This window comes from Globicephala melas, chromosome 3, assembly GCF_963455315.2.
Source record: "Globicephala melas chromosome 3, mGloMel1.2, whole genome shotgun sequence".
Classification (NCBI taxonomy): Eukaryota; Metazoa; Chordata; class Mammalia; order Artiodactyla; family Delphinidae; genus Globicephala; species Globicephala melas.
The window spans coordinates 137,258,074-137,379,969 of NC_083316.1; the positions used below are offsets into that span (position 1 = coordinate 137,258,074).

Genomic DNA, 121,896 nt, shown 5'->3' on the forward strand with positions numbered 1-121,896 from the left:
TGACAAAGGAGGCAAGGATATACAATGGAGAAAAGACAGTCTCTTCAATAAGTGGTGCTGGGAAAACTGGACAGCTACATGTAAAAGAATGAAATTAGAACACTCCCTAACACCATACACAAAAATAAACTCAAAATGGATTAAAGACCTAAATGTAAGACCGGACACTATAAAATTCTTAGAGGAAAACATAGGAAGAACACTCTTTGACAAAAATCACAGCAAGATCGTTTTTGATCCACCTCCTAGAGTAATGGAAATAAAAACAATAATAAACAAATGGGACCTAATGAAACTTAAAAGCTTTTGCACAGCAAAGGAAATGATAAACAAGATGAAAAGACAACCCTCAGAATGGGAGAAATTATTTGCAAATGAATCAACGGACAAAGGATTAATCTCCAAAATATATAAACAGCTCATGCAGCTCAATAACTAAAAAACAAACAACCCAATCCAAAAATGGGCAGAAGACCTAAATAGACATTTCTCCAAAGAAGACATACAGATGGCCAAGAAGCACATGAAAAGCTGTTCAACATCACTAATTATTAGAGAAATGTAAATCAAAACTACAATGAAGTATCACCTCACACCAGGTAGAATGGAAATCATCAGAAAATTTACAAATAACAAATCCTGGAGAGGGTGTGGAGAAAAGGGAACCCTCTTGCACTGTTGGTGGGAATGTAAATTGATACAGCCACTATGGAGAACAGTATGGAGGTTCCTTAAAAAACTAAAAACAGAATTACCATATGACCCAGCAATCCCACTACTGGGCATATACCCAGAGAAATCCATGATTCAGAAAGTCACATGCACCCCAATGTTCATTGCAGTACTATTTACCATAGCCAGGTCATGGAAGCAACCTAAACGCCCATCGACAGACGAATGGATAAAGAAGATGTGGTACATATATATAATGGAATATTACTCAGCCATAAAAAGGAACGAAATTGTGTCATTTGTTGAGACATGGATGGATCTGGAGACTGTCATACAGAGTGAAGTAGTCAGAAAGAGACAAACAAATATAGTATATTAACGCATATGTGTGGAACCTAGAGAGATGGTACAGATGAACCCGTTTGCAGGGCAGAAATTGAGAAACAGATGTAGAGAACAAACATATGGACATCAAGGGGGGAAAGCCGTGGAGGGGTGTTGGTGGTGGTGTGATGAATTGGGCGATTGGGATTGACATGTATACACTGATGTGTACAAAATTGATGACTAATAAGAACCTGCTGTATAAAAAAATAAATAAAATTAAATTCAAAAAATTTTTTTAAAAAGTCATAAAAATCCAATTGAGACCAAAATTTCTTCCCAGTAATTCATTTTAGATAAAATATGATGGAATTGGCTTTGAAACATTTGAAGAACATCTAACTTTCCCAATTAACTGAGTGATGTTTAATTTAGGCTTCATTAACTGTCACACCTAGAACTGACCTCCCTGCACTGGACTCTAAGTACCACAATATCAGAGACAATGTTTTTCTTATTCATTATTGTATCCCCAGAGCCTAGTACAGTGCTGGAGAAAAAGTAGGCACTGGATAACTGTTGACTGAATAAATAAACTAAATAGTAGTAAAGAATGGCCTGAACCTTGCCCTCTACTGGGGGTGATGGTATAGAAACAGTTGTCTTGCAGGATCAAATATCCTAAGTGCTCTAAGGAATGATTAAAGTCCTATGTGACAAGTGAAAGTAATAACAGGTGAAATCAATAGAAATGAGGAATCATTAAATCTTTTAATGACCAATACTCCTATATATCCTGCCTATATGAACAGGAAAACTTCATTTTATTTAGGATTATTTCAATTGCAAGGAGCAGTGATAAAAGTGATCTCAAGGAAGGAGGAAGAAGGAATTTATTTAATATGACATATTTCATTGGGTACTGAAGTACAGAAATGACTCTACAATATAGCTGGGAAGCATAGAACTAGACCTTGCTCTTTCTGTCCCTCTTGGGAGCTGAATGATGGGTGGTCCAGCCTTGCTAATCTTACCCAGTCAAATTCTCTCTCAATGTCAAATCACTGCCTCTGCTTCCTTGTGCTTTTTTGTATACCATAACTGTAGTTTTCTTCTACCTCCTTGGGTTCTGTTAACTGTTTATTATAACATTTGTAATTTTGTTCCAAATGATAACTGATTAACACCTTGATAGCCTATTTTTTAAATGTCAAGTGAAATGTCTCCTTTGACAAGCTTCTATCTTCTGTTCAGACACTAAGTAACTAGCCACCCAATATATAGACTAAATTTAGGGCAATTTGTGGCTCAGGGTCATGTAGCATGCTGATCTTTCTTCAGGGGTGTAAATAATTACAGATTTCTGAGAAGAAACCATGGAAAAGTGGACAGGCATAAAAGAGATCTAGTGCAAACATTTACTTATTGGCTACTTTTTCAGATTATAAAATCAATATATAATTAAAGATAACTCATGGTTATCTTTAAAACACTGAATCATTACATGTATTCTAATATATTTTCCTCAGTCTATTTTCATGCATATATTTCCAATATTGTGTACTGTATACATTTTTTTTAAAAGATGTGGGATCTCACTCTGTATTTTGGTAGATCTCCCATTTCTAGCTGCTTATTTATACTACTTACTCCTCTTAGGAAAAATAATTGATTTTGATGACTATATAATATTCTCTCTTAGAAATTCATCTTTTACTCTCCCTGCCCCCAATTCCTGCCAAGAGACTTGTAGACAGAATAACCTGTGGCAAATATCCTTTTATCTAAATGTCTCTATATACTCTGATTAGGTCCCTAAGATAGATTCCCAGAAATAAAATTACTGAATAACTTGGCATGAACTTTTTAAAGGCTATTGAAATATATTGCCAAATTGCTTTCAGAAAAGTTTGTTTACTTTTACTCTCAGTAATTGTGTAAGAAGCTATCATTTAATCCTCATTAATTATCCCAAGCATGGGGCCAATAACTGTTCCTATAAAGTTCAAAGACAGGATTTCTAAATAATGGAAGAGTGGGTTGTTAATGCTTGAAGTATTGAAATCTAGAATCAAATGAGAATATATTTCCTCTTTTGGAGTTGCTTTCAGATTTGTAATAGTCTAGGCAAACTACATAATCAAAATTCTCTTAAAATTTTAATAACATAGGATATTAGAACACAGACCATCAATATAATTACCCACATTTTGTTTTGTTTTGTTTTGTTTTTTTGGCGGTACGCGGGCCTCACTGCTGTGGCCTCCCCGTTGGGAGCACAGGCTCCGGACGCGCAGGCTCAGCGGCCATGGCTGACGGGCCCAGCCGCTCCGCGGCATGTGGGATCTTCCCGGACCGGGGCACGAACCCGTGTCCCCTGCATCGGCAGGCGGACTCTCAACCACTGCGCCACCAGGGAAGCCCAATTCCCCACATTTTAAAATTAATTCATTTATTTGTTCATTTATTTTTTTTTATTCTCAGTAAACGTCAGACGTCAACTGTAAGCTTAGGTTGTGCTAGGTACTAGGGAAACAAATATGAATAAAATGTTTTTCCATATCCCCAAATCCCAAGGTGGTAGAAAGACATGGAAACAACCTATTACAATGCAATGTTTTAAGTGATATGATATAAGAATATACACAGAGCTACGGGACCCACGAGGAAGAGGTGGCTAACTCTGCCACAAGAGACAAGCAAGGGAGGCTTCACAGGGAAAATGATAATACTTTGATATTAATACTGAAATACTAGGCAAACGCAAACTGGTTAAGATTGTAGTTGGAGAAGAGAAAATAAAAGAGATTTGGCCAGATAGTGAAGTTTCTATCAAACAGTTCGGAATTTATCTTGAAAGCAAGAACAAGCCACTGAAGGCTAGAGCAAATTGGAGGTTGTTGGAGTGATCCAGGGAAAGATTAAGTGTTGCTGATACTGCTGAGTCCCTGGGAAGCAGTGAAGAGACTTGGCAATATTTGAGAGAGAGAGTCAACGATGTTTATCAACCAATCAGATGTGGATTTCAGAAAACTGGAAGCAGAGTTGTCTTAGTGTGTTGATTAGTACTTGGTGGATCTGTGGATACAATGCAGAGTCAGAGTCAGTTTGGGCTTTACTAAGTTTGAAGTGAATGAAAAATATGAATTTGTGTATATAAATCTGGAATTCTATAGAGAAGTGGAAAACAATGATTAAAATTTGAGAGTAAATAGCACATAGATCATAAATCGTATTTGAAATTATCAGCAGGGGAGAGTATAAAGGGTAAGAAGAATATAGGGTATAAAATGGAATCCTAGGAACAATGAGTGTTTTTACAATTGTACAGAAGAAAGGAGCAGCTAAAGGAGACCGAGAGTCAGTGAGACTCAGTGCTATTCTAGAAGAGAATAAGTGTTTCAGAAGCACAGAAAAGAGGGAATGGCCAACTTTGTCAAGCACAGCAGACAGATTGGGTAAAATGAGAGCTAAAATTACCCAACATACTTTGTAATGGGAGGTCACTGCTGACCTGAGCCATTTACAGTGGCTTTTGTGGAGGTATAAATCACATTGTAGTATAAAAAGTCGAGAATGGTAGGTGAGAATTAGATAAAATATAAACTACTGTCTCAAAAATTTGATGGTGATGTAAAGACTATATACAATCATAGTTATAAGAGATTTCATAGTGGAATGAAATTATGGATTAGCAAAGTCTCTGAGGATGGAGAATTTGAAGATAAAGGAAGAAAAGAGGATATTTAGTGATGAAAATAGGCTAGCAAGTCTGAAGACCCAATGCTTTAACTTAAAATGACAAAAGTTAGAGTATATTTTGATTCAATATTACAGCTATATGTTTTAAATAATTTAAAATATTTTTAAAGATTACTTTTCATTTACACTTATTACAAAATATTGGCTATATTCCCCGTGTTGTATAATACATCCTTGAGCCTATCTTACATCCAATGGTTTGTATCTCCCACACCCACACCCCTATACTGCCCCTCCTCCTCTCTCCCCACTGATAACCACTAGTTTGTTCTCTGTATCTGTGAATTCTCTATATCTTCTTTACTGTTATATTCACTAGTGTGTTGCATTTTTTAGGATTCTACGTATAAGTGATATCATACAGTATTTGTCTTTCTCTGACTGATTTCACTTGGCATAATGTCCTCCAAGTCCATCCGTGTTGCTGCAAATGGCAAAATTTTGTTCCTTTTCACAGCTGAGGAGTATTCCATTGTGTGTGTGTGTGTGTGTGTGTGTGTCTACATATACATATGCATCTTCGTTCACGGACACTTAGGTTCCTCCCATATCTTGGCAGCTATATGTGTTTAAAATTTTATATAGTTGAATTTAAGTACTCATATTGTACATTTAGTTTATAAACTGAGTATTCCCAATTCAAAGATATAAACCTCTGGATTTCAACTTGTCACCAGAGTCAGTGTGTCCAAAGCATTTGACAGATTCCATTAATGTGAACTTTGTTAATTTCAAATGCTATGGCCATGGCCTAGAATAAAATGCAGAAAGACATTTCACCAATAAACAAACAAACAAGTAAATAAATAAATAAACCATACAAAGGCATACTATTCAGTTGGGTAAAATTATCTAAGTAGGTGCAGCCAGGAAACCCAATAGACTACTGAATCTATGAGTGGAGAACTATCTTCTTCATTTAAGTTATCTTCAGGACGTAACACAGTTCCTGGTACATACTAGACATAATACAGTGCATTTTACAGTGTAGGTGAGTTTTGGGAGCATCAGACTGGGGAGATTATTGAAGCCACTGAAAACTGATTTATTTCGTCATCCATTTGTGTAACTTAGCAGAGAACTGGACACACATTTACAGGTCTTGACCGCATAGCTGATTTCTAAAAGCAAACTGATACGGGAGAAAAGATAAATATCCTTTCATATTTGTCTTAACTCACCTGCTTCCTCTGCTTTCCTATATGTGTTTCCTACATTTTCTATAATCATAAATCTAACACCCCCCTCATTTTCTCTGCCTAATTTTCTTCCTTCCTTCCTTAATAGTAAACTTTTAGCATTTGTTTTGGCTATTTTTAACTGAAGGAAAATAACAGCCACCTAGATGGTATCTTTCTATTTTTTTTTAACATCTTTATTGGAGTATAATTGTTTTATGATGGTGTGTTAATTTCTGCTTTATAACTAAGTGAATCAGCCATACATATAAATATATCCCCATATCTCCTCCCTCTTGTGTCTCCCTCCCACCCTCCCTATCACACACCCGCTAGGTGGTCACAAAGTACCAAGCTGATCTCCCTGTGCTATGTGGCTGCTTCCCACTAGCTATCAATTTTACATTTGGTAGTGTATATATGTCCATGCCACTCTCTCACTTTGTCCCAGCTTACCCTTCCCCCTCCCCGTGTCCTCAAGTCCATTTCTATGTTTGTGTCTTTAATCCTATCCTGCCCCTAGGTTCTTCAGACCTTTTTTTTTTTCACATTCCATATATATATGTGTTAGCAAACGGTATTTGTTTTTCTCTTTCTGACTTAACTTCACTCTGTATGACAGTCTCTATGTCCATCCACCTCATTACAAATAACTTAATTTCGTTGCTTTTTATGGCTGAGTAATATTCCATTGTATATATGTGTCACATCTTCTTTATCCAGTCATTTGTCGATGGACACTTAGGTTGCTTCCATGTCCTGGCTATTGTAAATAGAGCTGCAATGAACATTGTGGTACATGACTCTTTTCGAATTACGGTTTTCTCGGGGTATATGCCCACCAGTGGGATTGCTGGCTCGTATGGTAGTTCTATTTTTACCTTTTTAAGGAACCTCCATACTGTTCTCCATAGTGACTGTATCAATTTACATTCCCACCAACAGTGCAAGAGGGTGCCCTTTTCTCCACACCCTTTCCAGCATTTATTGTTTGTAGACTTTTTGATGATGGCCATTCTGACTGGTGTGAGGTGATACCTCATTGCAGTTTTCATGTGCATTTCTCTAATGATTACAGATGTTGAGCATCCTTTCATGTGTTTGTTGCTGATCTGTATATCTTTTTTTATAACATTTTTATTGGAGTATAATTGCTTTACAATGGTGTGTTTGCTTCTGCTTTATAACAAAGTGAATCAGTTATTCATATACATATATCCCCATATCTCTTCGCTCTTGCATCTCTCTCCATCCCACACTCCCTATCCCACCGTCCTAGCTGGTCACAAAGCACTGAGCTGACCACCCTATGCTATGCAAAAGCTTCCCACTAGCTATTTATTTTACATTTGGTAGTGTATATATGTCCATATATATATACTACCACTCTCTCACTTTGTCCCAGCTTACCCTTCCCACTCCCCATGTCCTCAACTCCATTCTCTGGTACGTCTGCGTCTTTATTCCTGTCTTGCCCTAGTTCTCGATGATCTTTTTTTTTTTTAGATTCCATATATATGTGTTAAAATACGGTATTTGTTTTTCTCTTTCTGACTTACTTCACTCTGTATGAGAGACGCTATGGTCCATCCACCTCATTACAAATAACTCAATTTCGTTTCTTTCTATAGCTGAGTAATATTCCATTGTATATATGTGCCACATCTTTATCCATTCATCTGTCAATGGACACTTAAGTTGCTTCCATGTCCTGGCTATTGTAAATAGAGATGCAATGAACATTGTGGTACACGACTTTTTTTGAATTATGGTTTTCTCAGGGTATATGCCCAGTAGTGGGATTGCTGGGTCGTATGGTAGTTCTATTTGTAGTTTTTAAAGGAACCTCCATACTGTTCTACTTAGTGGCTGTATCAATTTAATTCCCACCAACAGTGTATGAGGGTTCCCTTGTCTCCACACCCTCTCCAGCATTTACTGTTTGTACATTTTTTAATGATGGCCATTCTGACCGGTGTGAGATGATATTGCATTGTAGTTTGATTTGCATTTCTCTAATGATTAATGATGTTGAGCATCCTTTCATGTGTTTGTTGGCAATCTGTATATCTTCTTTGGAGAAATGTCTATTTAGGTCTTCTGTCCATTTTTGGATTGGGTTGGGTTTTTTTTGATATTGAGCTGCATGAGTTGCTTGTAAATTTTGGAGATTAATCCTTTGTCAGTTGCTTCATTTGCAAATATTTTCTCCCATGCTGAGGGTCCTCTACTCATGTTTTTTATGGTTTCCTTTGCTGTGCAAAAGTTTTAAGTTTCATTAGGTCCCATTTGTCTATTTTTGTTTTTATTTCCAATTCTCTAGGAGATGGGTCAGAAAGGATCTTGCTGTGATTTATGCAATAGAGTGTTCTGCCTATGTTTTCCTCCAAGAGTTTTATAGTGTCTGGCCTTACGTTTAGGTCTTTAATCTATTTGGAGTTTATTTTTGTGTATGATGTTAGGGAGTGTTCTAATTTCATTCTTTTACATGTAGCTGTCCAATTTTCCCAGCACTATTTACTGAAGAGGCTGTCTTTTCTCCATTGCATATTCTTGCTTCCTTTATCAAAAATAAGGTGACAATAAGTGTGTGGGTTTATCCCTGGGCTTTCTATTCTATTCCATTGATCTATATTTCTGCTTTTGTGGTAGTACCATACTGTCTTGAAAACTGTAGCTTTGAAGTATAGTCTGAAGTCAGGGAGCCTGATTCCTCCAGCTCCGTTTTTCTTTCTCAAGATTGCTTTGGCTATTTGGGGTCTTTTGTGTTTCCATACAAATTGTGAAATTTTTTGTTCTAGTTCTGTGAAAAATGCCAGTGGTAGTTTGATAGGGATTGCATTAAATCCGCAGATTGCTTTCGGTAGTTTTCTCATTTTCACAATGTTGATTATTCCAATCCAAGAACATGGTATATCTCTCCATCTGTTTGTACCATCTTTAATTTCTTACATCAGTGTCTTATAGTTTTCTGCATACAAGTCTTTTGTCTATTAAGTTAGGTTTATTCCTAGGTATTTTATTCTTTTGGTTGCAATGGTAAATGGGAGTGTTTCCTTAAATTCTCTTTCAGATTTTTCATCATTAGTGTATAGGAATGCAAGAGATTTCTGTGCATTAATTTTGTATCCTGCTACTTTACCAGATTCACTGGTTAGTCCTAGTAGTTTTCCAGTTTCTTCTTTAGTATTCTCTATGTATAGTATCATCTCATCTGCAAACAGTGACAGCTTTACTTCTTCTTTTCATTTGGATTCCTTTTATTTCTTTATCTTCTCTGACTGCTGTGGCTATAACTTCCAAAACTATGTTGAATAATAGTGGTGAGAGTGGACAACCTTTTCTTGTTCCTGATTGTAGAGGAAATAGTTTCAGTTTTTCACCATTGAGAATGATGTTGGTTGTGGATTTGTCATATATGGCCTTTATTATGTTGAGGCAAGTTCCCTATATGCCTACTTTCTGGAGAGTTTTTATCATAAATGGGTGATCAATTTTGTTGAAAACTTTTTCTGCATCTATTGAGATGGTCATATGGTTTTTCTCCTACAATTTGTTAATATGGTGTATCACATTGATTAATTTTTGTATATTGAAGAATCCTTGCATCCTGGGATAAATCCCACTTGATCATGGTGTATGATCCTTTTAATGTGCTATTGGATTCTGTTTGCTCGTGTGTGGCTGAGGATTTTTACATCTATGTTCATCAGTGATATTGGCCTGTAGTTTTCTTTCTTTGTGACATCTTTGTCTGGTTTTGCTATCAGGGTGATGGTGGCCTTCTGCAATGGGTTTGGGAGTATTCCTCCTGTGCTATATTTTGGAAGAGTTTGAGAAGGATAGGCATTAGCTCTTCTCTAAATGTGTGATAAATTCACCTGTGAAGCCATCTGTTCCTGGGCTTTTGTTTGTTGGAAGATTTTTAATCACAGTCTCAGTTTCAGTGCTTGTGACTGGTCTGTTTCTATTTTCTATTTCTTCTTGGTTCAGTCTCAGAAGGTTGTGCTTTTCTAAGAATTTGTCCATTTCTTCCAGGTTGTCCATTTTATTGGCATAGAGTTGCTTTTAGTAATCTCTCATGATCCTTTGTATTTCTGCAGTGTCAGTTGTTACTTCTCCTTTTTTGTTTCTAATTCTATTGATTTGAGTCTTCTCCCTTTTTTTCTTGATCAGTCTGGCTGATGGTTTATCAATATTGTTTATCTTCTCAAAGAACCAACTTATAGTTTTATTGATCTTTGCTATTGTTTCCTTCATTTCTTTTTCATTTATTTATGATCTGATCTTTATGATTTCCTTCCTTCTGCTAACTTCGGGGTTTTTTTTTTTTTCTTCTTTCTTTAATTGCTTTAGGTGTAATTTCGGTTGTTTGTGATGTTTCTCGTTTCTTGAGGTAGGATTGTGTTGCTATAAACTTGCCTCTTAGAACTGCTTTTGCTGCATCCCATAGGTTTTGGGTCATCGTGTTTTCATTGTCATTTGTTTCTAGGTATTTTTCTACTTCCTCTTTGATTTCTTCAGTGATCTCTTTGTTATTTAGTAGTGTATTGTTTAGCCTCCACGTGTTTGTATTTTTTACAGATTTTTTTTTCCTGTAATTGATATCTAGTCTTATAGTGTAGTGGTCAGAAAAACACTTGATAAGATTTCAATTTTCGTTAATTTATGAAGGCTTGATTTATGACCCAAGATATGATCTATCCCAGAGAGTGTTCCATGAGCACTTGAGAAGAAAGTGTATTCTGTTTTTTTTTGGATGGAATGTCCTATAAATATCAATTAAATCCATCTCGTTTAATGTGTCATTTAAAGCTTGTGTTTCCTTATTTATTTTCATTTTGAATGATCTGTCCATTGGTGAAAGTGGGGTGTTAAAGTCCCCTACTATGATTGTGTTACTGTTGATTTCCCCTTTTATGGCTGTTAGCATTTGCCTTATGTATTGAGGTGCTCCTATGTTGGATGCATAAATATTTACAATTGCTATATCTTCTTCTTGGGTTGATCCCTTGATCATGTAGTTTCCTTCTTTGTCTGTTATGATAGTCTTTATTTTAAAGTCTATTTTGTCTGATATGAGAATCCAGCTTCCTTTCGATTTCCATTTGCATAGAATTTCTTTTTCCATACCCTCACTTTCAGTGGGCATGTGTCCCTAGGTCTGAAGTGGGACTCTTGTAGACAGCAAATTTGCAGTTCTTGTTTTTGGATCCATTCAGCCAGTCTATGTCTTTTGGTTGGAGCATTTAATCCATTTACATTTAAGGTAATTATCAATATGTATGTTCCTATTACCATTTTCTTAATTGATTTTGGGTTCTTATTGTGTTTCCTGCCTAGAGAAGTTCCTTTAGCATTTGTTGTAAAGCTGGTTTTGTGGTGCTTAATTCTCTTAGCTTTTTCTTTTCTATAAAGGTTTTAATTTCTCCATGGAACCTGAATGAGATCCTTGGTGGGTAGAGTAATCTTAGTTGTAGCTTTCTCCCTTTCATCACTTTCAGTACGTCGTTCCACTCCCTTTTGGCTTGCAGAGTTTCTGCTGAAAGTTCAGCTGTTAACCTTATGGGGATTCCCTTGTATGTTATTTGTTGCTTTTCCCTTGCTGCTTTTAATATTTTTTCTTTGTATTTAATTTTTGATAGTTTGATTTATATGTGTCTTGCTGTGTTTCTCCTTGGATTTATCCTGCATGGGACTCTCTGCGCTTCCTGGACTTGATTATTTCCTTTCCCATAAAAGGGAAGTTTTCAACTATAATCTCTTCAAATATTTTTTCAGTCCCTTTTATTTCTCTTCTTCTGGGACCCCTATAATTCAAATGTTGGTGTGTTTAATGTTGTTCCAGAGGTCTCTGAGACTGTCCTCAATTCTTTTCATTCTTTTTTCTTTATTGTGCTCTGCAGTAGTTATTTCCACTGTTTTATCCTCCAGGTCATTTATCCATTCTTCTGCCCTAGTTATTCTGTTATTGATTCCTTCTAGAGAATTTTCAATTTCATTTATTGTGTTGTTCATCACTGTCTGTTTGCTCTTTCGCTCTTCTAGGTCCTTGTTAAACGTTTCTTGTATTTTCTCCATTCTGTTTCCAAGATTTTGGATCATCTTTACTATCATTACTCTGAATTCTTTTTCAGGTAGACTGCCTATTTCCTCTTCATTTGATTGGTCTGGTGGGGTTTGCCTTGCTCCTTCATCTGCTGTGTGTTTTTCTGTCTTCTCATTTTGCTTAACTTAATGTGTTTGGGGTCTCCTTTTTGCAGGCTGCACATTTGTAGTTCCTGTTGTTTTTGGTGTCTGCTCCCAATGGCTAAGGTTGGTTCACTGTGTTGTGTAGTTTCCTGGTGGAGGGGACTGATGCCAGTGTTCAGGTGGATGAGACTGATCTTTTCTTTTTGGTGGGCAGGACCATGTCTGGTACTGTGTTTTGGGGTGTCTGAGACCTTATTATGATTTTAGGCAGCCTCTCTGCTAATCAGTGGGGTTGTGTTCCTGTCTTGCTAGTTGTTTGGCATAGGGTGTCTAGCACTGTAGCTTGCTAGTCACTGAGTGGAGCTGGGTCTTAGCATTGAGATGGAGATCTCTGGGAAAGCTTTCACTGTTCGATATTACATGAAGCCAGGAGGTTTCTTGTGGACCACTGTCCTGAACTCGGCCCTCCCACCTCAGAGGCACAGGCTTGACACCTGACCAGAGTACCAAAACCCTGTCAGCCACATGGCTTAGAAGAAAAGGGAAAAAAAAAAAGAAAGAAAGAAAATAATTAAAATCAAAAATTATTAGAAATAAAAAAAAATTTTAAGTAATTAAAGAAAGAAGAGAGCAACCAAACCAAAAAACAAATCCACCAATGATAACATGCACTAAAAACTATACTAAAACAATACAAAACAAAAAAATCAGACAGACAGAACCCTAGGACAAATGGTAAAAGCAAAGCTATACAGACAAATTCACACAAAGAAGCATACACATACACAATCAAAAAAAGAGAAAAAGAAGGAAAAAATATATATATATATATTGAAAAAAAATGAAGAGAGCAACCAAATCAGTAGCAAATCTACCTATCATAATAAACTCTAAATACTAAAGTAAGATAAACATTAAACCAGAAACAAATTAGATGCAGAAAGCAAACCCCAAGTCTATATTTGCTCCTAAAATCCACTGCCTCAATTTTGGGGTGATTCATAGTCTATTCAGGTATTCTAGATGCAAGGTACATAAAGTTGATTGTGGAGATTTAAGCCGTTGCTCCTGAGGCTGCTGGGAGAGATTTCCCTTTCTCTTCTTTGTTCGCACAGCTCCCTGGGTTCAGGTTTGGATTTGGCCCCGCCTCTGTGTGTAGGTCACCTGAGGGCGTCTCTTCCCCACCCAGAGAGGATGGGGTTAAAGGAGCAGCTGATTCAGGGGCTCCGGCTCACTCAGGCCAGAGGGACGGAGTGGTACGGAATGCAGGGCGAGCCTGTAGCGGCAGAGGCCCACATGACATTGCAACAGCCTGAGGCATACCCTGTGTTCTTCCAGGGAAGTTGTCCCTGGATCATGGGACCCTGGCAGTGCTGGGCTGCACAGGCTCCCAGGAAGGGAGGTGTGGATAGTGACCTGTGCTTGCACACAGGCTTCTTGGTGGTTGCAGCAGCAGCCTTAGCATTTCATGTCCATCTCTGGTGTCCATGCTGACAGCCATGGCTCGTGCCTATCTCTGCAGCTCATTTAGACGGTACTCTGAATCCCCTCTCCTCATGCACCCCAAAACCATGGTCTCTTGCCTCTTAGGCAGTTCCAGACTTTTTCCCGGACTCCCTCCTGGCTAGCTGTGGCGCACTACCCCCTTCAGGCTGTGTTCACGCAGCCAACCCCAGTTGGAGCCTCAGCTCCCAGCCACAACCCACCCTGGAGGGTGAGCAGACAAGTCCCTCAGACTGGTGAGTGCTGGTCGGCACTGATCCTCTGTGCAGGAATCTCTCCACTGTGCCCTCCGCACCCTTGTTGCTGTGCTCTCCTCTGTGGCTCCGAAGCTTTCCCCACCACCACCCCACCACCCATCTCCGCCAGTGAAGGGACTTCCTAGTGTGTGGAAACTTTTCCCCTTTCACAGCTCCTTCCCTGAGGTGTAGGTCCTCTCCCTATTCTTTTGTCTCTATTTTTTCTTTTTTCTTCTGCCCTACCCAGGTACGTGGGGAGTTTCTTGCCTTTTGGGAAGTCTGAGGTCTTCTGCCAGAGTTCAGTAGGTGTTCTGTAGGAGTTGTTCCACATGTAGATGTATTTCTGATATATTTGTGGGGAGGAAGATGATCTCCACATCTTACTCCTCCACCATCTTGAAGGTCTCCCCTCTTTCTATTATATTATCTAAAGAACCACCAGTGTCATCTTTCCAAATTGTAATTGATGTCCTGCTCTAAAAATATAATGGGTCCACATTGCTCTCAGGAGCAAGTCCAAAGTCCTATAATTTTTTTAAGTCCATGCTTAATCTGCCTTTACCTAACTCCCCATTATTATCTCATGTCCCTTTCTCTCTCCCTAACCATGTTGTTCTACTGTTGTTACCTCTTCTCAACTAGAGTCTATGTACTAGCAGTGACAGAAATGCTTTTTCTAATCCATTTCCCCTCTTGCAACTAGCTGGTGCTGGCTACACAAATCACAGTTATCTTCCTAGTTCTACATGTTCATGACAGGCCGTGTTCTTTGTAACGAATATCATATAGTTGTTAATAAACTTTTTTTTCCTTGTGGTATATTCTTCTTCCTCTACAGGATATACATTCCACAAGGTCATGGATTTATCCATTTGCTTATCTCTATGTTCCCATTGTCCCTGAACATAATAAACACAATAAATATTTATTGGAAAAATAAATGAAATGATGGTTTTTGAGGAAAAAATATGCTATAAGCCACTCATAATTAGTACAATTTTAAGTGATTTTCAAGGATGAGTATCTGGGGTCATAGTGCAGAGAAAAAAAATCCAATTCTTTTTCAGTCTCCCACACATGCAAGTCTGATGGTCAATATTGTGGTAAGAAAGTTAGGAAAATGAAATTTTGATTAAATGAAGTTCTCAATGTTCTCAAGTTAATGATCTTTTAAGGTTCAATGTTAAGTAAAGAACCAATTTTAACTTAACAGTATTGGCATCCATCTCCACTAAATGTAACACAATCACAGGTTTTGTCCATTATATTATATAGGATTATATAACCTCATATAAATTTCCAGAATTAAATATTTGCAACTTCAGAATTTTAATACTGAACAATAATAATTTTTTTCTTGGTTGACCTTTTATTTTTTTATTTTTATTTTTAATTAAAGTATACTTTATTTACAATGTTGTGTTAGTTTCAGGTATACAGCAAAGTAATTCAGATATACATATATTCTTCTTCAGATTCTTTTCCCTTATAGGTAATTACAAAATATTGAGTATAGTTCTCTGTGCTATATAGTAGGTCCTGGGTGGTTATCTAAAATTATTCCATTTTTGATGACTAAAAGTTTTAATCAGACTCTGGACCCTCAATCTGGATGTCAGAAATTGCAAACCATGTTATACTAAACAATCACGAAAATAAAATAATTGAATGTTACTTTCACCAATGAGATTGGGACCACCCCAAAGGATTTTTTTTTAGTAAATTTCAATGAACCAGAAATTGACTATTTCTGAAGATCCCATTCCCCCAATACTTTTTGTTGTGGTTATGGCAAAATATATAAAATAAAATTTACCATTTTATCCCCAAATTTTAAGGTTAAATAAAGATGTAACGTACATGGTAGAGACTACTTCGCTGTTCTCCAAATCTGTTTCTTCTATTTCTTGTACTTAGTGCTATCATTTATTTCCCAGCTGTGCTATTAGTTCAGTGTGGCCATATGGCTGGATGGTAGCCCATGGAATACAGGGTGTGAGTGGAAGCTAACATGCTTCTCTTCCACACTTTCTCTATAAAATACTTCCATCCAGAGTTCCTCCATGCTTTTTCCTCATCTAGTGGTTCAATGTAAGGACTAAAAGGCCACAGAGCATTGTAAACTCACAAGAGGAAAGGATGCTGGTTTCCTGAATGATCTTGGAAAGTGAACTGACACAATGGAGCATTTAACGCCATCATTTAATGTGGAGTGGAATTTGGAAGTTTGATGGTCACAGATATAGAACCTGGTATTACCCTAACAAATACTATGTGCTCTCCATAGCAGATGCAAATATTGACTGATAGGTTTTCCAAGTACTAAACTAGCAAAATATACGATGGGTGCTTTTTCTTTTGTTTCTTTGTTTTCCTCTTAATTGACCAGCTTCCGGAAGTTGATGGTAGCAGTTGAAGAGACAAATAAAATGACCCTATATAACTAATAGCAGGAAGAAAGGCTACGATGAGCAGTACATCTTTTTGGGGGTGGCACAATTCTCTATGGAATGCTTGAGGCAGACCTGAGTTCACATCAGAATGTAATGTTGCCACGGCAACAGGGTGGTAGCATTTATTTCTGTTGAAAATATCTGAAGCACATGCAGCACCTTTTCCAAATTGAATGCTCTACTTTGAAGTTATCTGCCCAGATTCCGTACCCTAAACTGCTACAATTCCCTGCTGAGCTCCACTCCTTACTATAAAGGGCAAAAAGCCTCAGCACACATTTGCCATGTCACTGTTCACTCCCTTTTCAGCTCATTAGGAAGACTAGATGGGAATACAGAAGGATATCTGTGACTGGGGAGAACGTGAACCATAAAGGTGATAAGGTATAAACTGCTCCCTGTGAGGGGAAGGGAGGAAGTTACTGACTTCCTTCTGAATCACTATATTTGGATGTACCTGATAGTGAGCTCTGCTAGGGTAACTTCATAGAAAATATAGCTCACTTTCTCTTCTTAAAGAGTTAAAACAATACTCTTAGGAAGATCTGGGGGATGGGGAGATCTCCAGGTTAATGAAGCTCACCTAGAATGATTCTTTTGTAAAGCAGCCAATATTACCAGAGAAATCACTCCCTTGCTTAAAATACTTCAGTGGCTCCCCATTAACATAAATGTTTAAATTCTAAAGAGGCTACAAATGCCTTACTCACTGCTACATACTCATCTCAGGATAACCTCCCCATCTCTGCCTTTACTTCAGCTTTATTTCTTTCATTTTTCCAAAAGGTCATGCTTACTTGCACCTCATAACATTTCCATTTGCTGTTTGTACTGCATGGAATGTTCTCTGTGGACCACAGTTTGCAGTTAATTACATCTCATCCGTTAGAACAGCACTGAGACAGTGCTACCCTCAGGCTTTCCTTGCCTCCTCAACTAGGCTGAGGATCTCTTTCACATGTCTATTGTGGGTTGCATTATTTGTTTAAAATATTCTCGGTGGGACCCTTCTCTGGTGTTGCTTTTTATAGCAGGAGTGTATTTCCTTTCCCACTGATGCATGATTTTACGATGAGGCTTGCTTTATACAATGAAATGAGAGTGAAAGTGCTGATGGCATGTTCATGAAGCGGCTTCAAGGCTGATATAGCTAAGATAAGAGATGATCTTTTCTCTTGGATTCCAGAAAAATAGGACATGGAGCAGAGTTGCAGCTGACCCACAAGGGACATTAATATGAGTAATAAATAAGTAATTAAACCTTTATGGTTGTAGGTCACAGAGACTTGAGATATGTTATTTGAATATAATGTAATGAAAGCTGAGTAGTTCACTGTCATAGTTTACTTTTTTTTTTAATAAATAAGAGGAAGTAGAGCATGGTAGTATTAGACAGGCTCTAAATTCAAACTCCTATATTCGATGTCCATTCTGCCACTTGGTATTTTGTGTTCTAAGATATCACATTATTTAATGTCTTTGGCTTCTGTTACTTTACTTGTGAAATGGAGATAATACTAGTATATATCTCATAAGGTGGTGGTCAGGATTAAATGAGTTAATATTAACATTAAATGTAATTAAGTATTACACCAATGTCTGGCACAGAACAAGCCCTCAGTGTTAATTATTAGTATTCATAGGACTTAGCAAATTTTTCAGTCACAAGTTTTCTATGATTATTTGATTAAGGTCTATTTGATTAAGGTTTCCCTTATTAGACTGTTAGAATCCTGAGAGCAGAATCCTCACCAACTTGATTCACCTTTATATCACCAGTGACTAGCATAATCCTGACACATAATGAGCAACTGACAAATATTTGTTCCTACAACGAATTTTTAAAAATGAATGAATAAAATAATAGCCCAAAGCTAACATCAGTCATTGTATTGAAATGAATAAAGAATAAATACTATTAATATTTAAAATTACTTGTAAGAGGAGTAATATTTCAAGCAATGCTAGTTTTGTCCACTGAAATTATATAAAATCTAGACTGATGGAAAATCCAGACTTTCTGGTTAAAATCTGCAGGGTAAAATTTCCTGTGGTAGATGGCACTGCTGGTCTGGTGACAGCAGCATTGCTATTCCAAAGGGCACAATTGTGTGAAATATGGGATGGTGATCATTTGTTAAGATGTTTCTCAAAAAAATACTTCAATAATGACATATCTAATTATTGAATTTTATGATGAATAAAACCAGTCCTAATATTTATATAATGCTTGTTCTCAAATTCTCCCATTGCCATGTTCTGCCTATCTTAAAGGACATTTCCTGGTACCCCACGTTGGCCATCATTTTTCATATCGTCTGATGTGACAGCAACTTCATGCCCATCCCTCTCTGATAGCACCACCATCTCCCCATTTCCCCTAACCCTCAGCCCCTGGCAACTATTCTACTCTCTGTTTCTGTGAGTTTGGCTTTTTTAGATTCCACATGTGAGATCATACAGTATTTGTCTTTCAATGACTTATTTCACTTAGTATAATGCCCTCAAGCTCTATCCATGTTGTCACAAATGGCAGGATTTCCTCCTCTTTAATGGCTGAATATAATGGAGTATATATATCACATCTTCTTTATCCATTCATATGTAGACAGTCACCTAGGTTGTTTCCATATCTGGTCTATTGTTAATAATTCTGCAATGAACATGAGAATGAAATGAAATCCTGATTTCATTCCCTTTGAATATATATACAGAAGCAGGATTGCTGGCTCACATGGCAGTTCTATTTTTAATTTTTTGAGGAAACTTCATACTGTTTTCCACAGTGGCTGCACCAATTTACATTCCTACCAACTGGGCCCTTTTTCTCCATATCCTTACCAACACTTATTTTTTAACTTTCTGATAACAAACAGGTGTGAGGTGATATCTCATTGTGGTTTTGATTTCTATTTCCCTGACGGATTAGTGATATTGAGCATCTTTTCATATACCTATTGGCCATTTGTATGTCTTCTTTGGAAAAATGTCTTCAGGTCCTCTGCCCATTTTTAGTTCGATTGTTTGATTTGTTGCTATTGAGTTGTATGTGTTCCTTACATATTTGGGGTATTAACCTGTTATTAGATAGGCAGTTTGCCAATATTTTCTCCCATTCTGTATGTTGCCTTTATATTGTATTGATTGTTCCTTTTACTTTTTAGTTTGCAGAACTAAAAACTGCAGAAGCTTCTTAGTTTGATGTAGTCCCACTTATCGAGTTTTGCTTTTATTGCTTGTACTTTTTGTGTCATATCCAGAAATTGCTGCCAAGACCAATGTCAAGGAATATTTTTCCCCTGTTTTCTTCAAGGAGTTTTACAGTTTCAAATCCTATGTTTGTCTTTAATTCATTTTGAGATAATTTTTGTGAGTGGTGCAAGATAGGAGTCCAATTTATTTTTTGCAGGTGGTAGTCCAGTTTTTCCAACAACATTTATTGAACAGACTATCATTTCTCCATTAAGTATTCTTGACTTCTTTGTCAAGTATCAGTTGAAGTGTTCATTTCTAGGCTCTCTATTCTGTTCAATTGCTTCATTGTGTATTTTTTTTTGCCAGTACCATACTGTTTTAATTACTATAGCTTTGTAATAAGTTTGAAATCAGGAAATATGATGCCTCCAGCTTTGTTCTTCTTTCTTAGGATTGCTTTGGCTAGTAGAGGCCTTCTGTGCTTCCACACAAATTTTAGAATATTTTTCTATTTCTGTGAAAAATGCCCAGACTTGTGGTTGCCAAGGAGGGGAAGGAGAGGGATGGTTCACAAATTTGGGGTTGGTAGATGCAAACTATTACATTTAGAAGGGATAAACAACAAAGTTCTACTGTATAGCACAGGGAATTATATTCAATCTCCTGGGATAAATCGTAATGGAAAAGAATATTAAAAAAAGAATGTCTATATGTCTATGACTGAGTCATTTTGCTATACAGCAGAGATTGGCACAACATTGTAAATCAACTATATTTCAATTAAAAAAAATATCCAAGAGAAATCTAAATGACTGAATAAAATTTATTCAAATTATTAAAGACTATATTCATTAGATAATAGATGAGATTCATGTGATGGTAAATGTTTTTCCTTGAGTAAAGAGCAGAGACAGTTTATAACAATGAATAGAAATACTTGATTTAAACAAAGTTTAGAGGTGTAATAAGCTTCGGAGTGTAAATTTCTTGCCCTGTTATCTCTATAAATATAGATCTGATTTCCTTAGAAAAACTGAGTGCTTGTTTTCCTGTATCCTATTTTCCTGTATCCTATTTTTATCTCCCCAAAGAAAACTTTGATATCTCTGACATATAATGCAAGCTTCCAGTGCTCCTCTTTCTGTGAGATGCTGTCTCTTACGGACTTCATTCCATTAGTCCTGTGTGGATTGTGGGCACATTTAATCTGGGCAGGATACCAAAGGGACAAAAGCACATTCCTGAGCTTTTACATAAAACCCTTCATTTGTCTAGCCCTGGCACCAAAGGGTGAAATATCAATTATTATAAACGTATTTGGGGCACTTAGAGGCATTACTCATTCTTCGATGTGGAATGGGAATTTGTGTTTCCAGGAGAAGAGAGGGAGTTGGCAGGTGCAATGAGAAGCACTGCAGTAAAAATTTCCCTACAAAGAGAGATGCTGTGTGTAGAGAGTGTGTGTGCAAGATCTCCTGCATTGCTTAATCCATTTCTCTTGGGTAGAGAAGCCAGTTTACATTTTCCAGTGAACCATATCCACTGATGATTGCTTTGATTTCACTGAACAGGAGGCTTAACAAACAGCCAACGGATTTACATTTTAGAGGAAAGCATGGCATAACCTTCAGCAGAAAACCTCCTTCAGAAAGAATCAATGTGCTTAGACTGCCAAATGCATTTTAAGTGTTGCAACAGATTAAGAAAACAGGACATATGTGTGCCATGTTCACCAGGCTGAGTGTCCTCTGAATAACCCCCTTGGGAACAAGTCCACACAATAGCACTCACATGTTTCCTGATCTTAGCAACATCTGCATCTCTCTAGTTGGTGCTATAGACGTTGGAAAGAAACTATTTGATGGTAAGATTGTTTAACTCCATTTTAGGGATTTGTACCTTTAAGAGCTGTTCCTTTTTTTTTAAATATATTTATTTATTTATTTATTTATTTATGGCTGCATTGAGTCTGTTGCTGTGCGTGGGCTTTCTCTAGTTGCAGCAAGCAGGGGCTACTCTTCATTGCGGTGCTCGGGCTTCTCATTGCAGTGCCTTCTCTTGTTGCAGAGCACGGGCTCTAGGCATGCAGGCTTCAGTAGCTGTGGCTCACAGGTTCTAGAGCACAGGCTCAGTAGTTGTGGTGCAAGGGCTTAGTTGCTCCATGGCATGTGGGATCTTCCCCAACCAGGGATTGAACCCATGTCCCCTGCACTGGCAGGTGGATTCTTAACCACTGCGCCACAAGTGAAGTCCCAAGAGCTGCTCCTTTTTAATTCATACATTTTGCTCTTTGTTGAGGGCAAAAGCAAGATATGCTGTTTTAAATGATATGTGTGGATAGTATGACATTTATTTAAAATACCATTTTCCCTTGTAAAATTTGAATTGCAAACAATTACAGTTTTAACTGCTTTACTGAGGTATGAGTAACAAATAAAAAGCTGTAAATATTTAATTTATACAACTTGATGTTTGGAGAGTGGTATACACTCTTGAAACCAATGTATCCATCACTTACAAAAGTTTCCTCTTGCCCCCCTTGTATTTTTTGCTTGTTTGTTTATATGTTTTCCCTTTTTGTGATCACAGCACTTACTATAAGATCTAGCCTCGGGGGCTTCCCTGGTGGCACAGTGGTTGAGAGTCTGCCTGCTAATGTAGGGGACACGGGTTCGAGCCCTGATCTGGGAGGATCCCACATGCCATGGAGTGACTAGGCCCGTGAGCCACAACTACTGAGCATGTGCGTCTGGAGCCTGTGCTCCGCAAAAAGAGAGGCCGAGATAATGAGAGGCCCGCGCACCGCGATGAAGAGTGGCCTCCGCTTGCCACAACTAGAGAAAGCCCTCGCACAGAAACAAAGACCCAGCACAACAAAAGTAAATTAATAAATTAATAAACTCCTACCCCCAACATCTTCTGTTAAAAAAAAAAAAAAAAAAAAAAAGATCTAGCCTCTTCTTGAGTCTGTTGGGCCCTGATTGTCTTCAGCTAGAAATAACTCACTTACCAAAGTGGCACATTCTGGGGCAGCCTCCCCTGAACCCCATCACATCATAATGGTAGGCTTTATTTTTCAAGCAGGGATACTGCCTTTGGGGAAGTTTCAGGAAAAAATATGGGATCAAATATGATTTCTGTGGCTGGTTTCTATGTGGGTTAATATAAAGACACATTATTTTATGCAGTATAGACGGAGAGAAGGAAGATTGAAGCAAAAAACTTGTTGGTCCTTGATTTACAAGCTTTCTCTCAAACAGGTTCTGTGAGCTTTATCCTAGCTCTATTTCATTAGTGGTTATAATTAGAAAGTAACTGTTCTCTGTTCCTGTGGTATTCTGATATAAAATTTGGGGAGAGACATGTGCTTTATTGATTTTGTATTAGTGCAATGTATGAGACTTTTAAGAGAAAGGTTTTTTCCTTATTTGTAAATAATCTTTAAAATTATTTTTAAAGTCACTTATTGCTCACAAGCCAGCCTAGCACCTTCAACCTGTGCGGCACCGTGCGTTAGAACTTGGCCCCTGCTGTTCCGTTTGTCCAGAATACGTCTTCAAACCAGCTCAGGTCTTTCTCCCTTTCTTCACAATGTTGTTCAGATATCATCTGCTCAGTGAGGTCTTCCATGGTCACTCTATTCAAAGTGTCACCTCCATATCGATATTTCCTGTTCCCCTTCCTTGCTTTACTTTTCTCTCCAGAACTTACCTTATAGGAAAGTATATAATTTTTACGTTGTTTACGTGATCTCCATCCACAAGGATGAAAGCTCCATGTGGGCAGAGGTTTTCAGCTGCTTTTTTACTAATACTAATCAGAACTTAGAACACTGTCTTACATCTAATATACACATATTTGTATATATACAAATATAGCATTAAGTAAAAGTTATTAATACAAGAAACTTTGAACAATATATAAATATAACTACATATATCTTAGATTCATTTTAGTAAACTACATGTAATCAGGGACTCTAATAGAAGCAATAATCAAGGATACTTGTCTAAATACTTATAATACTATGATTCCATATTTAGGGAATTATTTAAAAATTAAGAAGGCTGCATTAATTTTAAAAGGAATAATTTATCATGGATTTAGGCATCAGTTCCTGAAATCTTTCAAAATTTGTTTTGCAAGGTATATTTTAGCCTAAAGGATATTATTGCTTTCAAAATATTTTCCCAGTAACAAAAGAGGAACTTTTTTCCTTACATTTTAAAAGGGTCCATAAGAAATTATAATAGAGTTTTACCTAATTTCAATCATTAACTGAAAACTACTAAAACAAGAAAGACCAAAAGCAAAACAAAACAAAAGTTACATCCTAAGAAAATAACAACATTGCAATCTCACATACTATGGACTTTTTTTTCTCTTAGCACAGTCTCTCCCACCTGTGTTTATCTGCCTGCATTTACTGGCGGTGGGTCCAGCTTCATAAGATCTGTTTTCAAAGAGACATTAGCAATCAAACCTGATGTATGAGTTTGTTTTCCATGTTAAACCTGACTAGGAATTAATTGCCAAATAAAGGATTACATATTAATTCATCCTGTATTTATTCATTCAGTATGTATGTATGTGTGTGTGTATTTAGCAAAAGCCCACTATGTACAAAACATTAGGCTTTGTGCTACCTGCAAGAAGAACAAAACACAATCTTGGTCTTCAAGCAACTTACATGCTATGGGAGATAACAACTTGAAAATCCAAGCTGTGTGTGGCGATACCCTAACGACTCCCCTGGGAGCCTTCGTAGTATTGCTCCCTCCGTGGGGATCCCTAGGACTGTGAAGTGCACAAATGGTCATAAGGTCTGAAAGTGTAGGATGTGATGGAAACAATTTTATCAAATAAGGCAGGAGAGCATAAGTGCTCTTCAGGAGGTGTAATCATTGTGTCATGGGAGTAGTTAATTCTGCCTCAAAGACTGGAGGGTGGGAAGGGGGTGGCAGGAGCTGCAAATGGTGTAATGTGATTTCTTCAAAAGTCAGGAAGATTACTTGACTTAAGTATACTGTTACGAGTAACTGGACATAAGAAATAGAAAACATTTTACAGATCACTTCTAGTTCAATATCTTTGTTTTATTGGTCAGGAAACTGAAGCTCAGAGAGAGGAAGTGACAGGCCCAAAGTTACAGAGCTAGTTAAATGCAGTATGGAATTCTAATCGCATTTATTAGCTGTTACTTACTATTAGATATTATTTTCAATTTAGAATTTTCCTTTACTTTTTTCAATGAAACTCATCTTTCTCTCAATCTCTTGATTATTGAAGTGGTCTTGGATCAAATATTAAGGGAATTGTAAGGTGATATAGCATGGAAGACTTTTTGGATAAGATCATGTGTTAAAAATCTACTTCAGGGAAGAAAACTATTAAAAAACAACTTTGTACAGTTTTCCTTAACTAAATGCACTTAAACTTAAGATTCTATATTTTTTAGTTTCTTCTCATGCTTTAAAAAAACTGTGACCATAGCAGAAATACTATGTCACAGCAATACTGAAGCGGATTTATATGTTATTTGTGAAAAACTCTTTCTAACAAAACTAGGAATTTCTTTAAATCCTTTAAGTCTACTGCGACTAAAAGAATTAGAGTCGGAAAAGTTTCCTCAGCAGAACATAAATTAGAAAGTGTATGGCCTCAGTGTGGGTTCCATTTCTGATTTCACTCCCACCTTCTTCCCGGCATGGTGGCTCTATTGGTAAAAACAATTTCATTTAAATACTCTTTACTTAAAATTGAAAAAATGCTTGTAAAATTAAACACAATTTAAATTATCTTTTAAATTTTTAAAAAAAGATCTGTTCTAAAGCCTTTACATAAATAGCCACTGAATCTTGAATTTACATTTACCTATATTTGTAAAAGTTGAGAGTGCTCATATTCTGTAAGCACAGGAATTTAAGGGTAATGGTACAGTACCCTTATATACCCTTTATATATATATATATATATAATATACACGTATATAAATATATATATGTGGCTAACATATAAATAATATATTTTAGCCACAATGTGATAAGCATACAAAAAAATGATGCTCTACAAAAAATCTCCCAATTTGTACGGAAACACAAGAGACCCCAAATAGCCAAAGCAATCTTGAGTACGAAAAATGGAGCTGGAGGAATCAGGCTCCCTGACTTCAGACTCTACTACAAAGCTACAGTAATCAAGACAGTGTGGTACTGGCACAAAAACAGAAAGATAGATCAATGGAACAGGATAGAAAGCCCAGAGATAAACCCACGCACATATGGTCACCTTATCTTTGATAAAGGAGGCAGGAATGTACAGTGGAGAAAGGACAGCCTCTTCAATAAGTGGTGCTGGGAAAACTGGACAGGTACATGTAAAAGTATGAGATTAGATCACTCCCTACCACCATACACAAAAATAAGCTCAAAATGGATTAAAGGCCTAAATGTAAGGCCAGAAACTATCAAACTCTTAGAGGAAAACATAAGCAGAACACTCTATGACATAAATCACAGCAAGATACTTTTTGACCCACCTCCTAGAGAAATGGAAATAAAAATAAACAAATGGGACCTAATGAAACTTCAAAGCTTTTGCACAGCAAAGGAAACCATAAACAAGACCAAAAGACAACCTTCAGAATGGGAGAAAATATTTGCAAATGAAGCAACTGACAAAGGATTAATCTCCAAACTCTATAAGCAGCTCATGCAGCTCAATAACAAAAGAAACAAACAACCCAATCCAAAAATGGGCAGAAGACCTAAATAGACATTTCTCCAAAGAAGATATACAGACTGCCAACAAACACACGAAAGAATGCTCAACATTATTAATTATTAGAGAAATGCAAATCAAAACTACAATGAGATATCATCTCACATCAGTCAGAATGGCCATCATCAAAAAATACTTAATGATTTGTATTTTCCTTGGCAATTAGTTAGAAATTAGTGATTAAACTGAATTGAAAACGCCATTTGAAAAGTATTAAATGGGACAGTTAACTAATCAAATAAATTTACATACTTGAAAAAATGTTATGAATTTGGAATATAAATGATAGTAACTAAATTTTTGGAAGACTCTAGTTCTGGTAAAATGTGCTTAAAATCTAGAGGCATTATGAAAATATTAATTAAATAAAATCTTTAAATTGCTGCCATCCTAAACATAAATCCATCCCGTTTATGGAATATTGGATTAACTTTAGTGCCAGGTTAATACTGTTCACTAACTTGAATCTGGCTTTCCAAAAGTGTTCATTATTTTACAGAATTTAGGAAGAGGAAAAGAGACTAATGTTTATGTGTGGGTATTTATTTTTCCATGGACAACAAAAGTTAAAGAGAATGAGAAGTAAAATATTAATGGTAGACATACTTGAACAATGAGATTATCGTCACATTTTTCTGTTTTAAATTTCTAAATTTTTCACTATTTTTGGTTTAGTATGTATTGTACCTATCATTTGGAAAAACAACCACGACTTAAAAACAGACAAAACAAAAACAAAACTAAAGCAAGTGATTTCTCATAAGATTCCTTGGTGGGGAAAGTGGTGGGGGGTGGTGGTAGGATGAATTGGGAGACTGGGATTGACATATATACACTAATATGTATAAAATAGATAACTAATAAGAACCTGCTGTATATAAAATACAGTACAAAAAAAAAAGATTCTTTGGTAGATTTTTTTTTACCTATAGGTAATATAGAACCAGATAGAAAAGGTCTGAGGATAACTTGTAAGAGAAAAACACCACAAAATAATTAAAAATCCATAAGTACTGAAACATTTGGTGAAGATGACTAATTTAGTGGCTTAACTGTACACTCAAAAAACGGCAGTGATCCGCCATGCCTTTGACTTTTATGGAATATGGATGTACCACATGATCTTACTCTAGAGTTCGCTGTCTCCACATTTTATTCTGGGCCAGCTAGAAAACATAGGCAAAAACTCAGCAGATGGCACTCCTATCCTTAGATCTAGACTAAAACCAAATCTAAACATGTTTGTTTCACACTTCAGGATAGAAATGGCACTTAAAAACATGTAAAGACTATTTATCATAATACTAACATGGATCAATGCAATCTGCATCAAAGGCTCAGCAAGTCATTTTGTGGATATCAACAACCTGATTCTAAACTTTATATGGAGTGGCAAAAGACCCAGAATAGTCAACACAATACTGAAGGAGAAGAACAAAGTTGGAGGACTGATACTACGTGACCTCAAGTTTTACTATACACCTGTAGTAGGCAGTTCAGATCAGGATGGTGGAGCTAAAGGAGCATGGCGCTCACTTTCCCCCATGAACACAACAAAAATACATCTACAGGTGGAACAATCCTCACTGAAATCTAACTGGAATCTGTCAGAAGGGCTTCTGTACAACCAAGGCTGTAAGAAAGATACACACCGAATTGAGTAGGAAGGGAAGAAAGGCAATCGGGTCAGGACCTGTGCCCTTGGGAAGGGACACAGAGGAAAAAGGAGATAACAAGGGCAGACTCCCACCCTGGGCAGTGTACAGTTTGAGCCACAGACTGGGCACCCGGATCCTGGGGTCCCATGAGAGGGAGACTATCCCCGTTGGCTGGTTGGAGGACCACTGGACATAACAGAAGGGCTGTGGGAAGCCTGGACGCCACTCATGAGGTGCCTACATGCTAGCTTGCCCCCGAGGCAGGGTGGAGAGAGGTCTATTCTGAAGGCTACTGTATTTCCAGCAACTACTTCTCTGTGTATCCCAGTCTGAGCTGAGCAAACACTTCGGCCCCACTTACTCCACATCACAGAGCAGCACTATATCTGGGGTGGCTATGACAGGGGAAAAGGCTGGACCATGGAACGCAGAGGTGACCCGGTCCTGAGATAGAGCCTGAGTGGGACAGTGGCCATGGTCGGTGCTTATTCAAGCAGTGTCTCAGAAGCAGCCCAGGTCTCTGACGGCGGCCGCACAGCCACAGCTCCCCTCCTGAGACATGCTGAGAGTCCACGTGGGCCCTGTCCACACTGAAAAGCAGCTCTACAATGAGGCAGGAGCAGCAGAGGCTGGGGTGAGCGATCAGCTGTGCTGGACAAAGGGGACTTGCATCCAAGGATACATCTGAGAGAAAGCACCGGTGCCTGCACACTGAACCTCTGTCTGTGTCTGACACAAGCCGAGGACCTGCAGGGGCCCCAGTTACTTCAGCACTACCCTCTCTGGGGCAAAGGTCCCGGTGCTGGGAGAGGGAAAAACACACAGTTCAAGGGAACAGAGCCTGCTTGGGCTTCAGACAGCACCCTGATAGGGTGGTGATTGTCACTGAGCAGAGAGGAAGTCCCACCTCACACCTGGCTCCAGCTCTAACCCCTCCACCTCCAACGTCACCTCCTACCAAGGTGATAGCTCTAGCACACCCTGAGGCAAGATACGACTTGCATCCACATCAAATCCAGCTCTCCCACCAAAGGCACTGGGCACACACGGTCTGTACAGGGACACTCCCACATAGGACACACATTCAAGACCACAGTAAGTAGCTGTTTCACTCAAATTGATAGATGTAGAGAAAGTTAAGCAAAATGAAAAGGCATAGGAACTACTCTCAATTGAATAAGCATGAGAAAACTCCTGGAAAAAATAAATAATGAAACAGAAATAAACAATTTACCAGATAAATAATTCAAAGCATTGGGAATTAAAATGTTAACTGAATTAGGGGAAATAAGTGATGTAATCAGTGAATACTTTAACAAGAAACTAGAAAATAAAAAAGACCCAATCAGAAATGAAGAATTCAATAGCTGAAATAAAAAACACACTAGAAGGAATGAATAGCAGACCAAATGATACACTCTGCTTGATTTCCAAAACAGCAATGTTGTAAAATGGTCTCAGTAACTGCACATTTTAATCCGGAAGCACTCCAGTATTGTTTCTGGATTGGTGCTTGCTGACATTCTGTCTGCCCCTAATTTTACTTTACACCTAGTGTAAAGAGAAACATGGCATTGCCACTTTGCTAAAATGCCATTTCTTAAGAAAGACAGAATTTTCTTGATCAAACTGTGGAAAACAGGCTCCACCCAAGTTACATCACTCCCGGAAATTGTAATATATATTTATAAACTGTAACTCCCATCATTAATAATGTGGAGGTATTGTCTGTCTCAGGCACTGCTTAAACCCCAGTGTTTAGAACAGTGCCTGAATGAATGAATGAACCTGTGCAAAACAGAATAAAGGAGGCGAAGAGAAACATATTTTTAAGGAATTTATCCAGAGACTCACAACTTATAAGTTGTACAACCAGAATTTTAACTACAGATTTCAGCCCAAACCCTGTGTGCCTTCCACTGCGCCAACTGTTTCCGTCTTGCTTCCAGCAGTTAATGTCACCATGTCCGTGGAGAGCAGCATAATGTAGTAGTAGTTTGAGCCATATGGAATTTCCTTTCTGAGTTGAGTGCCATTTAATCTATAACATGAAGTATATAAAGGAGTCACTCTGCTAATAGGTAGGCGGCTAAGTTATGCAGAAGAATCAGTAAGTTCAAGGGCCCATATGTCAGGGAAGAGTACAGATTATTCTAGAAACTGACAAAAGGCCAACATACTTGGAATTTGAGTGACTGACAAGGAAAGTGTTTGAAATGAGACTAAAGGGTAGGCAAAGTCTAGATCCTACATGGTCCTGTAGGTTATATAAAGGAATTCAGATTTTATTCTAAGCACAGCAGGAAGCCACTGGTTTTAAGTTAAAGAGTGACATGATCTAATGTGAGTTTTTGAACAGTCACTCTGGCTATTGCATGGAGAAAGAACTAAGAATGGGAAAAATCTACATACATACACCACACCTTCACACCCCACATGTCACCTGTGGAAGGGGGTAAAGGATGGGGAAAGAGAGTGTTTTGCACAGCATTAGGTACATGGTGACAGTGGAGTTTATGATAGCATTCCACGTCTCTGAACACCAGATATAGGTGTGTCTCCCTCGCTGTCCAAGCTGCCTGCCCTCTGCAGCAGTATGAGAAACCTCACGGGGAATGGGACCCTACCCTACAGATGGCAACTCTGATATGAATGGAACACTAAACTAGACATAATTTCATATGCAAAACATTCAGCGTGTAACATCTTACATGTTTTCTATTGTTAAGGTGCATTTTATTCCTGAATTCTATCCAATTGTTAACAACGGTTTTCTTTAATTTTTTTCTATGGCCAGGTAATTCTTACCTCTAATTTTTTTTTTTTTTTAACCAGCTCTCTGTTTTCTTTTATTTTCTAGGATAAAATTCAGGCATTTAAAGTTGCTCATGGAAAAGGCAACCTTCCTACACGGTTGCTGGGAATGTAAATTGGTGCAGCCATTATGGAGAACAGTATGGAGGTTCCTTAAGAAACTAAAAATAGAGCTACCATATGACCCAGCAATCCCACCCCTGAGCATATATCCGGAGAAAACTATAATTCAAAAAGATACATGCATCCCAATGTTCATAGCAGCACTATTCACAACAGCCGAGACATGGTAGCAACCTAAATGTCCATCAACAGATGAATGGATAAAGAAGATGTGGTACATATATACAATGGAATAATATTCAGCCATAAAAAAGAATGAAATATGCCATCTGCAGCTACATGGATGGACCTAGAGATTATCATACTAAGTGAAGTAATTCAGAGAAAGACAAATACTATATGATATCACTTATATGTAGAATCTAGAATATGACACTAATGAACTTATCTACAAAACAGAAACAGACTCATAGATGAAGAGAACAGACTTGTGTTTGCCAAGGGGTGGAGTGGGCGGGGAAGGGACGGACTGGGAATTTGGGATTAGCAGATGCAAACTATTATATTTAGAATTGAGAAACAACAAGGTCCTACTGTGTAGCACAGGAAACTATATTCAATATCCTATCATAAACCATAATGGAAAAGAATATGAACAATAATATATATATGTATAACTAAATCACTTTGCTGTACAGCAGAAATTAACACATTAAAAATCAACTATACTTCGGTAAAATAAATTTTCAAAAAAAGTTCCTCATGATCTGGTCCCTGTATCTTTCTCTATTCCCACCTTTATAAGCAATTCCCGTTCATCCATCACACACATACAAACATGCATACACACACACTTTGTGCTGAAGCAGTAATGAATATAGCCATTGCATTCTATGATTTTTCCCATGCTTTCGGGATGTTTGCTTTTTGATTCGACAAACTTGTATTCAATCTTAAAAGCTCAGTTGCTGTCATATTCCCAGAAAGCCATCCCTGGTACTCCTTTAACTGGAGGCAGTTATACTTTTCTCTAAATTTTCTCTACACCTTATTTATGGATATATTAATGAATTCACTTATCAAATTGGTATTTATTTATTACCAGAATGAATTTCCTGTTAAGGGATTACTTTTCATTTGTTTTATGCTTCTTGTGTCTAGTAGCATTGGGCTTGAGGCAGTTTGGCCATTCAAGGAATATGTTCTAGATTGAATTCTACTTTTCATCTATACAGATATTCTGAATGACTACTATGCATGTGCAAATAAAGTAAATTCAGATTATGAAGTAAAAGTGGAAACCAGGATAATTATTATTAGTCATTTGTCCAGTCCCCCTTGCAAAAAAGTATTGCAACTTGACAAAAGGAAACACAACATAAATTCTTAGTGAGACTGCAAACATTCTTAGGCATTTTTTTTCTTCGTGGTGTTGGAAATCTATATTTATGAAAGAGATAATGAAGAATAATGGATAAATTAAAAGTCCAAAACAAGCTTTACTATTTAAAAAAACTGAACTTGGAAGAAATAGTCAATATACTGTGGATACCACCTTTTTATGGTTTTGATTTAAAGCACTTTAAAAATAATGTTTCCACTGAAGGCCTCTACCACAATTTATAAAGGTTTCTGGTCTTTACTCTTTTGTTCAGAATGCTGCTGACCTTTGAAATTCAAGGAACTGGGAGGGAATCATTATTTATTATTTGAGGTGGCAGTGCATAACCAGGCTGATTTTCACTCTGACAAAAGAGATCAGAGCTTGTGAAGGTACAGGAAAAGTTAAAAAAACAACCAAACCAAACAAACAAAAAACCTCATCCATCCATAATCCTGGTAATAATAATAGAATATAACATACTTTCTAGACTCAAGATCCCAGAAATTAAAAAAGAGAATACGTTTGCCATAAAGAAGAGGTTTAGGTGGATATAGTTTTCTGTTGAATGTTATTTCTTCCTCAGATTTCCTCGCCTCCTTTCACAAGGCCACTGGAATGTCTAAAAATAATATAAATAAAAATAATGTTCTAATGAATTAATTACTTCAGGAAAAGAATCACAGACCTCACATGGTTATGTGAATTCCACTAGATTCTAGGTATTTGTGGGTGGGATCTTTGTTTATATCTTGTTCCCCCTGCAGATCCTGTACCTAAAATAGTGGAACAAACACAGTGGAATCTCAGTATTTGTTGGACTAATGAATGATATATTGAATACCCAACTTAAATATAAATGGAGATAACTCTATTCTTTCCAATGGTCATGCAAATATATACATATATATGTATACACATATATTTTTAAAAGATTTTTTTGTTTTGTTTTTTAAATTTATTTTATTGAAGTATAGCTAATTTACAATGTCTTAATTTATACTGTACAGCAAAGTGATTCAGTTATATATATATTTATACATTATTTTTCATATTCTTTTCCATTAAGGTTTATCACAGGATATTGAATAGAACTCCCTGTGATATACAGTATGACCTTGTTGTTTATCCATGCTATATATTTATAATAGTTTGCATCTGCTAATTCCAAACTCCCAGTCCATCCCCCCCATCAGTTGAATGGTTCTTATCTCATCCCTGACATCTACTTTGTCACCAAATCTTGACTGTGTCTTCCCATTTCCATTGTTACCTTCTTCTTAACTCATCATCTCTCCACTGTAGGTCCTCCAACTGAACATTTTCTTCCTACTGCTGAGAGAGTGTTTTTATTGAAAATAGCTCTGCTATTTCTCTTACCCAATCCTCTGATTGTTAAGTTTTGCCACATTTGTTCTATTGCCCAATCTATATATAAATATATAGCCATTATCTTTCATCTTCTCCTAAACTTTTCAAGAGTAAGATGTACGCAGAATGTCCCCACACCAAACAATACAGTATTTATGTTCCCCAAACAAGGATACTTTCTCGAATAAAAATCATATAACCCTCCCTCAATTTAAGTTCCTCAATCAGGAACCTAAAATTGGTACAAAATTCAAGCCCACATTCCCATTCAAATTTTGTCAGCCGCCACAATTACGACTCCTTTCCCATTCTGGTTCTCATTCTTATCCAAGACACCATAGTGCCTTAAACTGTCAGGTCTCTTCTGATACATCCATCCTGAATCAGTTCCTCAGTATTTTCATGTCTTTTTGTCTTTCATGGGTTTAAAGGGGGCAGGTCTTAAACTCTATAGCATGACGCTCAACCTGGGTCCATCTGATGATTCTTCTTGTCCTGATGGAGGCCATGCATTTTTGGTAGGAATTCCACAGAAATGATGTTACACACTTCTTGGAGCATCACTTGAGGGGACACTTGATGTGAACAATCCTTCCTTTGGTCACTTTAACTTTAACTACCTAGTAATACTGGCCTCTGCCAAGTTCTTCCCCTTTACAGTCATCATTTCCCCAGTTTAATTGATTAGTAGTATATTGTAGGAAAGTATTTAAAAATAATTCCATAAACCCATTCCTTATCAAACCACCACCAAATAATTTTGGTATCCATTAACAGCATCTTCTTAATTAACCATGATTTCTGATGTTTGCCAAATGGCAATTCTCTATTTCCATTATCCCTACAAAATTTGCTGGCAATCTATTGTAAGGAAGAATTTTATTTCTACATAGGTTTATTTATATAGCTATAACATAATATATAGGCTATCTATAATAGAACCCACAATTCTATTCATTCATTCATTTGTTCATATATTCTATCAGTATAATATCATGAGTTAACATCTTATTCATTGGGGTTGCAATCTATCATTGTTATTTATTTTGATGCAAAAATCATCCCAAACTGTCTCCTATGTGCTTTAGGAGTCCCAAAATTCACTGAGCATTACATTAATTTCAGGTACAATATGATGTTCAAGGCTTATCTCATCCTTTCCCTGCCTAGTCTAGGAATAGTTAGTTCTCCAGGAAGCCCTGGTTCCTTTAGTGAAGACATCATTTAGATGTCTTGGCACTCACTGTACTCATTGTTATAAGATTGCTGTTGCCCTATTAATTAATGGGCAGAGCTTGGAAATATATGTATATGACTCCATATACAACTACAATTACTTATATGTATAGTTGTATGTATGTGTTACAAAATCATGAGTCCATATTGAAATCTCCAGTTTTAGTCTAACACTTCATGCTTCTTTTCATCCTTTACTTTTCTTTGTTAATATCTTCTTTTGCTTCCAGAGGCTTCATATTATTCTCAATGCATGTATTTATTTGCTCAATGTAACCACACTCTAGCCATGCAGGTCATCTCTTCTGTCATCTCCAACCTTCTCACATCACTCCCATTCTTGGTCATCAAGTCTTCCAGTCTGCTGAGCAATGTGTATCTCCAGCCCTTTTCCAGTGCCCTGCCTTCCTGGTCACCATCAATCCTACAATCCCACAGCTCCATGCAGTTATGCAACTCCCTGTCCCCTCACCACCTCACATGCTAGGTGACATATGTTGTCCTTTACACAGGGAAGAGAAGGAAAAGAAAAACTACACATGAATTTTTAATAGCATTTTTGTCCACTGATGAGTACTTCACAAGAGATTCATCATAGTTCACACTGTACATTCCTAGAATACCAACAGAAAGAGAAAGGAAAGAAGAGGGAAAAATACATAGCTCTTTCTGTTTGCTTTTGGGGTTATATATGTAAATTTGAGTCAACTAAAGAAATAATTCTACAATGGTACCTAAGACTTTGTCCCTTTGCAGTTCTATCCCCAGAGGAAAAAAATTAAATTAAATTAAAAGGTGTTTATTTTATAATTCAAGAACTCTATCACTTGTAAACCCTGAAATTAGAATAAAAAAGGTTGTGGTGCAACACTAATTATATAAACAATTATAAGTTTCTTTATAGAGAATACTCACATAAAATCTTACGATTTTAATTCAATAAAGGCAACTATATATATTATATGCAAAGTACAGCCCTTATATAAGACCATATGTAGGTAGGTCATATTTACTGTCACTATTCAACAATAGTTTTATAAGTTCTCAGAAGTATCAAATTCTTCCACTTTCACTATACCACGCAACTGACTTTAAGACAACATAAAATTACACTTAGAGTATTCTGCTCCTCTCTTCCAAAAATACACAGTATTGTGATAATATCTTGATGGATGACTTGAGCCATAAACAATAAAATATCCCATGTCTAGAAAACATCCTGACTACAGACCTACAAAATTAGTAAGAATCATGAAATCTCACAGATCCTGAGATGAATCAGTTTATGGAATGATGATTCTTAGAGAGCATTTAATCCAATGCCTGAACTTCACAATAAGGGGTAATCATTGGGGATTATACTACTTCACACAACAGGAAGCTTACTGTCAATAACTGTAAAGGGTCTGAGATTTTACTCTACCTGTAAAAAAACTGGCCTGTAACAGTTTCATGAATGCAAGTGAACACAAGACTCTGGGTCAGAAATAGAAGGCTTTATTAATCACAGCAATAACACGGGCCACAGTATCAGCTTTTGCACCACTCCCATGAGTCCCATTTGCACAGGGAAAATCAAAGGGCTGGGTGATGCCTGTTCATAAAGTTGGTTGCATTACAGGAGAGAAATTCTAAGCTTAGGAAACCAGAATCTTTTTTAACAGGCTATAATCTTGCCCAAGCTTTATCTTACAGGTAAATATTATCTTCATCATACTGAAAAGTAAACAAACCAGCTCTTTGTTGCAGAAGGAGATGCAATTTCTATATTCCAAGCCTGTTCATTATACAAACATCCTTGAAAAATTAATAAGACACAAAGGCTGTCAGTACCACTGCTTGCAAGCTAGGCAGAAATGCAGAAGACCCATGGGAAATTGTCTCTCAAGGCTTTAGCTTCAGGTTGATTCCAGGATGGCTTTAGCAAGTCAGCAATAGCATCATGGACCCAGTCGTCCAGAGAACTTTGGTTCTCTGTTATCCTTAGCAAGTTGATGTTTTTACTCATGGTTGTAAGATGTTTACAGCAGTTTCTTGGTATCATATTGATGTCTGGCCTGATCTAGTGAAAAAGAGATGTTTCTACTCTTGCTTCTCTTTTAATGGTGAGGCCACATTGACAGATTTACATGCCTGTTCATTTGGTCAAGATTGGGTCGCTCATTCATGCCTAATTAATGACTGTCAAGGGGTAGAAGACCTATCAGAATTCTTCCCCTCTATTTTCTTTTCTGAGTCATATGAAGGGGAACATCCAATCAAATGGAGATTCTGCAGCAAAGAAATAGGCAGATGGGGCAACCAACTGAGACTGCCAGGCTCCTGGATTCCAGGAACATTTCTACTTCTCTGCTTTATGAATTTTAAACTTTTTTTTTTCATTGCAAAGGAGGAAAATGGTCTTTCTCTTCCATATAGAATAATAGGATATAAGCAATTGCAAAGTTTTTACATTTTGGGAAAATCATAATGGTGGAGCTAAGTAGAACACACTTTCATCCTATTATCTGATAGTCTGTGATTCTTACTCAATTTATGAGATTGAAATTTAGAGATTTCCTTTTTTTAACCCTGAGGATTAGAGATAATGAATATCAATGTTACTACACCTTTAAGGAACCCTTCTCAAGCTTCTGTTCTGAAGTGTTTCTTCTTATTTACAACTTGAAAAAAATATGAGTAGGATTGCTCTTAAAAATTGAATTTTCTTAAATTCCTTTGAGAGCTTATCATTATTATCTTCATCAAGAAGTCATCTCCTGCATTACCAGAGAGCCAATTAGCATGATTATGAGAGCAATTTATATTTGAATGGTACCTAAATAGGTATTTTATGGAAGGAAAGTGAAAAATATCTATTTGATTAATTTAATTACTAAAGGTGAAATTCAAGAAAAGAGAGTACTTTCCTTCCACTAGATTGGCTTTTCTTTTCCCCTAGGCTAAACTTTTACATCCAAGAGCTCTCAAACATGCACCCTGCTGTGATATAATGGAATCTTATGAAACTGGATTACCAAGTACTTCTAGAAACCTAGGGAAGACTCTTTAACCTTTTAACTGGTGGAAGCTTAACTGAATATAATAAAGGCCTTTTTTTTGAAGGAATGTGTTCTCATGTCTCCCTTCTTTAAGGGAAGTAATTACATACAGTGTTCTACCTGGTTTTTAAAATCTGATTTGAAATATGTCACATTTAATTTCTAAACAGAGGACACTTCAGTCTTTGATCTCTGACATTGGTTCAAATGTTGTTTCTTTAGTTGGTTTTTGTTAGTTTTTTTTTTTCTTTTTTTAAACCAGGATTGTACCTTCTATCAAAATTTCAGGAAAATAAATGTATCCTAGTTCATACATACACCTGTCTACATAGTAGAAGGGGCAAAACTAGAGTCCTGGACCAGGGCTTTCCCTCTAGAATAAGTTGCCGGGAGCACTTCACATAGTAAGAAATTTGAAGTAAGGTTCAGGAAGCCCCAGTTAGCCTCTGTTACTGTGTGACATTGGAAAATTTGCTTAACTGCCCTGGGATCTTTGTTTCCTTATTGTGAAGTTCAGGCACTGGATTAAATGCTCTCTAAGAATCATCATTGCATAAGCTGATTCATCTCAAGATCTGTGGGATTTCATGATTTTTACTAATTTTATAAGACTGTAGTCAGGATGTTTTCCAGACACAGGGAAATGCTTTTAAGCCTTGAAAATTCTTGTTTTATAAATGTTTTAAAGGTTCAGTTCCATGATTTTTATCTCACTGTTTTCTTTTCCATTTGTGAAAAACAAACACTAAGCTTCCTGGCTCTTTATCTTCCTAATTTCCAAATTATCGAAATATTATTGCCTTTTTTTCCTCATTGAAAATATTTCTCTTATGGAAATAAACAGATGAATTTAATTGATATAAAAGAGAAGGTTCTACCGTGTGCAATAATGTCCTCTTCTTCTGAATTTGTGCTCTAGGACATCAGTAAAACTTTTAATAGAATAATGATAATAAAACAGAGGTAGTGAATGCCACAAGCCATGCCATATTCTCTTTGAGAACTAGGTGGAGTCCATATAAAAATAAACAAAACATAAGTAGACTATGTTCTTACATTATGTTCAGTAAGTAGGCTACTTTCTTGAAATATATGTCTAATCTACCTAATCATTATTTTGTAGTTAAACTATTTATTTATTTATTAAGTCCACTGGGTATGCAACAGCATGACGCAATTTTCCACTCACTCAGCCTCTGCCATAATCTGATGGAGGTAGTGTTGCTTTCTGCCAAAAGCTTTGTGAGTAGTGGTTCTTGGATACATTCTCTTGCATAAGAGTATGTATTTCATGAACTCAAAAGGAAAAAGTTTCCTAAGGGAATAATGTCAGAGGTAGAACTCTTTTTAAAGGAAGATAGATGGTAGGCGAAAGCAGCGTTGATGAACTTGAGTTCTACTTCTTCATATGCTGACTGATTTCTCCCAGAAATCTAGCTGGCAAGGTGGATGGAGGTGATGAGAGTTGTGGATGGGATATAAATAATTGCAACATCGTTGTTTTAATTTTAGAAAGGCTAAGGGATCCTAAAAATGTTATTGTCTCCCAAGGAAATAATCATTTTCTCTGAAATTGGGACTGTGCAGATTTTTGCTGATGCTGTGGTCACTGGTTCATTAGCTTAAATGGTACTACTTCAGTGAAAAGAACCCTGGCTTCAGTCACAATGCTCAAATGCCACAGTGGCCTGTTTCTCAGCATCTTCTCAATACCAGGAATGGTGAGCCCTGGAAAAATGGAAGTCTCCTTGACTACAGATATGAAGAGATGCGTCGATTCTGTGCTCCTATCCTGGGATCATGGGAGGTCTGCAAAGTGGCAGAGAAATCAAACCCATCTTCAGCATGGAGCAAGCTGAGTGTTAGTGGGAGAACCAGTTTAGATCAAATAAGCATCAGCATTTTGTGCTCTTAAAAAAGTGGTTCTTTAAAAAATTGGAGAATAGATTTTTTTTTTTTTTTTTTTGCGGTACGCGGGCCTCTCACTGTTGTGGCCTCTCCCGTTGCGGAGCACAGCCTCCGGATGCGCAGGCTCAGCGGCCATGGCTCACAGGCCTAGCCGCTCCACGGCATATGGGATCCTTCAGGACCGGGGCACTGACCCGCGTCCCCTGCATCGGCAGGTGGACTCTCAACCACTGTGCCACCAGGGAAGCCCTGGAATTTTTTTAAAAAAACTTTTATTTCATAGAATCAGTTTCCTCAACATGGGATTTCTATTGGTAAAATGAGTCAGCATGCCTTTTTCTCCTATGACTGTTGGTTAGGTTCATGGAATTGGCATTGCTCCATGAATAAATACTAGTGGCCTGTTACTAGCCCGTCAAAGCAGTGACTACTGCAGCAGTTTGTCCCCTCTTGATATCTGCTCTGGACCATTCCAGTAGATTCCAACTTGGCTTTCTAATATCTAGTTTCGTGCCCCACCTCACTTACCTCCTCAAATCAGCCTCTCTTATGCATTCTTCACAGTGACGTCAGAGAGGTCTTTGAAGAACACAAATTTGATCATGTTTCTTTTTGCCTAAAATTGCTTAAGAGTGCCACATTGCCTAGAATATAAAGCCTAAGTTCCTTAGATTTGCATTAAAAGTCTTTCACAGTTTGGCCTCTGTCTACCTCTCTAAATGTGTACTTCTGTCCCAGGACCGTGTATCTACTCAAAAGCCAACTCACTTTTATTCTCTAGCTATAGCAAAGATGCTGAAGTTCTTGGGAGACACCATACTGCTGTCTCTTTTCATTTACTACATTTTGTACCCATCTTGTATTTCCATTTCTTCTCTACTTGCAAAATTCCTATTCAACCTTCAAAACTTAAGTGAGCTTCTTTTGGAAAAACTTCCACGACATACTCAAACATTCTCTCTTTTCCCACATCCTCAACATTCGCACAGTAGCCAGTACCTGGTAATTTCTTAATGGTTGTTTTATTTATGTATGTAATGTTTATGACAGTAATTTTCAGGATCTTTAATGAACAAATGTGCCTGCGATCCTATAAGAGGAGTGTGGAACGTACAGGGTGTATCAGGAATTGCATCCAATTGCTGGTAACAGACCTGGTTGGAATGGCTTAAACACATCAGGGTTTTATATTCTCACTGAAATCAAGATAAGAGGTAGGGCTGATGTGGCAATGCCACAGAGTAAACTGAAGTTTCATTTACAGTGTTTTGTAGAAAAGAAAAAACTCTGACGGTTTTTCTTTTTGTAATGCAAGTGCGTGATTTAAAATCTGCCTAGGCATCCATTTCAATGATGGCTGTCTGGAATAAACACAGTGCCAACCACAGGGCCAGATAAAGAGCCAGGCCATGCCCCCCTACCCGCTTTGTGCTTTGTTTTAGAGATCTTGGTTAATTTCAATAACCGACTATTTGGGACATTGTTTTTCTCTTCCTGTGCCTTAAATTTCCACACTTAGGTTTTAAATTCACCAATACAGAATGAGCCTTTGAAACCATAGGCCCTCACCCTAGACCCCAATCGAGCTGAACTCCAAGTGCTCTGGCTCTCTCTCTCTCTCTCTCTCTCTGAGACCTGCCATGGGGCCCTAAATGTGCCAAGTAATTTCCAGGACTTGTAAGTAACAAACCTTTTTTTTCCCCCTAAAGTTTCCTGATGGTTATTGCTGGGGGTGTCTTGTGTAGGGAAGCAAAATTTGCACCCCAATGTGTGTCTCTTTGACATGAGGATTATTTTAGGTTGACTATTTTTAAGAGAAAGAAGACTCAGGAAGTCTTTCTTTTTACTTCCCCCTAAGCTGCCTACAGAATTAGATAAAAGGGGCTGCAACAGGAATGGAACTATCACCAAAGGTATCTACCAAGAACTGGGCTACGTGGGGAGAAGGAACTTGGCAGGGCCTGGAGAGTCCTTGGTAAAGTCCTGTCTGTGTCCCATTGTCTCTTCATGGCCCAGCAAACATTTGTTTATCAAACATTTGTTTTTCCATCTCCATGTGAATCGCTTTCCTTCCCTTTGAAGTCCCAATCCAATACCCGCAAAGTTCCCTTTTGTCTTTAGCTGTAAATAGATAGTGCTTAAGGTGAGGGTTTTGGCCATTTTAGTGAGTTACTTGTTTTTCCTGGGTCTCTTGCATGTGAGAGACCCAGGAAATTAAATTAAAATTATTAAATTTTTTGCTCATTTTTCTCCTGTTAATCTGTCTCATGTCAATTTAATTCTTAGAAGGGGCTTCCCTGGTGGCGCAGTGGTTGAGAGTCCTCCTGCTGATGCAGGGGACACGGGTTCATGCCCCGGTCCGGGAAGATCCCACATGCCGCAGAGCGGCTGGGCCCGTGAGCCATGGCCGCTGAGCCTGTGCGTCTGGAGCCTGTGCTCCACAACGGGAGAGGCCACGACAATGAGAGGCCCGCGTACATCCCCCCTCAAAAAAAAAAAAAAATTAAATAAATTCTTAGACCAGCCAGAAGAACCTGGAAGGGCAGAGGAACGTTTGTTCCTCCCGCACACTTGCAGTCATAATAAGAACCACAAGGGCTGGGCCAGCCACAACCCTGGTTATCAGCAGGCTGAGACTGGCACAAAACAGTGGTATCATGCTAACTTCTTGGATTTTACCCTAAAAACAACCCAATGTCACAAGAGTGTGAACTACTGGAACTCCAGCCTTCACATATAACTACCAACCAGAAAAGTAAAACAAGAAAATGGCAAAATGGATCCCTTCCAGTCTTACTTACAGCCCTCTCTAAAGAACTTTTCTCATAACACAATCCGAAATTAGATTTACATTTCATTGGCCTCCTCAATGAAACAGAGGCTGGGAAATATCGTCACCTGGTTATTATATATATATATATATATATATATATATATATATATATATATATATTACCCTAGTTCTACTCCTTCTCCAAATAAAACATAAAAAACGGTGTTCTGTTACTAAGAAGGAAGAGATGTGGATAAATAAATTCTGCTAGAGGTGTTTCAAACTATGAAACCCTAATTTCATAAAATATTAGCATTTCTAGAAACGTGCATTCTTTGCAACACAGTTTTGGAAACAATGGTCTAGATAATCTCTTTTAAACACTTCTCCCAGTGTAAAAACATGTCATTAATTACTAGTTACCCAAGGAGTGAATTTCAGATCCCCTCAGATGTGATATTCTACTCTTCTATTAGATCAAAACCTGCCTTTTTAGTTAAGATAAATTTTTGTGTTCCCTTTGGCTCTGTGCATTTGTGAAGCATTTCTCTAGGATGATAATGATCTTTTCTCTTTAGAGATATTTTCCAGAAATGCATCATCTTTCTTCCAAAAGACCATAGTCTAGAAGCACCTGGAATAAAGCATGGGTCAGCTATTTTCTCATGCTAGATGATCAGTTTTGGCACTTCTGCCCATCTTATTATGTAGAAAATCTGTTGTCTGCTATGGCATCCACTAGAAGAAAAACTGTTATGTGCTGTATTTCAGCTGCTGTATAGAGCCAGGCTTTTCAAACAATGCAGATAAAAACCACCAATCATCTTGTCCCATGACTGAACCTAACAATCGTTGGGATACTACAATTCTCTATCAACTGATGACAAAGCTGCCTGCTTTATAAGGGAAGAAACATCTGCAGCATAAAAGATGCTGCATGAAAATACAGGCTGCTTATTCTGCAAAGATCCTGGCTCTGGAGCCAAATTGTTCAAAGGTTCAAATCCTGGCTCAGGCATTGGGTAGATGGAAAAATCTCAGTCAAAGAGCTTTACCTCTATGAGCCTGAATTTCCATCTCTGAAAGGAGCATCAAAGCATTTTGCAGAGTAATTTCAAGGTTTCGAAAAAAGCCAGTAAAGTGTTGAGCATGGTTCTTGGCACACGTGTTCCTCCATAATTTGATGTTTTCCTTATCTTCTTATTCCTTCCCTACCCCTCGTCATCCTTTTCCTCATTTTTAGATTGCTATTTTTAGTAGCAGTAGAAGTATTAGTGTTTTAGTAGTAATAGAAAGTTAGTTGCAAATATACTTCATCCTGTTCTACAAACATTTTCAGGTAAAGGCATGTTTTTTCTCATTTTTTTCACAGTCCATACACCTGCATTCCACTGTGCAAATGTATTCCTTATTTTCAGAAAACTCATGGCATCAATAGACTTTGTGTCTTTTTAAAAGTAATGAGGGGGCTTCCCTGGTGGCGCAGTGGTTGAGAGTCTGCCTGCCAATGCAGGGGGCACGGGTTCGTGCCCCGGTCCAGGAAGATCCCACATGCCGCGGAGCGGCTGCGCCCGTGAGCCATGGCCGCTGAGCCTGCGCGTCCGGAGCCTGTGCTCCGCAACGGGAGAGGCCACGACAGTGAGGCCCGCGTACCGCAAAAAAATAATAGTAATAATAATGAGGAACGTGAGCCAATTTAACTTCACAAAGGAACAGAGACAGCATCTATCCCACCTGACTGCCTACTGTACTCTATAATTTTCAACAAGATCTGGCTCCTGCACAAATGGCTAAATTCATCCTGTATCCCTTTTCTAATCACTCATTATATTCCAGCCACACTGCCTTTCTTTCTCTTTTTCAAGCTTCAGTGTTTACTCTTGCTGCTTCTCGCTCTCTCCCTCTATCTCTTTTTCCCACCTTCTCACTCTCTCTCCCCCTCCTTCTCCCTGTCCTCCTGGAATGTTCTTTCCCCAAAACTCTACATGGCAGATCTTATCCTAAATGCTATCACTTCAGAAAGGCCTTCCCTGACCTCCCTAATTAAAGAAGCTGTCCTAGTGACATTATCCTTTTCATTTAGCTTCATAACATTTATAACCATCTGGGATTTTAAAATCTATTTATTCACCTATTTATATTTGTCCCTGTTCACTAGTAGGCATGCAGCGAGAGGAGGGAAATTGTTAGTCATGGCTAGTGCTCTATTCCTGGTACCCAGAATAATACCTGTCACCTGCAATGCGCTTGATATACGCTTGAATCAATGAATTAATGCTAAGTAAACATTTATTAAGCATGAGAAGAAAGGGAATCACAGGGTATTGTTTGCTCTTTTATCCTTGCTCTTTTATCCAGTTCTTTTATATGCCCTATCTCTTTATTTTTCTATGTTCTGTCAAGAACCATGAAGTATCTAATACTTTATCGTACTTGTAAGCTAACACTCTATTCTGCTGCAGTTTCATGGATGCTGGCAGAAGACATAAGACTCCTAAATCAAAGATGAAGGACTTTATCATTCCAGGCACAGCAAGCAGCACGAGCATCACGTTTGCATCAGTGCTCCATGCCTCAATTTCCACAGGGTGACACGCACAGGGCCAGGTAACATCTGCAAATTGAATGGGGTGCATTATAGGAGAAGAACTTTCAACTTAGGGAACCCACATCTCTTACTATGAGAAGCGAGCATGCTTGCCCTCTGTTCCAGATGGGAACAATATCTCTACCTTCCAAGGCTATAAGAAAATATGCTTTTTGCTCTGTAGAGAGACACTCTCTTATAAGGATGTTTACTAAAGAAACATCCAGGAAAAAATAATTTGGAATAAAGCAACGATTGTCCTCTGCTCATAAGATGTGCAGAAATGCTAGAAAACAACAGAGGATTGTCTCCCAACAAGTCCCTCTAACTCTTACTCACATTTCACCCCAATGTCTATTTTGCTCTTCTAGCTTCTACCTTATATATGACTTGTTCAATCCATTTGTCTACTCTGAATGCTTCTGGTTCTCAGAAGCATCTTTGCAGAATAGTCTAATATTAGTGAGTAAGGAAACCCAGGTTTTCCAGCTCCAAAACCAGTATTACCTACCCCACCCCGTGAGTACAGCCCCCTAAATAGTTGAAGTGGCGGCCACTGTTTCTCAGGGCTATCTCCCTAGGTATACTAGACAAAAACTAGTCATGTAATGCTTTTCAGTGAGAATAGAAGACTGGCTATCTTCTGAAGCACTTAGAAATATTAAACTCGGCAGGAGAAGTTTAAGAATGATTGCACTGAGGGAATTCCCTGGCAGTCCAGTGGTTGGGACTTTGCCTTCCAATGCAGGGGGTGTGGGTTCAACCCCTGGTTGGGGAGCTAAGACCCCACATGCCTTGTGGCCAAAAAACCAAAACAGAAGCAATATTGTAACAAATTAAATAAAGCCTTTAAGAATGGTCCACATCCAAAACAACAACAACAACGACAAAAAAGAACCGCTTCATTAAAAAAAAAAAAAAATGACTGCACTGAGAAAAATCCCCTCATGTGAATTGTTGATATTTGTAATAATCAGAATATCCCTAATCAGCATGGCTCCAATACTTTGGAGCTGGAAATATGCCTGTCATAGTTTGCAATGTAATCTGTCTATATTTGTAAGGACAGGATTAGGGGAGGGAAGTTTTTAGTCCAGTAGAAGCCTAGGCACCAATACTGGAGTGTCAAGTTTTTGAAAATGCTCAGTAAGGTCTTTTGCCTTATACATAAGGGATACATGGGCTGATATATAGGAAAACAATCTTCTTGCCTAATAATTGCAATGAGGGACATAGACTTTAGAATTCAAAAAGTAGAGAAGGGGATGGGGGCATATATAATTTGAAAACTGCAACATTAACATACTTTTACTTATGCACAGATTCATGGAGCCAAGGAGAAGTAATTGTGCATTCTGACTGATCTAACCAGTGTTCGTATGATCTTTATCTTTCTAAACATTTATCACTAGAGTGTAGTCTTTAAAATAGGGTTATCTAAAGCCTATAATGACTGCCCATGCTGATATACATTAGCATCACTTCTTCTAGGAATCTTGAATTCATCAATTAAATCCTAAATTGTACAGTGCATTCAGAGACATGTGTTCATTGATGTGTGGCATTTGCATGCTTATTTTGTAAATTCTCAAGTGATGGTGACACAGCTGTATTCCCTAAATAAAAATCTTACTAGTGTCACTGTCTCCAGTAATGGTACCTATGGTGAAATTTCCCTCAGATTATTGATTTCTAACCTCACTGTGAGGAACAAATATTAATCTCAGTCTATAGAGAAACTGAGTCTCAGAAAGGTTTCTTATAGTAGTGATAATAATAATATTAATAAGAGTAGAAATAATATCAGTTACCTTTTTAAAAATGTTTATTGAGCATTTATTATGTGCTAGGCACTGTGCTAAGCACTTTATCTATCCAATCTAGGCCTCATAGGAAAAAATTTGAAGTGGCTCTTATTCCTAATTATCAGGCAAATAATCAGACACACAGAAATGTTAAGTGATTTAGCTCAGTAATTAGCTGAGCCAAGACATGACCCCTGTTTCCCTGAAACTGCTCTGCTGTACCTCTACTTGGACATTTATTTCATGCAGTTTGTTTTGAACAAAACCTCTAAGTCACCTTTATGCCCTTCCAAGATTGGATATCTAGCCCCTACCTGCAGACTCTACTCTATCTTCATCTAAGAGCAGAAGGGAAGTCCTCTTCATAACCAGTCTGGAGACTGATGCATGCCTTACTTTCCTGGATCATGCTACGTTGACTATCAAGCTAAGCTTTACTCACTTAAACTCTTTTGAAATGCAAATTTATTTAAGTTGGGTGGGAAATAAGAAATGCTAATCTCATCTACCACAATGCAATAGTAAAATGTAACAGAGTTTTGGGGTTTTTTTTGGTTTTTTTGTTTTTAATTTATTTTTTTAACATCTTTTTTTTTTTAACATCTTTATTGGGGTATAATTGCTTTACAATGGTGTGTTAGTTTCTGCTTTATAACAAAGTGAATCAGTTATACATATACATATGTTCCCATATCTCTTCCCTCTAGCGTCTCCCTCCCTCCCACCCTCCCTATCCCATCCCTCCAGGCGGTCACAAAGCACCGAGCTGATCTCCCTGTGCTATTCGGCTGCTTCCCACTAGCTATCTACCTTACGTTTGGTAGTGTATATATGTCCATGCCTCTCTCTCGCTTTGTCACAGCTCACCCTTCCTCCTCCCCATATCCTCATTAACTTAGAAGTATTTCAATAAAATCCTGCAGATATATTTATCAATGATTAAGCCTGATCCTTTCATCCTTCAGACAGAAAGCTATGCTTTCAATCCATAGAAAATAGATGCCCAAAATGTAATGTATATTCATTATGGAAGAATTGTTTTCTTTCCCTGTACAAAGATGCAAAGCAGAATTATACTTTTCTCTTGACCATGAGGTTAACTTTTTTTAAATTTCCATAAGAAATGAACTATGATGGTACATATTTTAGGAGTGAAAACAAAGAAACTTGACACATTTAAATTTACTCTCTGTTTTAAAGCTTACTCTCTTTGCTGAGGCTATGTGAAAATAAAAACAACAAAAACAAAAATAAAACCTTCCATATGAGAGAAAAGAACATGCTTGACAGGGATTTGGAGTTGTTTTCTTACATACCTGTTATGCAAAGCCACAGAACCAAACTTAAACATCTTTCAAAGTAAGGGATAAAAGGGGATTTATTTAACAATAAGCCTATGAGAATTACATACTAGTGAAGAGTTCCAAAGTCTGCAGACAGAGAACTAGGCAAAGAACTCTGGTTCCCATCAATGTGATGCTAACATATTTAAACATAATGCTCTCTAGGGTAGGAGGCAAGCACAAAATAAATTCTGCCTGAAACCCTGAAAGAAAAAAAAAAAAAAAAAAAAAAAAGAAAGAAAGGCTGGAGGGCTGTAAGTCTCCATACTGGTGATACTGTAAACTGATCTGGTATTTATAGCATGAACCCCAGCATCTTTCCTACTCAACCATGTCTGTTCAGTTGTTTGACAGCCTCTATCTTTCCATCATTTGTTATGGAGTTTACAGTAAACCTATAAGCACATTATTTGGAGCAGTGCCTAAGATTCTGAACAGGTTATCTTATTTCTGAAGGGAACTGTTACTCCTGGATAACTAGGTAATTAGGAAAAAGTGAGTTTGAGCTTCTAGCACTAGGCTGCCACTTCCTCCTCCACTTCTAAGAGAAGTGAATGAAACCTCAGCAATTCTGAGAATCCAACTCTTTCTGAGTGACAATTATAATAACAAACCTGTCTCTGTAAACACATAAGAGTCAGACTTCTGGGGTTTTAAGTGAACTCAGGTGTTGTTGATTTATTTCTTCTGTATCCAGGCATTTGTCTTATCCTTTTTCTTTTGGTTATTGTTTTATTAAAAATTTTACAGAAGATGCACACACTTACTTAAAAATTGTACTATGTGGAAAGGAAAAAATAAAAAGGTGTGATCTCTGTTGATGGTTTTGTGTATCTGAAATGTGTGCCATTTCAGACCTATATTTTATCTTGTTTTTATATGTATTTTGCAAAACAGAAATCATACTATTTACATGTTTGCTTTTTGATTCAGCTATACATTGCAAGTATCTTTCGGTGTCAATGGGTAAAGATTTACTTAGGTCTTTTTAAACATTGCATATAATTTCATGATGTGAATACACCAAAATTTATTCTACCATTCCCCTATTTTTGAACTTTTAAGATGCTTCTAATTTCAGAGGTATTTACAGATGATTCTACATTAAACTTCCATCTACATACACCCTTTCCCACTTGCACTAAAATATCTAAAGAATGAATTCCTAGAAATAGTATTACTTATTTAAATTTTGTATATATGTATTTATCATTTGATATATACTAACAGAATGCTTCCAATTTTATTACCAGCAACATTTCAGATGAACATTAAATAAGAACATCAAATTCTTTAAAACATTTTTATTAATCTGATAACCAAGACATTATCTTGCTTTAGTTTGTATTTTCTTGATCACAATTGCAGTTAAATATCTGCTGTCATGTTTCTATTAGCAGAATTTCCATACTGATGTATCATTTCATCCTCTGTACTCATTTTTCTGAGTTGTTTGTCTTTTATTATTGATTTAATTGATATAGAGGATTTGTAGATTCCTTCCTTCACCAGGAATCCATTTTTATTTACAGTTGGAGGTGTAAATCTAATTTAAAGGTTTTTGTTTGATTTTAATGTATGATTCATAATCCTGTTCATGTATTAAATAATAAATTATTTTACTCATTAGGAATACTACCTTTTCATATAAAATTTCTCATATGTGCATGAATCTGTTTCTGGGCCAGAAATTTTGAGTTTATTTACTATAGCTTTTCATGTATTTTTCTATGTGGTAGAACAATCTCTATGCCTAGACTTTTTCTCCCCCAAAAAATTCTTGATGATTTTGTTCACATATACTCCTTCAGAAGAACTTGTGAATTGACTTCACCAGTTCTAAAAATAATCTGACTAACTATTTAGTAAATTTGTGAAGATTTTATATGAAATAAACTCTGGAACGTCCAAGGCAGTAATATATATAGATTGAATTCTGCAAATGGGCAGGAGAGAGTGAAACTAGTAGTCCTAAGCAGGTGTGTCCTTCAACAGAGTATGCTGTTAAATAAAGAAATCTCAAATTTGAATTTGGAAACTAAATAGAAATTATGATTTGTAAAAAGGGTGGTTACTGAGTCCTCTTCAAATAAAAATGACATGAACAAATCACTACTTAATATTGTCCAGGTGTCATTTTTTAAATTTTTATATAAAATTTTATTTTTCCATATATTTGATGTGCTGAGCTCTGAAGACGTTACCTATCTTTATGTCTTAATCAATGTTTCAAAAGAGAAGGGATTTTAGCAACTTTAGAGTAAGAATGATATTTGAAAGGGCTACATTTTCAAATTTTACAAACACTTTCTCTACCTGTATCCCTGCATTATAGTAGAGGAGCTACTATAAGGTTTAAACAAATTTAGTCCTAAAATGTTTGGGTTTTTTTCATCTTACATTTTCCTGGTACCTCACAAGCTCTTCTCAAGGAAGGTATTAGCCTGTCTCCTGTTTTTATTTTCCTTTGCTCTTATATATTGCTCAGGGCCAAGTTATACACTGATTTGGAGAAATGTGAGGGGAGGAGGCCACGGTTTGTAATGGAATTTTTTTCATAATTTATGGGGCCTCCCATGAGCATATATATGGGCTATAGATGCTGCTCTGTCTGAGAGAACAGGGCTTGTATTTGCATCCTCCTTAAGCCTTTAGAAAGGCTTTCTGAACCCTGACTGACCTTCCCCGGCCCTGTTCTTCCAATGCCACAGGGCAGTTCTGAATTCGCTGACTTGCTTGGGAGCCTGACAAAAATTTCTCTAGGCAATGAAATCATGATTTAAACATATGGCTGTCAGACTAACTTAGGACAGTTCAGTCCCTGAAATAGCTAGTTTTCCTAGAGGTATGGAGTCTCTCAAGGTCACCTAAAGTGTAACTATAGTATTTTAACCAGGTTCACCGAACTAATAATGAAGGATAAGAACAGAACTTCTGTCTAGTAAGTTGCTTTTCAGACACTGTTTCTAAGTTCTGGCTTTATAGCACTTGGCTCATTTAGAAGAAATATAAGCACTCTTTTAATTCAGATGGATCTATTGAAAATTGTGAAACAAAACAAAATGTTTTGCATGATTTTCAATTCAATAATAGTTGATATTTGTGTTTAACTTGAATTTCAGAACATCGATATGATTTGCTTGGTTCATCAAGGAATGAACTTCCCTGCTAAAAGATTCCCACACACATAAATAGAAGAAAAAGCATGGTATAAAAATAGATCTTCGTAAGAGTTTTCCCTGATTCCTTATTTGTCTAGTAAAGGTTGCTTTTCAATTTCAGAATCTGCTGAATCCATAATAAATGGCTTGTCCTTCAATGTTTCCTTCTAGAGTTTCTGAACTGCTTCCTACCTCACCAGCATCTACTCCAGTTATCAGAAAAGAGTAAAGCATAGCAAGAATAGATAATTTTCCTCAATCTTTTATTCATTAATTTTCATCCCATTTATTTTGTATTCCGTTTCATCTAATTTCAATATTAAGCCATCTTATATTTTCACTAAACGTACATTGTCTTACTGGCAAAACAGTTGAGCAGAAGTTGGATGGGGAAGAATTTTTCATCTCCTGTTGTGGGGTTATGGCTGAGTCTTGCAGATGCTTCAGCCTTAAGCATTTTATGTCTCATGTCCTACCACCTGCTGAGTCTAATTTCTCTGAAATAATGAATTCACTTTCCTTGCAAAGGCCAATGGTTTCTTACTACAGCCTCCAACTATATGAGGAAAAAGCCTGAATGATCAATCTGGTATTTGATACACTTTGGCTGTATTGGTTCAACTGCAAAGCTTCAACTTAATTGTTTGCCATGTGCAAAACCTTAATTTCAATATTTGAAAAACTAAGTTACTGGAAAAGTCATATGTTATCCCAGATTATTACATTGCAAAGACTGTGTTAACTACAACTACCAATTGTTGAAAATATTTTGTAGGTATTATATCATGGATGTTCCATGTAAAATAAAGTTATTAATCGTTAATACAATATAAATAAAGAAACTGAAGTTTAGAGAAGTTAGGTGACCAAACAGTAAGTCATTGACAGGGAACGAAAATGTCTGACTCCAAATTCTACTTTCTTAAATATATTATTCTGCTTCTCTGTATCAAACATTTAAACATTTTACTTCATAAGAACTACATTTCACTATCACAAACATTTGTGATCAGAAATATTTTCATCAGTCTCTCATGACAGTTCTGCCCCCAGGCTACACAGAAGGGACCTACCTTCATTGCCTTATAATTATGAATTTTTGGAAGCCACAAAATCTATGCCTCGGTTCAAATCCAGGCTCTGATTTATACCCCAGGTGTCTCTGGGAAAGTCCCTTATTCTTTTTGAACCTAGGTTCTCTATCTGTAAACAGCATTACTGTGAAAATGCAGTTGCAAAGATTATGTTGAGGGTGTCTTGTATATTATAGCTATTAAATAGGCGATAATCTCTATTGTGAGGGGAGAGAATAGTATTCTGGAGCTCATTCTCTCATCTCCTTAAATGAAATTTATGAAAGGTCTACTTTATGTCGAAATTCTAACACTGAATATGAGTAGTAACAAACAGTAAGCCCACTCAACTGCTTTCAGAATCACACTTTACCTCTTTCAAAGGCAATTAGGAGCTGTCATCTTTATAAGCAGTTGAAGTGTAGGACAGATAAATATTTCTTCATTTGTCATCTTGAGTCTTCAAGTTGGTATTGGACTTTATGATTTCTGATGTATCTTTTTACTCCTCAAGAGTAATGCTCACTGGGCCAAGTATCTAGTTCTCATGGTGAACAGCCTACACTTCCAAGATTTGCATGGGTTTTTTGTTTCATAAATACAATTACTCAAAAGTGTTTATCATTCTCCTTTAAAACTCTTTAGTTCCTCCCTACCCCTGCCCAAGCTCATATGTATACATGTGTATATACATACATATAATTGAATATATATATAAGAATATATGTATAACACAATATATATAACTGAATATATATTATATTACAAGAATACATATAATTAAAGGAGGTTTTGAAATATTCTCTTAGAAAAAGCTTGGTGAATGTTATTATAAGCAAAACGGAAATGGGTTAGGTTGAGATTCTTTAGTTGTAAACGATAGAAAAAAAAGTCTAATTAGTTCTATTTTCTACATTTAATACAAGGACATAAGTTACATTTGGATACATTTATTAACAACCTAATAAAAATGCGTTCATATCTACAGACTCGTTTTCATTTCATTGTACAGAACACAATTATTATAAACATCAAGAATTGGGAGCTATTGAACAGATGGGGCATTAGTGTCTTAATTCTTGATCTTTGGTCTAGTAAATCCTTCCATTTCATATCCTTTGCACAAATCCTATGGTCATTCAGGGCATGATGAATGATTTTTTAAACGCTGCTTTATTGTTCATGTCACTTTTTGTGTTTTACTATTTCAAACAAATATGTAAACACAGGTAATCAAACAGGATAATGAGGACACATTAAAAATCTTTGAATATTCCAAACTAGGCATATCCTAATCCTGTCAGAAGATTCTGCATAAACTAAATGCAGTTTCTTGGCACCAACATATCTAATGTTTTTTATTATTTCTGATAACTAATATCTGAAAATTGATCCCTGACTCAGAACTTTATTTTTCCATGCTGCACTTAATAAATGATACTGATTATCTATTATGTTTATCTTAAACAAAAATAGGAATATATGAACATACTAATGGTTTATAGGACATTACACAGAGACCATATGCACACATGCACACGTTCAAAGCTTACTGAAGGAAACACACAGACATCGCAAATGCCTTAATTTTGCCATAAAAATAGAGAATGCATGTTTCCTCACGCAAGTCACATAGGATATAACATTTAAAAATATCGAATCTAGGGTTGTGACATTAATTTATTTTAACAAAGTATTTTAAACAAAATACTTTATTTTGTTTAAATTTTGTTTAAATACAAATATTTATTTGTTTAAATACTTTTTTGTTTAAATTTTGTTTAAATACTTTGTTTTTGTTAAATACTTTTGTTAAATTTTGTTTAAATACTTTGTTTAAAAACAAAGTATTTTAAACAAAATACTTTAAAGTATTTTAACAAACTATGTTTGTTTCCTTACCTCCCTCCTGGCTTACACTGCAATCTTCAAGTTGCAAATGGAATCTACAGAGTCCAAAACCCTTGTTCAAAGTTTTAGAAATTACCGATATTTATATGGTATTTGAAAATCATTTCTTTCAACGATCAGCATATACTATAATCCCTCTTAACTTTGAATAAAACTGCAGCTTCCTGCTTGGATTGATGGGATTGACATCTATGCAAAGAAAAGACTCAAAGAAAATGGGTGAACCTAAGTTACACATGAGTTGCTGATAACTGAAAACTGCCACAGAAGAGAATTGGATACTGTCCTACTTATATGACTATTAAATAGAATCTGACTCTCACATGTGTATTTTATTCCTGATGGTTATTGGTTGGGTCCTTCTTCAATCTTGTGGAAAAATAATGTTGTTAACTGTACCTTTGGGCAAAACTAAGGCTGACTGTAGTAGCCCGTGCTTGCAGAGTGTGTGTGGTCGGTTCTATCTTGGACCATATTCTCCTCAAATCTTTCTGGTTTGGGGGAGAGCAGCCAGGATGATGGGGAAAGACTCTGAGCTCACCTCCTCTCACAGGCACACCAAAATCACAACTATCTGCAGAACAACCATCAATGAAAAAGACTGGAACCTACCAGAAAAGACCTTCTCCAACATAAAGAAGGAACCACAATGAGAAGGTAGGAGGAGCAGACGCGCAAAGTAATCAAATCCCATCCCCCGCCCCTCAGGCGGGCGACACACGCGCTGGAGAATAATTATTTTGCAGAAGTTCTCCCACAGCAGTGAGAGTTCTGAGCCCCATGTCATGCTCCCCAGCCCGGGGGTCCTGCACTGGGAAGGCGAGCTCCCAGAGCATTTGGCTTTGAAGGCCAGCGGGGCTTCATTGCAGGAGCCCACAGGACTGAGGGAAACACACTTCACTCTTAAAGGCACACATAAAATCCCAGGGCAAAAGCAGTAATTTCATAGGAGCCTGGGCCAGGCCTACCTGCTGGTCTTGGAGATGTCCCTGGAGAGGCGGGGTGGCTGTCCCTCACCCTGCGGCCGTTCATCCACATGAACATGGCGTCTGCGTGTTTGCCTCGTTAGCACCGATACGGCACCTGGTCCCACCCAACAGCCTACGCGTGCTGGAGCTGGGAAGCCTCGGGGCCAAACAAGTAACGCGGGAACAGAGCTCTCCCCATGAGCAGGCAGGCTGCTTAAAGACTGAAGAGGCCTCCGCTGTCTCTACAGTCGCCCCTAGACACGGCCCAGCCCGCGTGACGCCAGGGCCCGGCTCCACCCACCAGGGGGCAGACTCCGGCCCCTCCCACCCGGAAGCCCACACAAACCTCTAAAGCAGCCTCACCCACCGGGCGGCAGACACCAGAAGCAAGAAAACTAGGATCAGCAACCCAGGTCAGACCCTACCCTGGGACCACCTGGGCCCTGGCTCTGTCCACGATCAGACCAACGCAACCTTCGGGACACCCCCTACCCCTTACCCAACTGTGCGAGAACCATCTCCCACCACCAATTATCTGAATCGAGCTCTGGGATCCCTGAGCCCGCAGCCAGACTCCAGGAACCAGCTCTGCCTGCCAGTAGACTGGCAGTAACCCCGGACCTGGCTTCACCTGCCACTAGGTGTGCAACAGCCTGAGTCTTCAGGACCTTAACTCTGCCCACCAGTGAGCCAGCACTAGCCCTGGGACTCCTAGGGTTCCTCAACCGGCCCCCTTGTGACCAGGCCCCACTAAACAGCAGCCACACAAGGCAGGGCCTGGCAGCGAACCAGACTAGGGGCCAACCAAGCCTACCAGACAGCCCACATAGTTAGCCACCACAATAGAAGGACTCGTGCAGCCCTCTTAGGGGGAACCCCCAGAGCATATAGCTTGGGTGACTGCTGGGACTCATAGAACGCCTCCTATAGAGGACCACTTTTCCAAGGCCGAGAAACATATCTAACCTACCACAGACATAAAAATACAAATAGCAACTTAGAAAACATGAGGTGGCAGAGGAACATGTTCCAGATGAAGGAATAAGATAAAACCCCAGAAGAAGAACTAAGTGAGAGACTTCCCTGTTGGCGCAGTGATTAAGAGTCCGCCTGCCAATGAAGGGGACACAAGTTCGAGCCCTAGTCTGGGAAGATCCCACATGCCGCGGAGCAACTAAACCCGTGCACCACAACTACTGAGCCTGCACTCTGAAGCCCACGAGCCACAACTACTGAGCCCATGCTCTAGAGCCCATGCTCCGTAACAAGAGAAGCCACCACAATGAGAAGCCAGCACCACAATGAAGAGTAGCCCCGGCCTACGCACAGCAACGAAGACCCAATGCAGCTAAAAATAAATTAATTAATTTAAAAAAATGAACTAAGTGATGGGGAGACAGGCAATCTACGGAGAAAGAGTTCAGAGTAATGATAGCAAAAATGATCAAAGAACATGAGAGGAGAATGGATGCATAGAGCGGGAAGTCAGAAGTTTTTAACAGAGAGTTAGAAAATAAGAAGAACTGAGATGTATGGTTTGGATTGTGTATAAAATACTCTATGCCTAGGGCAGGAGTAGTGAGAAGCATTCTTTTTCTCGGGATACCTTAGAATTAAGAATATGCGCCTAGGATTTAAGGTGGCATGTGAGCTACTTGCCATAGTAGCTTGTCTGATAACTGAGAATTTTATGGTTCAGTTAAAGCTTATGGAAAATGTGGATAAAATAATCAGTATTGCGAGTTATATGAACATGCTGTAGATAATCCGCTAAAATGTTTGATAAATAATGAATTTGTGTTGAGATAAAAAAGAGAGAAGGAAACTGGCATTCACTGGATACCTACTAGGTGCTATGCAAGAGGACTATATGATTTGCATTTCTTTTCCCATATTATCCCACACCAGCTAATAATAGTACCTCATTTTAAAACTTCAGAAAATGAGATTCAGAAAAGTTGAGTAACATACCAATGGTCACACATCTATTAGGGGTCAGTGACTTCAGATCTATATCCATGTATGAGGACTCACGGTGCCATCCTAACCTGGGTTCTTCTTCTGCAAAAATCTTGGGGGAAGTTACATAATCTTTTGGATTTGTCAAAGAGGTTGGAACAAACAATCTCTACATTCCTTTAGAATGTCAAACATTTATGACTTAAGTATGAGAAAAGTTTGGTTTTCTTTTTACTGTACTCACTAAGTCTCTCACTATGCTGAGATGTCAAACTAGCCTTCCAGCCTGGGAAAAAGAATTTGTCTAACTAACCTGATGACAAAGAAGTCTCGCTTCAGGAACAAAAATTACTCTATTACTTATCACAGTTCTTTCCTTTTTATGAACTGAACTAGTAGTTCAATATCAATTATAAGAGAAGGGCTAGCCCTCTGGACACGTGTATAGTTCATTAACAAGATGGTCTGTATTATATACAGGGAAATTAGAAAAAGGGGAGCTAGTTTAGTGGGTGAAAATATTCCATATAAATATCCAAATATATATATATATACATAAATGGGGGTGAAATCATATTTAACTGCCACGTGTACATTTCTTGTTACAGATTGATAACCATTAAAATGTTAGCATTAAAATATATTTTCAGTGTATATATCTGAGCCATGCAAACACATTTAAAAAGACCACTTTATCCTAGATTTCAGCTGAAGCTTATTTGGTATTTTATCATTTTACTTATCTCTTCTCCCTCATCTCAGATTATTTTGTAAATGTTAAAAAGCCACACTGAATTAATGAGAACATGCTTGCTATTTTTTTCTCATTTGGTTCACATTTAGTTGGATGAAGTAAAAACATTTCTGCTGAAAAGAATCAGTACACTTCTTCAATTAGGTCAGGGCTTCCTGCCATTCAAAATCGACAGAAAAAAGCAAAATGTACCAGTCTGCAACACTGGAAATAGAGCTGTTAGGCCTCCCCAGGATCCCTGGTCCTAGGTTTGACCTCAAATCCCTTCTGCCCAAAACTAGTGACTGTTCAAAGGGCCTTCAAAACTGGCCTCATGAGACTGAAGGAGAACAGCAGGAAACTCCAAAATACTAAAGTCAGCCTGACACCCTGTTGCAGTTGGATGCACTAGATCATCAAATGGAAGAATCTCATCATGAATAAATACCTTTTTTAAATACTCGGAGGTAGGTTTTATGTGACTGCTATTAAGATAGTCGAACATAGATATAAGACGAATAAAACAGATCTTAACATGAGCTCACAACGACATAGTAAGGAAATAAAGTAATGTAGAAACATGGTTAAGAGAATAAGCTTTGAAGTTGGAAGATCCGAGTTTGCATTCTAGCATAAACACTCACTTGCTGTGTAACCTTGACCAAATCTCTCGCTCTCTCTAATCCACAAATTATTGAGTGATTTGTAAAAGAGGGATATAAGACTATCACAGACTGGTTTTGAGAATTAAATGGAATGATTTATGCAAATTGTTAGCACATTACTTGGCACTCAGTAAATATTTTAAGAATATTAAACATCATGGTTATTGTGATTTCAAGAACTTAATTCAATCAGATGCATACTTACTTTGAAGAGATTTATCAAGAATTTCAACAATTATATAAAAGAGTCAGTTTAATAAGACAATATAAAAAAGTGATTTCCTTGCCATTAATTTCTTATGGTTTACTCCCTAGTGTTATGTGCATATGTTAATGATACCTTAGATGGAAAATAATAAGCATACTCATAATTTAGATTGGCAATTGCTGTTTTTGGAATAGTCAAATTACCATATTTTAAACACCCACAATTTATTTATTAAATTTATTTATTAAAAACATACATGTCCCAAAACAAATTATAGGTACATCATCTAGCAAAAACTACCTTGTGAATATTGTATCTTAAACAGAGAATCAGAATATGGAATTTCCATTTCCATATCTGTACCATAGCTTTAAGATAAACCCATAGCTATTTATAAATATTCATTTGTTTTAAAATGTATGGAAATCCTGTGCAATTGTATCCTGTTGGATAGTCACATAACACTTTTAGTCTCAAGTAAAATGTGACTGGCATTGTTTTCAGAGATTATTGTTCAAATGATAACGTTTCAGCAATTGTGCTCGAAAAAACAATCAGTAGAGTGATTTGGTTGTATGTCATTAGGTATAGGATATAAAGTCATTCTCAATTTGTAAAGGGAAGTAAAATGAGCTGTGACAATTTAGTCAGGAGGAAAAAAAAAGTCTAAAAGGTCACTTTTAGGACTATTAGTCTTTGTTGAATCAAAACAAAACTATGGAATTGCATTTTATATTGCCAGGTAAGAAAATAATGTTTTCTAATTAACTCGGGGTTTCAAAACCTTACCAATGTGAGCTTTATTCTTAGAACTGCTCAATAAATAAGCAAATGAATGGATAAGCACATAAATAAACAAAAATTGGGTAATGTCACATAAGGAAGCTCTGATGTTCCTTCAACGGTTATTGTTAAGAGTACATTACATGGGCTTCCCTGGTGGCGCAGCAGTTGGGAATCTGCCTGCCAGTGCAGGGGACATGGGTTCAAGCCCTGGTCCGGGAAGATTCCACATGCCCCGGAGCAACTAAGCCCGGGTGCCACAACTACTGAGCCTGCGCTCTAGAGCTTGCGAGCCACAACTACTGAGTCCACGAGCCACAACTACTGCAGCCCGCGCGCCTAGAACCATGCTCCACAACGAGAAGCCATAGCAATGAGAAGCCCACGCACCGCAACGAAGAGTAGCCCCCGCTCGCCAACGAAGAGAAAGCCCGCACACAGCAATAAAGACCCAACACAGCCAAATATAAAAACAAATAAATAAATTTATTTTAAAAAATACATTACATTTGTTGTGTCTGAATAGAGTAGGCAACGAAACAAGGATATTATAAAATGATCTTCAAATCTCCCTTCCTTGAAGATTTATTTCTAAAATAACTTCCCAATGACACTTCCCTTTCAAAACTCAGAAGAAACAAGTCCAATTCTAAATGTGGTCTTCAATTATATATTCCTTATTATTTCATTCACCTGTCTTAAGTTTTATTCATGTTAGCTGACTGCATTGCAGCACAAAGTCAATGAACACTTGCAGAATCAAAAACGCATGAGTGTTATGGACTGGCCATTTTGGATTTTTTTCTTCCCTTAGCCAAGATCTGACCCTATCTGAAATGTCTCCTCTGGTAGAAATCCACGGAAAATGACTAGGGAGCTCACCAAAGTTCAGCCCTTATTCACCAGAAGCACTGCACGGAGGCACCCACCTTTTCTTTTCAGCACCTGCTACCTAGTCCAGGGGGAAGTGCTAAAGGGACAATTCCCAGAGCCTCAGGTCATTTCAGTAAGCATCCCAGGAACACAACACCCATCTCCTCTCTGCTACAAACACCCATTCACAAAATCTGAGGAGAGAACTACAGTCGTCCCTGATTCCTTGGAAATTTAGTTAGACTGATGTAGAAACACACCCTCCTTCCCTCAGTGTATAATTATTCGTGGGTGAAGAGCCACCAGGGAGGGTTACAGAAGAGGAAAGAGGGAAAAAAAAAGTAGAAGCGGGTTTTGACCTGACTTCTAAAAGGCTTTCTGTTAATCTCTCGTCCCCCTCTCTCATTTTCCTAATCCCGAGAATGATGGAGTTATAGGCAAGGGAATGATTCCGGAAATGCAGATATGACTCTCAAACCTAGAAATGATCTGGGCGATTTATTTAAAGTTAAATACTCCTCGTGCTAGGAACCCAGCACAATTCATATTTAAAGGAGGCCGTATTTTCTCCATCATGACATAAACAAACAGTTGCCTCCGAAGATGAAAAACCGGTTCCGGAGCGTGTTCTTGCTGTCCTCTAAGCTGCAGACTGAGGGCCGGTGGAGAGCGCTCACAACCTGTGAAAGTGCGGAGGACTCTCTCAACCCGGTGGCCAATTCCCCACCGGCCAGAACTCTTCCCCACCAGCCCTCATCATTCGTGACTCTGCAAGACACAGGGACTCAGACGTGTGTGGGAGTGTGTGTGAGGGAGACAGGCGACAGGAGAGTGCGCTTTCCACATGTGGAACCCTGCATCTCCCTGTCTCATAGCTTGCGTCCGTTCATATGCATGCAGTGGTTAAATATTTGATCAAGGGTGGAATAGTTATACTCATCAGTTGTATTTTTAATAGGCACGCCTTAAAATAGAGGGTTCATAAACTGAAAGTGTGAAAAGATTCTGAGTATCGTCCCTATGTCTCTAACCCTTTCTACTCTTCCCTCCCCCATGTCTACTCCCCCCAAAAAAGGAAAGCTTGCAGCAGATTGTAGAAGGATTTGAGTCTGCAGCTAGAGAGAAGGGGATTAGGGCCAGAGCGGTGCAAGTTAAATTGTGCTGCCTATAAAAAATGGGCGGATTGGTCTCCAGATCCAGAGGCTGGTACCACCTTCCTTTCTAAAATAAAATCTCTCTGGCATGAAGTCACCGCCTATTTCACATCCGGTTTGCCCTGGGACGTATTACTACTGTCTTGGTAAAGAAAAATCTTTTGTTGTATAGCTGCAGATTGGATACTGGGAAGCAAATTTGGGTGTGAAATCTTCAGCAAAGGAGCACGCAGAGTCCATGATGGCTCTGACCGCTCAGAGCGAGTGAGTGAGCGGCAGAGCGAGGACGCCCCTGCGCTGCCGGCGCGCCGGGACTCGCGGACTCGCGCTGGCTCCCAGCTCTCCACGATTTTCTCTCGCAGACTTTTCTCGGGTCTTGAGCGATCCTCTGCCCAGAGGGGGCCCGAGGTAAGTGCGGCATCGGACCGCTACACACAAGCTTTGAACGTGCCTTTTCCTTGCTGGAGTGACAGGAATGCAATAGAAAACAGAGAAGGAGGGAACAGGACAAGAGCCTGATCCCGCAGCAGGTAGAAAGAACGAATGTTTTTCTTTCAGGGTGAAAATCGCAGCGATCTAGGAGCATTATTATTATTATTATTTTCTCTGTCTCTCTTCTTTTCTTTCCCTCTTTCTTAGGCAGAGTTGAATGTATTCCGCGGGGTGGGTGGTGACATGTTGTTTTGGTCTTTTTTGGGTTTTTTTGTTTTTTTGCAAGACGGAGCTGGGGTGAGGTGGGGAGGGGCGTTGGGTGCATCGTCTAAAGTTAAGACGCTGGGATAGAAAACCTATCTCAATGTTCCATCGTAGGGAAGGCACTCTCTCTTTCTGGCTGCAAAAATGCTTCTTTTCTCCTTTCCAGTGGACGCTGCCGTAATGCCGTCTGGTGTAGGGGTCTCTCTCATTCCGAACACGAAAAACTCAAGTTATCATTTGCTGTGGGTGGCATAGATATGGGTGTTCAGAGTGTGTGTTTGATGGGGCGAGGTTGAAGGTGGAAAGGGGTAAGGAGACAGCTTAGCGTTTCTTTTAAACTATTAGGTTTGCATTTGCAAGAAACTTTCTTACTCAACAACTCAAGTGCCATGATAGGTTTGTTTTTCTCTTTTCAAAATGTCAGAGGAGGACAAAAAGCTATGCTCTCTTGCTTTGGGGTTTTGTTTTGTTTCACTTACCCCTTTGGGAATTACCCTTTTTTATAAAGACCAACAAATATTAAAAGGGTACGAGAAGTTGTTTTTCCTTCATAACGGACGTTGAAGGTTAATAAAAGGGTGAATTATAATTATGCAATTTAGGTGCAATATTTTAACATAAGGATATTTACCCAATATTTCTTGTCGTATTCAACTCATCTATGTCAAAAGCAGTCACTAAATTAGGGAAAAACTATGAAGCTCACAGTTCTTACCTCTAGGTCTAGACCATTTCACTCTAAACACTTTAATTATGTTTCATTGCTTACATGCCTGTTTGGAATGGTTTTTACTGATATAAATGATCCTGGAGAGTGCGGAAAGCATTTGTGTAGATGTATTTAAAGGCATACCATATTAAACTATAGAGTGCCTAATGGAAAATATGCTTTAAAAGACTTGCAATCCATTAATCACTGATCCTGCTAAGGAGTACAGATTCAGGGAAGTGCTAACAAATTTTACCTTGAACATTTCTCATATTATGACTGGAATCAGTTATAGCACATTCAAATAGTGTTACCATGTCTGCTCATTCACCAGGTAGTGCTCTGATTTTTAAGAATTACACAAATAGATTATAATTTTAAAAATCCTCTAAGCTTTCCATGCTCCTCCATTCCTCCAACATCCCACTACCAAGTCTAAATTCAACAGAGGGTGATTGATTGCACTTTACCTAAGAGGGAAAAAAGATTCCCTTTTTCATGCAAAGCAAAGCACTCCAGCTTCCATCTGTTTTAGATGAAACATTTTCTAGCAGCAACCTGGCAGAATCTGAGAGGGCTTAAAAGACATGTGAGGGCATGCTTGTGTGCATTTATGTGAGTGTGGTTTGTATGTGAGAGATCAGCACATGGCTTGACTATAAAGTATGTCCTTTAGCCTCACAGAAGCATTAGCGAGCATATTTAACGAGGCAATCACAGGCAGAGAATTACAAGCATGATTTCAGCATTCAACTGAGTGTTTCCTACGATTTTATTTTTTTAAAAAAAAGATAAATAGCAGTTGCTTCTGAAATCAAGGTGCACCCAGAATCCAAAGATGAATTCAGTCATCAAAGCATATGAACCTACCCCATCACAGCCTCCAAACATGCTCTCCCTGTTGTAGACACCAGCTGAAAATTGTCAGTGCACAGTTCAGTTGTGGGAACTCAAATAAGAAAGGTCAAATTTTTCAGATGATAACAAGAAGAGAGTAATGCAAACTACATTGTAAATATAAAACCTAGAGGGAAAACAACTCACAGTTTTTATGTTAAGCAATATTGTCACCTGAGAGAATTTCAACTTGTATTCTTTTACAGGAGAAATTTAGACACTGATATTTCTGAATGGAGAAATGCAAGTGAAAGTGGAGAATGGATGGTCCAGGTTTCCATTGCTTCCAGTGAGGTGTCATAGCCCAGTGAGGTCATTTCCTGACTTCAAAGCATTTATCTGAACTGCCTCAGTCAGCCCTAGTGGTTATAACCTGATGTTTCTTGCAAGAGACATTGATCTCTACTTGTTCTACTTTTCAGCTGCACAAGCCCGCAATGAAGAAAAGTCCGGGTCTCTCTGACTACATTTGGGGCTGGACCCTCCTTCTGAGCACATTGACTGGAAGAAGGTGGGGACCCTTTATTTTAAATCTGCATGAGAATTTCTGTAACTTTTCATTTATTCTTTCAGGGGGAAGAAAATTGTCCTTGGATGAATTCATGACTAAGGGAATTCAAAAAGCTTAACTGCAATAAAATTCCAGCTAATAAAGAAGAACAATATGAAAAAATAATCAACTTATTTGCATGTTGGTTAGAATACGCTTAACACGCTTCTGTTAAGGAACGTATTAATTCAACATTTAATTCTTAAATTGAACTTTTCACTGCTCAGTTGTAACTGAACAAAACATGTGGTTTCCTAATTCACAGAAAAAGTTACCCCAATTAATGTCAGCATACTATGTGAGTTGATTTTCCAACAAGAAAATTTCTAACCAGTTGCAAAGATCATAGAGTAACTTCTAACTATGTGGAAGTGGAAAGGTTAGAATAACATTTGTAATTTGAAAGTCATAAGTTTTTATAAATGCATGTGCATTATGTTTTGAAACTGTTATTTATGTAACCAATAGAAGTAGAATATACTACACACATATTTAAGAACGTTAGATAAAACTGAACTTCTCTATTTAACTACTGTGGAGACAAGTTATGAGAAAAAAAATGTAATCATATGATTAACCATATTCAAAATATTTGCTAATGATCCCATCAAATGCATAGACATATTATACTAACAAAGATACAAATGACCAAATATTTCAGATTCTCCTTTATCTGCTTTTATATTTTTTTGTGTAGTCCACTCCTGTGGCCCCAAAGAAAGTCTTAGACATATTACAAAAATCTAAGATTCTCCATAATGTAATGAAAAGTGAACCCTTATGAGTTAAGGCAGAGAGATGGAATAGACTGGAAAGATAAGGACTAAGGAGGATTTTTTAAATTGAGAAGTTGTCTATTTTTATTGTTTGTTATTGTGTATGATAAATAATGACCGCCAGATGAACAGAAAGTGCATTATTGCCAGATACTCTTAATCTGAGGAGTTAAATGTTCTTCACCGCTCTCGAAAAATTGTATGAAGTGTTGCTATTGTAATGACCTGTAGATGGAGTTAGTGCACAATGTTTTATTATATAGTGGTTCATATGGAATCAAAATCACATACTGTAACTGACATTTCTCTACAAATTATATATTCAGTTTAGGAAACATTACATTGGCATGAGTATTTAATAGCAAATAAATAATCTTGATCTTTATCCTAGGGTCATTGTCTGACAATTACATAGTAAATTAGAATTAAAAATGAAGCATAACCTGATTAAGAAAAGCACATAAAAGAAAGATTATCATTCCAATTGGCAGAGCAGAACTGGTTCTCTGGGAGGGAGGGAAAAGTCTCTTTTGGCATTTGTACTCCAATGCAAACAACTGGTGAGTACAACATTTATAAAATAAAACCAGGGGGGAAAAAAGCATTTCCTGAATTTGACATAAGCTATGAAAACAAAGAGAATGCAGGTATAGGTAGTAGGTCACCCCATATTTTGGGAATCATATTAACAATCTAATTTGCTCTGTCATATCACACCATCTCATCTTTTTCTCCCTTCTTATTTTAGTGATTCTTCCTTAGACTACTTGGTCAGGCTCTCGTCACAACTCAAAGTGTGTTAGCATTTCTTTTCCACCTTTATCAAGATGACCTTCCAGTATCCTTGAAAGATGCATGCATGGCAGTAGGTTTTGTGACAATGAGTTTTTATAAATAATTGTATTCAGAAAACTATTTTTGCTTTACTGCTGTCATCTGCTAGCAAGACATCCTGGAAGACACAGCGCTCGTTGAAAATTTGATTTCAAAAACTAGTAAGATCTTTAATTCTGCCAAAGGAGAGTAAACCCTCAATCTGCACAGTATTAATGTTGAATTTAGGAGAATGGAGAACTGTTTCATAGAGGTACATTTCATATATTTCATATCATGAATAACTTTTAGTTATAATAGCTTATTAAATTAAAATTTTATCAGAAAAGTTTTGCATTTTGCCAGTATAACATTATTACCCAAATAATAGTGTTTGTTTTTGAATTGACACTTTGATTATATTTCTTGCTTCTGTCAAATCAGTGAACCCTGGTTTCAAATGTTATTATTTTTCTTAGATTGATCAGTAATATAAACACACAAGAGAGATGCCAAAAGCATATTAAATTGAAAGTGATACGTTTGTGTCCGTTTTTTAGTTCACACTCTATATTCTTTTTTTGTTTTTCTTTTTGCTCAAGGTCAGAGCTATCATTGAAATATATCAGTAAGTGTGATCCCTCCTAACATAGAATACTCTTCTCTCAAAGGATTTTGGAGGTGTCATTCTAATCATTACATAAAATATGATTCAAGGAGCATAGATAGTAATGTGATTGATGTAATAAATAAATAATATGTGAACTGCAGTCATTATGTGGTCAAAATTCAAAGACTAGTAACGACTGGTAAGGGATAAAAACTAGACCTTCACATAGAAAGACTTAAATAGGAACAATTACTCTGATATAGAAGAATGAAAATAAAGTTTTAGACTAAAAGTTAAAGAAAGCTGGATTCTAGTTCAAACTCTACAAATGGCTGTGTTTTCCTAAAACGCTAATCCTGCATTAGTTTAGTAAAACCATAAATTAAGAATACTGGACCATATCTTTTCCAAGCTATCTTTTACTTCTAAGACCAGAAATGACAAAATTCAATTAATTAGAGGTTTGAATAGACAAATTATAAAAATTGGTTCATAAACCTTAAGAAGAATGGAAATTACACACTGATGTGAACATGTAATTATACTAAGAAACAAGTTTTATCTATTTTTCTCATCTAAATACCAGAAAGAACAACAAAAACACAAAACATAGATATATATGAAGTGGATAAAGGGACGGTTGTTGGTAGGTGAAATCTTAGGATTATGCTACATGTTAAATTAAATGAAAACAAAGCTATTACGTATTTTGGTAGCTCAGAAATACATTTTTTTTTTAATTTGGGAAGAAGTTTCCCAGATCTAGGTTTTTTACTAAAGTGCATTAGTGTTCTTGCTTGCCCAGAGAAAACATTCATTACAACATTGTATACATGCTGAGAATTATAAATGTAAAGACACAACTCATTTCCTGTAATTTTCCTTCCATAGTTAGAAATATTAGAATAAAGAGCATATCATCTATGAGAACAAATATGAGAAAATGGTAAGAATTAAACTATGACATCTTTTTACTTTACCAGAAGAAATTTTCAAATTAAGATTCAATAGAAAGGAAGTTGGAAAATTGCGGAAGGTTTTATTTGGAAAAAGGTTTTAGTAGAAATGTATAATTTAGATATTGCCTCCCTTTACATTTTTTTCAGCTATGGACAACCCTCATTACAAGATGAACTTAAAGACAACACCACTGTCTTCACTAGGATTTTGGACCGACTCCTAGATGGTTATGACAATCGCCTGAGACCAGGATTGGGAGGTGGGTAGCATTATCGTGTTTTTATTTTACAGAACAATATTAAACATTTACTATTAAATTATTGCTTCCCTCTACATGTTAAAGTAATAAGAATGGAAGCACGTAGTGTAATGACATCCTATTTTTAGTATATTGCTCAATATTAATTCAATTTTCCACGGTCATCCCATGCACATACCCGTACGTAGTAGAAGGCAGATTCAAACTTCTCATAATGTCATGAAATAAATGTTACATTTACTTGACAATCAATCTTTTCCATGTATGATTTGATTTTACAAGGGAAAAAGGAGGGTAATATCATCTCTTCCAGCTCAAATACTGCATCTCTGTTTCATTAGGCATAGCTATGTTTGCATTGAATTCAAGTAGAGTATCTCTGAATCTATTGCTCTAAACATTTATTTGGGAATATTACATATTGATCCACTATTTTGTGTTAGAGTACCCCCACCTCTAGGATAAAAGGTGAATGAGATAGATGATAGTGTGTGTTTTGTTTTGACTGTGAATTTAAACTTAAACCCTAATTTTCTATAGTTAAAATGTTTTGGTTTTTTTTTTTTTTTTTGTATACCAGTTCATTGGTTTTACTAATGAATTTCTACTCAGGAAGAAGTTAGCACTTAATAATACAGTATTTATAACAATAAGAGTAAATAGTGCAAGGCATTACATACTTATTTAAATAGTCCTTGAGTAAGATAATCAACCTATCTTATTTAGTTAAACAAAGACTAATGAAGCCAAAACAAAATATTGATCTCAGAGTAAAACAAGTGAAGCGAGGAAATAAATTATTGTTCAAAGTCACATAGGAAACCAAGGATAGAATCTATGACTCCCAACTATAACTTATGCTGCACTCTCTCCAGAGCATTTGTTGAAACTATTTAATAGCAATATTTAAATTACAATGAAATGACAATATTAAGAAATTCATCTCCTCTTCATCTAGACAGCAAAGTTATGCAAAGAATAAGAAGGTTAAGAATTCAATTTTTGATTTTAAAACAGAATGGTAACATGGATTTAGTCCTCCTGTTAATACTCTGGGCAGTGTAATGACACAGATATGGATCATAGGTCTGTTTTGAGGCTGCCAAATGTCATTAGTGTCTCAGAGGTTTAAGGAAAACTCCTTTATCGAAGACATGACTCGGATATATGTCAAAGGTCTTACCAGGTGTCCTTTCCTATCAATCTCAAGCATTCGTTCTAGGACACACTATACAAATTCCTCCAGGTTTGTACTCCACTTGGTTTCCTTTTACTAAGTTCTTTGAAAAAATATTAAGGAACAAAATGCATTGGTCACAAAATGGAGTGCATAAATGTGTATGTGATGTATTAATATAAGGTCCGTGTATATCTAAACCTCTGGAGTGGTTTCAGGAAAATTGTTCTTGGTTCATAAAATTTGAAATAAATTACAAAGACTGCAGGTGGGGGAGGAATGTACAAAAAGAAGAAATTCAGGACAGTGATAATAACTTTTAAAAAGAAGACTTTTAAAGTACTAATGGGCATGCATCTGATTTCTTTACTTCTTATTCTTCCTTCTCCATGATATCTCCTTAGAAAATCAGCAAAATTTTATAACACATCTAGAAAATCTTATCTTCATTCTAGTTTAGGAAATCCCATTTAATACTTTACCTTGTGAATGTGAGTATCCTCTATAAGTTCTGTGCATAGTTTTCAGTTTGTTAAACAATTTTACACATACACACACACACACTCCTTCTTTAATAATCAGCTGTTTGGTCGTATTGTTATTTGGAGTACAAATAACAAGCCCATGACTGCTCATTTACATTTAATTATGTGTAATAACTCTTTAATCAAGTATAGTATAAGCAGGAAGCATTTCACCTACTCCTCATATGTATACCTGAGTCTTGGAGAGCCACAGACCTTGAGGATGTATAATATAGACTAAGAATGGGTCAAAAAGCTAATTTTCAAGACTCAAGATAATGGTGGATTTATTAACAGAAACAACTACATTAATTCAGGCTGCAGTTTTGGTGGAATCTACTTTATTACCTACTTAATCCCCTCAAAATAACAAAAATAGATATTTAAAGAAAAGAAATAGTAGTTGGCTAAATAGAGACAAGATATATTCTTTTTAATTGAAATGGATATAATATGTTACAGTAATAGAGAATTCAAGGGCTCAGGAAAATCAAAAAGAATGGATATGCTTTAATTTTTGCTAAAGATGATTTTTCTGATATTTATGATTTCTGGAAACAGTGATTTTGAGATTATGATAGACATGAAAACAAATTAAAAAGTAGCCCAAATAGTTTCCTCTATTTCTATTTTATCTATCATCCTGGAGCATACTGCAATTAAATCTGATGGATTTGAGATTTATGAAAAAACTTTAATACTAACTAAATTTTTGTCATTTTTTTGGTCATGCTTTTTCAGTCTTAAGGGATATCATGGCATGTGTTTATTACATATATAGCATGTGTTTACTACATATATCTGCAGAATCATTAACACGTTTAAATACATTTTGAGAATGTTTATCTGTCTTTAGAAAACATCTTAACATGTTTAAGTACATTTTGAGAATCTTTATCTGTCTTCAGAAAACATCTTAAATATTAAACACAGATTTTAGATATTTTATAAAACATAATCAGCTACAGAATAGAGAAAAATGTTAACACCATGATTTTTGGATGCTATAAATTGAAATTATCTAATATATATACTTCTGCAAAATTATTTAATTTTATTTCTTTATCATAGATTTCTGGTAAGCTAAGTATGACATGCATTCCAGTAGCTCTCTTGCCATTATAAAAATGGATTTTTTTACATGATCCATTTGCTTTCAGATGTAAAAACTATGTAGAGGCAATACTTGAAAGATTATCATTAGCTTATAAGGCAGTAAAAATTTCCTCTTAGTAGGTTCATGATCACAGCTGGGATAATCTTCTCTCGCAAGAGATAGGAGCCCACCCTCTTCTTTATTATGATAAAAGTCTGGTTTTATAAAAATAACAACATTGTGCAGAAGGCAGGGATATTTTGTTCTGAATGTCTTGAGAAAATACAGAAATGTGATAAGCTAAGACTTGAGACTAATGTAAGAAACTCTTGTACATGCAGATTCATCATGACCTGTTTTTCAGAAACACACACAGAATCCAAAAGTGTAACATTATTCTTTGGAGATGTACACCCTGGATCCAATAACTAAGAAAACAGATATATAACACGGTTCATCCAGATGATAGGAATCAGTTGCAGATTTTGTAACACTATTTCAAAAGGCTATCTTTTCAGGGTCAAGAGCAATCCTGAGAAAGTAGAAAGAAAAGGGCAACCTAGAGATATCCTGGAAGACACGTATCTTTTTAAATAAAATAAAAGAACTAAAAAGGATAGACTGTGTGGAATTCTAATAATATACTCTATTCAAGGATGTAAAGAGAAAAATATGTTGCCAAGTTCATATTTTAAGTATAAAATTAATGAAGAAAGCTTTAAATAGACTTGAATTGAAATAGTCAGTAGTCAGAAAATACAAATCGAAACTGTCAGTGATTGTTGGATTCATTCTCATTTAATATCTCTTTCTTTGAGGACAAGAGGCGGAGGGCTGGTTCTTCCTTGCAATCAGGGCCTGAAGAATGTTTTTGAAAAGCTCTTGCCTAAAGCATCGTCACTAGAGAAGAATAAAATGGTTGAGGGAGGGGAGAAGGTAAAATCCAGGAAAAAAAAAAATGGCAAGAGAAGAAAGAAAAGGTTACAGAAGAAAGGAGAGCAAAAGAGGGCACTGAAAACAAGGAGAAAGAACAGAGAAAAGTGAGAGGGTGGGAGAGGGCGAAGGAGAGCAACTTAGAGAAAATGGAAAAGGCATGTGTGGTAGGAGGATGGGTAGGCTCAGGTGTTCCTTGGTTAATCAAGATTCCTCTTTTTGCCTTAAATCAAGACCAAACCAATCACCTTCTGAGAAAATTCATTTCCTCAAGGTTTCTCCTTATTGACTCTGAATCTAATAAACGAAAGAAGCCTGAATTTTCTCCAACGTCCGAAAAAATTAAATGATGCTCCCCCTGAATTACACCTATCTGGGTAAAATTTCAGCCACCATCATTTTGGCTTTCCCTGCACTCTGGGAGAGGGAGTAAGAACAATCCAGAAACATAGATCCAAAACTACATTCTGAAGAAAGTTTTCAGATTTTTAAGAAGGAATGCCCTTCCAGTGATAGCTTTCCCTTCCTTTCTGCCACACCATATATACAGGCTACATCTCTCTTTCTTTTGAAAGAGTACACGTGTGTACTCATCATGTGACAAACCCAGATGGATGGGGGGAGAAGTAAATAAGTAAATAGGTAGGTAGGAATGGAGGTAGAGAATGGGCTTTATTCCTACTATATGCTTAACACATTTAGTTAAGATTTTCTTCTTTTTCCTATAAGTGTTATAGAATTTGGGGGAATTTTTTTGTTTGTTTTAGATTTTACTTAATTGAAGCTATCAGTTAGGTGAGTATTTGTGACTGGAATGTAGCTGGGATTTTTCCCTCAAGGTATTTTAGCACGACATACTATTTAACAAACAATCTATGCTTCAAAGCAGACTTACTCCTTATCTTCTTAATTTTCCCAATTTTTGATTTTTTACGCCTGTATGAGACCTTTTAGACTTCATTTAGCCCTATTATTGCCAGAGATCTTAGCTTTAAGATATAAGCATCTCCAACAAGGCAAGGAGACTGGGTTGGATATGAGTGCTACTGGCAAGGTGGTACGGGCTCCTTGGGGAATTAGCTTGGGATATTGGGTTATGTTTCTTTAGGTCAAAATAAGTAAAGGTGGGAAACTAAGAGTGTTCTGGAGAAAAAAATCAGATTAACTTGTGAAATTTTGTGCAACTCTAAACTTTAGGTGACTAGACTTTGTTCTATCTCAAGATGATATCTGATATTCATGTGATCTTTTATTATGTTTTTGTATCCTGTGTGATGTTGAGATCAGAGGCAACCATTTTATTCATGTTCACCTAACTTAAAACACACATTTTGTATTTATATTAAAAAGCCAGAATTTCTAAAATTTAGAGGGCAAGATATCCGTGTCACAATGTGTTCACCTTCAATAAAATAAAAAAATTCTAAATTACTGACAATACCCCCCCCAAATTTAAAAAGGTTAGATTTATCCAATATTTTTTTATTGCTGTTGTTACATTTTCTTTACCAGATAATGGCTTTTCGTATCAGCTTTTGAAATTCTACTCTGGAATTCTTTTTGAATTTTCTATAGGTGTATCTGGTGCTTTTAATGCAAGGTGTGGAACAGATGCTCAGACTTTGGCATAATGCAATCTATTTACACTGAAATACTATATCTAGACATTCTATAAGTCAGTTGAATTTTAGAGAAAAAGCAGTTACCAAAAACCCAAGAGGAATTGTTAAAATGAACAGAGAACACCTTTTAACTTTTACTGGCTGAGAAATCCAGTCAGCTCATGAAGCCAGCTCATCTAATGAATCCAACTGAGATGCCCAGAGGAATGTTCTAGCATATTTAGAAACTTTCTGCTTCCATCTTTTCCTATTGTATATAAATCATCTTGCCAAGCATTTCCTAAGATAAAATGTAGCCACTTGGATTTTGCTAAAGTTATAACGGCCAGATTATTAGTAAACAGCTGCAGTTTATATTTTGTGCAGTTACTTTTGGACTTTTTATATAGTTTTCATTTCCTATCTTGATTCTAGAACCAATGTGAAATATTAAAAAATATACATATTTTTTTTTCTGTATATGACTTTTTTTTTGCAGCCTGAACTTGAGTTCTTTATTTGAAAAATAGTGTTTGTAGTGTTTCTGAGGTAAGAATCCCATATTTGAAAAATAGTGTTTGTAGTGTTTTTGAAGTAAGAATCTTATTGTTAATAGTTATGGACTCTGCCATTTTGAAGAACTTAAAACCAAGTCCTAAGTGGACGCCATATCCCTCCATAATATATATAATATATAATGATATTATATTATTATTCTCATATAATTAAAATTCAATAATAGGAACAGAAAGTAGGATACCTCAAAGCTACTGCAGGTTAGGCAATTTTGATCAAGACTTCTACAGACCAAAAGAAACCTATTCCTCCAACACAGCAATCACATTCTTCTCTACAGCTTTGCTCTCTCCCAATAGAAAATGCCATGATGTAAGGAGGGAAGGAGGCAAATTCTCAGTCGAGAAGAAATAAATGTCTCCTGTAATAAACTTTACCTTTTTTTACCTGGGAGATTCTTGTATCATCTGAGTTCTTGGAATCTGAAAACACAAAGGACCAGGTATTGGTTAGACACCTCGAAATGTGATTTTCTACCCCATATCCAGGTTTAGTAGCTGAATATCACCAACATTAAGTTGCTCTACATTATCAGGGAGGGGAAAATTGCCAACTATTCTAAAGAATTAAGGGAATGGAAGTGAAGGACAAGGAGCAAAAATGTTGCCCCAGGCAGATTGGCAGGGAGCTGAAACATTGTCCAATCCAGGAGTATAAATTGATGGTTATGTAGGGAGCTCAGGATACTTTCAATTTCCAAACAGGACCATTTCAAAGTGGGGTTTTAAGACATACTTTATTATGATGACTAATGTTAGCCAATTCATTCTCCATATAGTGACTGCCTCTGTGAATTAATAGAAGCAAAGTAGCTTGAAGGAGGCCATAAACGTCCTTCATTAAGTTATGAGTACACAGAACTGGGCCCAGTGAATATTATTCTGAGTTCCTCAATAGACAGCATTTCCAGTGAAAATAGGGCCAATGCCATATTAAATAAATTGTTGTAATAGGGATTCCTAAGGAAACACCACCTACAATTCTTCACTATTGATTCCCTCTTCCATTATTTTTAAAATTACAGTCACTCTTAAAATCCACTCTTCACACATCAGCTGTCTTCTTAAACTGCAAGTAACATTCCTTCACTTCATTACCCAAAGACATTGCATTAGAACAAAGGTCAGCTGCTTCTATAAGAAGCTCTTTAGGTGTGGCCCTCTTTCCTCTAGAGTGTCATCTTGTACCGTGATCATCAGCTTCACCAAGCTCCAGATGTACTGGACTTTCTGTTTCTTAAGTCAAGCGCATCTATTCTCACCTCAGTTCTTCACCTTATTCTTTCCTCTCCCTGAAATGTCTTTCCCTGTCTCTGTTCATCCTTGAATTTTTCTCACCTTTTAGGTTGCAGTTCAAATGTCATCTCTTCAAAGACACTCTTTCAGAACATTTATAATGATGACATTAACTAGTATAATTTGTGCATATGTGTTCATACACAACTACGTATGTAATTCTTCCTATCTATCTATCTACCTACCTATCTATGTTTCTAACCTATTTACCTAAAATATGTTTTACCTAAGATTGTGAGATATGCTACAGAAGAAAAGGAGCAATTGCACTTTTGCTCATCAATGTATCGATATTACTATTACCTAGAACGGTGCCTTCCTGGCACATAGAAAATGCTCAGTAAACATTCGTTGTCTAAATTAATGTACCCAGTAAATACATCTCAAAGTGTTTTCGGCATTAAAATCTTATTTGATCCTCACTCTAATGCAATGGAGTTGACTGTGCAGGTATTATTTCTTCATTAAAGAAGTGATAAAACAGTCTCAGGGACATTAAAGGATTGTACCTAAAGTCACACAGCTTGTTCTCTAGGAAAATCAGAGTTAAAATCCAAGTGTTTTGACTCTTAATCCAATGTGCTTATTACTCACTATACTGCACTGCTTTTCTCATTTCTGCCTCAAGCACTAATCATCTTTTTGAATTATCACTTCAAAACATCTGTTACTTCAAAACTTATCAGCAGGATATCAACATTGTAGGAAATCCCCAGTAAAAAACAGATTTACTGCTGTTTAGCTGTTATAGAGGGATATAATATAGTGTGTATATATATGTGTATACATATATGTGTGTGTTTGTGTACATATATGTGTGTGTTCATATATGTTTATAAATTATATATATATGTTGTATGTAAAACATATCTTTGAAGAGTGTGCTTGTTTAAAGACTGATTTTAATTAATTTATCATCATAAACTTCATTTACATTGATGTACTATATTAAGATATTCTTAGTCACTGCAATAACAACCATCATCATCATAATCTCATTTTATATAATTCCATTCTATCTTTATCCTTTGAAAACTTGAACATGTGTATTCAGTTATACTAATTTGAAAGAATCTGTTGATTTTTTTACATTGGACAGAGAAGGATTATTGTGATGAAAATATTTGATTGAAAAAAATTATTTGCTGAATTATCTACTCTCTGAACATTTCTTCCAACTGAGTTATTTTAATTGATTTCCACTTGCATACAATTTCCTCATTACCTAAGAGGTTCATTCATGTTTAACTTTGGCTAGGTGTATAATCTTCCTAGCTGAACTTCATCAGAAGTTCCTGACTCATGCTGTATGCTCTTAAATAGAATATATCAAAGCAAAAAAATATTTTGACTTTTCCTCATGTGACCCGTAGAAAGGCCTTGAGTACTTTATAGGTATTTCTAGTAACACTTTAGAGTCTAACGCTAAGTCAATAAAGTCTAGTATTAGAGCACGTGATTTAAATTCTGTTTCAATGTTCCTTAAATAATAAATTATATATATATATATATATATATATATATATATATATATATATATATATATATATATATCCCTACAACAGGGATTTCATGTTGGGGGGGAGATGACAAAGTTTTTCTCGAATTGGGAAAAAATAAGGTTCCTCAGCAGTTGCCCTAGCTCTCAGCCAAAGCACATAGGTATGAGCTCATCTTCCATTTAAGCCTGGTACACCTGAAGAGCACTTGATTACAAACCACCATTTCTTTGTCAAAAAAGCAAGTTAACGATGCCTCTATTTACAGTTTGGCGGAAGTTGATTCACAACAACCTTCTGTCTTGAACCTTTGCACTCCAGATTATAAACTTTCTATCTTAAAGCAGAATGACTTCACATGCCACTCACGGACTCCCTGGTAAGCTGGAGTGAAAGACACACTTTGGTCAAAGGATCCTATTCCTTGTCTCTGAGATGGTACTCAACTGAGTGAGAATGTGGTTTGAGGATAATCATTAAGTGTATATTTGAATAGAAAAAAATATGTAAGGGAATACATCAAGATATTAACAGTGGATTTATGTGGAAGGTGGTATTCCAGGGAATTTAAATTTTTTAAAATATTTTTCTGAAGTTTTTAAACTTATACTATGAACTTTAAAAAATTTTTATAAACAACATAATATGTTATATGGGCCTCATGCTTACCCTAAAGCTTTTGTAATGTTTTAGAGTAGCATTCCCAAGTAAGTTTGGGAAACACAGAGGTAGATGATGTTGACCACGTTTTTATTTAAAACATGGTTTCTTAGAGACATTAGCATGCTAATGTGCAAGACAAATCTTTCGGAGGCATACATAATAAGCAGAGTTTTACAGCAATGGAAACTTCTTGCTCCACTGCATACTTACTAACAGCTGATGACAAATCAAAGAAAACTGTTTGGATGTGTGACAAGGGAAATATATTAGAAGGGAAAATATAGAAAGTGAGTGTTCTCTTCTGATTATCTTACACCCCCCAAGTTGAAGATGGAATCATCTGCTAACAATCTAAAATCAGCAGAGGGAAATAGTCCATATATTTGGCAAGTGGATAGCTCACTTCTTCAGACCATTTTATCATGCTAGATAAAACAGATTTGTGGTGTGTATGTGTCAATCACAATCTCCCAATTTATCCCTCCCCCACCTTACCCCCTGGTAACCATAAGTTTGTTTTCTACATCTGTAACTCTATTTCTGTTTTGTAAATAAGTTTGTTTGAATCCTATTTTTTAGATTCTACATATAAGTGATATATGGTATTTGTCTTTTTCTGTCTGACTTACTTCACTCAGTATGACAATCTGTAGGTCCATCCATGTTGCTGCAAATGGCATTATTTCATTCTTTTCATGGCTGAGTAATATTCCATTGTATATATGTACCACATCTTCTTTATCCATTCCTCTACTAATGGACATTTATGTTGCTTCCATGTCCTGGCTATTGTAAATAGTGCTGCTATGAACATTGGGGTGCATGTATATTTTTGAATTATGGATTTCTTTGCTGGATCATATGGTAGCTCTATTTTTAGTTTTTTTAAGGAATCTCCATACTGTTCTCATAGTGGCTGTACCAATTTACATTCCCACCGACAGTGTAGGAGGGTTCCCTTTTCTTCACACCCTCTCCAGCATTTAAAAAAAAAAAAAAGAAAAGATTGGTTGCCCCTAAAATATCTGGTAAGCCAAGTTGTGTAAAGCTAGCTACCTTGGGGAGTTACCTTAAAGTGTAGAAATTATACCCTCCTCACACCCCCGAAATGGATAATAGTGATAAAGGAGTCCAAGAGAACCATCCCACACCACCAAGCACTTGCAAGTGTGCAAACTGAGATTCGTATATATTTCCCAAATGATTATGCATTTAATGACAGATCTCTGCTGTAAAAATAAAAATGAAAGAAAGGACATAATTTTAATTCCATAAGTGTCACTCAAATCTGTAAGATATTCACCATAAATCTTATAGTTTATAATCTGGAGAGAACCAAAACTCAAACTTGGGAACAAAATGAGGTTTTTTGCTTGATCTAGAAGGGGAAATCTTGAAAGAGAAAGATGAAAGTGAGCTCAATTAATAAGACAGATTCTAGCTTTTGTGACTAGATAGCATGTATTTTCTTTTCATTATGGTATTTAATTGAAGGTCATTCCTGACATTCTAATAAAGTATGAGCTCTTGATGGAGTCATAAGAAATAGCAGATATTTAAACTAAGAAAAGAATCAGGGCTTCCTTGGTGGCGCAGTGGTTGAGAGTCCGCCTGCCAATGCAGGGGACACGGGTTCGTGCCCCGGTCCGGGAAGATCCCACATGCCGCGGAGCGGCTAGGCCCGTGAGCCATGGCTGCGGAGCCTGCGCGTCCGGAGCCTGTGCTCCGCAATGGGAGAGGCTGCAACAGTGAGAGGCCCGCGTACCGCAAAAAAAACAAAAACAACAAAAAAAGAAAAGAATCAGTCTAGTAAAAAATATATATATATATATATATATATATATGGAAAGAGAGTGTGCAATAGAGAGACGTATACATTGCAGAAGTGGCTGCTGGAAGGGGTGAGAAGGGGTACTGGTATGAGAGGCAAGTGGTTAATACAGCTGAGACTTATTGCTGACAGCTGCTCTTCTTAAGCGACGCAGTTGTGGCAGGATGTTGGATGTTAAAGCTGAGGTTGGAAATGAGTTCTAAAAACACATCTCTATTCTCTTTGTCTCAAACTACCTCCTCTATTTTGAAGCGTTAAACAGTGTACCCCACATAACTCTTATGTCAGGGGGCTCATTTAAGCATTTTGGGGCCAGTCAAATTGTTGGGGGGGAAATGGCCTAAAAATATTAGATTGGTTATTGAGGCGACTCTCTCCACCTCAAAATTATTATATCATTTGTTGAGCCAAATTTATACTGAAAGTATTACCTGTTTACAAGTGAATTGCTAACGGATAAAATTTTTGATTTTCAAAAGAATTCTTATTGCATGTATTGGATCACCTTTTTAATGTCCTACACCAAAGATACAAATGTCCTGATAAATGAAATGAATTGCTTAAAATACTGGACTGTTATTTCTCAGAGCTAAAGTTGAAAATAACAGAGTCATCTTTTTTCATTTTCACCTCTTAACAAACTGTTTCCTTTTATACAGGCAATATTTCTCTCTCTTTTTTTTTTTTTTTTTTTTTTTTGGTGAGTGACTGTATTTCCTTGAAAATATCTGTGTTGAGTTGTCACCAAACTATAATACATATGTTTTATTGGTTGAAATATATGCCTCAGAGACCAATAACATAAAATCACATTGAGCTTGAAATGGAATCTATTAAATGAACTTTTGCTGTACTGTCATATGTTCTTCTTATCCTCAAAACTGAAGAAACTTATATAGGTTGTCAGATTTTTTTTCCCAGGGGTAATTTGGATAATTAACTTATGATTTAGTGCCAGAAAGCAATCATTTATAAAACATACCCTTGAGTCCTTAGACAGTTAATAAAGCTCACTACAGTACACTATATACTTCCCAAGAGTAGCCTAAGTACCTGGAGCATCTGACGAGCTGTATAAGACTGTTTAAGCTCAAACCATATCCATATGCTAACATATTTTTATTATAATATGAAATGGCTTGGTATCACTCAGGAAAGTGTGTCCATTCTTAAAGAATTCATTAAGCATCATCTGACATCTCCATAAAATCTATCTCCCAAAGTGGCATATTTAGGCTCCGTTTTTCCACTGAAAGATATTCACTGTGAAATTTCATGTGTAAGCAGTAAATTACCAGGACTACACAGTGGACCAGTTTTAGAAATTGCTAATCAAAGCCTATAAATTTCCCATTTGGGTGTGAGTTTGTGGTGGTGAGACCTAATAAGGGCTGTTGATAGACATTCACTGTCCCAATTTCTTGCTTCATCAGAGCGTGTAACTGAAGTGAAGACTGACATCTTCGTCACCAGTTTCGGACCTGTTTCAGACCATGATATGGTAAGTGACTGCATTTTTGGTTTTCCTGGGGTATTTTCTAAATTTAACTTTTGAAAGAAAAAATATAGATTAGGTATTTAGGAAGCAGCTCGCGATGCCTTGGCTATATCTTCGTGTCTCTCTGTATGCATAATATGTAATATGTAATACATATAATATTTATGTAGTAGAAAATACCCATTTACTTTCCAGACCAGTCCTATTTATGGTTATCAACCACTGCAGTCTTCTTTTGTTCCATCCCTGAAATTATTCCTTTGCCTTGGTTTATGTTCTGCGAGACAAGTACTGTGAATTACCTTATATTTTAGTTAGGAGGACATACTGATTGAAGAATGCTAGGTTTCTGGATAGCCAGTGCTATTATAAAACAGCCATAAACACTGCAATTGCTGAATTATTTTTGGTTAAAAAGGAGAAATGTGTTTAAAAGCTGAGTGAATACTTGACCAGAATTAGACAGAGAATGAAATAACACCTGTGGGAAAGGTTCAGCTTCATTGCAAAAGGCAATCGTTAAATTATTACCAAGAGTGAGAATAAAATGAATACATACCTGTTCTCTCTTTTCCCAACCCAAATGAACTAACATGAGTTTCTCTTCTATCTGGTGGGAGCTGGTAAATCCGTAGAGCTCTGCAGATATTGTATAATATTTCTGAACTCATAACAGCCAAGCTCCTGTATAAGCAAAAAATCATAAAGAGGCCATGAAGATTCATCGTTATGGATATTTTGAAGATATATTAATTAAATACTATTTTTGAAATGCCTTTTTGTTGATACCACCTTAACATTAAAGTCTTCTGGTTTCATAGTAACTCAGAAGATTCAGAATAAAAGTTACAGAAAATATCCATTTAGACCAGCATTTCCCAAAGTGTGGAAATTCACAGGGCACCCAGCTTGGCAGGGTTAAAGCTCTGACCAGTCCTGAGGTAAGGTAAACTGTTTAACTGCATTTAATCTAGTGTGTTCCAATCATATTTGTCCAAACCCCTTTTCTTCAAGTGATACTTGTTGACATTCTGTGAGGCATACATTGGGAAATGCTGGCTTAGGATAATTAGATACTTTATGCCTAAGAGAGGTTATGAAATGCACCAACTGTACAAATTAGAGTCAGTGGAGCATATGAGAGACAGCAGAGTGCTAGGTAAGAATACAGATCTCTGAACCAGAATGCCTGGGTCTATAATCCCAGCTCCTCCATTTATAAGAGTGTATCCTTGGGGAAGTTGCTTAATATGTCTCTGCCTCAGTTTCTTCATGTGTAAAATGGGAGTAATAATAATAATACTTCATAGGGTTATCACAAGTATTAAACAAATTAATACATGAAAAGCACTTAAAAATCATTGGCGTATCATGAGCACTCAACAAATGTCAGCCATTATTACTATGTAAGAAATAGAAATATAAAAGTTAGCCATAATTGTGGATTTATTCCTCTGGCAATTCATTTTGTCATTGTGGTCAGTCCGTAGACCACTTTATTGAAATACTGTGTGATACAATTATTTTTGCTAAATTGATTGCGGTCTGAGTACCTACTGTGATTCTCCCATATTGGAACTCAGTCTTCCCACCACCCTATTCTCTCATGCTACTTTTCTAATCAGGAACATTTAATAGATCCTAGTCAAGTTTAAGGTCAAATTTAAACTCCTCTGCCTGTATCCCATACAATCCATACACGATTTACCACTAGACCTCACTTGATCCCAATATTTACTATTTAGTCATTCACGTTAGTACTACTTTCTGTGAGGCATAACACTGGGGGTTAGCAGGACTGGCTCTAGGATTCAGGCTGGCTGAATTCAAATTCCTCACTAACAGCAGCATGACCTTGGGCAAATCAGTTAAGGCTGTAAGGCTCAAAGTCTCTAAAGTGAGTATATTATTATAATTACCTATCCTTGTAAGACTGTTAGGAATTTTAAATGAGATATGTAAATAATGGTCTATTGATGGTGCTCAATAAATGGTAGCTATTATTATTTTGCCTCTGAACCCTTTATCAAGCCATGCACTCTTTGTGGAAATTTCCTCTACTCTCCACCCATCTAAATTCTGTATTTCCACAAAAGCCCTAATCAGGACCCAAATGCTTGATGAAAACTTCTTTTTTTAATTAATCCAATAACAAGTTAACTTTTCCTTTCTGCATTATAATCACATTTATTGACTGTAAGGTACAATTTAGCTTTTGCACACTGCTTTGTAAAGTTATTTATCTTACATAAATATCTTATTTTCCTAAAGTGACGCCAAAAAACATAAAGGCACTCTTGTTTTGCATCCCTCACAGTAACAGTGCATTGCTGTTTTACAGTAACTGTTGAATTTCTACTTATTTGGTGAAAGGCTGAGGAGTCTATATTATCTTTTAAAAATTAAGGTCTTCTGAAACTCAGTAAATAACACCCTCTTTCTTACCTGAATCTTGAGCCTTTTGAGAAATAAGGCTGCAGTGTAAGGGATATGGAAAATGAGAATATCATCTTTATTACTAATAATGATGGTATTGCAAAAGGTGGCTTATATCTGCAGACAAGTGAGTTTCCAGAGAGTAAACAACCAGTCAGATTAACCCACCCCATCAGCAGGCAGAGTTGGTTTCCCTCTGCGAGGGTGTAGACTGTCCGTGTAAAACTTCTAGCATAGAGGAACACAGCTGCATTTGTGAGTCTAATGGACAGCCAGCATCCAAAATGCAGAAGACAAGAGGAAGAGGCTGAGATAGGCAAGATTGATTTCTCCTTGCAAATTCTCCTGTCGAATTAAACTATTCCTCCTCTCTCCCCTCCCCAAATAGAAGAGTGTGAGATAAAGGAGAACTTTCAGAAGTTTTACACTGGTGAAGCTCTCTTCTCATAGATGGAAACACTAAGAGAGGGGATGAAGCATTACAAAGAGCACATACTGATAATGATATTACTCCTAATAATAATAATAAATAACTTTTCTCTCTCTATCTCTGGCACCTAGCATGATGTCTCACAAAGAGTAGATGCTCGATAGAAGTTGTTAGGGACAGTGCCCAAATAAAGCCATATGCAATCAAAAAGTTTTCTCTTAAAAATATTTGGTATACCTTTGAGTTATTGGTTCAGATTAAGTATGATCTTAGGAACCAATGATGTCTTTTGTCTTAGACAAAAGATGCACTCTAGGATTTTGGATACACCATTAACCCTAACATTATCATGAATCACTTTTTATTTATGGCCTTTGATCAAATATCAGGTAGGAAGAAGGGAACGGAGTCTAAACCAGTGATACCGTTTTGCCTAAAACTCTTGAACAAGACAATATCTGAATTGTTCTATCAAGGGATCAAATTAGCCATAGGCCTGCAACCGGTTTCCTAAGTGACAAGCAGAAACTGTACCTTACCACTTTGAGATTAATCATTTAAACTACATTACTGGGGAATTATCCGTAAGAAAGAGCAGTATGATTTAGAGGCTATCAAAATTAAAAGGCAGAATGACAAAGCTATTTTTCAAGACATGAAATGTAGTTTTTAAACTGAGCGCTGATAAAATATCTAATTAATAATAATAACCATAACAACATTCAACACGATTGAATGCTACAATATGTTAGGCACTGTGCTAAGGGTTTTATAGATCATATTTCTTCTAATCCTCCTGCCCACATTTTAGCTAAGTGTTATTATTACCCACATTTTCCAGAGGAGAAAAGTGACCCAGCTAGGTAGCAACTTGAACTCAGCCTGTCCGTCCTTAGAGACTCCATAGCTCCCAAGGCATTTGACTTCATCTGGAATAGAAAACAAAATTAGGACAACTCCTTAACTTTATTTTAAAAACCATTAATTGGCAATCAAACCTCACATTCCCAGGGCACTAGGTTCTGACAGAAATATCCAGGCAGCACAATCATACAACCCTGTTTTCCATAGCGCTTAAAATGTATTAAATCAAAGCACACACAGACAGTAATAAACGGTGCAAGTGGGAATGCTACAGTACAATATTTATTTAGGAATATAATGGATGTTTTGTCCCAGTCTTCAGAAAAAGGCTCATATTCTCTAGGGTCCTACTCTATTCAACAGGGTAACTTGGAGAGAATTTTCACTCAAGTGGTGTGGGCTAGAACACTGAACCCTGAACAAAGTGTTCACCAGAGCTTCTTATTTGTTCAGGCACTTTTCTGTGGAGTCTTCTGTTTTGCCTCCTTTTTTTGTTTTGCTTAGTTATGACCACTTTCTCACTTTCTTCAGGTTTTCTGTCCTACCACCCTTCCAAAGAAATTGCACTTTTTCCATTCCCAGCTACCTAGAAATCTAATATAAATTTGTGTTGATTAAAAAAAAAGAGAGAGAGAGACAATAACTTTTAATGTTTACTGAGAACTTCTGTGTTCTAGACTAGGGGTCCCCAACCCCCGGGCCATGGACCACTACCAGCCCGTGGCCTGTTAGAAACCAAGCGGCATAGGTGAGCAGCGGGCAAGCGAGCGGAGCTTCATCTGCCGCTCCGCATCGCTCCCATTCTCGCCTGAACCATCACTCGCATTACCTCCTGAACCAACCCCTCTGCCCACCGCCCCGGTCCATGGAAACATCGTCTTCCACGAAACCGGCCCCTGGGTGCCAAAAAGGTTGGAGACCGCTGCTCTAGACATTCTTGTAAGCTGTTCACTTGTGTTGACACTTCTCACAACAGCAAAGTGAAATAAGTATTTCCATGATCCCCACTTTATAAATTGGCAACTAGGGCATTAGAGAAAATAAGAAAATGACCTAAGGCCGTTCATCTGGCAGAGGGACGATTCAGTTCTAGTTAGCAGACTTAGAATTTACATGTGTAACCATTATGCTCTGGCTCTACCCTCTCCTTCTTGTTCCAACTTCCTAAAGAAGGGGCTCTGGCCCAGCTTGGTCTAATGAATTTCAACCATGGGGAGAGGTCACACTATACAAGTAGCTGCTGGGAGCTGCATGCTGCTACCATGGCAATATTGCAGGGGCCATTCTCAGGATATGGGAGACCAAATACACTCTTTTTTAGGCAAGAGGTGATCATGATCAACTGCTTTATATCAGTTTTCATTTCCACTTCTAACAGAGGAAATCATGGAAATGAAAGCTAATCCAGTTAATTTTGCCCCTTGTACTTGCGTGTGTGTGTGTGTGTGTGTGTCTGTGTGTGTGTGTGTGCACACGCATGCTTGTGTAACTAGGTATTCGAAAAGAGAGTATCTTAAATGAATTTGGGGATTTCATTGTCCACCATTATCACAGGTAAATAAAGCTAGCCGTAAATATGATAAAATTGTAAACCTTAGGACCTTGGCAAGTTTTGACATAATTTTTTGGAATCTTTGCCTTTGGGATATATCTTGTCAAACGCTTGATGATAAATATAGTTTAAGTTTATTTTATATGTAACATTTATTTTAGATTCAAAAATCTCCTTGGAGCAAGCAACAAGTGAACAAATGTTTCAGATTCATGGGGATATGGTCAGTTTAGACATCCTTGGAACCTTGGTTTACGAGAGACTGTTGCCTCCACTGCTGACCAGGCTAAAGTTGTTCAGTTGCATAAACTATAGAGCGCTGATTCCTGAGTAGTAGAAATAGCATCATTATCATAGCCCTATCTCAGAAGCTTGTCTATTGTCCAGAGAAGAGAACATGCACAGCCCAGAGTAAACCCATACGCTCTGCTTCCCTAGCAAGCACTGCTACTCTGGATCTTTTCCTGATATAATCCACAGGCACCCCCCTCATTTCTCTCCTCAAGAAAAATACTATTCTAAACCAGTTTACTCCTCCACAAGTTTTTCCTATAGCTTCCAAGTCCAAACAGTTTCTCCCTCTGTCGAATTTAACAGATGCTTAATAAATGTGTCTAAGTAAATTCCTATGCCAGGTATCCCAGTGCCTCTCATCTGACACTTCCAGACAGAGCAAACAAACAAAGTAACTTCTCCTGCCTGCAAAGATAGACTGGTGTCCTGTTACACCTTTTTATTTTTTTCTATCTCAATCGCACTTACCACTATGCCTCGTACATTATAGACTAACCAATAATGATTCTTAGTTACCTGATCAGTAAGGGCTCAGCAATGTCAAATGTGTGCTTTGAAAATCTTCATTCAGTCTTTACCCAAACTTGCATTAACCCCGGGAAAGAGACAGGTCGTAAAATTCATGCACAAAAAGCCTGAACACAGACACTATTGTGCATGTGCTAAAGACGATACGTATAAAAGATTTTAAAAAACAGCTTTCTGATGCATCAGGGTTTAGGGGATTAAGAAAACAGAGCATGATGTTTTCAAGTTAGTCTTCCTTCCAGTTTGGAGCATTCTAAGATTAATGGAGAATGTGGTAATCTTTATTTCAAACCATTGACTTCCAATTTTAGTGTCAGTGTAGCAAGTCCTGCAAAGAAGATGGATATTATTACCCCTTTCAATTTTAGGAGCTGGTAAATCACATTGCTTGTTTTCAGATTAGCAGATGTTTGTCTCTGGGTATTGCCATGAGGAATGCTGTGCTTATTCAAATAAATAGATTCCCTGGCTGTGAATGATGATGAGCTTCACACATTTCTCCTGTGTCTCATACACACACATATATATACTCACAAGCACACACTCACACACACCTGCATATTCTGCATTCTTTTCTTTTTTTCTTGGAAAGTATGCAAATTACCTGAAACAATTTCTTATTTTCATAATCTTCTTCACTGTGTAGAACTGAAAATCTATATACATTATTTGTGGAAAAAAAATGTTCACTTAGCCAAAAAGAAGATGGGATTATCACATTCACATTAGCACCAAGGATGTCTTGGGACTGGGTGTGGGGTTTTCAGAAACCATAAGAGGGCCCCACAAATGCTTTATTTTTATAACTAGGATTGCCTAACTTAAACATTTTCCTGTATGTAATAATCTGTAACATGAGTTTTGTTTTCACTTGCAATATATTCTATCTCTTCGAGTACTGCTGTGGTGCAGGTGGTGGTGGGAATAGGGTGCTAGTTTCCTTTCACATGTCTGAGGAGATACTCAGCAGAAGTTTTCTCACCAAAAAGTAATTCAGGCATTTAGATATTTTTCAAGTGATTATGTCAACCAACGATTCACCTGATACCAATATGTACAGGCCACCACAAGTTTACTTCTAGGAATATCATCTAGGTCATATTTTGCTTCTAAAGTTGCAAAAATTATGCATCGTCTGTGTAAGCCATTTGCATTGCAAAATACAGCACAGTGAACTCTTTGCCATTTTCCAAAATTACCTAGGAATATACAATAGATGTATTCTTCCGTCAAAGCTGGAAGGATGAAAGGTTAAAATTTAAAGGACCCATGACGGTACTCCGGTTAAATAACCTAATGGCAAGTAAAATCTGGACTCCGGATACCTTTTTCCACAATGGAAAGAAATCAGTGGCGCACAACATGACCATGCCCAACAAGCTCCTACGGATCACAGAGGATGGGACCTTGTTGTACACCATGAGGTAAGGATGACTGTGTTTCCGTTCGTGAGTTTTTCTAGACCTTCTCTTTCATGTGTAGGCAGTCAACACGCTGATGGGCCATTGTAGAGCATCTGGTTTCCTGTTTTCCCTGTTTTTAACTTTAATAATTATTCTACTATGAAAACTAAACTGGCTGAAATATTATGCAAGTATTAAAGCGTTAAGTAAAATGATTAGACAAAATAAAAAAAAATTACAATGTATAAGTAATGCAATATATATATGTTCTAATTCAATAGAGGACTTCTCCCTACTATTATCCTCGTGGATTCCTGCATTCCAGTAAGGTCTAGATTAAATTTCTAGAAGTTATCTCATGGTATATATCTGAAAATATTTCTATTTAAAAAGGAGAAAAAAACCAGAAAATAGAAAAAGTTCAAAATTTTTATATATAAATTCATGTGGAAGTATACATTTTGAAGAAGTATATTAATTCACAATGATGTTAATTAGACTGAGAATATAAATATTCTTAATTTTGCTTAAACTGAAGACTACATATATATTTTTGCTCCATAAACATTTTCCCCATTTTGAGATTACTGTAAGCCCAGAATCTGGATACCAATCATTCATTTATGGATGAATGAAAGAAACATGAATTGAATAAAGGTTTGAATATTTTTAGAAAAAAAGTTGTTTAAAAACATTCCTATTTTATGAGAAATTAAGAATTATCCAGGACTTGCGACTTCTCTGGTGGTCCAGTGGTAGAGAATCCACCTTCCAATGCAGGGGACATGGGTTCAATCCCTGGTCGGAGAACTAACATTGCACATGCTGCGGGACCACTAAACCAGTGCGCCACAACTACTGAGCTCGCACACCTCAGCTAGAGAGCCTGTGTGTCGCAAACTACAAAGCCCGCACGCCACAACTAGAGAGAAGCCCACGAACTGCAGCGAAAGATCCCACATGCCGCAATGAAGATGCTGTGTACCACAACTAAGACCTGACACAGCCAAAATATAAAATAAATACATAAATAAATAAAATATTAAAAAAATTATCTAGGACTCATTCTGAAGAGATGCAGTTTTTTCATATCCAGATGACTTGTTGGAATGTTGTTTTTATAGATCTGGCCAGCACTTGGTAATTTAGACCATCCAATTATTCCTTTGGTATGAAAAGGTAATAAAGGCAACCCCTAGACTTGGCGGATTGTGTTTCGAGTGGGAGTAGAGTGATATTTTGACTTTGGAGAAAGCTGCCAGAATTCCTAGCTTTTTATACCCAAATGAAAGAAAAACTGCTTTAAGAGCCACTTTAGATAGATGTTGGACTCAACTAGTAAAAGTGTAATAGGACTGAAAGAATGAAAATTCCAGAAAAGAGAGAAAGTAGAGGATCAGTGGACAGATGTGTTGAGAACTTTCCAGATCATCTAAGCAGGATCTATTTATATTTGAAATTTGAAATATTCTCCCCTTGTAAAATACCCTACACTTGTTTTTGAGCCTAAATCTAGTATCCTTTCCTGCCAGCTGCTAATTATCTAAGGAGGGATTTGTGTATACTGAACAGTTTATCAGTTAATAGTTCCTGATTTGTGTAATATTCTTTCTCAGTAACTAACCTATATCCCCCTTCTCCTAAATTTCTCATCACCTTTGCTAATGTGTTACCACTTCCCTGAATAGTTTGACTTAAGTATAAGAGTGTAATCATTAATTTACACATTTCATATTTACTTTAATTAATATTGTAATCACTTCATGATTTTACTTGTTATAAAGCCATCTTGCCACATTAGAGTTACTTAATAATATGGGTAAATATATCTCCTGAAAATTATGTGAGGAATTTGGGTGTAAATTTTCCATAGTTCCACCAAATGACATCAAATATATTTCAGTGAATTCCTTTCTTGACTACCCTTTTTAAAACATAAATAGAATTCACATTCACATTCCCATAACATAGGGACTAAAAAGAAGCTCAGCAGAGTACTGGCTTCAATTAGGCAGTAGATTTGTAGGTAAAACTAAATGGTTGGAATATAGTGAAATCACTTATAAAGGAGACTTTAAGTGAATGTCAGCTTCACAGAACCTGAGGACAGTTCCTCCCTCACCTATTCCTTTGTTGTCTTATGCATTTGGTGCTATATTAGGGAAGGGGGTGGGGAGAGATGCACTTAGGAATGGAGAAATTTGCCTCTCTTCCTTGTTATCCATGTCTTCTCAACCAAGGATGAATTAGTATTATTGCAAGTATTTATTTGCTTACATCCCATTTTATTCTCAAAGGATTTGCTCTGGTAGGTGGATTAGTTGATGATGCCTATTTTGGAAAACTTTGGTAATCTTTGGTAATTATCTTTTGGTAATCTTTGGTAATCTTTGGCCCATCATACAAAATCAGGTGTCACCTATTTTCTCAAAACAGACAAAAAAATGGATAGAATCCAGTCATTGTTGTAAATAATTCTTTATATTTTTTATTTTATTTTTTAAATTTTATTTATTTATTTTTGGCTGCATTGGGTCTTCGTTGCTGCGCACAGCCTTTCTCTAGTCGCGGTGAGCAGGGGCTACTCTTCGTTGTGGTGCTCAGGCTTCTCATTGTGGTGGCTTGTCTTTGTTGTGGAGCATGGGCTCTAGGCGCGTGGGCTTCAGTAGTTGTGGCTCATGGGCTCCATAGTTGTGGCTCGTGGGCTCTAGAGCGCAGGCTCAGTAGTTGTGGTGCACAGGCTTAGTTGCTCCGCGGCATGTGGGATCTTCCCAGACCAGGGCTCGAACCTATGTCCCCTGCACTGGCAGGTGGATTCTTAACCACTGAGCCACCAGGGAAGTCCAATAATTCTTTTTAGATCGTTTGATTATTAACAGTTCGGTATAGCATTGCCATTTGTGTTTGTCTCTCCTGCTTTCTTAATATATTTGCTATAGTTAATAACATCCCACTTGTATTTATCAGAAAGTATCTAATCTATAGGACTTTTGTTTGTATCCCATATTTCCCTTAATCGATAAGGCTGACGGTGAGAGCTGAATGTCCAATGCATTTGGAGGATTTCCCTATGGATGCCCATGCCTGCCCACTAAAATTTGGGAGCTGTGAGTAAATTTATTTTATTTTTATTTTTATGAGAGGCATGTCTTTAAGCAAGAAACCTCCAGTTAGTTATGAATGTTCAAGAGACAGATAAAGAACATCAAGAATATTTAAACAGTGATTTACTGCAAGTGCTTTCTATAAGTAATAATCTTTGACTTCACTTTTTAATATTTTTTCAGGAAGGGGTTATTCCCTATCTGTTGAACTAGAAGGAAGGGATTTAACTATTTAGTGGAAAAATTCTCTTTTTGTTCAAGTAGTATTCATAAAAAACCAAATGGAGTTTGGATGCTTATACCTCATAGATAATATCTTCTTTCCAATAAATGGAGGTCACTGTGTTTATTTTATATCATTACTGACATTGGTTTGTTCTTAAGAATAATTTGACTTATCAAATGGAAATATTGGTAGGTGGCAAAGGACAATAATTAGGTCCTCTTAATAATGAAGCCTACACCCAAAGATGATGCTAGAAAAGAATTTACTCTAATTATAGTCTTAAAACAGTTCTAGATATGTTTGGATATCTCATGAAGTTCATGTATATATGAATGCTTTTGAAGCTATCTTAGATAAATCACCTTTATGATAACTTTCAGGGTTTCTGCTACTTGAAAATATGCAGGCGCACACGTTACAGGAGCCCAGAGAATGGTGGTCAGCAGAGTTAGGTTCTCTTGTCTTCCTCTGCTTTTCTGCTTTTGATTATAGTGTGCATGCATAAAGTGAGGAGGAATAATGTATTCCTGGTTTCCTGCAGGGGAGTTACGTATAAGGACTGAGTCAACCTCTTGACTAACCTAACCAGCTTTCTGTTCTCACTAGACAGGCAATCTGAGCAACTATTTTGGTGAAGGTATGATTCACAGAAGAAAAATAGTGGTAGTGTAGGAAGACAGCAAGCAAAGAAAATAGCAAAGGGCCTTCGGGTTCCTAGCAGCGCTAGTCATGGAAAGACAACTTTCTCTATTTATAAATCTCATTCTATACTGAAACCCAAGGGTAGACTACTTCAAAAACTGTCAGCTAAACAGGCCTTTGATGATAACTCCCTCCTATTCATTTTCTTCCCCAATTTAATGTATGTTCTATACCATGAACTATTATTTTTTTTCTGATTACTGGTTCCATTTTTAACGATAATATTATGTATTATGTGTTACTTGTATGCCAGGCAGTGTACTAAATATTTGTATATGCATCAGCTCATCTAATCCACAAAATAACCTTATAGTTAGGGATATCATACATCATAGTTTGCCTGAAACAGTACTGATTCATGACTAAATCCTGGTATAATTAATAGTACCTCCTTTTGGCTTCAAAAATATATTGTTTTAGACAATTAATTTTATGTTTAGTATATTAGTTAGCTCACTCACTTTTAAGCAGTGAGTATAGCTTAAAAAAGAGGAGTTTATATTTTTATACAAGATATATGAAGGTAAGTGACTGTTGGTTAATTGCTGGTTAGTTCAGCATCTTTACAAGGATGCTGTCTTAAGACGTCCTTAGAAATTCTTCCTGATGACAGAATGGTTGTTGCAACTCCAGCCATTGCCTCTGCTTTCAAGATGAAGAGGAATAGTGGGAAAAGAAGAAAAGAGTAGTGCCTGTGTCAAAAAAGTAAAATCTTTCCCTAAAGACCTAACAGCTATCTTCTCACATCTTATTAATTAAAGCTGTGTCACATGACCAATGCTAACTGCAAAGGAGGCTGGGGAAAAATATTTTTAACTAGGCACATTGTCACCCTGAAGAAAATCAACAGTGAGGAGAAAACAAATAATGTCTCATATAAGAAAACTGAAATTTAAAGAAAAACAAGTAAGCTGTTTTCCACCTCAGAGCCTTTGCACATGTTCTTTTTTCTGCCTGGGTTACTCTCCCCTTGGTTTTTAGCATAGCTGGTTTTATTTTTTAAATATAGGATTTTTATTTATTTATTTTTTTGGCCATGCCTCACAGCTTGTGGGATCTTAGTTCCCCAACCAGGGATCGAACCCTGGTCCTCGGCACTGAAAGTGCCGAGTCCTAACCACTGGACCGCCAGGGAATTCCCCGTGGCTGGTTTTATTTATCCCCTACATCTCAGCATAAATATCGGTTCCTAAGGCCTTTCTTGAAGCCCTTATCAAAACTTGTAGGTGCTCCCATCAGTCTTCTTGATCACAATACACATTTATTTTATACTATTTATCACAGAAATAATTATTAGTTCTGTTAACATTGTTATTGTCTGGAGACTGCAAACTCCATGACAGCAGAATCTATTTTGTTCTACATTTCCTAGCACAGAGCCTAATACAATGTAGGCACTCAATAAATATTTATTGAATGGATAAAGATGATAATAATCAGGTTTTAAATGCCCCTTCAGTGTTTAAGCCTCAGAAATGGTGGCCTCAGAAAAGAGGGTTTAAGGACTGTGGGGAATGAAACCTCAACATCAAAGACTTAATATTGAAGAATAGGCTCAGAAGGCACATGCTCAGTGGAAGGGAACACCATGGAGAATTACTGTTGCCTGCCAGTAGCATGGGAAGATGCAGCAGTGGTCCATTTATTGTATAGTCATTTCTCCAACGTGGCCTAACTAGTGTATTTCAGAGATAAAGAAACTGAGGCAAAAGTGAGATAAAAATGCTTTGACCCAACTTTTGAAGCAAACACCTTGCCAAAGTATCAGAGAAAATAAAGAAAACATAAGCAAGATGATTTCACAATAATTTAGTAAAGCACTATGTAATAAGTGTTCATGAGGTGCAGAAGCAACTTCATCCATATGTTGATAAGAACCAAACCTGGAAAAGCAGATGTTTTCCTTACCACTCGCCATTAGATTCTGATTGTCAGTGCTACATTATACTTTCTGCTTGTTAGGGATAACACCCTCTGTATAAGGCCAGATAACTCAAACACAGTATATATACATAAGGCAGCTGACATCTTTTAACTGCTTTCTGAGGAATTTACAAAATAAGGCTTTGATTCTAGAAGAAGAGATTCAGATTATATTCTGACAATAAGGTCTAGGCAAGTGCTAGACGTAGTCAGGACATAATAAATGATCATTTCCTGACTGATTATCAAGCAGTGTCTTATAAACAAGGAGAAAGGGATAAATAGAAATTCAAAAGAATTCTGAACAATAAATAATTCTAGAAATTATTTGGTGTACCTGCCTCATACAAATGGAAAAACAAAGGCCCATAAAACCGAAGTGACAGATGCTCTCCTGATACTGTCTATGCCGTCGTTTAAAAAATTTTTTTCTTAAGTAATCTACTGATTTATTTGAAATCTGAGCTTAACGTTTTTGACTACATAGCTGAAGACTCTTTCTAACCTTCTTTTCTTTATGCTAAATACTGTCAAATCAAAAAAGTTTTCACAGGACCTACTTTCCAGATATGGAAACAAAGAAATAATAAGATATATCGCCTATTGTGGAACTTTAGGTTGAGCTTTTAGGTGTATCTGTCTTCTATATTTAAAACAGCAAATTTCATCATGTGAATTTACTCTTCATTTTGGAAGATTTCTATTGAGAGATGTAAACAATGAGTAATCTCTACCTTCACAACAATAGCATATTTATAGTAGATTTCATACACAATGGAGTTTCTAAAAATTGCAAGAAATGAGACCCTGAATTATATGAAATGAGAAGTCGATGGTAACACATTTTTCTTTTCCCTCTACAAGTAAATTAGCAGCCCATTGGCAACACATAACAAGGTATAAAAAGATAGGGTCCAGGGCTTCCCCGGTGGCGCAGTGGTTGAGAGTCCGCCTGCCGATGCAGGGGACACGGGTTCGTGCCCCGGTCCGGGAGGATCCCACGTGCCGCAGAGCGGCTAGGCCCGTGAGCCATGGCTGCTGAGCCTGCGCGTCCGGAGCCTGTGCTCCGCAACGGGAGAGGACACAATAGTTAGAGGCCCGCGTATCGCAAAAAAAAAAAAAAAAAAAAGATAGGGTCCAGCCACTGTTGCTAATGACAGTGTGATAAAGTAGCAAGAACTCTAATTTTTACGAAATGACACAAGGTTTAGAATTGGTTTCATCAATAGTTACATGACCACCAGTTACCTTTGCTTGGCTTTTGAGCATATATTAGAGAGTCTTTGCCTAGAAAATTCTTACTAACAGCAGTGGAGTAGAATGAATGCCATTCTATGTTCTTATCTTGGTTTTCCCAGTAAGTAACTATGCACCCTTAAACAAGTCATTTAATGTACCTGTGCCCCAGCTTGCCATTTGTAAAATGAAATAAACTATGTGACTCTAAAAGTTCTTCCCCATTAACATTCAGTGATTCCAGGTCACCATAAACCCAGTATGTCCTCTTTGGTAAGACCCTTCCACTTGACAAACAAGAGTTTATCATGACCAGAAAAACATTTTATTGAATATAGGTACCTACAAATTTTAAGTGATATGGTTCCTTTCAAATGTGTGCTCTGGCCTCTCCAAAGGGATTTTTTTTTTTAATAAATAAAGTTTTAGACCCTCCTATCAAATGCAATCATGCCACTATATACAATTCTGAAATGCTTAATTTTTTTTTTTGTTTTTTTTTAAGTCAATGAGATGTGTTAATTCAATGGGAGAAATCCTTTCACAATGTATAATAAATCCTCACGTTGTACACTTCAAATATCTTACAGTTTTATTTGTTAATTATACCTCAATAAAGCTAAAAATAAATTAATAAATAAAAGACTACTGCAGTTAAAAAAATTTCAGTGAGGACCACCACAATTAATAAAATAAAAAAGGCAATGACGATAAACTCCAAAATTATCTACTGTCACTCTTACATGTTTCTGAAAGAAGCCATAACCACTAAATTAATTCCTGTATATTCTCTCAAACTTCTGAAAAAATTTGTTTAAAAAGCTATCTGATTGCAAGTTGGTTCAGGAATGATGCTGGAGCAGATAGGATACCCACATAAAATCTGGGGAATACTAGCTACATTTTTCTGCATCAATCACCCAGAAACAAGTGGTCACTCTAAAGAGAATGTGGTTCAGAGAATGAGGGGCACGGGCTCACATCTGGTTTTAGGCAGCCTCATGTTTGTGTGAAAAGGCCACCATTATTTTACATCTCATAGTATTGTAGTTTGGACAAATACAAATTTGGACAAAGTATCCAAGCCAGGTTACCATGGGGTGAGGGTTGTGTCGAGCAGGGACTCATTAAGACTTCTGAGCCAAAGGCATGTTTGCCTTTGAGGGCCATTCCTCCAAACATATATATTAAAAATGTATTTTCATTTTTATTTTCTCTTTTAAATTTTTATATTTTATACGATGTTAATAAAAAGTTTGATTATATTCATTTTTTTCTTCTGATTTTAAAAGAAAGTGAAACATGTCTGTGCCTCCTAGGTATGGAGCCTACTGTCCCTAATGGAGAAGTTGGCCAAGGGGTAAAGCTTTCACCATAAGGCTAACTTTTGCTATCATATCTCACACTCAGAAGCCCTGGAAACTGTTTTTGCTACTGCGATATCCCTTCAATGTTTATCTCTCTACATCTAAACAGAGGAGAATAGGTACCACCATTACAACCTAAATGACGTGGGTGTTCTGTGACTAGAAATCAGAAAAGCTATGGAATTCCTTCTCTTTCTCCTTCTCTGTCTCTCTCACTCTGTACATCTCCCGTCTAACCTTCCTGAATTAAAGATAAGGATTATGACCTAACTTCTCCTATAGGAGGATGACTAGGTTAAAGTGTTACATGACAAATAAGAATGACTGAGAAGTAGAAAGAGCTGTACGGTCCTCCTCCTCCTCTTCCTCAACATCATGAGAGTAAATATCTATGCGAAGGATAATTAATTAAAAAGAAAGTAAAATCACACACTTTAAAAATGGAGATATCACCTCACACCAGTCAGCATGGCCATCATCAAAAAATCTACAAACAATAAATGCTGGAGAGGGTGTGGAGGAAAGGGAACCCTCTTGCGCTGTTGGTGGGAATGTAAATTGATACAGCCAATATGGAGAACAGTATGGAGGTTCCTTAAAAAACTAAAAGTAGAATTACCATATGACCCAGCAATCCCACTACTGGGCATATACCCTGAGAAAACCATAATTCAAAAAGAGTCATGTACCAAAACGTTCATTGCAGCTCTATTTACAATAGCCCGGAGGTGGAAACAACCTAAGTGTCCATCAACAGATGAATGGATAAAAATGATGTGGCACATATATACAATGGAATATTACTCCGCCATAAAAAGAAATGAAATTGAGTTATTTGTAGTGAGGTGGATAGACATGGAGTCTGTCATACAGAGTGAAGTAAGTCAGAAAGAGAACCAACAAATACCATATGCTAACACATATATATGGAATCAAAAATAAAAAAAGGTTCTGAAGAACCTAGGGGCAGGACAGGAATAAAGACACAGATGTAGAGAGTGGACTTGAGGACATGGGGAGGGGGAAGGGTAAGCTGGGACAAAGTGAGAGAGTGGCATGGACATATGTACACTACCAAATGTAAAATCGAGAGCTAGTGGGAAGCAGCCGCATAGCACAGGGAGATCAGCTCAGTGCTTTGTGACCACTTAGAGGGGTGGGATAGGGAGGGTGGGAGGGAGACGCAAGAGGGAGGAGATATGGGGATATATGTATATGTATATCTGATTTACTTTGTTATAAAGCAGAAACTAACACACCATTGTAAAGCAATTATATTCCAATAAGGATGTCAAAATAAAAAAAGGATGCTTAGTAAAATTTCTAGTGTTATCACATTTATCATGACCTTCCCCTGGCCTGATATAATCTGGACCCAGGCTATTGCCTCTAACCTCATTTCAACTCTTCATTCTGGCCACATTAGTCTTCTTGTTCTTCGTTAAATATGTCAAGCTTTTACCTGCCCTGGAGGAAGAAACTTGTTAGCTCATCTATCCAGAGTACCCTTCCCCAAGACATTGCTCCCTCTCACATTTCTGTCATGTATTTGTATAAATGTCATTTCCTCAGTGAACCTCTTTGAGTCCCTTACCTAGAATAGGCCCCATCCCCTCCATTCTCTATCCTCATATCTGTTGTATATGGCTTTACTGCATTTAACACTACTTGAATTATGTATTCATTAGCTTCTCTGCTTTTGTCCCCACTACTGCAATGCATGTTCCACAAGATCAGGTGTTTGTTATGTTCACTGCTGTATCCTCAGCAAGGTACTCAGTCCTTTGTAGATGCTTAAATACCATTTGTTATGAGTGAACTGATAACTGAATGAATCAGGAAAATGTGTCAGTTTTCCTAAACTAAGGGATATGGGCTCTCCTTTCCTAGGCTGACCTCTGGAACCATGTGTTAGAAAATATGAAACTGATAGAACACACCAACTAACTAGGAGAAGCAAAGCGGCAAAACACATGGACCATCTTCCATTCTTTCCTTTTAGATGCTTACACGAGAGCGGAAGTTGTTTATGAGTGGACCAGAGAGCCGGCACGCTCAGTGGTTGTAGCAGAAGATGGGTCACGCCTAAACCAATACGATCTTCTTGGACAAACAGTAGACTCTGGAATTGTTCAGTCTAGCACAGGTGAGTGCCATTTAGTTACTTTAGATAGGGGAGAAGGACCAGAAAAAGTTTTTGTAAGAATGTGCAAATTCAGTTAAGTCCCTCAATGACACAAGTAGAGAGAGTGAAAATTGCACTAAACTGGGGAACAGTTGGACTGGGAACTAGTGTAAACTCTATAGACCTGTGACCTTGAATTTGACATTTAATGCCTTTTGGTCTCTGGGAGGTTTTGTTGTTGTTTATTTGTTTACAAAATGAAGAAGTAGTTCCATGTGATCAGGGTAGCATTGTATTTAGACATGTGAACTTTTGGAGATGAATATACGGGTTAAATCCTTATTCCTCCAGCTTGCCAGTTAATTGTGGTCACCTCACAGGGTTGTTGGAAGGAATGAATTAAATCCATGAAGAGTAATCATCACACTTCCTGGCACATAAAAAACTCTTAATAAATGTTAGCTATTAATATCATCTAGGCCCCATTTATTGTCATGATTCAATAAATCTTGGTAAATTTCTAGCGGCAATCATTACGCATAGGATACCAAAAAGCCTTTTTTTCCCCACAAATCCATTTGTAACTCTAGCCAGGGATCTTCTACAGCTAAAATCTACACTGATCACTCCATTCTGGAATTAAAAGTAGATGCACCACCATCCTTCTTGGTACTGTAACTGTTTTACCAATGAAATACTCAGAATTAGATCAGATACTATGAAGCAGCTGTATCTAAAATTTTAAACTTTTGAAGTTGCTTCAAGAAATAAGATGAGTTTAGTTATGCATGTATCCCTTTTGTGACTAAGGGATATGTGATCATAGGGTCAGATAATTATAAATAAAATTTGGATTCTAACAATTAGGAAAATGTACTCCCTTAATACCAATATTTTTAATTATGTTCAATTACTGAAAGCTTAGCAAGGATCAACAATTTTATGACTGTATCTAAAATTTGAAATTAGTTCATTCACTTTGATTTGTAATTCCTAAAAAAAAGACAATTAAGTGATATGTAAAGGCAGAATTGCTCTTTTTCTCAGGAAAATTTCTTCCTTACATTTCAGACTTTATATTAGGACAATGATCATTATAATCTGACCATTCTAAATTCAAGTAATAGGTCAATATATCTTACTTTGATTATTGGATAATTGCTGCTTAACAGGATCTGTCTTTTGCTTACTTTATAGCATCCATGGCTACTATAGAAGTTGAAATATTTATGTTTCTTGCTTTGAAAAATGGAGATTTTCCCTCAGCTTTGCCTACCTTAGAAATGCACATGGCATAGTGGGAATGTCTTAGGCTTTGCAGTGAGAAAGATGTGGGCTCAAGTCCTAGTCCTGCCTCTTAGAAGCCTGGTGACTTTGGGAAGGTCATTTATCCAATTAGAAACTCTGTTCTCTTCTAATATTGGCGAGTCTGTAATTTTGCATTAAAGATGAGATAGTATAAAACGCTAAACAGAGTGTTATACAGTAGATGCTCAAAATGGTGTGCAATAGCTGTTGTTATTGTCCTGAAAATATCCCCAAACGTGAAAAATACCGAAAATTTTTCTTCCTCACTAAGTTATGTTGGAAAAGATACTAAAATGAGCAGTGCTTACTTTTTAAAACTTGAATGCTATTATAAACTGGATATTGTGGCAGGTGCTACAGTCAATGATAGACAAGACATATCTCGCTCTCATGAAATCTGAAGTCTAAAGGAAGACAGACAAACACAAACTATAGTTATCAAAATGGGTGGTAAGTGTTGTGATTAACATTTTTGTGAGGGCAAGTACGTGTCCGTCTTCCGTATCCCTATGATTTACTACAGTAGATGAAACAGGAGGCACTAAATAAATATTTTGAATTAATGAATAAAAAATAAATGAATCCAGCCTGGGTAGTCAAGGAAGGATTGCTGCAGGGGTTGACTTTCATTTTGTCAATCTGTATTTGTTGGGATCCAAGTAATCACTATTCTAGGCCCAGGACATTCAGAATAATAGACAAAGAACTTCCCCTCAAGAAATTCTCTCCCTACTATCATTAGAATGGAGGTTAGAGGATGTCAGGGAAATAGTAATTCAAGTGCAATAGCATGCATGCAATAGGACAAATATATACCACGGTTGCTGGGAGGAAGGAGTGCTTCCATTCTCTTCTAACGCTAGTGAACTTGGTGTGTCACTGTATCCCTCTTTATATTCTAGTTCCCATGTCTGCAAAATGAGTGGCTTAGTCTTATGAACTTGGAGACCTGTTTCACTTTTGGTTTCCTAAATCAGCCTACCTATATTCTTGTTACTCAGAAAAGATATACAGTCCCAAAAGGGCAATAGGAGAGAAAGAGTGGTCCAACCCACCACCACCAAGCTGGCTAGACCTCATAAGTTAGGCTCATTAAAAGTCATCATTCCGTGTTAGAGCTGCAAGTTTATCTGTACAAAATAAGAGCTTTTCCTTTGTCATTTCAATAATGGATATGGGGGGAGGTGGGGAGGAGAATAAAGAGCAAATTCTCAAATGTGGGAGCGCAGTTTGACGTATGTTTTCCCCTCCACACTAAAACCCTGAACTACCCTTCCTCTGGGTCTCCTTTAGCTCATCAAAAATCCACCTTGTTACATTTCTATGAGAAGAAACAAAGATCTTTTGTAAGGTCTTCAATCCCATATTTCACAACTCCTACAGAGCCTTGCAAACATTAAGATAAATGACATTGAGTGCTATTATCTCCCTGTTTCTGCCAGAAGACTAGGAATGGTGGCAGAAAAGTACACACACATTGAGAATGATTAGATAAAAAGCATCTTCTCTTACCTTAAAATTCTCTGTGGGGAGAGAAGCAATTCAGGTCACCTTCTAGAAGGTTAGAAGGTGTTTCCCCGCTTGCGTGCAACCAGCACATGTGTGAATACTCACTCACACACACTACCAGTGACCTCTTTCAGGTCAAATACCTCTAGATCACTTCAGTGCCATAGGAGGGAAGATATGAGGCTCAATCCAATACTTGGATTTTTCTCAGTGCAAACATATTAGAGGGACAGTCCCTTCATTGGAATCTGCCATCAGTTTGGGGGAAAAAATGAGTTGGAGACTTAGTTTGAAGTGCACTTATTCACCTGGCAGAGCAAACTTGTTACAAGGACACAGAAGGATGAGTCTAGTCAGTTTTCACATCCGATGCAATTCTCTGTTATCCATTCATTTATTCGCTTATTCCTTCAACCATTTGCTCATTTACTCTGTTTGACACTGTGATCGGGCCTGGAAAAGAGAGGTGAAGGACCCGTAGTTCCTGCACTCAAGAAGCTCATGGTTGAGTGATGTAAGTAGCTAATATGCATTGCGTTGTTCTAATCCTTACAACAGGCCGAGGTTGTAAGTATTATCATTATCTCCATTTTACAGATGGGACATAATTGAGGCCCAGAGAGGTTTAATAATTATTCCAAGGTCACACAGCTAGGCAGTGGCAGAGCTGGGATTTGAACTTGGGAAGTCTAGCTATAGAGTGTGTGCTCTCACACATGACACACTAGTAATAGGCAAGATAGACATGTGAAAATGCAACAATGTGGTATAGCATGGAGCTTAAGGGGTGGATTCTGGAGTTATACTGTGAGGTTTTGAATGTTGGTTTTACCACTTATTAACTGTGTGACCTTTCTCTGTTTATCTTTTCTCTTGTACTACTTGGAGATGATCAGAGGATCTACTTCATGAGTTACTGTGAAATTGAAATGAGAAAAATGCATGTAAACTGCTTACCAGAGTATCTGACATGTAAAAATTATATAATAAATATTAGATATTACTATTAATAGTAATGAGGAAGTTAGTACAAGAAAGCTACATGATGACACCTAAGAAGACGTCATTTCTTCTTGAAGTATAAGGGAAGGCAGTTTGAAACTAGACCCCAGCCATGGCCCCCTGACTCATTCTAATATACCACAATATGCTTCCTAAGGAATTCTTTAAGGAAAGCCCACACAAAAATTATAATTGTAATTAAGGGACATGACAATGTGACTTATACAGAAATGCAAAGTTGTTAAATTTGGCATTAGGTATAAGAATAATATCACGGCTATAAAATAAGAAGAATGTAATATAAAATGCTTTTTTTAAAACACAGTGATGACTGGAAAGTCGTCATATTTGCCTAAGTCAATAGACAGGTGTGATCAAAGGAAACGTAGGTGAGTTTTGTCTAATAAGAATGTCTCTTCTTGGGCTTCCCTGGTGGCACAGTGGTTGAGAGTCCGCCTGCCGATGCAGGGGACACGGGTTCATGCCCCGGTCCGGGAAGATCCCACATGCCGCGGAGCGGCTGGGCCCGTGAGCCATGGCCGTTGAGCCTGCGCGTCCGAAGCCTGTGCTCCGCAACGGGAGAGGCCACAGCAGTGAGAGGCCTGCGTACTGCAAAAAAAAAAAAAAAAAAAAAAAAGAATGTCTCTTCTTTGTGAATGACTTTTGTTTATCCTTAGAACAGATGACCAGGGAAAATTATAGGATCCTCTTTCCTAGAAACAGTCTTCTCTGGATGAGTTAAGGATGACTCTGCAGGGTTGAAATGAATGAGGAAAGCAACAGTTTTCACTGACCAGGGAGCAATAGTGGTGATCGACATTCACCAAAGGAGCCTCAGGACTTCTATTTTTGCAGCCTAATACATGATCTCCAGAGAAATAATAAAACTGTAAGACGTGAAAACAGGTTTGTAGGAGGGAGGATGGAGAGGGAAACTTACATAGTCATCTGGTCAACCTAATCATATTTCAGATGAGGAGATAGGTCCAGAGGGGTTAAGTGGCCTAGAACTATAACCATTGTTTCCTTATTTCTATTTCAGTATTCTCTGAAGCAGATATTAAAATACCAGCCCCTCCCTCAATGACATTTTTTATTCCTCATTCCTTTGAAACAGGTAGCATCTTAGAAAACATAAAATTTAGAATACTTGAAAGGAAAGTGATAGCTTTACATGGAATAAGTATCCACTACAATTTTGTTAAAGAAATGAATGGAGCTAGAGAATCCATTTCTATCCTTTCTACCTTTACACTGTAAATCTGCATGTGACTCAGACTTTTTTAGAAGAACTTTCACATCTGTTATTTCATATTATCCTCACAGCATCCCAGGAAACAGTTAAGTAGCACATTATCATTTTTACTGAATAAATGAGAAAACTGAAGTCAAATAAAGTTAAGCAAGGAATTTACTCTAAGTAACCAACATTTAAGAAAGTAAAGGATGGAAGCCAGATCTAAAGAAACCCTCAATGCTGCTTTACAAAATTATATTCCTGCTTCTTTTCTTCTCTCTCTTTAATTTTGTATTGTGATGTATAAGAAATATTGTCACATCTAATTTACAAGCTTCCCTCAGGGTTACATGATGTGAAAGGATATTTGAATTACAATTCTTCTAGACTGTTAAATCAGAGGGAAATAATTTGACATGCTTAGTACATAAGCACTTGATGTCTAGAGATACTCTTTCAATCCAATTTACATGACTTTTTTGGTTTTTTTTCTTTCATTTTTAAATGATTACAATGTGATTCTGATTTTGCTGCCTTTTGCTCTCCTTATTTAAATGTTATTTATGGAAATAATAAATAATATAGAATAAGAATAGATAAAAGCTTTATTTGCGCCAATCTGTGGATTATTTATTTTACTGCGCCAATAAGAATAGATAAAAGCTTTATTTGCGCCAATCTGTGGATTATACACAGATTCAAGAAGTGCTCAAATTGTGCTCTACCAGACTACAACAACGGGGGAGGCTTACAAAGGCAAAAACTGCAAAATTACATAAGCTGTTTGTCAGAAATTATAGATGGAGCTGGCAAGAAGTAAGGATGTTTATTAAGCAAGGGTTGGTTGGGGTCCGAAATGGATGCATAGTTACATGGGGAGAAATTGAGACCATAAGGTTGCAGCTGGCAGCTGCTAGCAGATATTATTTTGAGAATGGCTGGTGGTGTCCTTGAGTCTGGTAGAGTTCGGAAAATTGAAATTCTCAGTGATACAGGAATATATCTGAAACCACATCCACAGTGGCCACCCAGATCCATTTTGGATGCCTGAACCTCAGTTATTCCATTTAGATTTTTAAATGAATTCTTTTCTTTAATGGTTAAAGTCGATGTACAATACATGCTTGACAGGCCACAAGACAGGCTGTTCTGGTTAGCAAAAAGTATCAAGCAATTCATGTATAAGCCAGAATGACTTCCCCATGCCTCAACATGTGAAAATTTCTTCCATCAACATTTTGTACCAAAACTTCTTAGATTTTGTTTAATTGAGGAAGGTGACGTCAAAAGATTTGAAGTTTTCCTCTACTTTTTCTAATTTGTTAGTGAGGAAGTGGTTTATAAAACAAATATAAAATGTCACATGATAGCTCCTCCAAAAAAATAATCTTTGCAGAATCTTCCCAAAATGTCACATTGTGAACAACAAAAGATGATAATGGAATATATATAGACATTCACCTTTCTGACATTATGTGACAGATGGAATTTTTTCTTTGAGCTGATGACATTTTGCAGTCTACAATTGAATGAATGGTTAGGAATGATAATGCGTACTCCTGGGAGGTGAGATGTAACCTGACTATATCTACCCAAGGCTACATTTTAGCAGAGTCCCAGGAAAAAAAATGTGTTTTTTTGCATTTTTCTCAAATTTGAATCACTTGTTTATTTCAGATGACCTTGGAGACATTATCCAAGTTATCTACAGAAAATAGAAAAAAATTAGATAACATTTTATTCACCTTTCAAAAAAGAGATGCTAGTGGATGTTAATTGCAACGAGTATTCTTAAGCCTCATTCATCCCTTTTCACCATAGGTAGGTGCTGAATATTGAGGATATGTAAAGCCATGCTATACTCAAAGAACTCTCTCTCTTCTTAATTAGCTTTCGGTTTGGTGGAGGTGTATAAGTATATAAATAACTAAAATTAAAAGTATATAATATATTGATAAGTGTAAACAGAAGCTGTAAATAAATTTGAAGTTACTTAATATTGATCAGTAAATGGCAGGTGTTATCATTAATAACAATCATGAAAACATAACTGAATGTATCGATGATTTCCTACTATAGAGAGTACAGGGAGCATTTCTTCTACCAATAATTCTACCAATTCTGACTGGAGAAACAAGAAAAGAAATGGAGAAAGCAACTAAAATTTATTTTAAAACTCTTATGTAGAATGATCTTCACTAGAGCCCTTATTCTGTATCCTCCCCACAATATACGTATCACTGTTTTATAATGAGGAAACTGAGGATCAGAGAGTTTAAGGCTACACAGCAAGAAAATAGCATATCTGGGTTTTGAACCCAAATTCATTTGCTTCTAAAGCTAATAAAGTGTCCCCATACAGTACATTTCTTCCTCTTCTACTACGGACTGAGCCCAACCCATAGATGAACAAAATATTCGGCTATAGAAGAGGTCAAGTAGGGAATTTTGTTGATCAGATTACTGAGATATGAAAATGTGTGGTGAGACATGAGATGTGATACTGAAACACGTGTCAGAGCTAGGATGTGGAGAGTGTTGGGGATTGGTTAGGGAGTTTGCTTTTTAGTATGTAACACTGGAGACACTGTTGATTATCACATTGTGGGAAGGGAGAGTGGCTACAAGTGGCATCTAGCGGGCAAGAGGCAAGGTATGTGGCTAAATATCCTACATTACACAAGACAGCTCCCACAATAAACAATTATCCGTTCTGAAATGTCAGTAGTACTGAGGTTGACAAACCCTGATGTGGATAATGGGAATCCATTAAGGTGTTTTAAGGTATGTACGTATGCTTTAAAACAATCACTCTGACCTCAAATTTAGGGAAAAGTGTAGTTTAGGACATGACTGGAGACCAACAAGATAGTTCATAGATTACGGTAGATTTACATTGTAAATCTGCAAAGGAGATAAGAGCAATGACCATGAGATAAGAGATAGACTGAAAGATACTGCACAGGTGAAATTAAAATTGTGATGATCAACTGATTCCTTTCTCTCTCTTTTGGAAGTCCTACTAACAACCAAGGATTAATTCCAGGTTTTTATCAATAGCCTGAGTGAACAGACAGATGAGAGTGCCATGAATTTAGAAATGGATGCTAAGTGGAAAAGAAGCCCTGCTATATGCTAGTCATTATTTTTTATGGAAAAGTTTAAGTAATATCACTTTTGAACATATTTAGTTGGTGATATCAATGAAAAATCAGTATCTATGAGATGTCTAGTAGATATTTGGAAATACAGTGGTTTTTGAGAGCAATGTCACTTAGAGATGTAGATTCCCGCAGCCATCTGGATAAAAATGACATTAAGAGCAGGGGTGAGAAGGAAAATTCCTTATTAGAGTCAAGAAAAAAAAATAGAGATGATGACAGCTAAAGACAGAACTATACCAGGAACCTCTGCATTTGCTTTGCAGAAAGATGAAGATTAGTGCCCAAGAGACAGGAAGAACTCATAACTCTCTGACTGAAATATCCAGTGAGTTAGCAAAAGAAACTGAAAATGAGAGCTAAAAGGAGAATGTGAGTCTAGAGAGTGCTATCAAGATGGTAGGGGCAGTCAGCATTGCTTAATTTTTAGTGCTACAAAGAAGATGATCAGTGGGTTTGAAGATTGAGATCTTTAAGACTGAGATGTTCAGTTATGGATATTAAGAGATCGTGAGCAGTTTTAACCACATTATAGGGGCTGAAGCTGGATGGCCATGAGCTGAGACATAAATCACAGGTTGAGGAGGGAAAAGTTTGAAGTTGAAGGGAAGGAGGAAGATAGAGAAATGTGAATACCGAAGACAGCAATATTTTCTTAGTAAGGATACACCTATTTTTCTCCTACCCACACACAGATAACTAAGTATATATTCAGAGTGAGTAAAGCTAAAAACTTCTAAGACTTGCAATTAAGAAATAACATCAACTAAAAACAGAAAACACCTCCTACAATTTGGGCTGTGTGTTTATTTCTTTGGGCCTCTAATCAAATCAGACTTTGACATATATAAAGACCATGGAGAGTGCCTAGCTACTCCATTATTTCCCAGACTGGTCTAGGAATTGAGACAAGTTCAAAAGCTAGTGACAAATAGGATTTTTCTGCCCTCACCTTAAAGAATGGTTTGTGTGAATAGGTGGGACCTGAAGAGTTGCATGTTTCGAAACCTTCCCAGGTGATGGTGATGAAGGTGTTCCTCAAAACAAATTTTGAGAGTTCTATCACACTCTTCTCACCTTGATAATCAGGGTAAGCCAAATCCAAGGTCAGAGAGCTACTGAAAGAAAGTGCAAGAGCTGGAATTCAGCTCCCCTGACTTGGACACCAAAGCTCCTCGATTAGACAGCCTGATTCTTTTCTGCAGAGGACAAACTGGTGTCTTCTAATCCACTGGTGTACACCATCAGGATCTAGCACATTGCCTTCAGGGTTATTAAAGCCAATCTGTAAACACATGCTCAGATTTGTCTCTTAAATGTATCAGGTACCGGGATTAGGACATAAGAAAATCGATGAGATCTCTGGCACATCAATCTCAACCTCAGTGCCATTCTGGTGTTTGTTTGTTTTTTTTAATTTTTATTGGAGTATAGTTGATATACAATGTTGTGTTAGTTTCAGGTGTACAGCAAAGTGAATCAGTTATACATATACATATATCCACTCTTTTTTTTTTTTAGATTCTTTTCTCATACAGGCCATTACAGAGTATTGAGTAGAGTTCCCTGTGCTGTACAGCAGGTTCTTATTAGTTATCTATTTTATATACAGTAATGTGTTATGGTGTGTTTTTTAAATGTCTCTTTTCTTTCCTGGATAAAAGCTTTTCTCTCCAGGAACCAGATGTCACATGGATAAAGGCTATGTCTAACCTCCAGGTTCTTGCTGCTGATGGAAAAACTCACAGATAATTTATTTTCAAGGTCAAATTGCTCACCTTACTGTCTGTTTTACCCTCCAGGAGAATATGTTGTTATGACCACTCATTTCCACCTGAAAAGAAAGATTGGCTATTTTGTTATTCAAACATACCTGCCATGCATAATGACGGTTATTCTCTCCCAAGTCTCGTTCTGGCTCAACAGAGAGTCTGTACCAGCAAGGACTGTCTTTGGTAAGTGCCAATCAAGATGCACATGCAAGGGTCTGGAGGGCAAGTTGTATCATATCTGTGACATTGCAGATAGAATGAAAAAAGTAATAATACGTTAAAATCTGAAGTTAATACAATAGGAATGTTCAAGGAATTACCATTCTCATTATGACATGATTGTAAAAAAATTCTTTTTTTAAAATAGCAAGCTGTTTTAGTGCATGTTAATTGATGGGATTAATGAACATGTGATTTGCTATTTTAGGAGAAAAATGGAATGAAGCAGGTATGAAATGCCTGTGATAGATTAAAATACACACATAGAAACATTAATACTTAAATCATACATTTAGAATCTAATGATTCTGAAACATTAATACTTAAATCATACATTTAGAATCATGTGTCAGTGTATTTTTTGAGAATCTGAGAAAATATAGTATCAGCAGAACTACTTCCTTACATATATGAAAGCAAGGGGTCCTTATGTAGAAAGAACTCATTGATGACCATGACACCAGTACAGGAATATCTCATTTTACCCAATGTGTGCACTTCTGAAGAGTTACAAATATTTTTTTCTATGAAAATATTTTAAATGCCTTAGATGCTTTAAGTCAGTCTAATGGAAAAATGTTTAAAGGGTAATAACGTTTTACTAATAGGAAAACTCACTCCCTAATTTATAATTTTAGAAGTTTGTATTTCATATAAAGAGGTATTTCCTGCCTGTGTCATAGTACACTGTCTTAAGTGTACTTTTCAGGCTGATGAAAACAAGATTTCATCACCAAAAACTTACTGATTCATTCATTCATTCACTCATTCAATAACTGACTTTTTCTTTGAAATCTACTATGAGGTTCTACTATGTTCTATGCATGGAATGTAGCTGTTACCTTAACATAAACCATTCTTTTCATGAATGTTAAATTCTGAGCTTAAAATTTAAATAACAATAAAATCATGCAGAATACTTATTGAATGCTTTTATATCAGGCTTTGTTCTATGAAACAACCCTATATTATCTTATTTAACACTAAAAGAATCCTCTGTAATATTATCCCTGTGGTATAGACAAGAAAGCTAAGGAGCGAGATATTAAGTAACTTGCCCAAGTTCAGAAGCTATGAGGTGAAGAAGTCTGGAGTAAGACCCAGACTCTTAGCTCTAGAGTCTGTGCACTTAATGATGATGAGGTACAACTACCCATGTACTTCCTGCTTCAATGACAAGGCATGGAACGGGGTTGTCATGGGCAACATAATTTATCTGGAAGTTATAACCACATATTTAATTGGTGAAAGGTACAATTATCAAGGCTCATTCCAAAAATATCAACTAGGCACATGCTATGTTTAAAATCCTTTACCACAAAACAGAAGCCTTCAGGTGCTTACATTCTAAACTGAGGATTATTCTTGTGCAGATACCCCTGTGGCATCAGTCATCTCAGGAAAAAAAGCAAGACTCTGTTACAAGGGCACAGAAAAACATCTTTTCTTCTGAACTTAGCAAGGTGCTTCTGGGTTGGAAACCACAAAATCTTTGCTGTGACATTAGCCTAAGAACAGCTAAATCAAGACCCAGAATGATTTCACCTGCAGAGCAAAAGAGTAGTTCATTTAAAACTCTTTTTTTCCCTTAACACAATTTGTAAATATTAACTAGTGTTTACACCACTTATTAGAACTGAAGATTGAATTCTTGTCAGATGCTCACTTCTATATGTGTATGTAGTTTGAGCCCTTTATTCATTTGAATTTTTTTTAAATGAGAACAAAAGACATGTACTTTATGTTTATTTTTGTAGAATGAGCCCAGCACTGTAGTGAAAATGATTTTTTAAAATGCTCACTTCCCCCGCCTTGGTCCCCAACAAATCCTACCCTTCCTTTTTGGAAATCCTCTAAAGCACTTTGGAATGTTTTATAAGTCAAAAACCTTGTTTTAACATTTTCAACAGTCTGCTATCTCAGCTGACTCATGCCCTTTTGGTAAACATAACTGCATATCTGTAAACTCAACCCTGGCAAGTGTTTCTGTGTATCAAGTTATATTTCTAATGTTTTAAGTTCAATAAAATCACAAATACAATTTTCTGAGACCTTCAGCCTTCTAACATTTATTTAGTACACGTCTCTATTCTTTCTAGTCTGTGCTCAGCACATTCCTCTGAGCTGTGGGGAATGCCTGAGAGGGTCATGGGTATTTAAAGAAAAAATACCAGAGGGAAAAAATAAAGCAAAAGTTGTACCTTATAACAGTTTAGTAAATGGCATCCAAAAGGCAACAAAGCTGGAGCCATTTCATGTCTTAAAACATCATCTTCTTAACCTTCCATGCTCTTTCTCATTTGGAGGCTGTGGTCATGTAAATTTGCTGCCAGACAGACCCAAGTTTTAGGTTCAATCTTCAGTCTTCTAAGTGTCAGTTGCCTATAAAATGAGAGTACAATTAAAATAAAATAGTGCCATTTAAAAGATTAAGTGAGAAAAATAAAATAAAATTTGTAAATTGTCGGGCTCAATACTTGAAACTTAATAGATACTCAGCATATTTTTGGTTTTTTCACTTTCCCTATAGCAGGAATTGTAAGACAACACACACACACACACACACACACACACACACACCTCTCTTTATGTTATTGTTAACTGTTTTTAATTTATGGATACATTTTTTTTAAGAACACCCATTCCCCAATTACTTTTAACAGTTCGTGGCCCACATAAGCCAAAATTCAAATAAAAAATGGAATTCACTTTAGCGGGGATTTATCCAAAAGGACTGAAGTTGATCATAATAAGTTATTAACTTTGGGGCTTCCCTGGTGGCACAGTGGTTAAGAATCCGCCTGCCAATGCAGGGGACACGCGTTTGAGCCCTGGTCCGGGAAGATCCCACATGCCACGGAGCAACTAAGCCCGTGTGCCACGACTACTGAGCCTGCGCTCTAGAGCCCGTAATCTGCAACAAGAGAAGCCACCGCAATGAGAAGCCCATGCACCGTAACGAAGAGTAGCCCCTGCTCACCGCAACTAGAGAAAGCCTGCACGCAGCAATGAAGACCCAACACAGCCAAACAATAAAAAAATGTTATTAACTTTGTCCTTAGTAAGTATCAGGCTAAGTGCTAAACACTTTATTACATTATTTTATTTAATACTCACAATAGCCCTCTGAGTTAGACTTAGTAAAATTAATTTATAAGGAAATAATTACAAAACATCCAGAAGCTCAGAACCGTGAGGCAATTTTCCCAACGTCACTCAGCAGTTACAGAGCTGGGATTTGAAACTGGGTTGCTCTGTTTTCCAAATACTGACATTTAATTACCTTGCTCTTTGCTCAAGTTAATATTGATATGTAAATCTGGGGGCTATTTTCCCACCAATATTCCTGAAACCATTTGTTGGTTACATAATATAGTTAATGCCCCAGAACTTTCTGCAACACCTCCAATGTTCATAGTAAGTCTATTTCCTACAACTGTGACCATGTATCAAAAATATGAGTTAATAAAAATCTCAGTGTTTCTTCTTAGTCCTATCACTTTGTAATAGAGTTAAAGATCATCTATCTTGAAAATCATGGAAACTAGGGAATACTGTATGGTTTAAAGCAGCTTAGAAAAATTAGCCACCGACCAGCTGTGTAACCCTGCTGATTCTCTAAAATTAATCAAAAGGGTGAATCATAGGTATGAGTTTTAGACACACGGGATGACAATATCTTCTGTGGCAATAATTTACTTATCTTTAAAATGCTTTCACATATTATTATATTTAATCCTTAAATAATCTTGTAAATGTGCAGAACTTTTCCTCTCTTAGAATTTCAACAATGATGTAAACAATCGAGAGAATGAAGTTTAAATCATCACTTTTAAAGTTATGGAGATTGAGGGCCCTAGAAGTTAACTCGCTTACTCAAGGCTATAGAGCTAAGTAGTGAGGAACTAGTTACTGGAAGAGGTTAAGATTTTTTCAACATCATGCAACCTAAGCCACCCCCACTGGGTTCCTGTGATTTTTTTCATACATTTTCAAATGGCTTAAAAGGGAACTTACAGTATTCTAACTAGTTTAGTGCATTACATATAGTAGGTTGATAATATTAATTTGTTAAATGAACATTAATGGATGTCATCATTCACATACCAACACTTATAATAATCTAAGTAAACTAAAAGCAACTGATGTGAAAATTGCTTTGAATGTAGGTGATTTTAATCAGTAGGGATAGATTCACAGAATAGGGAAGATAGGGCAGCATTAGCAGAGAGAGTAAGACTGTGGACATTTGAATCTGATGAATGGGTTCAAATTTGGTTTTGCTACTTCTGAGCTATGTGACCTCAAGCAAGTTACATGCAACTTATTTCAGGAACATCTTCAAAAGAGTATCTATTTGAAGAATCAGGAAAATATAGTATAAAAGCCAAAGAGTTAATAATGTAACAAGATATTATCCTAAAATAATTTAATTATCTATCAATGATGAATTATCAAAAAGTTATTGGTCTCTTGGATTGTATATTCAAAGTACACAGGTAGAATATTAAACAGAGCTGAGGATCCAGGACTACTTATGGATCAAGGACAGTGAAGATACCTGCTTTCTTTTTCCTACAGTTGGGGACAGTGAAGGAATATTATTTCCTTTCCTACCCAGGACACCATGTTCAAGACACCTATTTACAGGAGTTCACTATCTTATTAACAGCTTCTCAATAGCAGAGGAGTTTATCCCTCCAAGAGCTCTCCATCAATACTGCCATACCATGAACTGCAAACTACACTGGGGTTAAATTAAAACTCATCCATCCCAAACCAAAATGGGATGAACTTGAAGACACACTCTGTCTGTGTTTCCCTTTACATAAGTAGGCTGACCTCAGTGATGAAAGTTTGTAGTATGAACCTACAAATTCACTTTCTTTCTTTACAGGAGTAACAACTGTGCTCACCATGACAACTTTGAGTATCAGTGCCAGAAATTCCCTCCCTAAGGTGGCTTATGCAACTGCTATGGATTGGTTTATTGCAGTGTGCTATGCCTTTGTATTCTCAGCTCTAATTGAGTTTGCCACAGTAAACTATTTCACCAAAAGAGGTTATGCATGGGATGGCAAAAGTGTGGTTCCAGAAAAGGTAAATGCTTTAATATTTCCTGTGATATAGCACTATTATGTCTTTTTAAACATATAGGATGGAATGTTTGGACTTGGGGAAATGGATGAAGAATGCAGAGAAAGGGTAAAGAGGATTCTTTGTTTCTTATGTCACAAATGATTAAGTGCTATGAGAATTTTGTTATTGCTAAGCAAAGGTTGTTTCAGTGGATAGATGTTCAGAGTAGAATGAATGAGATAAAGGAGAAACACAAAGGTAAACATCTCTCCTCAAATATGCTTTCCTATGGTCCCCATTGACGTGAGAACTGTTTTAACAAACCTTACATTAGGAGCAATTATGCCATTATAATTTTTGTAACTTGAAAATTATAGTCTTCTGGTTGTTTTCCAAGCCTAATAACTTTGGTCAGAAATGTTATTACTTTAATGGCTCAATTGAATTGAGCTTGCAAAATGCATTATCTCTAATTTTCACTAAAGGGTAGGAAACACATTTTCTTTTTCCAAAATAGAGGTTTGCTTTAAGAATCATAACACACAGAATTCACAGAAAAATTCTTCACTGTAGAAAATTATCAAGTCAAGAATATCACTGTTCTTCTCAATTAGAACCTACTTTAGAGTGAATTTTAAAGCATAGTTGGGAGGGACTTCCCCCATGGTCCGGTGGTTAAGACTCTTCCTTGCAATTCATGTGGTGAGGGTTCCATCCCTGGTCAGGGAACTAAGGTCTTGCATGCTGCAGGATGCAGCCAAAATAAATAAGTAAATAAATAAAGCACAGTTGGGGAGGATATTTCTACTTCTGGGGTTTGAAGGAAAAATATGTCAAAATGCAAGGGAGCCTTGGGATGGTGGAAAGAAGGGCAAAGTCACAGACACAGAGATTCTAAGACATCTAGAAGTAATCTGGGAGGAATCACTCTACAGCAAATATAGAATTCTAGTGTCTTGAGTCAGTCCCTAAAAATACAGTTCTGTGGTCAAATACACTTGAATAATTCTGCATACTGTCACCAAGTCACAGTATAGTAAAAAGTCTGAGAGGGTGTATAGTAAAGAAATCCATTTAATGATGTTTTTCCCATAGCTCCACAAATATACTTGAAAAGAGGATCCTTTGTGTTGGAAACATCTACCACATTTAATAGAATCTAAAGCGTTACTGCTTATACGATGTACCACTAATACATGTATACATAAGAGAGAAAATATGCTGCCAAGCAAAAGCTCTTTGAGCTTTACCTTTCAGCCACAGGTGAATCAGTTGAACACCTCAATGATGTTGTACACAAGCAACAGCATAGAAGGTTCTGCATCAGATGCACTGTCACAACCAAAATGGGCCAGAACCAGTCCTCAAAATTCACCTTGCCTTGAAACATCCTTGCCCAGTATAAAAAAAATCTCTGAATTTTCAAATCAAGGACCTAGGCTCAGGTTCAGTAAAGAGGAGACAAGACAAAAGGGACTGCATTTACCAGTTGGAGAAAGGGGTGAGAGAGTGGAGACAGAGTTTGTGTCCAATACTTACCTTAGCCATTGATGGCCTCCGTTTGTCCTAGAACAAAAGGGCAGTCCCAAAGGAAAGAGCACCAAAACTGAAGATGAGTGATCATAAGACACTACCAATTGTAAGACATAGCCCAAAGTCATAGATGTGGACATTTTAAAAATGCACATCTTAGAATCACTGGCATATTCTATTAAAGTTCTTCAAAATTAATTACATGCAAACATCGGTGATATGCAACTGAAAAATGAAATGCAAGCACTGGGAAAAGTTGCTTTTCTATCTTAATCCTTTCTTTGCATGCTGCAAGAGGCCAATGTCTTTCTGATTGTAGCTCATCAGTATCAGTGGTTAATGACTTGTTAGATGAATTGAACTGGATCTGGAAAGCACAGAATTTGGGTTGAGGCATTGGTGAGCTCATAGTTGAGTTTATATTTCTCTCTTTCTGACCGTATGTTAGTCTTTCAAGTGCTGTGTCTCAAATAAAATATTTCAATCTCTATCAATCTACAGTCCGTGTTATTCAGTGTACACATATAGCTATAAGTATGGTCATATCTATATATTTTATGTATATATAGATAGATAGATACATATACATAATGCCTATATCTGTCATCCTAATGAGAAAGAGAATATTTTTTATAATTTATCTATGTCTCTGTAAAAATCTTCCCCAGGGCTTTGCCAGTTTGATTAGCTTATAATAAGGAGCATGATCACAGTGTGATTCAGGTCTCATTTTGACATTCAGAGAGAATAAATAACATATTTTTCCTGTGACCAGGTGAGTGTTTTCAGGAGAGGTAAAATTTCAATCTCTGACATGGTATAACTTCAAAAAAAAAAGAAAATCCACATAGGGCATCATGTTTTCAAGCAAGCATATAGTAGCCTTCTCAAGATCCATCCTCATATGTTTAATTGTTGAAAGAAATACCAACTTCTTTTTTTTTTTTTTTTGCGGTACGCGGGCCTCTCACTGTTGTGGCCTCTCCCGTTGCGGAGCACAGGCTCCGGACGTGCAGGCTCAGTGGCCATGGCTCATGGGCCCAGCCGCTCCGTGGCATGTGGGATCCTCCCGGACCGGGGCACGAACCCGCGTCCCCTGCATCGGCAGGCGGACTCCCAATCACTGCGCCACCAGGGAAGCCCCCAACTTCTTAATGAATATGGGGGAGCTCAATATTTTCAGAAATGAAAAAAACTATATTATTTCCTGAGAAACCAACCAGATATTTCTAAATATCCTTTTCAACATGATGCTGCAAAAAGAAAGAAAGAAATAAAAAAGTTGAGAAAATTTAGTATTAGGGTATTATGATAAATTGGCAGTAGGAGAGACGAAATCTACCAATAATACAAACTCTTCTCCAAGAATTCTTCCTGTGGCAGATTATTCATTTCAGTTTATCTAATAAGGTATCTGTCACTCAACAAATTTTGTTTAGATTAGAACCCATTGCCTCTCTTCAACATCAGAGTGCATATACATTTTATCTAAAGGACATACATGCTTTTCAATGTATCCTTTAATATTAGATCTGCTATTTTCTAAGCAGTGGACTCAATACAAGTTCAGTCTGGCTGTTTGTGTTGAAATAATTCATATCACTTTTTGACTTGTAGTCATTTGGACCACATTCAGAGAGAATCAATTTTACTCATTTTATTTTTGTACAAATAATTATAGAAATTTCTGTCACTCCTCCTAAAGCTTAAGCAAATCTGCCTTCACTATGAAATGGGTGTATACTTGGACTAAGTGGCCTTACTTTTAATGGTGTAATACTAGGAGAAAAAAAAATCTGGGCTTTTTTTCTGGTTTTAAGTCCCAGTGAATGTATGCTTAAGGACTTGGAGAGGAGAAAAGGTAGCAGATAGGTCATGGAGTTGGATAATAAAGAAATTAACCTGTTAAAATTGCACCTTGTGAGTGAGAAATAACAGCTCTTCTAGAAGTAATAGTTTATTCTGATTTGATATTAAAAATACAGATTGTCCAGAGTATATCGAGTCTGGTTGGTCAAGTTTAGCTGCTCATGAACATTCTCTGTGTAGTTTATTCACAATGTCAATAATCAGGCTTCACTCCCTAGGAGTTCTGATTCAAAATGCAAGATTGTGCCCAAGACATTTACACTTAAAAAAATTTTAACTGGTGATTTAGTGTGCACATAAAAACAAGGCTCACTCTTCTAGACTAGTGCTATCCAGCAGGAATATAAGTGAGCCATAAATGTGAGCCGTATATATAATTAACATATTTCTGGTAGCCTTATTTAAAAAGTACCAACCAGTGAAATTAAGTTTAATAACATACTTTAGCCAAATGTCAAAAATATCCTCTTTACGTATAAGTAATTCTAAACATTATTTAGGAGAAATATTGTACTTTTTTTTTTTTTTTTTTTGCGGTACACGGGCCTCTCACCGCGGCAGCCTCTCCCGCCGCGGAGCACAGGCTCCAGACGCGCAGGCCCAGCGGCCATGGCTCACGGGCCCAGCCGCTCCGCGGCATGTGGGATGCTCCCGGACCGGGGCACGAACCCATGTCCCCTGCATCGGCAGGCGGACTCCCAACAACTGCGCCACCAGGGAAGCCCTGTACTTTTTTTTATTTTTCATACTAAGCCTTCGAAATCCTATGTGTACTTTATACTTCCAGAACATCTCAAATTAGACTAGCCACATTACAAGTGCTCAATAGTCACAAGTTACTGATGGCAACTCTATCAGAGCACATAGCTCTAAACAATGATACACTTTATTTCTGAGAAACAGAAACTCTAAGAAATACCGCACTTGTCAATTACTGCACAGATAACGTTGATAAGCAGCCAACACTGAGCAAGAATTGAATTCAGGGTATCCTGACTACGTAGCCCTGCTTTGCCATTTGCCCATTGGAAACATGGAGAGAAGGAACAAATAATTAGTTCAGCAGTTTTTCACTGCAAAACAAACTACCCCAAAACTTAGTGACCTAAAACAACGACCAAGCATTTTGGGCTGGGAAAAACCTGATGGTATTTCTATTAGTCTGACCTAGGCTCATGCCCAAAAGTCCCTGATACGTGGTCATAGTTGGTCCTGCCCAAAACATCCATAAGATGTTTGGTCCACACCAAAGGACTTTGTTATTTCATCCTGTCCAAAACCATTTGGCATGGACCCGATATGCTCATGGACATTTTGGATAGGACCACATTTCAAGGACTTGGCGTAAACCAAATGTCTTACGGACCAACTCTCTTATGGACATTTTGGACAGGAACAAATGTCCTGCAAGGTCACTTGTCAATCTGCGTTTTTCATTTCTCCCCAAAATGCAGTTGTAAATTACGTTCCTTAGATTTTAAATAAAGCACATGTTTGAGTTCTAAAGGTCCCTTTGCTCAGCAACTTATAAACATGCTTCCCACAGTTTACTAAACAAAATACTTTTACTCTTTCCTTCTACAGCCAAAGAAAATGAAGGATCCTCTCATTAAGAAAAACAACACTTATGCTCCAACAGCAACAAGCTACACACCTAATTTGGCCAGGGGTGACCCCGGCTTAGCCACCATTGCTAAAAGTGCAACCATAGAACCAAAAGAAGTCAAGACGGAAACAAAACCACCAGAACCGAAGAAAACCTTTAACAGTGTAAGCAAAATTGACCGACTGTCAAGAATAGCCTTCCCGCTGTTATTCGGAATCTTTAACTTGGTCTATTGGGCTACATATTTAAACAGAGAGCCTCAGCTAAAAGCCCCTACCCCACATCAATAGGTCCTGTCATTCACATTCTGTTGTTCAGTCCTCTGCGCTGGGAATTGCTTTCTGTTCTCAACGCAGTAATTCCCATCTGCTTTATTGCCTCTATCTTAAAGAATTTGAAGATTTCCTTATTTCCATAATTCATATAAGAACAACAGACCCCTGTCTGGCAGTCCAGAGCAGAGCATACAGCTGAGACAGGATTCTGAAAGAGAGAGCAAGACAGAAAAATCACGACAGAAGGAGACAGAAGGGAAGAGAGAGGAAAGGTGGGGGAAGTAGGTCCAAAGACATGAGGAAAAGTAGAAGAAAAATCAAACTTAATTCTATAACTCTGGGTCATTTGTAGATATATATTTCCAAATATTCTAGAGAAAAAGATACTGTATATGTCAAAAATATTTTTATGTGAAGGTGTTTAAAAGAATAAATTATAAATGTTTAAAGAAGAAGCATTTTAAAAAATCTATGTCTTTATTGCACAAACTACAATGTGCTTCTTACATTTCTGTTTTGTTTTTTAAACCGATGTATAGCTTTAACATTCTGTTTCCAAAGCTAAAGATCCCCACTCTTTCTCCTTTTAAGAAATGCCTAATGCATTATTTTGTTGTTAAATGCTATTTTAAAATTTATGGAAACTGCATTGGCAAATGTGCAGTTCCTCACTGTAGAGCACATTTAATCCAATGGAGACAAATGCTTTAAATAGGCTGCTTTACTATCATCTGAGCTTTTACCACTAGACTCAATGAGGAGTCATTTTAACAGATACACACTCAATAAAACTAAAAAAAGAAATAATAAATTTAAATAGAACAATTTTAAAAGATTTATTTTCCATCCTGTCTATATCCAGATAGCACATGCATCCAATAATCACTGGATTTTCATTCTGAAGATGTTTTTAGAGGGGCAAAAATATTTTGCAAGCTCTAGAATTGTTGAATGTATTATTTTATATAACAGTACATTAAAAGCTTTAGATTGAAATTTATGACTAGTAAACAAATATAGAATATATAAATTATATATGTAAATATACGGCATGAGATTGTAAATTTTTTTACTTTTTTAAAGGTTGTGTTCTTAAAATACTGTGTAGGACTCACCGCTCTTAGCTGTTAGAATGTTGTTAAATGCTATGGAAATACTTTTAGAGCCTGCATTTAAGACCAGAACAGCCTGAAGGAATCAGATGGAAGTTCCAATATATGGGTATAAAATCTACTTATGGAGAGAAAGCTTGTAATTGTCCAGTGTACAGCAGTAAATCAGTTGCTATCTGCTCAAGTCATCCCACATTTCCCTATTTTAAGCTCTTGTAATATAGAAAGAAAATGGAAAAGCACTAGTGGGAGCTAGAAAATCAACTGTATATTATTGCTATCTTTGCTGATACCAACTATTTCAATAAGTGTTGTACCATATGTAGCATTAAATATAAAAATACATGAAAGAATGTACAGGAAATAGCTTTTATTGAGTAATATTACATTTCATTTATACTGTAGCAATATATTTGTAGGCATACTACGTAAGGGCTTTAATGACAAGAGGTCCATTAATACTCCCTATGAAAATTCTAGTCTGTTTCATTACTTCCCAGATGTTTTAGAAATAAATATTTATGCAGAAGGTATTTTTGAAGCCTCCTTTTGTCTGACAGAATTTCAGAGATATTTAAAATTAGTGTCCAGAATCCACAGGTTATGGTCTAACCACATTTAGAATACTATGACATAAACCTGTCATCATAATTACCAAATAAGACAGTTGGGATCCATACCCAAGTTTTGAGCAATGTTTGTCTCAAAAAGCTGCTATCCAATGATGCAGGAAAATACAGTTTGTGTTTTCCTAAACAAACTCTGGTTTTGTTTTTAAATGTGCTTTATTGTTTGATATGGTCCTGCCTAAATTCAATGAGCTAGCCCAATAAAGTGTGAACCAGGATATTTCATCCTTCGGTATCATGTGTAGATATCATGTATAGAAATAAAGTAAAATATGGCTCTAACTTCTGTGTTGCTGTTAATCTTGTTATTTTGGGGCGTTAATCTAATGTGTTTATTAAGAGCATTTTATCTTCCAGACTCCTCATAGCTAACATTTGGTCTGTATTTTGCTCATTAGATGTGAATATTTCTTATTAGTCTGCTTTCTGCTATGCAATGACTGCATTTCTATCATTTCTTAGTTTGTTAGTATATGTGGACAGTATTCTATTGTATAAATTGATTGCACAACTTATCAAAGACAAATGATTCTATGTAGCTTTTCTACAGTGCTTTGCTAAACCATGTAATACTAGTTAAGTCTTCCTTGAAAATAAAGATACACTCTTATAGAGGACAGTTCCTGTAAACTCCCAGGAAAATTTTTTTAAAGATGACACTGAATGTTT

At 37.0% G+C, this 121,896-nt stretch overlaps 1 protein-coding gene across 3 annotated transcripts; it reads left to right on the forward strand.

Annotated features, from left to right (window-relative positions):
- The first annotated feature begins 61,708 nt into the window (after nucleotides 1-61,708).
- Nucleotides 61,709-121,498, forward strand: GABRA1 (gamma-aminobutyric acid type A receptor subunit alpha1). Of its 3 annotated transcripts, none has more exons than XM_030841204.2 (10): nucleotides 61,709-62,171; nucleotides 64,488-64,576; nucleotides 67,921-68,033; nucleotides 80,662-80,729; nucleotides 88,034-88,254; nucleotides 91,258-91,340; nucleotides 98,794-98,937; nucleotides 108,936-109,088; nucleotides 114,022-114,224; nucleotides 119,190-121,498. In XM_030841204.2, the coding sequence occupies exons 2-10, from the start codon at nucleotides 64,503-64,505 to the stop codon at nucleotides 119,499-119,501; spliced, it is 1,371 nt and encodes a 456-aa protein (XP_030697064.2). In that variant the 5' UTR covers nucleotides 61,709-62,171; nucleotides 64,488-64,502; the 3' UTR covers nucleotides 119,502-121,498. The 3 variants fall into 3 exon arrangements, with proteins under 3 accessions (XP_030697064.2, XP_030697065.1, XP_060152554.1); XM_030841205.2 differs by having other exon boundaries at nucleotides 62,158-62,293; XM_060296571.1 differs by lacking the exons at nucleotides 61,709-62,171; nucleotides 64,488-64,576 and adding an exon at nucleotides 66,461-66,478.
- The last annotated feature ends 398 nt before the right edge of the window (nucleotides 121,499-121,896 follow it).

Excerpts from the sequence above, each read along its gene's own strand:
- GABRA1 (XM_030841204.2), top strand. The coding sequence starts at position 64,503 with ATGAAGAAAAGTCCGGGTCTCTCTGACTACATTTGGGGCTGGACCCTC. Across the intron at positions 80,730-88,033 it reads CTGTTTCAGACCATGATATG|GAATATACAATAGATGTATT; the intron begins GTAAGTGACTGC and ends AAAATTACCTAG. Across the intron at positions 114,225-119,189 it reads AAAGTGTGGTTCCAGAAAAG|CCAAAGAAAATGAAGGATCC; the intron begins GTAAATGCTTTA and ends TTCCTTCTACAG.